The following is a 142,003-nucleotide window of genomic DNA, read 5'->3' as shown; positions in this document are numbered from 1 at the left end:
GGCCCAGCAGCAAGGACTGGAAAAGGTGGGGCCATGGCAAGGAAAACCTCAATGCATCAAAGAGTGGTGTCAGCCCCATGAGAACTGGGTTTCTGTGAGTGATTAGATCCCTAAGAGCTTTTGCTGTAAACTGTATAGGCATACACCTGGGGTCAGAAGTGACCCCAGCCCTTAACAGTGGCTCTGGCAATAAGAGAAAGGTGAGAGGAGAGCAGGGAGAGCTGTCACAGGGAGACAGCTCCCAAGGACACACACACAGATGGAGACAAAAGCCTGTGTGAAGTTGTACAGGCTTCATATGAGCAGTCTCTGATGGCAGAACAGCCATAAATTCTGCCTCAAAATGAGGTGCAGGGGGTGGCCAAGCTGTGCTCATGGAAGGACAGCGCTCTCCTTTGCCTGCGGCTCATGGAAGAGCAAAGAGCCCTGCACAGCCAGGGCAGCCCTGGGGGCCCTGGGGCCTGAGACTGGGTTTTTCTTATTTGGATTTCTGTCTTGTAGGTGTCTTCTCTGTATGACAAAAGTCCTGGAGGGAAAAAACTATTAAAGATGTTTCCCATTTGCTGTTTTAGCTGATGGAACTGACAGTTGATACTTTGTGCTGAAGCAGATGGAGGATAAGCCCATGGAAAATGTACCGTAGGAGAAGGCAGGATGCTGAGGCTTCAACAAAGGCTTTTTATCCAAAATGTCAGCTGGTCATTGAAATTAACTATGTTAATAACAAAACAAACAGAAACACTGGACAGCAAACAGCCTGCTCCAGTCACGTCACAGCAGCTCAGCTCACATCATTATCATTTCTGTAACCACATCATAGCCGAGCCTGTTTGCCTCCCCAGGGTATTGAGGTAAAGCAAAGATCCACATTTCTAATGCCAAAAAGTAGCTTTATAGAAATAACTACTTCCAGGTCTTTTTATTCAGCACAGGGAAGCAAACACTGGGCATGGGCCCAAATTGTACTTTCCTTTGTGGGTCATCTTTAAGAACTGAACAAATGGAGGATCTCAACATTAAAATAGAATATGACTGGAAATTTCATCAGGGATTGAACTCCCCCTGGCATGCCTCTGACCCTCTCTGCCAGCTCTGCTCCCTGGGACCTGGAGCTTCACAAAGCAACATTGTCCAGGAATCCACAGTGGCCACTGGGAGCAGGGTCCAGGCATCCGCTCACCGTGCCGGATGCACTGAGCTGCTGAGATACGCCCTGACCTTTACAGTGATGGGCCTTGGAGCGTTAGGAAATCCTGGTCTGGCTGAGGGAAAATCCTTGTGCACAAATAAGCCTTGCAAAGCCCCCACTTCGTTGCAAGGTTCCTGCACAGACCAGTGCCCCTATGGTGGGCACTGTCATCGGGGGAAAGCGAGAATGGGGAGAGGGCTCTGGAGAAGGGGTGCGTGGCAAGAGAGCAGTCTGCCCACACCCCCTACCCCTTTTTCTATCAGTGATGGGGAAAAGTCTGCTGGTGACTTCTGGGGCTGCTGTGTACCTGCTGGGCACCTGTGCCTGCCAGTGGCTCCGAGGGCAGGGAGCAGGCAGCTCCCTCCTGTGCCCTCTCCCTGGTAACAGGAACTCTGCTGAAACAGGTCATGATGATGTCTCTCCAGGCACTGGGTGGTGAGCTCAGGCTGAGCAGCTGCTTGGAAACCCAAACCACCCCCATGGGGCTGGAAGGGATACCTGGGCATCTTCTGGCTTGCGCCAGTAGCTGTGGTCCCTCCCTGGTGCCATGTTTTACCTCTTCCTGTCAAGAACATGGCTTTTTCCCTGCAATATTCCAAGATGCACCATTACAAACCAGGATAGAAGGGCTGTTTCTTGCATTAGGAATTGGAAAGAAAGGTCTTTTTCCTCCCAGGTGACAGTGATGGGAAATGGTCCATAGGCAATGGCTCTTTAGGAACCTGTGGGAAGGCGTTTGGTGGCCTGCACCCCTGTCTCATCTTTTTCTATCTTCTTCATCTGTGCTGCAGCAGCAACCAGAGCCCTCGGCTTAAATCCCAGCAGGTAGGACTATACCATCCTGAAGTTGGAGAAAGCAGGGCAGTGAGAGGGGAGAGACCTGCCTGGAGCCCCAGATCAGTGGACATCTGTCCTTCCACCACCCCCCACTGTCATGCACCCCCATGTCCCCTTGCAGGCTGTGCAAGCTGTGCAGGGATGCCTTTCCTTGATTTCCTCACTGCTTTCTGCCTGTACCCCCAACACCAGCCTTCTCTCCTCCTTGGCCTCCCCTCCTCCTACCACCCTCTCTGACTCTCATGCTAGGGCTGGACAAACCATACACCTCCTGCCTTCGCTTGCAGCTGCACCTTCAGCGTGCTTACATCCAGAGAGCATGGTAAATAAATCCTGGACATATCCAGATTTATAACTTAATGGTCTGGCTGTAAAAAGTTATTTCCCTTTTCAGCCCTTTTGCAATAGGCTTGCCCCTCCTCTCCTCGTTTATTTGTTACTATGAATATTTGATGGCTGACTGTAAAAAGAAGTTTAAATACCTAAATTCATTCTCTGGTACAGGCACACTGGCTGCCCTGCTGTTGCCACAGAGTTGTGTGGCAGCCTGGGACTTGGGAGGTCTGGAGAGACTGTGCAGGCCATTGGGGGTTCAAGGAGAACTCACATGACAGCATGGGCTGTGGGGTGAGACCTTGCAAAGGCTCAGGCAGTGACTGGGTTTTCGGAAGGCTTAGTGAGGACAGGAGGTGGCACTGCTCCCACGGTCATCCCTTTTGCTGCCTTCGCCCCTTGGCAACTCTTCCTTTCCTTCCTCAGCTCCCCTGTCCTCCCTGTGTCCCAGTCCCTGTGGGGAGCACACTTCTCACCCATCACTCTGTGGGGGCACAAGGACCTTCATCCCTGTACAACAGGCCAGCCGACTGAAAGAAAACGCATCCTTGCTATGTTTGCACAGGGGATATTCTTCTGTGGGAGGAAGGGAAGAGTTGCCTTATTTCTCATACAGGCTGGCTGCCAGCTCTGCAGGGGGATGGTCAGAGCTATGGCCTTGCATTGGGGCTGGCTGGCTCTGAAACCCACCGTGAGCCACAAGAACAGAAGACCTGCAGTCCCTGTTCCTCGCTGGCTTGGCAGCTTTGTGCCCAGCTTTGCACAGATGTTTTCTCCCGGCAGGTCCTGCCCGCTCAGGCATGGCACGTGAAACTCATCTCTCGTGCAGTTGCACCACGTTTTCTCCCCCTCCTGGCCAGGCACATGGCAAGCCCAGACAGCCCCTGCAGAGCAACAGGAGCCTTTCCTGAATTCAGCCACGCGCTGCACATGGAGGCGATGTGTTTCTGTTTCAATGAGACCTAGGAGCACCCAGCTGACTCCATCCAGATTCACTCTCAGCACCCAGGAAAAAAATACCACATCAAATTGGTGGGAATTCAGCTTGTTTTTTTCCCCTCCCGCACCTACCAGGGGTGTGGAGCAAAGCCCCCGAGCCTGTTCTGCCCAAACAAACCTGCCCTCACTCTTGCACCAGTCCACAAGACAGCGCAGGCAGGAGCAGTGTGGCGGTGCTGACAGCCATCCCTCACACCATTATTGGGAAAACAGAGCTCGTGGCCAAAACAACGGGAGGAAAACGCCCTCTGGAATGGCACCTCCTGCACAACTCATACCACCCTGGGTTGCTATAATTTGTCAGAGGTCAGGAGGACCCACAGTAGCCCAGCCTGTCTCTCTGCACGGGGACTTGCAGCTCATGTTGCTGCTGCCTGCCCCGAGCATGGCATGGAGGCTTCCAGGGCATAAATAATTCAAGAGCAGTGAAGAGGATTTCTTCCCCCCTTCCTCTCTTCCCTGGCTTATAACAAATGTTAATTTAATCAATTGGCAGTAAATCTGGCTGGTTGCTGACTCACGACAGATGGTGCCCCTGCGGGCTGTAGCAGCAGCTTCCCTCCCTCCTTTGGAGATGAACAATGCGGGAGCCGTTTCCTTGCTTTTCACCTTTTCCCTCTTTGCCTTCACTTGGTACCAAACGGACGCGACTGCAAAATATGTCAGAGGCTGCAGGCAGAGGTGCTGAGCTGGCAACAGGAAGCCCTGGCTGCTGGAGATTGGCTTGTACATGGCCCTGTCTGGACATAATTTGGGGCTAATGAGGCCACAAGGTGCACAGAGCCCAAAGGTGCAGCACTGGCACCGCCGCCTGTATTTGCCAGCACCAAGGGGCTGCTGCAATATTCAGAAGCCCAGCAGAAGATGTTACCCAGGTTCAGCATGCTCGTGACCTTGTGCTTCTGAACAGTGTGGGCAGGACCCTGACAGGGATCTACCCCAAAGCCCCCCACCCCACTCTTCATCCCCCACAACCCCACACGGGAAGTGAGACCAGGGCAAGGTTTCCACAGGCACCAAGGCTTTTGGGAGTGTGGGACACGCAGTGTTTCAGCAAGGGCATTGATTTTAACAGAGAAATTAATTACTTTCTGGTCATCACATGTGCTGGTGTGCTCGTGGTGCTGGTGTCTGCTCACCTGAATACAGGTCATACTCCATTGTCTGGTTAAGGAGGTTGTTTAGAAATGGGAGAGAAACATATCTCCGCATCATGGGCTGGCATCAACACGCAGCTACCTGAGGGTGTTATTCTCTTGGGCTGACAGAAAAAGAGGAAAGCAGCTAGACAAAACTGTCTGGAAACAAATATAAAAGTACCAATTACTGCTAAAACAAGCTCACATTTTTGCACTTTTATCAATCTCTGGTAATGTTTTGACCTGTGTAACAGCAGGACAAGGAGGATGTGACAAGACCAAATTGGAAATTGTATGTTGAAATGTTCCTCTAAATGAAAATTGGCTTACAATGGAATGGATTTTTTTTCTGCTTCAACATGTCCATTTTTGCTTACAAAAAATCAATGACAGCTTAAAAAAATTAAAACATTTCTTCGAAAGTTTAATGGGGAAAAAAAAAAGAAAAGCCTTTCCATGATGAATGTACCATTTTCATCAGATAAAACCTATTAAGATGAGCTAGAAAGCTTTTACTTAGTGGGTTAAAGAAAAAATTACTCCAGTGGCCTTTTTTTGCTGAGATCAAGAGCAGTATGTTTAATATCTGTTACAGCCTCTGTCAGGAGACTACCTGCTGCCTTGGCAGGGGATGCAGTCAATTATCTAATAGGTCCTTCCCGCAGCGGAGCGTCAGGCTGCCTCCATGCTGCCAGGGCTGGGGGGGATGAAAACAGGGTTCTGGTGTAGCCTTGCCATGTGTGATGAAAAGGGGGGGCTGTGTCGGGGATCCTGCAGGGTGCTGCTCCCCCCAGCACTGTTGTTTCCCTCAGGGAGGACCAAGATCAAGTTTTGAAACGAGCACCGGGAACCAGCTGCAGGCGGGAGCACCTGACACTGGGGTTTCCTGAAAAACAAGCCGTGAATGCCCAGCTCCCAGCGAGGGGTTTGGCTTTGACTGGTTTTAGAGTCCTCATACAGCTTTTGGTTAGAGGAAAAGACCTTTATTCTTCATCTGTTGTTCTGTGTTTCCTCTCCTTGTTGTGCCAGACACCTGCTCACCATTTTTTGCAGACTTGTTCCTAACATGCATTTGCTGCTTCAGCCTAGGTCGAGTGTCTCCCACAGATGCATAGCAGAAACCTCCACTCCTGGCCTTGATTTTCCCTCTGCTTTGGTTCTCATGTCCCTGGGAAAGGATGGTGTCTTTCACGTCTCAACAGATCAGGACCAGCATATAATTAATAATGGAAAACAGCACCATGACCATTCTTTGGATGTCACTTACCCTGAAATGGGAAGCACACGAGGGCTGTGAATCAGCAGCACTTGCTGTGGAGAGTGCTCTTTCAATACATTGATTTAGTGCTGCACAGCTCCCTAAAGAGTGTGCGGGGTTTGCTCACAAAGCTTTGATTTGGCTAATCAGCAGGATTATCTGCTGTGGTGTGTCTCGGGGCTCTTGGAAATGAAAGGAATTATAAAAGTATATTAATATATTACAACATCTACTTGCCAGTGGCTCCTGCCCAGCACGGGCCCTGGCACCCGCCACAGGGGAAGCTGGCAGAACTCCCAGCGCTTCCAGCATCTCCCTCCTTCCCTGAAGAGTCCCTGTCCACAATCTGCCCTGGGGTGGGATTGTTGCTGCAATCCCATTTATTATCATTCTAAGTGCTACGTGGAGTGTTTCTCTTCCCAGCTATAGGAGGAATGAATGTCCCTTCCTTGAAGAGCCCTGTGTCAATGCCAGCAAGCAATAGGATATTCCAGGTAATGAGAAGGAATATCCAGACTTCTAGTTCTGTTGTTTGTTTTTTTGTTTTTTTGGTTTTTTTTATGTGACTTGAACTTCTGCAGCACCTCCATAGGGCACATCAGAATACCACCATCCCAGTTTGCACGGCACCGACACCAATGAGTTTTCTCTGTCCAGCTGATAATCACTATCAGACAGTGGTTGTTTTAAAGGAAGCTCCAATCTGGGCTCCAGCACATGGTTTAATGCATTTTAAATTGCCTAGTACTTGCAGTTGGTGTCTCTGTCCTCCAGCAAGAAGGTTTCCAGGGCACGTGTCACCCACTGAAGCAATGTGTCTTTTCTACCCCAATGTGTGGCTCTGGTGTTATGGAGTAACTAATCCCTTCCCCAAGGAGTCAAATGGCTCTTGAGACAAAACACACATGACATGGTTTCTGTATGATTTTTAAAACCTGGTTTTAAACCTGCTTGTGGAAACCTTGAATTTCTACTACACCAAGATGCTCTGGAGGGGAGCTGCATGGCAATTAAAATGCTACCGTTGTTCTGTTTCAATTAGAGGTCCTATTAATTGCCAAGTCTTCAAGGTTTTTAAACTAGCCTCTGGTGAAAGACTGCAGCAGCATGTGGAGATAGATTGTGTTCACATGTCATCTCACGCCAGCAGCCATCGGAACAGCTACTCCACTGCAACCACACTGGGCTATCATGGCTTGCTTCTTTATTTCTTTTGTCACTGCTGTTCATTACCAAAGAGCTCGGCTGCTGTTCAACAAAGCACTTAAGGCCTTGCTTCATTTGCAGTGAAGTCAATTCCCTTTTGCGCTGCTGCAGCATGTCTACATTAAGGGTTTGCATGGAAAGAACACCGGATCACTGCTCTGTCACTCCTCCCAGTCTGGAAGTGATGCTTCACCTCCCAAAGCACTGCAGAGAGAGGTACTGCTTAAAAAAACTGTGCATATTCCACACATATTCTCCAAAATACACCTATATATTTGAATTTGTTCCTATTCAGAATTAAGATGAAGGTTTCCCTACAGATTCTCCTGTTCAATTGACTGTGTAAGGAACAATATTGGAGTCTTTTCCCAAAACTGTTGTCCTTCCTTTTTGGGGCATTCCTGCTGGCCTCGGTGCAGCATTTCTAATGGGGCATGCATCTTTGGGGGATGCACTGTGGGATGAAAAGGAGCTGGACTTTTATGTCTGATTAGAGGAAAATTATTTCCACGTGCACAGAGGTTACTGCTTGCCTGGGAAGGGGCTATGGAACAGAATCAGTGCAGAGATCCTTAAAGCTTATGGCACGCAGAGAGAAACAGTGTGGGAGGAAGAGGAAGGAAGTTTGCAGAGATGAATTTGGGGAGGCTGATTTAAATAAATCCCACAGAAGGGTTTTCTCACAGGAAATATATTTATTGGATCGAGAAGGCAATAAACCAAGCAGATGATCCTTATCGAGGCTTCTGTGTTTGGGGGGAGCGGGGCCAAAGGCAGCCATGATGATAACACAGATGACCTCGGTGACGATTTGCTGTGAGTGACACACTGAAGTTTTACACGCTTCTCAGAAGCCCTGTCATTCAGCCACTCTTCTTGCTATAAAAAAGGTTAATTGATGCAAACCACATTTTTTCCACCAGCATGTGCCAAAGCAGCCAGTGTATTGTACACACACAAAACAACAACCAGGCTTTCACATGGCTTGAATTAGATGGATGACAAGAGCTACCAGGGGGAGTCAATTAAGCTGCAACCTTGGAGTCAAACTTGCAGATTTTATAACAGTGCCTAGTAAATAATGGGTACTTGCACATCTCCTTTCACTAAGAGGCACTAGCATATGTCTTTGAATATGTTCTCCTGGTAATTGCACAGGGAGCATACACATTTGGTCCTGTTGTCTACCATGAATAATGCATAGCGAAGAGGGGGGAGCCGAAAGTGCCGAGCTGCTTGGTTTTAGATGGACTTTTTTATCATTGTTATTTAGATGCCACAGCCATTCTCCTAAAGAATTGCTTGCCTCCTTTGTCACTGCAAAAGTGGGTTTATTTAGGGGAGAAACAAAAAAATGAACCATGGACTAAAGCTAATCTGAGATTATCCATGCAAATTGGCAGCTGAGATTCAGATGTGAAAATCTACCCCTGATAAAAATGCCTAAGAGGATTTCTGCTGAATTTCGTTTTTCTCCTGACTCACTAATCCATGCTGGGGGAAAATCCTCCTGTCCGGTCTTGTTTAGGTTAAATAACATTAATAATGTTGAGCTGAGGACGGCAGGTATCGGGATCCATTTTAAGTGCGTGCTGCACTGCTGTTGGCTGCTCACAAAGCACAGGCTTTGCTTCTCCCCTCAGTATTCCCCACATTTACCTTAAATCAAAAAGGTTAGTCAGCACAGCCAGCTCCTTTGCTTTCAACCTGCTGGGGTTTTTTTTCTTAAAACTCCCACTCAAAAGGCAGAGTCAATTCAAAACCCAGGAAGCCTAAAGGCTAAGCAAGCTGCCCAGGGAAAATAGAAAGAGTATGTGTTTGCAGGCTGAGGTTTGAATATCTTGTAGGAGCCAGAGCTCCAGCTGTGTCTGGATTGTACCTTCGCAGTATTAGCACGCAACGGGAGCATCTTTTGGAGACATCGCCATGCTGGCTCTGCCTGGCGCCAGCAGCCACAGCAGCGAGGAAGCAGCAATGCTCCCAGCCATGCAGGCAGTTTGGGTTGCCATTTCCGAGGAAAAATTGTTTAAAATCCAGCTTGCCAGTTAGGTATTTACTGCACAACAGTTTTCATCGTTCACAATGCAATACGAGAGTTGCCTCCTGCAGCGGTGGCCAAACCTGTGCGAGTGCATTTTCAGCAGCTGAGGTGGAGGCTGCACGTGCCGAGGCTGCTGCATGCAGTGTGTGATTGCTTGTCCCTTGTAACCACCTTTAACTGCTTTGTTACAGCACATGCCATACAAATTGCTTGCTTCAGTTCAGTTAAGCTAGACTGTTACTTATTAATATCAAGAGCTATATTTTTTTTCCTGTGACAAACATGCTTGAAGCCCTCTGGGGATCCTGAGCAGCGTGTGCTGAGGTGCAGCTCCCGGTGGGGTTTCACTCAGCACTTAGGATAAAAACACACCAGCAGCTATAACTCCTGAAACATTGCTTAAGCCAGCTCAGCACGCAGGGGTGCTGGACCTGCCCTTGGAACATGACTGAAGATGCCATGCAGTTCTTGGTGTGGGCAGGACTGTCACATAAATATAGTATAGCCCTTATCACAGGACCTGTTGGCAGACCACGAAGGGAGGGGAAGATGCTCTCACCAAACGTCACAAGATCACCCAAGTAGGGTGACCACACAGTGCCATGGCTCCAGGACAGCTGCCCTGGTGTGGGGCTGAGAGCAAGGTCCAGGGCAGCCTCTCTAGATCACCACCAAACCTCCTTGGATATCCATCCCAGCCTTGTGGTATAGGGGCTGGAGAGGAAGGAAACAGAAATTTGTGTACGGTTTGTTGCATTTTTCAAGGGATTTTGGGTCCACTTGCTTTTAATTTCATTAAAATCCCAGATATTTGGACACGTTCCATGGCTGACTGAAAAATGAGGGGGCTGGAAAGGATTATGTGAAAAAGTTGTCAACATATTCCTCTTCCCACACTCTATGCTTCCCCAAAGTGCCCCAAAAACTCCAAAAATGTCAATCAATAATAATTAGCCCATCAGACGCAAGTGAGAAAATTCAGGCCCGTGAGCCGGCACGTCCCCCCCTCCCCGTGAAGCCGCCGGGTACGGTGCCAGCCTCGCAGCCTCGCCGGGGGCGTGGGAGGATTTGGACGCGGCGGCAGCCTCAGTGCCAGCTCTGGGCACCAGCAGCTCTGGCAATGACAGCCATTTCCTCAGATTCCCGCGGCCCGCAGGGATGCGGAGGCTGCGGGGCGCACAGACGCGGCCCCAGGGACCCTCTCCCGGGGGACCCGCAGGAGTGGCCCTGTGGCTGGAGGGGGCGACAACTCCCCACCCTGCAGCTCGTTCCCCTGCGTGCCTCGGGATCCAGGGGATGGGGCCGGGCAGCCAACGTTAGCATCCAGGCAAAGCTCCGGTCAGGAGCTGTCCTGCTTGGATAACCTGGAAATGTCAGCGCTGTATCTCACCTGCTCCCATAAGCGTAGCTATTGATGCAGCAGCATTTTTTAATTCCACAAGTGAACTACATTTTAGGAAAAGCTTAGAAAGAACTGCTGAGGCTTGTGCCAAAGACATTTAGGAAGAGCTTTCTATCCCCCCCATGCCCGCCTGCTCGGCTGACGAGCACAGACCCCATCACTTGCTATTAATCACACGTTGGTAGCACCTGGCTCCAGTACAGGGTTTTTTTACTCTAAAGAAATTCCTCTGAACTAATGAATGCCATTTAGCTAGAGTGTGTCAGAGGCCTGAATGCGCCCAGGAAAGCTCCCTGGGCAGAGGGGCTTTCTTTCAGGGTTCAAAGTCTACTTGATGTGTTTTAACCATCAGATGCCTGGAAAAAGTCTGTGTCTTCTGTAGGAAAACTGCCATCACTAGATTTATGAACACATTAAAAAAGACCCATGTTACAAGTTCAGCTCCTAGAATGGCCACCTTTTACCTGGCATTAAAATGCCTTTAGTCTTCCTCTGTCATGGTGGGATTTCACTTTGTATTCTCACAGTGACTGTGTTCAAGTCTGGTGGGGGCTTTACTCAGCTGCAAGGGGACCCAGAGCTTGCAGTTTCTGGTAGATGTTAGCAGCTAACACTGCCCTGTTTCCCATACAAAAGCTGGCATGCCACCCTCATGAGCACATCCCCGCACGCAGCCACACTGCAAATGATGCAACCACTGCTGGAAATGCATCAGGGCCCCGGAGGGAGCCACTAGCGACTGGTGCTCCTGGAGGCTGTCAGCTCCTGCTCTCCATAGCAGCAAGAAACTGGTCAGATCACGATGTGTGGGGGATGTCACAAAATCAGGACAAGCAGTGTAGCTAGTGGAAAACCAATATATTTCACTTTGAAGACTCAGAGAAGGTTTTTATGAGATTTTAATTACCCCGTGTTTTAATTATTGATTGATTGATCGGTCCCCCAGTGAAGTGAGATTGCCAAAAAGGAGGCTTCAGGACAGAGTAAAGCCCATCTGTGTCTCTCTGGGTGTTAGTTGCTCGAGGCACATTTAGTAGGGCTGTTCCCTGTGCACTAAAATACAGGCAGTATGGAAGGAGCCTGGTTCTTTACTAAATACACTGCAGGCATCAGTCCCTCAGGAGTGATGCCTTTAGCCTCCAGCCGGTTTTCCATCATGACAGAGGCTGCTGCCGCTGACCCACGGCTGGCAGTGTCCTCCCTTTCGGAGAGCTCGCACTGAGCCCCAGCGCGGGCGCACAGACTTCCCCAGGCCGCTCCCTTCCTTCTGCTGCCTCCCGCTGCTCTCCTCGCATCTCCTGCCTCCCGCCCATGGCCCCCTTGCTGCCCCTCTCTGCCGCCACGGAGCCCCGTCCCCGGCAGTGCCCGGGGCTGGCACTGCCGCAGCCGTGCACGGGCTTTGGCTCTGCCGGGATCATCCCGGCTGCTCCACACGGGTGCGCACACGGAGAGGCAAAAAGCCCGTGGCCTGCAGGAGCGCCAGAGGTACCTGCCCCAAGAGGGCACCGGGGCCACCTCTGCCCTGCCCCTGGCGACACGGCCGGGGTGTGCAGCTACGCGCCTGCACTCAGGATGCTGCACAGAGCAGAGGGGCGTTACACCTGTGCCCGGCATACAGTGCTCAGGACAGACAGACGGACAGAAGGACGCACAGGTACAGCATCCCAAAATCTTTGTCCTGCAGCAGTAGATGCAGCGGTAAGGCTTGTGCTCTGCCAAGGGAAAGATTGTCCTACAACAGCCCGTTTTGGCCATCATGTGGAAAGGTGGGAGGCGCTGGTTTATTTATTCCCAATTCCCTCCCCTGGGGGCAGCGCTGCCCGGCAGTCTGCACCACCGGGCTGCACCCCTTACCCTGAGGGTGCTGGGCCACCCCCTGCCCTGCAGCTCTTCCCTGCAAACAGGGAGGCATCTGCTTCAATTTAGTGGCATGAGGAGTCCCACAGGGACTAATTATAACTCCTAGGATTTTATCAACAATTAGCTCAGCATGGATGGTTCACATATCTGCACAGCACCAGCTGTTATTATCGGCTGGGCTGGTTGTAGTGCTGGCTCCTAATTTTCCCAAGTATTCCCCATCTTGAAGCCTTGCTTTTGGCTACTCACGAAGTTGCTGAACTCGTAACCATTTAGACAGACATTCTTCATCGCAAGAATCTGCCTACAAGGAGGTTTTATTTATGTCTAGAAAGATTCAGGCTAACACAAAGAAATGGCTTTGCTCATGGAAAGCACTCTCTAGTTTTAGGCAGCTCTGGGCTTTCCCTACTTTGGCAACTGGATACTTTGCAAATGTGATTTTTGGAGTACATAGCCCATGTCACTGCTGAACAATCTCAGGAGTCAGAGGAACTTTGTGACAGGGCAGGAGGTAGTCACAGCATTGTGGTTTCTGGCTTGCTGCTTCTCTGTGAAGCCACCAGCACTGGAGGTTTGCTGCCATTAATCTCTAATGTCTGGCTGGTTTTTTACCCAGCCCAGTCTATACTGAGAGAAACTCAGCCCGGCAGTTCAGTGTTCATCTCTCAGGGGTCTATTGCAAGAGGAAATGCTGGCGAGGAAGCAATGAGGCACATGGACACCACAGATCTGCTGCAAAGCCCAGCGCTGTTGGGGCAGAGCGGATCCAGCTGAGGGGTCTGCAGTGATCCCTGGGTGATGGGACTAGACAGACCATGAGGATGAGGGGAGCTTGAGCAGGGATGGCAGATTGAGTATCCCTAGGGAAACTGCCTCCCCTGAAAGGTGTCAGGAGTATTTGGACTGAGCAGAGATGAAGGGCAGCACATTTCTTGGCACCACATCACTGCAAGCACCTCCAGGGAGCAAAGGGGTGAAGATGCAGAAAAAATTGGGAAAGAAAGGGGAAGAACTGATGGGGAGGGCTAGCAAGGAATGAAAGGACAGGGTGGAGTCATAGGGCTGGCAGGATGATTAGCACCAGATGGCAGGTATCAATTATTTACCATTTATGAACAATAAAAAAATACAATTTAGCAATGGGAAGAGACTGAAACAAGCTCAATAGCAATTCAAAAGCATATGGAAATAAAATGCAGCAAATTAAGGGGTTGTAATAAATGTGCATCACTGTTTTGTAATGCCCCTGAAAGAATTATAAATGTGAAGCCTTTGTGAATAACACTTAAAAATAAATGTAACATAAAAAAAGAAATTAGGTACACAAATAACTTTACATTCAGGCATTTATAAAATAAAATCTGTTTGCAGCAGCTAATTAGGAAAAGGGCTCTAATGAGCCTCACTCTTCTTCACCTTAGAGACAAGGCTGAAATGTTAAAAGTGGATATAGGTATGGTGGGTGCCATTAAAAACTCAACTTCCCTAACTTTCCAGCCATTTCAGAGATGAGATATCTCTTTTCCAAAGATGGGAGCTGAAGCTGCGGTGCTGTTAAACCTCCGCCATGTCTGGAGAGGCCATCTGTACCTCCCTGCGGATGCCCCGATGCTGGCACCGCCCTCCTGTTGTATTGCCACTAGTACTCAATTGCTGGATCAATAAATTAATGTGGACTAGTGGGAAAAGACATGACTACGCTGAGCTTGAAATGTGCAACTCCCAGAGAAGATCCTGTGTTACTGTGAGTGGTATTTTTTGGTTTACCACAGGATGGGTACTGCTAATCTTAGCACAGTGAGCAGGGCCAGTGCCACCTGAGCCACACACTTTGTGTAAAACAGTCAGAAACAAAACAAAGTCAAAGCAGATTACTCCTTTCTAGTGGATTAGAAATTTTTCATCAAAATAGCATTAAACTCATCACTTCCCACAAAGCATTTGCTTTTTACTAGCAAGTGCTTTCCAACATCTGTACAATGAAGGCAAATCAGGAGTGTTCTTTGCTTTGCTCCCCTCCCAGCCCAAATTATTAGCAACCACTTCGAAGTTCTCCAATGAAATGATGTTTCACTGGGCAGAAGCCTGGGGAAGGTTCGTTCAGCACTTAAATTGCATTTTCCACCTTTCTTTTCTAAAGAGAACTGGTAGCAAAGGAAGCAACTGCCAAAAGGGGCCGGCTTAATGTCCTGCAGTTTTTGGTGTGGAAGATCATTGGATAGAGAGGGGTGGTCCTGCAGAGGCTGTGGGCAGTGATGCCAGTGGGCAGGATGATAGGCAGAATGGCTGCTCCCAGCCTGGAGAAGACTTGCCAGGTGAGATGGCAGTGGCCGGGCTGCAGGAGAACGGTGTGGGCCACAACCCATCTACGTGGATGGAACAGAGAGACACCACTTGCCCTAAAGTTCTTGCATTCACCTCACACACCAGCATCACTTCCATATTTTTAAATATTTAATTAATGCAGCCTGGTTGCCATGGGAACCCTCATGTAGAAATCTGGACTTTGGGTTAATCAGAAGGATCCTTCCCACGGCTGGGCAGGAGCCGGGCTTCCCTGCCATGCAGTGCCAGCACTGTTCCCTTTGAACGTTCGCTTTGCCCTGCTAGAGGGTATTTTAGTATCTGCCTCTAATACACTGCCACCTAAGCTTTGGGAAATCCTCTCCCTAGCACTCAGGTAACTCCTACTGGAACTCCTAGGCTGCCCCAGAGTACTCATTGTGGAGAAAGCTCTTTTCAACAAGCAGTGTAGGAAATGTCTGTGCCACCTGGTCAGACACCACAGGACACCTCTGGTTCCCACTGCACCCAGTGCCAAGCAAGACAACAGAGACCATGAGCAGCTTGCTGGGAGAAAAGGGCTCTGATGTCTCATGATGGGCTGAAGACAGTAATTCCCTTGCTCATTTCAACACCTCTGTAAGCAGCAGAGACTTGGGCTGAGAACACAGAATAAAGCACATAGGTTATCAGCAGAGCTCAACCTCTCCAATTTGGCCAGTATGCACCAGTGTGTGTGAAAGGACAAGCCCACTCAGTAATTTCATAATCCTTTCACAGATCACCTTTTTGTCTTTATGTTCTGGTTTGTGGTGTGAAGTGCTCAGCATGCTGCACAGCACAAGCAGCTGCACCTCCTGCACAATGGCAACGAGATGCTTCCCTCAACTTGGGCCCCCTCCAGCAGACTCCTGCTCCCACATGACTCCCACAATCCAGCCGAGCTACTGGGAACCACAGTCTGACCAAAGTGCAGACTTCTCATCCCACTTGTCCCAGTTACCCCCCAAAAGGTCCATCAACCACAGGAGGAGTCCAAGAGTGGGAGATGCTGGTGGAAAGCCAGCACTGACCACAGCCACAGTGCCTGGGCACAGGGCTTCACAGAACAGAAACCAGCTGTACACAGCGCTTCACCACTCGTAATGACTGGGATGTGTTAGCCAGGCCATCCTTATGGCCTCATCCAAAGCTTTTCATCTGGCATCGAGGACTTTACATTACTATCCTTTAAGTGGGAGCAAATTGGCGGCTCTTGGTCTGCTTTCCTGGCCACTTTTCCCTTGTGTCACCAGGGAAGACAAGGTGTGACTGGTCACCCCTGTGCCCAACCCCTGACAGTGGTGAGAAGGAGAGGCTCCCTCTGCACAGCCAGCACTTCTCTTCCTTCCCTTCTATTTTTAGATGTCTCCTCCCACTCTTGTTTAAATGTATTACCTAGATCCCTAATATTTGCCAGCTGGGGGTAGTAACGCTGGCTCCCAAGGTGCCTGCGGCATTTACATGAAATTAGGCAATAGAAGAAAACCGTCTCAGCAATTATGTGAGAGACGATGGTGAGCCAAAAAGAAAAATGTATGCAAAAGGTGTGTTCTCCTGCCAACAAATTAGGGTTAAATTACAGAGTTCAAGAGCCTTCAAATAACTTAAGCATTGTATTACAAATTTAGTTTCAATTAACGAATTAAATAGGAAAATGAGATTATTGCCTAGCAGCTACCACAGGAAGTAAACAGCAATGACCTTCTCTCCTGTCACCAAATGACTCAGTTAATAAAAACCCCAAATTAAGAAAATTTCCCCAGTGTTTGCACTCTGCAGCCCTCCTCTGCTCTGAATCGGCCCAGGTGCTGGGGCTGGCCCGGTGGGTGGATGCCACACGAGCCTCTCCCAGCTCCTGTGCAGCCCTGCCTAGCTTGGCACAAGCTATTGGTTATTCTGTAACCTCTGCGCCTCCCGACCAGGGCCAAGACCCAGCCGTGCTCAGCTCTGCTATGGCCACTTGCAGGCACTCTGGCTGCAGGGGACGGGGCCAGGGTCCAGAGCATCCCCCTAGCCTGGGTGCTGTGACCGCTGGGAGCAGGTCTGCCCCGCCACATCCCCTACGACAGTGTTTCAGCAAACAGCTCGCTGCCGACTGCCCTTTTTTATTACTTTACAGCACAGTTTTTCCTCAAATTTTATGGCATTTCATTAGAGCCGCCAGAAGGTGATACTGCCCCCTTTCCAGAAGTGAAATAAATTCAAGTTTTATCGCTTCTGGAAATGCTGGAACAGCTGTCAGGACATTTGATGGATTTTCTCAATTACAGGACTTGTGGAGCATTTTATACTTACATCCGCGCCCAAGTCTAATATACTGTGCTAGATATTTGTTCCCCCCGTTATCTCTTTGCATCTCCCTCCTAATAATGGTCAACTTGTTACTTTTCCCTTAATTCCTTTTTTAACTGTAACCTTTTTTTCTCCAGAGTAATCATCTAGGGTTTTCCTTCTTTATTTCCCAATAACATGTAACTACTCTATGCAAGCAGGCAGTGACCCCAGAGCTGACGAGTGCCCCTGTGGCAGCTTAATCAAAAGAGCACTTCCCCCCAGTCCCAGCAGCTTTTGGGTTGGATGTCGTGGGGACAGACTGAGCAAGGAAGACTGACTCCTCTGTGCTGCCTTGTGCCTTCTGGGCACAATTTCCTTGGAAATAAAGCCCCTCTACCTCCTCACTGATTTTGGAGCTTCCCAGTGCAGGCGACACCCCACATGCAGGGACCCGTCACCATCCGCAGGTCCCCATGTCTGGGCCAGGGAGCACAGGAGGAGCCCCACAGCCATCTCCACCTCCTGGAGGCATCCCTGGCAGATGAATGCTCATTTCCCAGTGCTCCCAAGGGAGCCTTTCTCATCTGGGCTGCTCCGGGGACTGTTTTCCAAGTGATCTATAAGAAATAATTTCTCAGGCTCTTCTCCACCCTGTCATGTACCTGACAGGCTGTATCAGCTCACACGCCACCATGATCAGATCCTGTACTGATGGAGGCATTATCTTCTTGTTGCATCTTTCAGTGAGGATACCCCACCAAAGTCTAGGGATTGATGGAGATACGGTTTTTTGTCAGGGTAAAATTATCTCAGTTCACCAATGAAATGCACAAGGACGCCAAGTTACACCTTTCCCTTCCTTCTGTCTGTGATCCAAAGTGGAGCGACAGCTCAATGTCTGCAGCTTCCTGAGGCAATGAGCAGCACAGGGATTCGGACAGGAATGTCCCCTACGAGCATCCTCCCTCCAAAATGAGGAGAGTGTTGGGGACAACAGAGCTAAGCACTGTTGAAAAAGGCCGCTACTGCTTTGTATCGCTTAAAATAAGCACTTTAAATCCATGCCTTCCTCCGAAGCACAGGCAGAGGAAATCCTGCAGAAATGAGTGCCCCAGCACTGTCTATACTGCTAGAAGAAGTTGCAACAGTATATAAGCCCGTGTGTTTTGAGTTTTGCCCAATTCAGCCCAAAACTTCATCTCTTTTAGAAGATGGGGGCAGCCAGAGAGTAGGATGAGGTCTCCACTTGCTGTAGGAGCAGGGGTGAAATAGGGTTGAGATGAAGACGTAGCCCAGCCTTGAGGATCACTTGTACCGTCTCATTGCCAAGATCAGGCACAACCTGAGTTTTCCACCTTCCCCCCATCCCCTGTCATTCCACCCAAGAGAACTGACAGAGAAATATGAAGTAGTGGCTCCATGCAGAACACCGTAGATCTGCAGGAAATTTCCACAAGACAAGGTGTGATCCCAGATTTATTCAAATTAGAACAATTAAGGCAATTAAAGGCAAAGAAGTGCTTGGGGAAGGGAGGAATCTACTACTAAACAGACTTGCTATTACAGTCTATCAAATTGACACAAAAAGATTAAAAAGCTGATTTACATTTAAACAAAAAAGGAATAACGAAAAGACTAGCATTCCCTAAAATAGATAACACATCCTGCTGAGAAAATCACTCTACACATAAAAGAGAAGCAAAGGTGATTACATATAACAAAACAAATCTTCTCTATTGCTTTAATCACCTCAGACCATTTCACCTGCTTATTTGGAAACTGTTAACCCAAGGAAAAAATTATTGTGAGGACGTCCTCATTTCCAGAGCTATGCTCAAATGGGCTTGTTTTCCTAGACATCCATCCCCAGTGTCTTTAACAACAGCCACTGCTCTGCAAGATAAATGTTTGCCATAGACTATTCTGTAGTTAATACATATATTCATGAGTCAAGCATAATGCAGCAAGGAGAGAGGGTACCAGGAAGCCATGAATGACCCACCAGGGTCATGGCAGAAGCTCCAGGACCTCCTTGCGTGCCAAAATCATCATTGCTGGGACCCACAGCTGGTCAGCAGCTCATACTCACACCTGTCACAGCACAAGAGAGGGAGAGCACTGCACGTGGTGAGCAGGAAGAGAGCTTTTAGATTGGCAGCGTGGGTCTACCATGCCAGTGCTTGCGGCTGAGGTCAGTTCAGGGGAGCAGTGCTTGCATGCACCTGTGTGCACACGTGTAGGGGTGTGTGGCACACAGCAGTGCCCAGGTGAGTGCAGAGCCCCTGTGTGCCCTCGGTTGGCCCCTGCCCTGCACACCACACCAACACACAGCCTGCAAGCAGCTGTGGCACAGCTGGTACTGACCTGGTAGCTGGGTGCCAGTGGCTCGCTGCTGCTCTCCAGGGGGCTGGAAATTGCAGTGGCCAGCACGGGCACAGGGAAAGAGGCGATGTTAAAGCAAATGGATTTCATACATTGATGCTCTGGCCTCTAGTTGGGGTGAGCTGCAAAGAGCCCCAGATTTCAGATGCACGTGGTGTTTCGAAGGTGTTGCCTCTGCACTGGCAGCAAGAACAGGAGTGCCTCAGCTGGCTGCAGGGACCTTAACATACTGCGTCCACAAAGGTGAATGTGTTGGCCCTCTGCTATATGTGCATGATTATCTTGAATTTAATTGTATTTTATACTGGAATGCAACACCTCTTGCTAAATTAGTGATGGTTCTTTCTTCACCCATGTAGCAGCTTGTGAGATTTTACAGACGGTTTATTGTTATATGTCACAGATTTCATCCCACTGAAGCCCATGGAAACTCACCAACATGGCAGGTTTTGTGTCAGAGCTAAGTGAGTAAATAAACATGCAGAGGAGGCTTCCAAGCAGCAGCGGTCTGGAGTAGCACTGGGTGCCACTGCTGTCACTGGCAGCTCCGTGCTGTGGCGGTAAATTCTTGCAGGTCTCCATAACTCACCCCAAACGCCTTATTCATTTTTCTTACAAATGCAGTTTTGCCATAATCTCCAAATTCAGGGCTGGCATGAGTGATGCGTGTTATCCTGGGATGTCAGCGAGGACAGGTAAAAAAATTCTCTCTCCCAGTTACTGCTTTAAAAATCAGTTCAGGTGGGAAATATGTGCACTGCCCTTTCAGACACTCATTACCTCCAAAAGCCAGGATATTCAGAAGAGGAGAAGATATCAAGCCTGGGTGCATGGAGAGAATGGGGGAACAGCAAGTATCCTCCTCACAGCCATAAATCACAGAAATCAAATTAAATCATGTCAAATTGAGGGACAAAAAGCCAGTTATAGATCCATTTTGCTATGCCAGCCGACATGGCTTCCATTTGTGACTTGTTGAGTGACATTACTTATCCTGAGTGCTCCTCTGACAATATAAGCTCTTAATGTGAAGACGTGTAAAATTACAGTAAAATGAATGAAACCCAGGAAATTATGTAAAGTTTACAGGGTTGCTATTTTTTTCTCTTTTTTTCTTTTTTTTTCCCCTTCCTTTTTTGAGGCCTCCCCTCAATTTCTGCCTTCTAAATGAGGATTTGGGCAATGCATCAGCTGACAGCGCCAGCCTGGAGCAATGGGCTCTTCTGCTTTTGATGCATCTGAGCAACTTGAAATTAATACCAGCATACACTGTACAGTGAATAGACCTTCACATTGATGAAGCAAATCCTGCAGCACTTAAAAGCAATCTGTGCTGAAGTGTCCCATGTATCTTCGTCTTCAAAGTGCAACACACTTATGAAAATTGCAGATGCTGTGGTGCTATTTGTCTGGAAGGAGACATTACACGTGACATATGAACCTGATTTCTCAAACAGATGAGGTCTGTGAGAGGATTAAGGAAACATCAATAAATTAAGATGTAGAATAAAGTTCCTGCTGTTTTCCTTGGCCTCTCTCTTGTTGGCTTGACAGTCAAGTGCTCACGAATGCAAACTTGGCAGAGCACCAGGCATCCCTCCTTTGCCTACTGCTATAATACAAGCTGATCTTATGCTGTGATTCCCCTTGGTAGAGAAGGCAAAGCCCCAGTCCCCAGTTACCCCTGGCAGTGCCCCCTCCCCAGCCACCTGGTGCCAGCCCCTCGGCCAGCAGCCCTGTGGGTATGCAAGGCATCCAGCATGCACATGCAGATCTGTCTTGAATTTTTTTTCTTCTTTTTCTAGCTGTGCACTGCAATCCCACGTGGTGCCCATTCCTGAAGCCCATCAGAGATAGCTTGGCTAGTCAGTCTGTCTGGGAGCATGGACATGCAGGCAGCTCATGGGTCTGGGGTTACAGCCTGTGTCCCCACATCAAATGCAGGATCCCTGCAGAAGGCAGTCACCTGAGTTGAAGACCCACATGGAGATTTCTGGGTTTTTCAGTGTCCTTTGTGCATGAAACAGGGTTAAATGCAAGGAAAGAAAAGCTTCTTTCTCTGCAGTGACCCCAGGAACAATGTCATTAAACCCATATCACAGCCCCATTTGCAGCAGCTCTGCGCTGCACTTCCCAAGGAGACAAAATACAGGAAGAGAAACCAAATTCCTGCTGCCATCTTCAGCTCTGCCCTGATAATGCATTGCAGCAGGGCTGTGCAGGGGCAGCACGCTGGGTAACCCACAGCCCCCAACACCCCCACAGGCAGACCCCTGTCCTGGCTGCTCATGGGAAGAGCACCTGGTGCTGTCAGGAGTGGGTGCTGGCTGCCAAGCCAGGGAACTGCACTGGATGGAAACACCTCAAAATCAACACTCCATAGATAAATTGTTTGATATCCCAAGAAGTATGTCTCTCATAAAGCATTCACAGTGACAGAGTAAGGCATCTTTTGCTTTTTCTTCAAAACAGATTTTTTTGCTGTTGTATTGGACAGAAATGGAATTTTTTTGAAAGGGTGAAATAACTCCATGAGGGTCTGTACCAGCTAAACAATCTAGACTGATCTGAACTACATATTTTTCCTGACTTGGTTAGAAATGGTGTGACTCCCCAAACTGTGTGGAAAAAAACCACACAGTGAGAAATTACTGTTTTCTTTATGAGCCCAAATCCAGGTGGAGAAGGTCAAAGATAGGAAGGCAGATAAAGGGAACAGCTATGACCTGGTCTGACCGAGGTCACAGCAGATGCTATCACCAGCACCCACATTCGGTTGAAGCAGATGGCCAATGTTATCCCCTTGGGACAGGACTGTCCACACAAGGAATTAGGAAGGACCAAGAGGTGAAGGAGCTTGGCTCTGTCTTTCTTGACTGCAATGGGAGCAGAGCAGCAGAAACCAGGCCCCAGAGAGCAGTCTGGGAACATGCAGTCTGCACTAGCAGCATGACTCCCACACTGAAGCTGGCTGCCAGCCATGCTCCTTTTTGTCAGTACAGTCTGCTTCACGGGAACAAGGGAAATGTCCAAACCTGGGACATAAAAAAGGCATCAACCAAAGACACAGAAGTCTTTCCATTTGTTTCATTGCAGCTAATGGGTGGCAGCTACCACTCCGAGATCAAGTCTTCCACTGCTGAAGACCTCCAGCTGAAACATCACCAGTCATTTACAACCTGCCATTAAACATATATGGTCATTATAGCTCCTTTCTCTGCTATTTGCAGCCTCAGGACTTTTTGCTTAGGCTGCACATAAGTTCTTGTTCAGAAAGATTTAAAAGGAGAAAAAAAAAATAACAATCTTGATCTCCCAGAAGCTGACTCAGGCTGGGGAGAGAAATCATGCTGGTGTCCCAGCAGGGTGGCATAACCAAAGAGAATTAGCAGAGTAACTCAAGGTACACATATAGCTTCTCATGGTAGTGTTCCAAACCCCACATACTTATGTCATCCTACAAAGTTCTGGGCATGGCACTCCAATATTTCTTGCATTAAGCCCATCTTAAACAGGACTCCAAGAGTTTGATTTTACTCACAGGTAGTCACAGGAAAATCTAATGATTAACCAAACCTTTTTCCATAGCAGTTTTTCTTCCCTGTAGCAGTAACACCTGTGTCTCTGTAGCTATTAAAGATGTAATCCCAGAGGCACCACCAGCCTTTGCAGATTGTCTCAGCTTTGGCCAGAGGCACGTCCGTCTCGGAGCTGACTGGCATTGTCTCCACCGGACATTAGGGAAGCTTCTGGCAGCTTCTCAGAGAAGTCACCTTTGTAGCCCCCCACTACCAACATTTTGCCAGTCTTCCATCCCAAAAGCAAGACCAGATCTGCAGAGAAAGGTGATATCCTCTGTTAGACCCTCTGCAGTGGCAAAAGCTGATGGAGGAGTTTTGGAACCGCTGATATCCCACAGACCACTCGGCAGCCACCTCTGCACAGCAGCAGGGAGGAGAGCTCCGCCAAAGCCTGCCTGGTTTTTCCGACGGTATTCTTTGTTCAGATCAGAAAAAACACCTCTTCCTACAAACCTTTCATCACCTAAGATACCGCCCCACAGAGATGACATGAGAGAAATGATGGGAAAAGGAATGATCAAAGAGCAATGTTATCAGGATTTTTTGCTATCATTCCAAATGTAGGCATGGCAGACACTGCTCTGGAGCACTGATGGGCCCATGGCAGCATAGCAATCCATGCTAAGTGAGATGTTCTTAACAAACAGGAATCCTGCACAAAGAAATCAGTGCTGGGAAAAACCAGATTTTCCAGAGGTGTCTGACCTAGGGTAGTTCATGTGAGCTTGCCTAACAGAGCAGACACTATCACCCAAATTTTAACTTGGTTAAGTAACTGGCACCCAGCCCACTGCTCTCTGTAGATGAAGCCAACCCCAGGTTATCTGGCCGGTGCAGCTGTTTAACCTGATTCCTCTTGGACTGTAGTTGGCACACTCTAATAGAGCTTTGGCATTGTGCTTACAGAAACAGCTCGTTTCTGTTCATGAGGAGTCCGTGCTGTAGTTTGATGCTTTCTTTTGCATTTTCAGGTTCCCGTGGCTCCCACACTTCTGCCTTGCTGAGATGTGTCAGCTAACTCATGGAAATTGGGCACTGAAATGGTACAGTGTTGCATTGTTTTCTCACTCTACGGTTCATGATCCCTCCTGTTTCTCTCAAATCACAGTTACAATAAGGGCGGCCAAGTCTCGAAGACAAAAGCAGCTTTGGGATATTTATCCCACCTTCTTCTTGGACATGTAGTTGATGTAGCCATGATCAAGGTAACAGTGATGGCAAGCCCAGAGAATGAGAGGAGGATGAAATTCAGAGCTTAGAAACACAAAAACTGCTGTAACTCAGGGCAGGTCTCATGTCCACCATGGGAATCAGTGGTGGGAGACATCAGGAGCAAGGTCAGACCTGACTACAGCTTTGCAAACTACAAAGCTCCTACTGCATTTCCTTCCATTTTGCAGAAATCGAGACTCATCCAGATGAGGTTCAGCAGAAACTCCAAATTGAGGCAAGAAACCTGGATAGGTAGTGTCCAATTTGTTCCTTCTCTGCTAAAAGCATCCATGAATGAAAATAAACTGCATCTTTAAATTGGTTTTGCTTGTGTACTTATGCTCCCAAAACAGCGAAATGTATTTGGCAGATAGAGACAGGTGTGATGGGCATAGGGCTAGAGCTCACCCATGCCCCAGAGCGAAATAAAAGGGAGGAAATATTCTCTGCTAAGGAATGTCAGCTCTCCATGTGCTGCATCCAAATACAGCAGCATTCTTCCCACTGTTCTTCTTACTCTCTTCCTACTGATAGAAATGGGCAGGAGAGTTCCTCTCCCAGAATGACTTACTCTCCATTCAGAGCAGAGTCTTTCCAAGGTGAAGCTATTCAAATTAAACCACAAATCTTCTCATCTAGAGATAACACTCTGCTGCCTTCCCAAACCTGTTCTCATTTTCTTTTGCCATTTTGACACCATTAGGCTTCCACAAGCACTAGCACACACAGAGATAATTCTGTTAATTTTATTGTGCTTGGAAAGGCACAGAACAGCCTAAACTCAGCCAAATGCTTGGCTCTGCCTTTTCCCCATTGTATAATATCCTTTTGTATATAGCTCTGCATGGCAACTCATTTATATCAAACTTTACCAGTTAAGGGAGGAGGAAAGGGGGGCAATCAATAGTTATCTTGCCAAGGGGATCTGCAGTCAGTAGCCTCCAATTTTCCTGCACGCAGAGCCAGCTCCCACTTGCTGCTCCACAGCCAGGCTGGTGCTCTGAATCCCATGGCTCCACTCCCACAGTCAGGCAGCAGGTACAACCCATGGCTGGGCACCCACAGAGCACCTCACAGCCTCACTGGTTGTGGCTGGAAACACAAAACCTTTGTGTTCCAACCTGGGTGCTTGGAAACACAAAGCCTTTGTACCCTTGGGTTTGGGGGAACCGCAGAATGGGAGGGAAACAAGCATTTCCACAGCTGTATGATATGAGCAGGGGCTGTCAAAAAAACAAAACAAAAGAAAACAAAACAAAACAAAAAAGATGCTTTGCATTTTGCATATAAATTGAGGTGAGGAGCTGCTTTTCAGGTACTGATTTCTGGGGCAGATTTTCACGCAGACATCCCAGGGCTGTTTTCCCAGCTCTCAGCAGCAGCTCATTGGGGCTGCCTGGGAGCAGCAAACAGGGCAGGTACAGCACCAGGAGCCCCCGGGCAGTGCAGAAAATGCTGCTGAGTGTTCCCAGCAGTGGCATGTGAGGGTCACTTCAGTGGGACTGAGGGTCAGCATCTCAAAGAGGGGACATCAAGTCAGACAGGGTCCTTGGGGAGGGCTAGAGGCCGCTTCCCACCACAGCCCTAACCTACACCCCAGGGAGATCACCCCCAGAGGGAGAGACAGGGAGAAAGCAAACATTTGTACCCCAATTAACTAAGGTTTTCTAAATGAGTAGATTCCTCTCTACACAGTTTTTGCTTCAAGCACTGGGTATAAAAAAATCGATTTGCTTCTCTCAGTCCAATTCCCTTTTGTCTAATAGGGCTGTTGTAAATGCCAATTTTACTGTCATTTACACTGTGCCCATCTGAGCTATTTTATCAATAGTTAAATAAGAATACTTTAAAGTAATGTGATTTTTTATTTGAATTCCAATTTATGTTCAGATGCTTTGACACAAATCTAGTAAGGAAGGCTCACTATTTTCATAGAACAAATTAAATTGTATGTTATATAGCCACACAAGTAAATATGTTATATCATTGGATAAATAAATACTTGTGATTAGATACAGTATCTCATTCTTACCTACACATAATAGCAAGGCTAATGGAAGTATTGTACAAATCACTGTGCTTTAATAGTTAGCAGTCCATAAAATCAGCCTGAAAGACAGTAGGCAAGAATAAGCACACACACACAAAAAGGCTAAACCCAGTTATCTGGACCAAGACTTCATACTTGTCTGTTTCTGATTCAAAGCAGCTTAGACTCATTTTCACTTAAGCCAGTGCCTCTGGCCAGAGAGGCTGAAGCATAATTAGCTCTTCAGAAGATGTGGGAGGTGGATAAAAGGTGATGATGGACCCTGCTGGTGGGATGGATAATGGGGATGGGGATGGACAATGGTGATGGGCTGCCAGAAACAGGGCAGAGTTATAGCTGCAGAGCCAGAATCAGTATCTGGACAATCCAGTAGCCAAAACTGCCCATTTGCAGGAAGTTTGGGGAGAGCACTGATCTTGGTTCATGTTATCAGACAACGCTTTCCTTCTGACTGTGGAAGAGAAAATCAGTTCTTTTTAAGCTGACAAACACATCCCAGCTGGGACCCAATTTGTTGTTTGGATATTACAGGCTGAGAGACAGACTGGAGTCCTGGCATGTTTTAAAGAAATTGTGGCTCTCTCATCAGCTAAATTAGTAATAGCACACGCCTGTTATGGAAACCAAAGAGAGCTAATGGTAATCATTATTTTCTTCCACCCATCCTCTATTTTTGTCTGCATTTTGTTTCACATCAACCTGCACTACTTTTTAAATGTTTTCACTATATTTTTCTTTTTTAAACAACCTCTCCCTCCTTTCCCTAACTCCTGCAACCTGAGTTTATACTAAGTGGACATGCTAAGAAATGGAGCTGCTGAACGTACATGGACTTTAGTTTAACCAAGACAGTGAGACAGTGATACTGAAACCAAACACCACACACAGACTTCTCTTTCTTCCAGAACCACAATTATTCACCAAATTAGTGTGTCCTAGCTTCTTGAGGGGTAAGATTTATTTTTTCAAATTGTGCAGTCAGTCTAAGTAATATTTTCTATATGGTAGGAACAGGCTCAAAACCAGCAGGCTGATAGAAATGGGGTATTTAACATCAGAGTGATATAGAATATACCACTCTCAACATCCATCTCTGAGTTAAAATGTAGGCACTCGGGGCCAAAGCTGAGGGCACTTCCATTAAATATTCCCTAATTTCCCGTTCTCTTCCCTTTTCACTGTGACAGAATTTACTGTGTTTAGTTTGGTTTCTCAGCTTGGCTTTTACTTCCACTGTGTCTCATCCAGCAGCTTTTTCCTCCATGTGCAGCAGATGAAATCCCATTCTTCTCTGAAAGGCAAAGCTCTCCAACTGGTGTTACTGAGAAGCCCCAACTCCTTCTCCCTCGTGTGTAGGGCCAGTGTGGCCTCATGACAGCAATTGCTTCATGGCATGCAGGGTCCCAAGTACACTGCAGTGCCAGGTCAGTATCCCATTCATATAATATTTGCCATGCCCAGTACCTTATTGAATGCTAATTATACCAATCATAACCTTTTCTAGTTCTTGAAGCAACAGAAAGTTTTTGAGCATACCCAGGCCCACTAGCCATGAAGTATGTGATAAAAGGGCTTAATAGACAAGAAAACAGTCACCATTGTTTGAAGAGGTACCAGGTATTTACAGCATATCTAAGCCCTTCCCTGGTCACCAATTCATTGCAATTCTCCCTTCTGTGTGACAAGCTGTCACATGAAAACACAAGATGCTCTTTAAAGCTTATGTGACCTTTAGAGGTTCAGCCCAAAGCAGTTTTGCTGACATCTGGCGCATGAGGGACTTGCCATAAGATGGGATAACAACAACAACAACCGCGTTTCTGCAGGGCCAGCATCTGTCGATCCTAAGGCAGGGAACGCAGCACAGAAGAGGGAGGCCAACAGGTGGTACCTGAGCTGGCCCTGCAGTGCTGAGCCGAAGTCAGAGGGGACAGAGATATGGGCAAAGGAGGCAGCCTGGTGACAAGGGGGTTTAGTGAGACTGCAAGTCATCATTTATCTTTGGATAAGGACCAGAGGTCCTCAGAAGCCTGGGTTACATAAGCTAGGATGTCTCTGCAATGAGAAGACATTGTGTGAAGAATCCGGTCTAAATTCTCAGAGCAAAGTAACCAAAATGAGAAATCGTTAAACAGGCCTCAAGCAAAGTGAGAAGAAATTCAGCTTAATGAGGAAGACAGAGTAAAGTAAAGCTATAATGGGAAGAAAATATTCAGGAGGCATTTTTCATGGATTGAAGGGAAAGCCTGGACTTTTTCCTAGTCTTCATGGAGTTCAGACAGTGGGTTGGGCTGGGCTTTCTGCAGTGTGCTCAAAAAGCCAGATTTATTTTTCTGGTTACCCTTAGAAAACACAGCACACTGTCAAAGTGTCAAAAAACTGCTTGTGCTTATCTGTTCCCACGCTCCTGCCCTTGAAACATCACCTCTGCTTCTGGGAGAGGTTTGATAATTCAGAAATGGGCTATTATTTAGCACAGAATGTAACTAAAGCACTCAGAGCTCCCTAAGTAATGGTTGTGCTGGCCAGAGCAGGCAAACCCTGCTGCAGCAGCCTGTGAGCTGGGCAGGTCCTCTGCTCCACACAAGGAAACCTGTGGTGAGGAACAGCTTAGTCCCCCACTCAGGGTAGAGGATTTCCCCTCCCCAGCTGCTCCATCAGTGGAAGAGACAGGATGCTCCAGGATGGTGCAGCAGTAGGACTCCATATTTCAAGCAGCAGAGGTTAAGCAAAGTGACCAATTTCCTTGGGCTAATTGAGCATGCAATCTGTCTGCTTGTAAAGCCTGTATTTGGCCAGGAATATTTATTACTATTAGCAATGATGAATGTCAGAGAGCAATAAGGGCAGACCTGAGCTGCAGACCGTTAACTTTAAGTGGTATGATGTTGAAAAACCATTTCTATTATCAGTTACTTTGTTCTGAGTTAACTGTGAATTTAGATCTAGTTCTTCAATAAAGTGCTCAGGGAGTCCAGTGAATCTTGTTCTCTGTGGCAGATACTAAACCTGTAGGGTTTTGTCCATATCCTGATGAATAAGCAGTTCTAGCTGATCCTGAGAGGCTACGAAATGATAGAAGACTGTTCTGTATGAGAATTTGAAGTTAAGCCTCCATCTATATCAGAAGCAGAGGCCGAAATGGAGGACTGGCATGCCTTTTTCATTGGATTTCAGAATAACACCTCTTTATTATCCTCATCGTCCTCAGAAAGCCAGCACAAGTTCAGAGCTTTGTCTGTGCTACTGAATGGCCATGTCCATCACAGGGGTATGAATGCAACCCTGCCTTCTCTTACATCTGCTTTAAAATCAGTTGGTCAGTTTGTATAGGCTAGAAATTGCAATGCGATACTCTGTAGAGTGAAAAGTGCTGGATGCTTTCCTGTCTAATGAAATAGCTATCACCCTCCACATTCATTTTTTGCAAATACTCTCAATTTCCTGGGAGAATATCCATTCGCGTATGCAGCTGCAAAGCCCCAGAGCTCACCTCACCTCCTCTGCCTTCTTTCCTCCCCAGTAATACTTGTGCTTAATGTCATATTTGTACAAAACACACTCACTCTGTTTCTGCACTGGCAGAGCACAGTGGTCCTCTAGAAATTGTCAGTGAGTGTTTGATAGTGAAAGATTATTTTGTTATAAATCACTCTCAAAGATCCCTGTGGCCTGCAAAAAAAGACTTTTGTGTTGCTATCTGTACAGCTGTATGTAGACTAAAACCGGATGTGCTTCTGTGTTTCCACAGTAATTATTGTCTTTCATGCTACCGGTGCAGCAGCATTGACTGCTCCAGACAACACGGTGTGCACTGTGACTGCCACACCACGCAGCCAAGCACAAACCTTTCTCGATCTCCATGTCACTGTTAGCCTTTATGGACCCTGGGCCATGGGCCGTCAATTACAATGCTGCGTGCAAGGAGTCCGCTGCCCAGGGTAACCAACCTGGAAGCTGAAAACGGATGCATTTGCCTCTGAGGCTTAATTGTAAGAAAAGTAATTAATCTTACTGGGTTTCACTCATTGTCAAGCAAACTTTTGCTGATGAAGAAGAAAACTGCTGAGCATTCCAATTCACTCTCCAAGTCAGCCTCTCCAACTCTCCCTGTTGGACTTTGTAGGTAATTAGCACATCGTTCTTATCCTATTTTCTACAGATTCCCCAAGAAACATCAGTGAAAGGAGGGTGTCAATGTCAGTGAGAGAAGGGGGTTTTGCAACTCAGACTTTTGTTCCCTCTCCGAAAGAAGTTCCAAGTTTGCTTAGTGCCCCAAATTTGCTCAGAAGAGAAGGAGGAATGTGCAAAACAGCTGTCAGAAGATTCCACAGCAGCTGTGCATGGGATCTCCACACAGCCCTGCCACTGAGCCAGTATGAAGCAAGCATGAATCCAGCTCACATCCATCCGCGGTTCAAGCCTCTGTGACGGTGCAAGAGATGGATACACAATACTGGGTGTAATCTCAGCACCCTTCAGGCATCTGGCCTATCAGAGGCATTTGTTTTAGTTTGACATCAATTCTCTCTTGAGCTGTTATATGGGGAGCCTACACTGGCTGGCAGAGCAGCAGCCACTGCTCAAGAGGCCCTGTGCAAACTCACCAGTGAGCTGACAGACTCTCAGAAAAGTGCTGAGGAGCTGCCAGGGGGCTGTGAGCAAGAGCAGGACTGGCAGAGTCAGCAGGATGCCAGGGCGTCGGCCCCAAAGGGGCAGCAGGATCAGAGGCACGCAAGGAGCTGTGCAGCTGCATTAAGGCTGCCCTGCCTAGTCTGGAGGAACACCAGCAGCACTCTCATCACTCAGGCAGGGAGCGTTGCCCAGGTTTCTGATGGGAGCCATACACTGAGATCTGATTCTTACACCTTTATTCGCCTTTCAAGGACCAGAATTTATTCACTTAACTTGTGATTGCTGTGATTCTTTAAGCTTGCTGCACAGAGGCAAGCAATTCAGTTTCTGGGAAACATGTATGGGTGGTAAATGTACGTGATTTTTGTCACTAGTGTGAGCCAAAAAAGCTGATGAAACACAAACATTAACATAAAGGGCAAAGAGAAGGATGAGAAAACAGTTAAAGAAAACCATCAGTCAAACAAGAGACACTCAGATGGCTACATTTGTTCTGCTCATCATAAATATTTTCTCACACCAAGTACTTTACTACTAAAAGGAGCATAAAGGCTGAATCCTTATACTTTGATCTTGGAATCACTTCTGGAAATTCAGAAGTTCTAGCAAAATGTAAAAATGTTCATGTTTTAGATGAATTAGAACATATTTTTAATTACCTAGTTTGATTTACATCTGTATATGATAAAATGCAGAGAAGATACTCTATTAAACAGACATTAAAATATTAAAACTGAGCAATGGGGCTAGAGTTCAAATGTCAATACACTATCAAAAAGAACCCTCTACCTCAGTATCCTGTGAAATGAGAAGGATGTGATGGTAAGACAAGCCTTTTTCACTTCTAATGGTGATTCGGAGTGAGAAGCATTTCCATTCACTGCCAATGAATGGACCAAATCAAGAACATTGAGTTTAGATTTCTTGCTTGTCTCAAAAGCTTTAAGTGAAAGAAACATTCTGCTCCCAAAAGGAGTTGTAAAAGATCTATTTAGTGCATGGAGATTTTCATATCCTAGCAGACTCTAAAAAGGAAAAATAATTATTTCCAAAAGTAATGGAAGTAATTTCCAAAAGTCAGCCATACACTGCAGACAGGAACGGGTATGTGCTAAAGGCACAGCAGACGTCCACATCAGCTGGAGCAAAAACTGGTGGCAGCCAGGTTGTCCTGCAACCTTGGAGCTCCTGTCTGCAGGCAGGGCAGAGGGGAAAAGTGCAGAAGCAGAAAATGACCTGTGGCCCAAGCCATAGTACAGGCTGGCAATGAAACAATATTTTATCTGTTTAACCTGAGCTACCTTTTTTTCTTTTTAAATATCAATGGTTTATTTTAGAATAACTGTAATCAACAAAATCTAAGGCAAAGTACAGCTGTAATCACTCCTTGCATCATCTCTTGCAATTTTGGGGGGGGAAATTAGATGAAACTCAGCAAAAGTAAAATCAGTTCAACCTTTTTGAGAAAACAAGACTTGAGATGAACTGAACTAAATGGCACATCAATGCCATGTTATGTGGTGCACCTGGCAGCGGTGTCATGCCAGGCCAGCTGCAAAAATGAACCGGCTTGGGAGCTTCAAATCTTGTTATGTAGTGCCATCTTGAGGTCTTGGGAAATGAAAAGCAGCTTTTCTGAGTACAGACAGTTTTTATCTGGTTGTAGTTGGAGCAGTCTATTCTTCAGGGTGTATGATTGAGTGCATTCAGTTGGATTTGTAAACAGAAGATGGGGATGGACTCACCTGGCTGGAGCACCACTGGCTCTTTCCCTGCTCCCTGGTAGCACCAGCTCTTTGAAACACCTTTCCCAGAAACATTTCACCTATCCAGCATTTAAAACCCCCAGCGACAGACATCACACTGGTGCTGCAGATGAGATTGAGGACCACAGCACATGGCTGCTCCTCTTTGGCAAGGCACAAACCCATAGCTGGTCCTCTGCCCTGTGCTGCCAACATCTGTCCCTCCTGAGAGCTGGCAATACAGGGAGCTGGTGCCATGTGTGCAAACCCCCACATTGCCCCCAGCTACTCTAAACATAGTAGTTTGATAGCTTCGGTGCCTGGTGGCCACACCTCTGCCACCTCCAGCACAGGTGGGGGCAGTGGCTCAGGGCTGGGGTTTTACATGGAGATATTGTGCCATGATGGAGCAGCGGCCACCTTGTGCCTGGTTTTGGGCTGCAAGGGCTGGCCACAGGGCCAGAGAGGGCAGGAAGCAGGATGGGAGTCACAGGCTGGAGTAAAAACAAGGCAGCAGAGGAAAGTTTAGAGGAATAACCTGAAAGACCACACGGGGAGCACACAGCAGGGACACCAGGAAGCCAACGTGCATTGAAGGGCAGCATGGCTTGGCTATGGCACCTCACCTGACATACAGTGCCTGCAAAGGGAAGAGGTGGTTGGGTCTTGGGGTGACACCAGGAGCTGAGGAAGGGGGTCTGGGCAGCAGCCCCAGCAGTGGGGCACACAGGGATGGGGTGCCCATGGAGGGATACAGCCCTGCGGAGCTGGGGGTAGCAGGTCCCCCATGGCACCGATGTGTTTGCGGGGACATGCCTGGTCCTTTGATACCATCTCCAACGGCATACTCCGGGAAGAGCTGGCAGCCCATGATGGGGACAGGTGCGCTGCTCACTGGGCTGACAGCTGGCTGGATGGGTGGGCCCAGAGAGTGGTGGTGAACAGTGCTGCATCCAGTTGGGATGCAGTCACCAGTGGTGTCCCCCAAGGATAGCAAAGGGCCCAGTTCGATCAATATCCCTATTGATGATCTGGGTGAGGACTTGAGTCTACCATTAGCAAATTAGCAGACAACACCAAGATGGGTGAGTGCTGATCTGCTGGAGCACTGGAAGGCTATGCAGAGTAATCTGGACAGGGTGGATCAGTGGTGAGACAAGTGGCATGAGGGTCAACAAGACCAAGTGCCATGTCCTGCTCTCGGGTCGCAACAAACCCATGCAGCTCTACGCGCTGTGGCAGAGCGGCTGGAAAGCAGCTCAGCAGAAAGTACCTGGGGTGCTGGTCGACAGCTGCTGAGCATGAGCCAGTGTCCCCAGGTGGCCAGGGAGGCCAGTGGCATCCTGACCTGTATCCGGAATAGTGTGGCCAGCAGGCCCCGGACAGCGATTGTCCCGCTGTACTTGGCACGGATAAGGCCACTCCTTGAATGCTGTGTCCAGTTCTGGGCCCTTCTATTCAGGAAAGGCTTTGAGGTGCTGGAGTGTGTCCAGAGAAGGGCAGTGGAGCTGGTGAAGAGGCTGGAGCACAAGTCCTATGAGGAGTGGCTGAGGGAGGGGGGTCTAGCCTGGAGAAAAGGAGGCTCAGGTGGGACCTTCTCGCTCTCAGCAACAGCCTGAAAGGAGGGTCGGTTTCTTTCCCAGGCAACCAGCAACATGACAAGAGGACACAGACTTAAGCTGAGCCTGGGGAGGTTTAGGTTGGACATGACTGAGATCTTCATAGAGAGTGATTAGACATTGGAATGGGCTGCCCAGGGAGGTGGTGGAGTCACCGTTCCCGGTGGTGTTTAAGGAACGTAAACATTTAGCGCTGTGATCTAGTTGGCACGGTGGGGTTCAGTCACAGGTGAGACTCGATCTATCTCACAGTCTTTTCCAACCTAATGGATTCGGTGACTCCGCGGTGAAACGGAGGCCTCCGCCGCCCCTCAGCCGCTTCCGTGAGCGCTCGCGAGTTTCCGGCCGCCTCGGCCGCGCGCACGGCGGGGCGGGGGGGGCGAGCGCGCGCTCCCCCTCCCCCCTGCAGCCCCGCTCGGTGCTTCCCGCGCGGGCCGCCCCGGGGCGGAAGCGCCGCTCGCGCCTTCCCGCCGCCCGCTCGGCTCTTTCCGCCTCCCCCTCCGGGGCGCTTCGTTCGTTTCCGCGGCCGCTCGGCTCTTTCCGCGGGGGCCGGCGGCGCGCTCGGCCGTTCCCGCCGCCTGGCGGGCGCTCGGCGCTTTCCGTGAGCGCTCGGCGGTTTCCGTGCGGGGCCGGGCGCGCTCGGCGCTTGCTCCCTGGCTGGCGCTCCTCAGTCGGCCGCTGCCTGCCTGTCGCCGGGCTGGGAGCGCCTGTGTGTGTGAGTGACGCGGCGGAGGTGTAGTTTGACGCGGTGTGTTACGTGGGGGAGAGAATAAAACTGCGGCGAGATCCCAGGCGCGAACGAAAGCAGTGACGGAGCAGCCTGGTAACCGGTAAGAGGAGGACGGCGCCCAGCAAACAGGGGCGGGGGGGAGGGAAGGAAATGGAGCCCGGCGGGGACCAGGGGAGCCGCCGGGCGGCAGGACGCGGGGGCCCGGCCGCGCACCGCCCGCGGGAGGGGCGCCCGCCTTAAAGATGGAGCCGAGCCCTGCAACATCCCCGCCGCCGCCGCGCCGCGAACAAAGGATAATGGCGGATGGGAGCCGGCCCGGCGGCGGCCGCCACGGCCGGGCGGCGGCTCTGTCGGCAGCCAGCGGCGGCGCTCAGCGCGGCGGGGAAGGGGCACCGCGCCCCCCGGCCCCCGGAGGAGGCGGCGGAGGACGACGACGAGGGGGAGCGGCGGCGTGGGGCGGCCGCGCTCCCGCCCGCGCCCCCTCCCCGCCGTGTGCGCTCCGGCTCTCGCTCCCCCGCTGCCGCCCCCGGCCCCGCCGGCCTCCGGGGACCTTCCCGCGGGGCCGCCGCGGCCCCCCGCGCCCGCCGGAGTTCCGCTTCCCCGGCGCCCCGAGCGCGCTGTACGGATAAACAAACAGACTCCCGCCGTGATGGACACGAGTGCGTGGGGCGCTCCCCGGCTCTGTAACGAGAAGCTTTTAATAAAATCTGTGCTCGGAAGCCGGGGCAGCGCTTGGTCTGGCGGTTCGCTGTTCCTCCGTCTCCGGGAGGCCGCGCCGGGCAGAGGTGCCGGTCACCCAACACCGCGCTCCGGGCGGGACCCGCGGGCACAGCCCGAGCCCGGCGCGCAGGTCACGTAACAGGGATACGGTTCCCTCTTGCCGCGCTGCTTCTCCCCTGGTAGTATTTTTAACCCAAAGTGAACTTGAGCCACGCTGCGGCTGGTAAATCTCGGTTTGGGATTTGCTTTTTTCCACAGACTTGGGTACTGCACAGTGAACAGGATTTGACCTCTATCCCAGCTTTAATAGCAAATGTCAGTTCAAATGCCTTTTTCCACCTTACACCAGCCTTGCCTTACTGCAGCTGGGGGGCTTTTTTTCCTCTTTTCTTGCCTAGAATCGAAGACAGTGTTTTGACTTTGTTCTACCTTCAAATCCTCGATATCTGCAGTTTTGTGTTACAGTAGTAAGCAAAAACAACGTGGCAGACTTTAAAAACTTTTTAAGCAAAGATTGTCACACCTCCTAAATGTATACAAGGATAAAAAGTTCTAAATGGTTATGTGGGTTTTTTTTTTATGAAACATTTTCAAAAGTCTTCTTTCTTTCTATTAAATATTGGAATTCCAGCTCACAGTCTGCTTCTGGCTTAACACCTGTCTTTTTTTTTTTTTTTTTTTTTCTCCCTCAGGTTAGAAACATGTTCCCTATTTCTTAAATAAAGCACTAGAGACTTCTCAGAAATATCGTGTATCTGTTTAGTCCCATGCTGACCACCACTAAACACGATTTTAGAATATAGGAATTTTGAGACTCTACTTGTATCCATTCTTCCTTGTATCAACAGATGTGGATTTATACAGTAAAATACGAAGTCACTGAAATAGGTTTTGTTCAAAATGGGTATTTGTAATTCACATGTATACTTCCTTGTATGGGAATTTCTGTTTTCTGTCACTTCTTTTGAAATGAAGGCCAAAGATGCTCTACATCACTTCACTGTATAATACCAACATGAGAAGAGGGTTTCTAAACTTCCAAGTGATTAACAGACATCTGAGGACTTCAGTAAGCAATGTAGCTGTTGATAGTGATTAAAGAGAGTGTAATTGTTGGTGTATTTCATTCATTCTTGGTTTGATGGAATACTCACTACATTGTAAATACAAAAATGGGACAGAAAATCCTTGCTTGTTGTTTTTGTAGTTTTAGAAAAACATTTCATTTTATTCTATTTCATAATAGAGTGGAAGACTCTCAGATCCAGGTTTTCAAACACAGATCTCTGCATTTCCTCACCAGCTTTATCCCTTCACAGGTCAGAGAGAAAAGGGAACAGAGAGGTGGTTGTGTATTTGCTAAGCATCACTTACGGGTGACCAAAAAGGAAATTGTTGCATGTACTAAAGAAGAGTGTAATAATTTTTAATGCTTTCATTTAATTGAGAGAATGCCAGTATTCAGATTGGTACTCTCAATATGGTGTTTGGATCTGCACTGAACGGTCTGCATCTAATTTTTTTTTTCTCATAGGTTTGGTGATACGTGTGTCTACTACTCTGGGTAAAAAAAAGTAAAAAACCAGTCAAACAAATAAAAAAAATCCAACACAAAAAAACACCCCAAAGGTGCAAAAGGGGGAGAGGCATTTGCTGATACAGTAAATTTGGAAACATCTCATTTGGACTGTCAAGTCATCAATCTGGCTGTTTCTTGGAAACCTGTACCAGCACAGCTATTGCTATACAAAATCTTCTGTAGATCTTACTCTGCAGAGTTGCTGTTCTGCTGCAGCAAGAAGCAGCCTCTTCTTGCCTAAGTGCAGCTACAGCTCTGTAGGTGCATATTTTGATAGGAGACAAGGCCCCAACTGGGAATTTCTGTTGGCACCGTTTTGAAACAAATGGGATATTCACACTTCACCTCTATTTTTGGATCTCTGCAAGCAAGTGGAGATCAGTCACTCATGCCACACTTCTCAAGGCTTTTGTGCAGTGAGAAGGCCGTGCTAGCTTTCTGCCACTAATCTAACTAAAGTTAGTTTCATGGGACGTGACAGCAATCCTCATCTACAGAAACAACCCTACCCAATTTCCTTTCAGCTCTCTGGTACCTACCTGCATACAGCTGAAGTTCATGACAAGGCAGTGATTTTTTTAACTGAATCAAAAATTGTGTTGCCTCATCTGCAGTCTGTGAGGTCATATTTCATAGTGATTATGAGCAGCCTGCCATTAATGATCTATGTACATCTCCCAGCATGCAGGCTGTACATATTTTGTTCTTCAAAGCTTTTAGATCTTGATTGTACTGCAATTAAAAAAGGTGAGTGACAACGAATACAGCACCTTCCAGCTTGCCATATCTCTAAAACAGCCTTGTCAGCTGCACAGGAGGTGAAAGTATGCCAGGCTCTAGTTGGCCTTTCAGGTAAAAAGAGCACTCAAAACCAGACAAGGATTCTTTGCTGCTGTTTTGTCTGGCAGTGCTGGATTTATGGTGTTATGTGTCAGGTGGAAAGAACAGAAAACTCAGTGTTGGAAGAGCCACTTTAAGGTGAGAGGATAAAGAATTTGGAGGAAGCGTGTTCCTGCTTGGATGCATGTGTGTGGTTTACCCAACATGTACATACACACGAGTTTAAAGCAGCACTGATACTTGTTAGTTACTTGCAGTGATTTTTGAGTAGAGTGCAGAGAGGTACAGGATATTATCCTAAGATAAGAATTCCTATTTTTTTTCTAAGAATATTGTAAGAGTTGATACTTTGTAAAAAAAAGACCATTAGGTGAAAGATGGAAAAAAATAGTTCTGAAGATAGGAGAGCCCTGCCAGTTGCTGTTCTGGATTTTGTTACTTTTCAGTTGTTCTCTGACAGGAGACTACACTGGTTACTTGAGACACAGTTGCAGGAAGCCTTACAGTGAACTATTTTGAAGCTACTTTAGTGCAGGAAACTGAAATAAAAATCTCTATCCTTGATGCTTTCACACTTTTTGGAGGGGAGAGTTAAAGTGATTTGTAAAATTCTCTGATCTTCTAAGTGTTCAGTGATAGTCTGTTTAGTCAATGAGGATATCAGGAAAACTCCTTTTCCCTGAACATGGCAGAACTAAAGCTGGGTTGTATTTTCTTCTTTAGGCAGAAACTACTTCAGATAGATTTCTAAACTTAGAAAAGAGCAAGTAGCCTAAGAAATCCAGGAATTCTTTAAGCTTACCTACTGGCTGATGAACTGAAACCATAGTTCCTTACAGCATTTTCTGGTAGTAATACTGGCCAAAGCATCTTCCATGTCTTTTCCATTGCACTCACAAAAATGCTTGGGCTTCTGCATGGGGAAATGGTTCAGCTGTTTGAGAGGTGTGGAACCTCGTTCATTTTCACCTGGATCATTCCCTCCCCTGATTGCTGCATGGCTGCACAGCAGCTGTACCAGCATAATCAGGGGAAGGGATGGGGCTGGAATGAGCAGGGAGATAAGGGCAGTTCAATCAGCTCTGCTGCTAAATGGAAAATGCAGCCTAGGTAAAAATTTTTAAATTATCGCTGTGTTTCTAACTGAGCTGGATGACACAGATCCTGCTGGCCTTCTTGCCACAGAGATGGATCATTCAACTAAGTCTAAGTTCTTACATGTGCTAACCATGAGCAAATGAACAGGAGCAACAGCTGTTCCCAAACTTAAATATCATGTGTTAAACTAATTTGTTGTGCTGCTTTTTTAGATGTCTGAAACACCTTTTGTGTGTGTTTTTAGCAAGTTCTCTGTGCACTTCCTTCTTTTTTTTTTTATTCTTCACATATTCAGTTCACCTGTTGCTGTTCACAGCAGCTCTTTGCTGCAATATTTTAATCATCTCTTCAGAAACTCTGCAACCTCCTGTGATATTTTGGGTCCAATATTACATGCACTTTTCTTATAGGTGCTACCCTAAATCTCCCATTCTCTATGCTGTTCCAGTATCAATTGGATTGTACTTCCCTTTGCACTTTTCCTTGGGCTTCAATGTCAAAATCTCTTCTCATCTGTAAAATCCCTCTCATCATCTTTTATACCCCATTAAATAATGGATGGGAAGCATTATTTTCTTGCCTTTATTTTCCTGATGACACAGCATCTGGCTGTGTGTAGCTGGCCTGGCCTCAAAATCCACTCGTTCCTGTCCGTTGCTCCAAGTAGCAGACAATTTGAGCAGGATTTGTAAATTTACACCTTTCTGGATTGTAGAGAGCTTTCTTTCTCTTGGAAAAAAAAACACCTAGGGCATTACTGTAGATGTAGGGCCCCTGCCCTCTTTGTGAAACTCATCCAAATTTTTGTTTTGTACTGATAGGAAAATTATGGGAGATAAAAGGGAGGGAAGGTGTGAGAAAGGGTACTGTATAGCAATGCCACAGTATAACCAGCAAAAGTAATCTGTTGCTGTGGTTTTGTCTGAACTGATACAACTGTATGTGGCTCTCAGGAGACAGTCTTGCTCTCTCCCTCCTGCTCCTGGCTGTGTGGTGTTGGACCATCTCTTTACATTGTCTGTAGTGTTGATTGTATACAAAATGTAATAACCCAGTTCAAATCACTAACTCAGGAGAGAACTGTGCTTTTTTAGTAGATAATTTTCTCCTGCATGAGTGAGCTGAATTGGTTGGTGATTGAGATTTGTTTGTGCTGGTAGCAGTGCAGCTTTGCAGTGCAGATTTGCAGTGGTAGAAGGGGAAGGAAGGAGGGGGACACAACTTTCTCCCTTCAGCAGCAGAGAGCTGTGGCAGCAGACCCATCTTGGGGAATGGCAGCATATCCATGACTTGGAGCGAAAGAAGGAAGAGTTGGACTCTGTCCATAGTGATCAGAGCCACATGAGTTTGTCTTTGCAGCTAGGAAAGCTAAAAACACAGTAAGTCGAAAAATAAACAACAACAAAAAGAACCAAACGAGGAAAGTTTCCTTGTTTTAAAAGCTTGGTGATACCTGTGTGACTGAATTAACTGCTCCTTATCAGAGGCAGATTTCAGTCTTCTCCAGAGGTCAGTGTACCTCTTAGGTCCGTTTCATTATGGGAAGCCCAGTCAGCAGGGGAGAATTATGTATAACGTATCTTTAATGAAGCCCAAGTTGAAATACAAAGCTCCAGCAGGGGTCCAGGTCCAGCACATCCTCTCAGTGGGCCCAAGGCACCTGGGCAGTGAGCTCGCTGTAGTGTCACTGTTGCTACAAACTGAGAAATGCCTTGGCTTGTCTTCCAAATTGTAAAATAATTAATGGTGGCTGAAACTACTGGCCTGGAAGTTGTAGTGTAAAGTTAATGTGGATGTGTAACCAGTGCACATTACCCTAGACTGGGGTGAGGAAGAAGGATGTTACCTGCTGCAAGTAGCTGCTTTGTCAGCAGTGGCAGTTTGAAAAATACATCTCTGCCCAATCCTCAGAAAGCTAATGTTGATTATATAAAAGATACTCATCCTGTTTCCAGCCTCCCACTCTTAACCAGAGTCATCACAACAGTAATCAAATTACAGAACAGACGTGGTTTTTTTCAGCATTTTTGTTGGCTTCCCACAATCTTGTGACACCTATACCCATGATTTGATTTACTTTGCTTTCATTGACAGGACTGGCTGCAGCAGGGTAGCTTTGGCTCCACTTTCCCTGTTCCTGCTTCTGTTCACAGTCCTACTGCCTGTGAACTGGATCAGAGAACTGCTTCAGGCTAGGAATCAGTTGTGTCTCTTTGTCTGTAGTGCAGTTTGGTTGCCCGGTCCCATTTACTAGACAGCTTCACAGACAAGTGTAAAGGTGTAAATAAGGAAGAATTTAGAGGAAACCAGAATCTGAGCTGGCAGTGCTACCAGCAGAAATGCCTGCAAAACTGTAGTTGCAGAAAGCAAAATGGAGATTTTCTTTTGTGTGCAACACATTGATTTGAAACATGGATTCTGTTTCTTTCTCTTGCCCTTTCTGGTTCATCAGTAGCTCCTCTTGCTTACTCCAGGTCATTGAAGATCTTCAGCATTACCAGCAAATCACACCCCTGTTCTATGGGGACAGTCATGTTGCCCACAGGTAATGGAGGTCTTAAACTCCAGTAAAGTATTTGAGAAACATTATTCTTTCTTTGGAGATGATGCTCTTGCAGAGTAGATCTGCCTGGCAGGCATATGAGTGATCTTTCTCCTTTAAAAGGCTCTCCTGCACTGCCCAGGGAAATTTTTAAAATACATGAAAAATAAACTAGAATCCACTTGGTTGATAACATTAGTCAGTATTATTTTACTACAGAGTTTGATCATGGTTGCATTTCAGTTGGTTTTTAGAGAGAGACTGGGTCATAGATTTTATTTTGGTGCAATTAGCAACATAGTTTGATGATGCTTCAAGACTAGTGCTAATTGACCAAGCAACTATGTTTTCAGTAAAACTAGTAAAGCCAGAGCAATTTTAGGATTTAAAAGTATTTCCAAGTCTAATAACTAGATCTTTTGGTTTTAATGTTGCAATTAATTATGTGATTAGGATGCATTCAGAAATTGACACGGGCAAGGTTTGTAAGGAAGTGCTGGTTTTCTTGTGCATACTTGGGTATACTTTACTCTAGCACTCCAACCTCAAAGAATTCAAAAGTTTTCACTTCCTGGAGGGCGTTAAAGAAAGAAATATTCTATACTGCTGTTAAAACAAGCTATTTAATAATAATAATAAAACAACTGTTTTGCTTTTAAATATATGGGGGTTTAAAATTTTTTTTTTCAGAGATTTGACTTGATATTTGGTAATTATCAGCTTTGTGTGAATAACTCAGTCTTACTTTCTGTTGACCAATTCTAAAGATACTTATTAATAAAACAGTTAAAGCATTGGTCTGAAACATCCATTTTGTTGTGTTTTCTTTCTGAACTCATTAGAAGTGTTCTGGTTTTTTTTTTAAACAAGACTTTCCAATATTTACCAAGTTCTATAACTTCATGCTTTTATACTATGGGTTGAACTCTAGAAGTACCACATATGTTCCAAGCATCAATCAGAATGAGTACTGGTTGTTTAAATAGTTCATGTCTGTCAAGCTTGCAGCATAAATATCTCAAGTGACATTTTTTATGAATTGATGCTTTAGCCACTCACATTCAGAAGTGGGTTAGAAACATTAGCCATGGAGCTGTCCCTTCTCACCAACAGACAAAATCTCAAAAGACACAAATTATACCTAAAATTCTTATGTCAAGTTTAACTGTGCAGCTTATAAATATCTGAAACTCCATGCTTGCCCTAAGTTCCCTAGCTGATTTGATCGTTCTCTGCAACAGAAGAATGATGTCAAAGGGAGTGTGATATGTGTCATTTTGGGATTTCAGTATCTGACCCTTTTCAGTGTACAGTATTTTGCTGAGGTGACCTGTGCTATTTAAACCTCAGGCTTATGTTGTTGTTATTGTTATTATTATATTATTGCAAATGGATGATAAAATTCAGGTCTCTAATTTAACATTTGAGACCATACAAAAAACTTTAAAGCATTTACTTTATTCATGTGAAAGTCCCCTGAATATCTGGGACTTCCCAGAAGATTTGCGTTTCAGAATATAAATTTACATTCATATTACTTTAGAGTGTCATATTTAATCAGTGTAATCTCTAAGAGCCTTCGGTCCAGTCTTACAGTACTCTATTCTGATAAACAACCTGTGTCTATTAATATTTTTACACTGTAAAATGAACAGAGACTCTGAAAACATTCCTTTGGAATAGAAGGATTTCAGGTAATAATAAACATGTTTATATGGTTCTCTGGCTTTATCACATTATTCCATTAAATCATACCTGGTATGTAATTTTAATTAATAGAATTAAAGAAACACCTATATGGATGTGATTCCTTTTTCTGCTACAGGTCAGAAATTACTACATGTTGTAATTTTGGCCCTTGGGCTTGGAGCACTCAGGTTAACCACAGGTGTAGGCCTGTGTAATGCTCTAGTTTTTATTTGTATCTTTCTGTAAGTTGTTAGTGATCTGCTCTGAACACCAAAAGAGAGCTGGGTGATTTGTATGGTTTCAAAGTAGCTTTAGCTTTGCTCACAGAAGCGTTTGTCACAGACCCAGTGACTGAGCCTGTGGATTTCCCTAGCACATCTATAGAGTGTAGCCTGTGCAGGAGGCAGTCATATATTAAATTCCCTTGTCCTAACAACGTCTTAGTTCTTCTTCACTTTAGGAGAGTGACTCTGCTGAGCAGTCAGTCATTGCTCCTTAGTTGTTTGCTGAGAGCAAGTTTTAGTAGTTCCTTCACCTCAGAGATAACCCTTTATTTAATAAAAATGTGTAGAGGCTCTCCCTACAGAGTTTCAGGCTGCCCCAGACTTGGAATTGCAACAGTTCTTCCAGCTGATGCTCCAGACCTGGAATGTTTAAAGGTTGCTTGGCAAGTGGACAAAGATCCTTACAACATGTCAGAAGGTTGTCAAAATATGTCATGCAGCATTTAGGTGGTTCTTATTCTGCCAGAATGAATGGTGAGGCAGTAAAAGACCTTAAAACATAGAAATGCATATGGAGGAGAGCAAAGTCATCTGAATGACTCTGGCAGGTCAGGTGGAAATCTCTGTTCTGACAGCTCTACCCAGTGGAAAAAAGAAACACATGCACCTTCTTTTAGATGGATCTTATCCTTTCTAACTTGGCATCATTTTCTGCTCTGAATACTCCTTTAATTATTGTAGTGACAGTCCCCTTTTCTCCTTGTCAGTGGGAAAGGAGATGGTGTCTGTCCACCTGCAGAATTAGCTCTTCTTTCTGTCACTCTGGGCTGCCTTACTCTTCTGCTGGAACACCTTCACATGCCAGTGTTTGATGTGAAAGGAAGTGGCTCAAAATGTTCTGCTGCTTGACCAGTACAGCAGGGTAAATTATTTATTTGGCATATCTAGATATCTGGGTGGTAGGAGAGAGCTGTTTCTGAATTGCTCGCTCCAGGTACAGCCTGCCTCCTTACGAGGGCTCGTAGAGCTGCTCCGGTGTGGTGCTGAGCCCAAGCTAAGAGCCTGTGTTGAGAGCAGGGTGTACCAGCTCAGGCACAGGGCCTCCTTAGCAGAAAAGGTGTTAGTTCATTGTACCCATCTCTGTACTCCTGTTGCCTGGGGTCAGGCTGTATTAATAGGCTCTTAGACGGGTGCTGTTTCCATCCAGCAAGCTTTCACCCTGGGCTGAGCAGAACTCCCTCACTTGTCATAGTACAGATGTAATCATGTCATCCTTTTAACATTGCCATCAGACTGATGTGCTGTCACTGTGTGAGAAGAGCAAATATGAGAAGTGGCTGTCTTCAGGTAACTGCCCCCATCTGGGCTGAGGTCAGCTTCAAATCCCATGGAATCATGGATTCCTCACTTCTCTACCCACAGCTGTTTCAGTCAAAAGTAAAATGAGAATTTGATTAAGGCTAGAAATTAAAACTCATCACAAGTGGCTGTGCTGATTATTGACTTGCTGGGCCTGTACCAATTGCAAAGAGCCTGTTCCTGGAGTTGTGGTGTATTCAGCCAGGAGCATTAGCTCCCTAAAAGCATGATAAAAAATCATTTCGTGCCTATATTTTATATTGCATTAAAGGTGCCTGCCTACAAATGATACCGTTCAGCTACAGTGTTGTGATGGATTTTATTAAAAAACCAGCAGCTGCATGTGATGAGGTGAGCCACAATGCTTTCAGCAGTCCCAGGGAGAAAAGAGGCATGTATTTTGGCAATTTCATGTGGTTTCATTTTTGAGAAAGGAAAGCTTTTACAGTTGGTAAGAATTTCAAGAAATCTGCATAGATTGAAAATTAGGTGAGTTTTATGTCCTAAAAATAATGTCAGAGAACAGATGGTAAGCTGTAGTAAAGTGCAGTCAGTTAGTAAGTAACTGAAATGCATAAGTATGATACTGGCAATGAATGTGTTAAGAACAACAAAATGGGCAGAGTTCTCAGAAGTCTCTGCAAATAGATTGGATATGTTAGCCAAAACATTCTTAAAAATGTCTTGCTTCTCTAAAATTCAGTTTGCAGATCTCTTCTGGTGGGTTTTTGTTGTTTTTACTGCACTAATAAAGGTGTTTAGAAAGAGTTACCACAATTCTGTTCTGCATGTTGAGGACTACAGACTTAAAGCATGTGAATTAGTCTTTTAATACCCTAAGTGCCTTCAATAGGAGCATTTATAAATAGAACATATTTATGGATTATGTTTTCAATAATAATGGTAGTTACCTAAAGACTTCGTAACCTTCCTGGGATTTGTTTTGACATTTTGTTTTGTCTAAGTGAAGTCTGGCAGTATTTTGGGGGCATTTTGGAAAGGGGTGGGAATAAGACAGTGGAGAGTAATTTGTTTGCTTTTCACTGTTAATGCCTTGGGAAATGCTTGCTCTGGTGTCTCCCCTTGGCTGCTCCCACTGGGCTCTGCTCATATATTCACATAAGACCTATCCCGATTATTGGACAAGGTTAGTAAAAAGGGGTGGGGGGTATATTTATTTATTTATATTGAACAAAAAAAGGCAATATAGGTTACATTTGGATTGAACTGTGTGTACCAAATACTTGCTGGATGCTTTTGTATTTATTAGTGCAATTTGTGGTACAAGAAACTAATAACAGTTAATAGCTGTTAAAGCCTTTTTTCCTTTTAAAAAGCTTGAAGGCAGAAACACTAGATACTAGTACAATGCAAGGAGTATGGAATCAAATCAGGAGGATACAGCAATGAAGAGTGTTCAAGCAACTTTCACTCATACACCTTATCTGTGCCGACTGATTCACCTTCTGCCTGGTAAATGTCAGCTTGCTTGAGCTATGCCAACACAGAACAAAACCTAGAGGAGACTTCTGGTTTGGGTGCTCACCACTGTAGCTGTGAGATTACATTTTTGGTCTTCTGCCCTTGTTTTAAAATCTGCCATGGCATTTTCTCTAGTAAAACAGAGGTTGAATATGCAACACAAATAATTTCCAATACTTTCATCACTCACATATTTAAATCTGGTGTGAGAAATTTTCACTGACTTTAGAAGTGTAACAGAAGTGTTTTTTTAAAAAGTCACAAGCCAGAAAAGTTGGTTCATTTTAATCAAGGGTCCTGGTTGTATTTCTTCTGTGTCCTGTATGAAAATACTACCTTGTTCACATCTCTTGCAGTGGCTGTTACAGGCTGTATCAGTCAGCAGAGAGTTTTTAGACACTGCTCTGAGTATCACACAGATGGAGACAGAGGGCAGGACTACAGATACTACATTCTGTTGATGGAGTGATTCTGCTTTGTGTGAGATATTTTTACAGTGAGATTAAATTTTTCTTGTATATTCAAGATTAAATACTTCAGTGGCAAGAAGAATTTTTCCAGCTTTTTATTCTTCAGTTTGCCTGGCAGATTATTTTATTACAGATTATTTGCAGAACACAATCTGAAGACTCTTCTTCATTTTCGGCATTTTTAGTGGTGTTGCTTGTTGCAGCCATTCTTTTATTCCCACTTCCATTTTGTTTTCCCAGGCTCTGGGCTTCCCTGATGCAGAAGCTGGTGTGATCATCAAATGGCTTTGTGGAGAACCCATTCTGTGGAGTGGTAAAAGGTGGATTTCACATGAAGCAGCAAACGTAGGTTGTGTTCACAGTGTGACACACAGACTGGTCACCCAAGGGAGAGGACACAAGGAGCAAATACCCAGGAGCAGTGGCAGTGCCAGTGCCAGCTTTGGATGACAAAGACGCTGTGGTATAAATTGCAATTCTTGTGCCAACCCACTATAGCGTTAGTGACAAAGAGAGATAATTATGGGCCCGTCTTGTCCTGTTAAGCATTTATTACTGGTTATTTGAAGTCCCAGGTATTAGCTGTAAATAAAATTATTTTTCTCTGAACATTTTCAGTCTGGCAGCCGCTGAATGGAGTTCATTAAGTGGCTGTTGAGCTGTGGCTAAAAGGGCTGCCACTCTGCAAGGTGACAGTGGAAGTGTTTACAGATTGCAGGTCAGTGTTCTCCGTGCTTATGCTGGAACTGTGGAAACAATTGTGTACCAAGAGTGGTGTTTGATGGTCTTCTCAGTGCTTTCATGGTGGATCTGTGGCTTTATAAATCCATGTGCATTAAATACAGAATGTGTCAAATTCCTGAACTTTGGTACTCGAGCTGTACTTGCTTCCTGAACAATTGTACTGGCACACCGGCTGTGAATACAGGGCTTGAGAAACAGGCATTGCCTCAATTTCCCTTCCCTCAGCTGCTCTGGTCCTTCAGTTCCATGAGCAGCTGGGTGACTGGATATTGCCCTGGATCAGGAGCCTCGTGGCACTAGAGTGACCTCTGAAGGTGTTGGGTGAGCAGATGACTGGGCGTGGTACAAGTCAGGCTCAGAATGGGCACGAGTCTGTTGGGTCTCTGCTCTGCGCTGTTTCTGGAGACTTGTTTTTCTTCAAAATCTGTGTGTATACTTCAATAAAATACATGTAGAAGTCAGAGGAGGATTCCTCACAGCGTGTCCCTCGGTGAAGCTGTGCTTGCTGGGGAGCAGGTGTGACAGAACCTCTGAAGCATAAAGCGAACCGTGTTTCCTGGAGGTGCAGTAATGTCATCTGAGCAGTAACTGTCAGTGTAAGCTTGAACTTCTGGCAGTGAATTGCCACGACAGTGCTAATAAAGAGAGAAAAGAAAGGCTTGTGGGGAGAGTTGCTGTGTTTTACTGTGCCAGCTGTCCAGCTGAAAAACATAGAAAGCTTTGGGGTATTAAGGACTTTTGCTTATGAAAGTGGATGGGAAGTTTTATCTGCTCTAACAGGCACAGTGTGGTTTGGTTCTTGGATTGATGGTGTTTGGGAAAGGATCTCCACCTTTCTTTTCTCCAGTCTGCTTTGGGAGACGAAAAGCAGCCTGTCTGCAGAGCAGGAGAGCTCCACGGCTTGTGTGAGCGAGGGGAAACCAAGGAGCAGAGCCTAGTCTTTAGGAGACATGCTAAAATTCATGGAGGTAAATCAGACAGGAGATAGAAGAAGATGTAGGGAAGCAAAATAGAGCAGACAGACCACAGACATACCAAGGCGAGGATACTAAAGAGTGAAGAAGATGAGATGAGAGCTGTTGGAAGACAATTATATTTTATCCTGACTCTAGGCAGGTGGGAGGGGAGGTAACTAACAGCCTGTACTCTGAATGCACAGCATTGATGGTCACTTTAATTAACAGGGATTACAGGAATTAGCATTATCTGTAGCACCCTGTTCAGCATCCTGGCTTCAAGATAGCGAAGATCAGCAGGTACCTCAAAAGACTACTGGAACCTCCAAAAATTACATGGGTTATAATCTTCCCCACTCATAAAAGCATTTTTTTAAATTTTTAAAGATTAGAAATCAGTTTAAATCCCGACTCATTAGGTTTTTATCTTCCTTTTGGCTCAGCACTTGTTTTGGCATGAAAAAACTGTACTAATTCAACATATGCTTGGATAGTCTTTTTATCCAAGTGCCTGTCTAACCCTTGTTTAAGTCCTAATAAATTTCTTATCATCAGTAGCATCATTGCTCCATTTATGCAGTACATGAAGTATCAATTTTCATAATTTTTAATAGATTCTTTTATTTTTCATTTTTATACTTTAAAATTTGACATCTTTAAACTTTGCTGGTTTTATAATCAGACAGTGCATGTTTCTAGTATACTTACCCTGTTAATAATTTATTTTCTAGATTATTTTGAAGCATTTTTCTCCTTTCAGGGCTAAATAATAAAAATCCATCTAGTTTCTTCATAAAACAGGTTTTTATTGCCCTAAATACTTGCTTTCTCTGAATACCCAAATTCCACAGAACCCATTTGTAATACAGGCTTTCAGTCTTTGCACTGTAATCCAGGTGATGTGTAGGGTCCAGCTACACAAATATAGTAGTTAAAGATGATCTTGTTTCTTATTATTGTTGCAGTCTAACTCTTTAGCTTTTCTTGTCATAAATGCACATCAAGGAGAAATCTGAAGTGATCTCTCTGCAATAGTCCTTAGCTAAGTGCCCCTTCCAGCTTTATGCAACTAAGGAGACTGGTTTATTTGGATTTTTCTGCAGTGCGTGTAGTTCAGTTGCATTCTGCAATGGTTTGTTTTTAGTAACATCTGTCTTTTGTGGTCATGGAGTAAATTCATCTGGGACAGTTAGTTATCCTCTGCTGAACTCCTTTCTCCCAGTCTTGATTTAGCTAAAATAAATGCCCATCTTCAGCTGAATGTTTCACTGTTTGGCTCTTCACTTCCAGAATTTGAGATCATTAGTAAGTAAGTTATTGGTAAAAGCATTAGTAAATATAATACTGCTGCCACTTTTGAACTAATGAAGAAAGCTGTGCACTACAAAAGTCATAAGTTAAACCATCTCTAACTAGTTAGTCTCATCAGCTTTCTGGTGTTCAGAGTTCATACCCAGGATGTTTCAGGCAAGCAGTCTCTGTTTTTCCCACTCTGGTTAATAGCTGTGGTTTTCAGTTAGTTTCATTTAGAGTACTTGGTTCAATACTGTAGTTACTAATCTTTTCTCCAAGTATGTGCATTTGGTTGTCTCTCCTGACAAGTTGGAAAGTAGCCTGGAAGCAAGGAAAAATGAGAAGAGTGCTCGCTTGGCTCTCATATGCTGTCCATGCCCTGGAGACTTGTTCCCCACTAGGACACTTTTCAAATCTCTGTCTTCATTTGAGAAGTCCTGATGTGGTGCCTGCCAGGGAAATCAGTGCCAGGGAGCAGGGTGGGCCACTGTGAACAGGGCAGGAGGAATAAAAGGAGGAGGTGGCACCCACAAGAACAGAAAGATGCTGGGGTACATGTCAGCAAAGCTTGTCTAGACTAGGGGTATGAAAGCTTAGAAAGGAGATGTACAGATTGGCATTAATTTATATGTGTTGGAAGGTTAAGGTTTCAAACCAAGCGTATTTTCTTCTCTTACACAGTAAATTGCAAGAATAGGAATTGACAGCCTTAATTTCATCTGTCATGGCTTTACCATACACACAACTTAGTGTTTATGTTCTGTGTGCATGGTCCTGTACATCTTGGCAATCTTGATCATACCCAAACTTTAGACAATGTAGTGGCCAGTGTCTCTGGAATATGATGCCTTGATGCTCAAAAATCTGATTCCTCCTTTTCCCCACAATTTACTTTAAAAGGTAGTAGTGAGGCTGTTAGAATTCAAATACTGTGATGTATATGTACAGGCTAAATTGAACCAGAGTCCTTAGAACCTGTAAATAACATGAGACTGAGAGCTTGTCAAAAAACTGCAGGTCGTTGGAAACTCACTTAAACTGCATGTGTCAATATGTAAATCTCACAGCAGCTTCCTGCACTGCTTTGTTCTTACATTACGAAATGAGGAAGTTCCTTTTAGGTGTTTGCAATTAATATTAAGAATTTGATTTCTGAAATGTTGGTGTAGAAGAGGGAGTATCTCAAACAGTTAATCCTTTTGCTGATTACCTATGCAAAAGATGATGCAAGCATGGAAGCCAAGCTTGTAAAGACAGAGGACCTTGGCTGAATAGTGTATGAGAGGATTGGAAATTCTTCCTGGGAAAACACTGCATTATCAGCAGGAATTTGGCAACACATTTACCTCTGTGAACATTGCTAAATACCTGATACTTGCACATTTCATCCATTTCTAATCCCCACTGACTCCATGCTGGAGTCACGATTTCTATCAGCAAATAAAAGCATTATTTTGCAGTATAGTTGCATTTGTAGCTGGAAAGTTATGTTCAAAATTCTTTGGAGAGGCTTGGCTGGAGTCACCATGATACATGCACAGAATTGGGAAAAAGTTGTTAATTTGCTTACCTTGGAGAAATAGTAAAATGGTAATGGAAATGATAAAAATGAAAAGGAAATCTATGGGAGTCTGGTTTGTAGTTTTCAAACTACTGAATACTTAAAAATGGGTATATAGCATGGAGGACTAAATGTTAAAATGTGACTTGTGTGTTAAAGTTGGGATAGAAAACCGTCTAAACTGTTGTAATTAAGTCTTTAAAAGCTGTTTGGTAAAATATATTGCAAATACTAATAGTGCATGGGTTTTCTTGTGTGCTTTTTGAAAAATGAAACACAACATGGGAAAGACTTGGTTTGTAGTACAGAAATCTTGGCTAGAGAGAGAGGCATAACAAAATTCCACTGCTTAGAATAGTTTAATTTGCTTTAAAAAAAATTCTATATTTTCTTTTATTGTTAATTTTCAAGGAAAAGCAGATTTAATTATTTTCCTTCTTTACTGATGTAAGAACTCAATATTTGATACTTTACATTTCAGCGTTGACACATTTCAGTGTTGACACACACTCATTTGAACCATCGCTTTCAATAGTAAATATACAGATTTTTATTTATATACACTGACTTTATTTCTTTTGTTGTAGCATGCAGTTACTACTGGGAAAAGCCGTTTTATCTTTCGTGATTGTCAATTGCTTACTGTGAGACATTTCATATTCAGGATTGAATTGTGACTCTGGTGTTTTAGGTGGTATAAAAGGTATTCTCTTTCCTGTAACACTCAGGTATAGTTTGCATTGAAATGAAAGCTTCCTTGACTTTGTGTTTAAAATGAAATGTCTGGAGAGTGGACATGGTACCACGACCTGTATTGATGCTTCTAAGTCTTTTTCTCAGGGGGCCAGGGAAGGAGAGGGGTATTTCTGCTTCTTTCTTCTGCTCTGAGCATCCTCTGCCTCCAGGCCCCTTCCCAAAGCAGAAATGCTCTAGTGATGGTTTTGAACCAGCTCTGAAGAGAGGTGTGCTGCCCTGGGGTAGCCAGAGGCCAGAATAGATTGGGCAGCACAGGGTGGTACACAGAATAAGTGATGTGTCTGTGGAGGTTATACCCATTCTTAATATTTGGTATTTGGAGTTCAGTATAATACAGTAGCATTGCTATATAATTTCCTTGTATTTTGAAGTTCTTTTTTTTATATCAAATATTTTCATATCAGTACTTAAAGAAGAGCTGAAAAGTGATTTTCTGAGATCAGTGCAGAATTTAACAGACATTGCACTCTGCCTACGTGCATGGGTTTGGAAGTTATGCAACCTCTTTTTATAGAGTTGTATGTTCTGGTGATCTAGGTTTGCTCAGTTAGTGTTCAGAAATACCAGTGTATTAGGAGCTGTATATGATAAAAAACTTAGATGATGGCAAACTAATGCATATCTCTAAATATAAAAACATTTGTGGTAAGGTTCAAGTAGAAATGCCTTCCATCATTTTGTATACTGGCTTTAAAATCACTGGGTGGAAGTTGCTGTGACATAGAGCCATACACAGTGTGGTGATGGAAAGAACTTGCATGGAGATGTTGTATATTTAGTTCAGGCAAAGATGACTGAGTGCCCAGCACAGAATAATTGCTGTTGGATATCTGCAGACTACAGCTGGGGGGAGAGGGAGGGCTGTAACAGGGCATGTTGTCATCTTGGCACTGAGGGAGTGCCCTTCCTGACATATGGACAGGTCTTTATTGCAAATTGCAGAGGTGTTAGGTCATCAGAGCGCAATTGCTCAGTTTTTTTAGGATGAGCAGAATGCATTTTTTCCTGTTCTCATTGTTGGAGGAGACTGGACTTGTTTTTCAGAAACATTACATGCAGAAAAATCAACCTGAGGCAAACACCTGGCATGAAAAGAATTTGCCTGAATACTAATAATTTGGCAACATTTAATAAGCAAATTAAAACAGTATGTCGTAATGGGAAGTCAGCTGCAGTGATTACTGCCAGATTCACCAAGAGTAATGGACTTGCATACCAACCCAGACTTACGACAAATATTGTGATTGTAGGTAACTAAATGACCATGGAATCTGGAGCAGAGAACCAGCAGAGTGGAGATGCAGCCGGTACAGAGGCAGAAACCCAACAGATGACAGTACAGGCACAACCACAGATTGCAACGTTAGCCCAGGTATAAAAATCATATGGTGTAATAGTTTTACTTATGGTTAATATTTTTAAGAGGGATAATGTTTGCTTACGGGCCTGAGAGAAGATTCTATTGATACCATTCTGAAACACATGTGATGTATAGTTCTTTTAATATTTGTCTTCACATTTTTAAAGCAGTAGAGTAGTAGGCTCTGTTAGTTCTGAAGAGCTGTATGTGTGTAAATTGTGTAATGTTAACACAGTAATAAATAAAAACATTTCTAGCATTCTTTACCACAACCATACCACTGAAAGGTATTCATTTCAATACGTGTAACCTACTGTCTTTTTTTATATTGACTGGATTGTCTTGCTATTGTGTTTTCTGTTAAAAACTTACCTGTAGTAGTCAGTTTAATTCTGAAGAAAACAGATTAAATATGTAGCAGCAAATAAAATATTTTATCAGGTGGGATCCTGTTGTCTCCAGAGTTTCACAGAATTGGCAAGTTAGAGAGACAGAAGTAGATCATTTGTTGTCCCCAAATTATTTTGGAGAGACAAGAAACACAATCCCAGCTACATCTCTGATTTTGGAACTGGGTTTCGTTTTCAGATACACTGATGGTTGGCAGAAGCAACCCCATTATATAAATGACTACAGAATATGTTTGGCTCTCTCCTGTAACCATTTAATTTGAAAACTAATTGTAGTCTGCAAAAAACAAACAGGTGTTTCTGATTTCATAGTTTATGGAATTGAGTGTCTTTTAAGTGGCACAAGTGTTAAATCACTTAGTTTCTATAAATGATTAGTGTCTTTTTAAAGTCATTGCACTTTTTGGTAGTCCAGAGACTTCCAAACAAGTCCTGCCCTCCGTAGTCCGTACATTTCCATTCAAGTGATAGTGTAGGGATTGGAGCTGTTTAAATGCACAGGTTGATTTTGTTGTGTGAAGCTGTAGTGTGAATTTACAAGCCACCAGCTGCCCTGCACCAGCTTGCCTCTTTGGGCAGTTTTCTCACTGTCTAACTTAGGCAGAGGATGTAGGTGGTGTGAATAACACTTCAATGTGAACTGAGTGGAAGTAGTTTATTTCTCCTGCAAAACCAGTTAACTGCTGCTCACTTGATGTGCTTTAAGGTTTAGTCCAGAGAATCAAGAATGTTTTACATTTATGTGCTAACATACTAACCTCTAGGGAGCTGAACTTACAAGTATGTATTGGGTAGCATGCACTTTACTCAGACATAATTACCCCAGTACTTGAATGAGACTTTTTTCCAAGTAAAAAAAAAATTTACAAGAATGGTTAAAATCCACGTGAACCACCATGTTGTCATTCACTATATTATTTGCACCTTTTTTTTCCCCCAGCCTGTACAGAGTTTGTGGAGATAAAACAGTCTAAACATAATTCCTCGTGTTGTTCACATCAGTGTTACGTTACTATGATATTTTTAATAAGTGAAGTGGCAGTGTTTGGCATTAGGGAGTGCCCTCAGAGGCCTAGCCAAATCTAAATAACTAATTATATCAATTTAATTCTTCCATTATCTCTTGTAAGGTCACTCCTCTTGCAAGCTTAGTTTAATTGCTGCGTTTTTAGTGAGTTCAGGGTAGCTTTCAGAGTCAAAAGGAAACTCGTCCCAGTTCCACAAGGTATGAGTCAGAGACATGTGCGGAAGTTACACTCTGCTGTGGGCTTAATCCAGCCACAGCAGCCTCCAGTTGATCAGCTTTGCTGTCATTGCCAAGGACTGTTTAGTCAGACATGCATTATTAAGAAAGGTCACTTGGTAAAAGAATATAATTTGTCAGAGGAGGGGGCTCTCATGTTAATCTCAGCCCAGTTTCTCTCAGATGCAAGTTAAGTAGCACCACATAATGCTGCATCTGCTTTCCTGACAAAGCAGATAAAAAGGAAGGTAAAAGCAAATGCAAATTGGTGGATTAGAGAGAGACAGCTGTGGATGAGAGAGGTCTACATGTAATTCCCTTTAATTTTGTTGTTGAATGAGATTTCATTGTAAGTGGTGGATGTTTATGAAAATTCAGAGCTGAGCTATTGCAGCTTTTTGAGAATTAATGTGTTCACAGGGACAGCAGAGGATTTCCTTCTGCATCCAGTACATAGGAGTCCTTTGAGATGAGATAGGACAGCAGTGCAGCCCTTCCTTGCACTGCAGCTATGTGGATCGAATTTTTTTTAAATGCTCTTGAACCTTGGAGCATTGTTAGGTTTTCCAGACTAGAAGAAAGCTGGTGAGTCAGTGACCCATGACCTGGCTGAGGTCTGCCAGAGCAGCTCACGCTTGCCTGCAGTCCTTCCCTGAGGGCCATGGCGTGTGGGAGGGACACTCACTGAGGGCGGGGTGTGCTGGCACCCTGCAGCCTTTCAGGAGCCCCCAGCCCCTAACACAGACATCGTGTCAGCAGGCAGCTGGAAGTTCTGGATGTGCACTGGGCTTTGGCCCAGCCATGGAACAGCCTTGGTACATGGCACTTCAGCTACCCAGAGTAGTTCCTGTGGCCTGCCAGGGTGAGGCTGTCCCGTGTGGCATGAGCAGCTGTGTGTGGCTACTGCTGTCCCCAAAGGCCGAGCCATAATGTGCCATGCTGATGTCATCAGTGTGTCCCTGTTGGCATGGCTGCTGTGCCTGCAGGTCTGTGCTGGAGAAACAGTTGTGTTTAAAACATGGGCAATTTTTCCTCATAGAAATAACTCTTGAAACTAGAGTTTGTGTTGACCTGTTACACAATAATCACAGTGACTGCCTACAAAATACTTATTTCCACTGCAAACTCATGGGGTTTTTCTGTCTGAACACATGGTCAGTTTTCTTCATTTACATGCACTTTGCCAGCTACTCATATGGCTTAATCTGTAGAAAGTGAAAGGTATGATTCCCTAAAAATGTTAAGTTCTTACATCTGGCAAATTCTTTGCATTTTTCTGAGTGAGAACAAAAATACTTCCACTCCCATATGTTTCTGCCTCTGACTCAGCAGTGTCTGTAGGAGTACACCCGAGTCTGAGCAGTATCCAAGTGAAGTAAGTGAAAGGTAATGATGTGTTTGTATCAGGTTACCTCAAAATAGAGGCAATTGTGTTTTTCTTTTTCTTGTCAGTGATTTTACAAATTATGCTTGAGTCTCCAGAAATTCTGCATTAGATTATTTTGTGAAGTAGGTCAGGTGTTGGGCTCAGGCAGTTCAGGGGGTTTTATATTACACTGAAACATTTGGGTCATCTGACTGGGGTCTAGAAGACACATAGTTCTTTCACCAAAACAAATACTGAACTAAGGAGATTTTGCAATAACCTAATTTATGCTGTCTCTTCTTTGCAGGTATCTATGCCAGCAGCTCACGCAACATCTTCTGCACCCACGGTGACCTTAGTTCAGCTGCCCAATGGGCAGACGGTTCAAGTGCATGGAGTAATTCAGGCTGCCCAGCCATCAGTTATTCAGTCTCCACAGGTCCAGACAGTTCAGGTACTGACTGAAAAAATTCCTAATATGTGAATTGGGCCTTTGAAATAGGCCTGTCATTGCACTGGTTTCAATGTATTTGTGTTTCTGCAAATCTGTACAGTATTTGCTACTCTGACTTTTCTGTTCTGGCTTAACCAGTTTTCATTTTCAAGCATTGCTGAGTTTCATTTCCCTCTAGCCTTTGTTTGGTGAGTTTAACAGCTTTATGGTTTTTCTTACAGTATTACTCTACTTTTTCTCTATATTGTATTTACATACATTTTTATTGAGTAAGAGTTCATACTATTCTGAAGTGAACAAAAGTATAAGTTTTTTGTAGTAATGTAGTTTTTAATAATTAATGAGACCAGTATTCTAGAATGAGAGTCTTTGCTCCCTAAGAAGTATTTGCATTGGTTTACAATAAGGGTCTCTGTATGTTACTGGTTCTTAAAAGAAACCTCTCAGTCCTTACACAGAAATGGTTTTAAAATGTTCTGGTTGAGTGTTGTGTGGAAGCCTTAGCATTTTCTCTTCTGTGAAGCAAGATAGGAGGCAAGTAGTCTGAAATCTTTAAAACCTCTAACTTGCTTTTTATCCACTGGAAGTTCAGTGTTACTGAATGCAGATTTTTTTTGGTGTACAGCAGCTACACAGGACAAGGACTATACATTATTCATTTGCTGTTAGAACAATTAGCTCAGAAAAGGTTTAATTTCAAAAAGTAGGTATTACGACTTTTTGATAGAGATATTCAACTGGATATAATTTTTAAGAATAAGGTATACATAATTTAAAACTAGACCATTCTGATAATAATCTTTATTTTTTCCTTCTCAGCTTCAGGGCTGAGTTTGTGACAAGCTCTACCACCCTTAGCCATTGCAGTCAAAAGTTTAGAGTTTTAATCTATCAGAGGTGAGCAGTTTTGAGATAAGTGCACAAATTGTTACCATGGAGGTAGAAGATAAGAGACTGACAGCAAAGCCATGCTTGGAATTCACCTGGTTCAATGCAGATGCATCATGTTTTGATATTAGTTCACAGTCAGCCTTGGACATATTCAGGCCCTCTATCTGACAATTGTGAGATGTGGGTGCCAGCAAGATTTTTGAGCCTTTAAGAATCTTCTCTACCATGTATAAATTGTCAGGATGTGAGCTCTGTTTTTCACATAAGCATAATTAGCTTTTATGTAGTTTGTCATGCACATTTCAAATTGAAAATTATCTAAATTATTTTAATATTTTTTATTATAGCTTTCCTGCATAAACAATTTGCTTTTTTAGCACAGATATTCAGAATTGCAGCAATATGTTACTTTTAAATATCTTCATGTATGACATTTTCCTGTCAATTTCTCCCATAAAAGGCAGTCTCTCTTTAACATATCTACCTCATTATTTATAAACTGATATTTTTTCAGTATTATATTCTTTGTTTCCAAACCTTTCTGCTACCTTAATTTGGTTTACTTATTCTCTCCCTAAATTTTACTAAAAAAAATCTTTGTTTCCTTGCAATGGATGAGAACAAAACATCATGGAAAGCAAAAACCGTATGGTATTAATGTTTAGGTTTTCTTATTGAAGTATTTAAATTATAAAGAACATTCTGATGAGTAGATCACTGGTCATTCTTTGCTGGATCTATTACTAAGCAGTAACTTTCTGTTCATTGTCTAGATAGATCACTTGCATTGTGGTGTTTTTCACAGGATGTCAACATTTCCTTAAAATAAAGGCATTGGAAGTGGCTTGTTAAATTTGATTGCTATTCTTATTTACAGATCTCCACTATAGCAGAAAGTGAGGATTCACAGGAATCAGTAGACAGTGTCACAGACTCACAGAAACGAAGAGAAATTCTGTCCAGACGACCCTCCTACAGGTATGAAGGTTAAAGCAGAAGCATTTCTTGATGGATGCGTGTGTTCACATGGAGATACAAACAGTGGGATTGTATTTTTATTATTTTTAGATTTAACATTTAACTGAAATCTCTCTTCTATAATGTCTTGCAATTGGAATATGGAATATGTCCATGGAATAGGATGTAAAGAGATAAGCAGCTGTTACACTCACTTAAGACTGAAGTGAGCTGAGAACATGCTAATTGCCACATTTCAGAAGATTGAAGTATCATTATGATAAATGCCTTAGAAACAGCTTTAATGAATACTTAATATACAAAATACACTGAAGCTTTGCAAAAAGGGACTTCTGTGTAATCTGTAGTCTGCAAAAAGTCAACTCTACTGGTTTTCATTATTGTTGAAATGCTAGCAGCAATCAAACTTAATTCCTTTCTCCCATGAGACTTAAGGAAGCTGTGATGTTCCATAGCTCAGAGAGAATTTCTGCTTGAGCCAAATAGTTTGTGTTTAAACTTAAGTCAGTATATTAGTTCAATGTAGTGAAAGGTATCTAGTGTCTATTCCTCATGGCAAATACCTCTGGCAAAACCACCTGAGGTTCTCCTTCACGTGGTGTGTCATATTACTTTATTAATTAAGCCTTTGTACAGCTTTTAATGTCTGTACTAAATCCCACTTTCATTCTCAAAATACGCTAAATAGCATTAAGGAGCAGCTCTGGGTTCAGTAGGTTTTAAGTGACCTGTGAGTTCCTGCTGCTTTAAAAAATCCAAGTGCTCCTTTTTTCTTTATGAGGATAGCCTTGGAAATAGAAGCTGGGCTGTAGGCCTGAGCATATCTCAACCATGATACTTTTTTAGCACTTGGGAGATTATTGTCTGCCTTGTCCAGCAGCCTTCAAGGCTGTTCTGCCAAAGATAGTGAAAATCATTGCTGAAGACCCCTAGCCATAATAGATCTGGAAAATATTTTTATTTGTGAGGAGCAGTGTTAACTTCAAGGCTGCCACAGATTCCCTTCAGTCTGCTTCTGCAGCAAGATACTTGATTTTACTATATATGGAAGAGTGGCTGTATATGGTGAGAAAACAGAGCTAAGCGAACAAGCAGCAAGACTGAGAAGAGGGTGCTTGTGCTTGCTGACTTCTCATTGAGGTGGACTCTTTTGTGTGCACTGGTGCCACAACACAGCCTCTGTCTTCAAACCAGATTATGGTGACACAGCAACATTTGTTAGCTGTAAAACCTCTGTGTGCAGCTCACATTCTGGGCTGGTGTTGGTTAGGTCTTAAAGGCCACTGCTGTCTTTACTGACTTCCCAGCTGGCATTACTTAACCTGCTGTAACTGGCCCCAGAAACAAGATAGGTTCAGATATGTTCATAGAATTGAAAGCTATACCTCTTCCACAAAAACTCCTCTGTGATTCTGCTACTAAAGTACATTATGTATTCCATCAGTTCATAGCTCCTGTATTTGTAAAGCTGCCACCTTATCCTTTACCTTAAATCCATTTTTATGATGGTAGGCTTTAACCTACCTTGTCATAATGACATGAGGTTAAAAAGTGATTTTTTTTGTCTCCTTGGGTTTTGTTCATCATCCCGACTCTCTCCATATTTTTTCATCTGTTTCATTCACTAGTTTCTGATCTAACACCTAGATTGCAAACTCTTTGGATGGGAATTTTTTATTTGTCTAAGTGGTTCTTTGCACAGTGTTTTCTAGTGCTGGGGTTTCTTGCATGCACACAAAGTCAAAACAGCAACAGCAAAGCTCTGTTTGTGAAGCTGCTAAGCAGAATGACTGCTGTCCCCAGATAGCTTCATACAGGTGTTCTGGCTCCCACAGCCTTAGGAGGCTTGTATAAGAAAATAGCGTTGTCTTGGAACTTGGGGTCTATAGCTGTGTTTGCTTTATCCCACTGAGTTCCTTTGCCAATTCACTGGAAAACATAGGAGGAGAATTACAAAAAACATTGCCCTTTACCTAAGGGCATTTACTGCACTTTGCTGAGACATAATAGAATATGCCAGCAGTGAAAAGGGCTTAACAGTCCTCTGAGAAAGGACAGTGTTTGATCTCAGTGATGCAGATTGCAATGACTGCTGTGGTCAGTCTATAGTCATGTTCAGTGGGACCTGTAGCAGTGATGTTTTAGAAGTTTTGACTTTGAATAATTAGCTCATGGAAATAATGAAACAATCTGTTCTTTCCTTTACCCATGAACTTTCTCAGGCAGGGCACCTGTGAACTGTGAGACTGTTCTCAAACACTGGGTTATGTCTCCCAGGCAGGTGTTAAATTATGAACTGCTGGCTCTCTGCAAGCATTCCTGCTAACTCCCTTGGTACTCAGCTCTCTGGCTGAGGTGTTTATAGTCTTTGAAATGGAGCAGTTCCCCCAGTGTAAGTGAGGAGATAGGTTCTGACTTTTTTCCCAAATATTTATATAGCTAAAAGCAGGAAACAAATAAAAATGGATGAGAGAAACATGCTCTGAAGAAAAAGGAAAGATTGTAATAGCTGTATCATGGGTTTTGACAAGCACAGCTGTTCTGTGCTGGCTCCCTTGCCCATCAAGGGTGCTTGGCATTTTGAACAATCCTCTCCAATAAGAGTTTGAAGATAGTGTGTGGTTTTCATTCTCCACTTACATTTTCCTTGCTGGCTTGCTTCACTTCACAGATTTCCCCAGCATTGTGTATCAGACTATTTTTCTCCCCCAATTTTTATTAAAATCTCTACAACACACTGTCTTTGCCAGAAAAATTTTGAATGACTTGTCCTCAGACGCCCCAGGAGTGCCAAGGATTGAAGAAGAAAAGTCTGAAGAGGAAACAGCAGCACCTGCCATCGCCACTGTTACGGTGCCAACTCCCATTTACCAAACCAGCAGTGGGCAGTACAGTATGTAGTCTGAATTTCTCAGTGGTGCTAGTAAGTGGGGATGAGAAGATGAAGAACTATTATTTCTGTAACTGTTGTTTCAACTAGGACAAAGCAGGAGGTGAAAAAATATTACTTTATTTTGACTGTTAACCAGGCCTTTTAAACACATTTCTATTGTAAGTGTTGGAAAGGCTCGATTAACATTCTGGGACTGCTTGCCTCAGCTAATGCATCCTGAGGCAAAACAGGAACTAACCATAATGCTATTATAAACTTCTTCACTTCAGGAACTAGATGGGGGAATTCAGAAGTTTCTTTTTTTTTTTTTTTTTTTTTGTGGCAGGTCATTAACACTTGTTCACAAAGCTGTAACCTCATCATTAGAAAAAAAAACTATGATCTGCAATTAAATTTTTAGAAAGTCCTGAAAAAATAAAGGTCGTTGACAACCTTAATATATGTCATAAGTATATGTTTCTGTTTTCTTTATTAGATTTTATAGATACAGTGTTTTGACTTGAAGAATGATTGAGGATATGGCCTTAAAGATAAGACACATCCTGTCTCACACTAACCATACAGTAAGAGACATATACAACACATACAAAAGGGACAAAGAACTACGAACTACTACTGTTTACATCTGTCTCTTAAAATCTCTTTAAAATTTTGTATCTCTGTTTATTCCTTAACCCCTTTGCTTTGTACCCTGCTTAATTTTATTGAAATGGATGTGGTTGATTCTGATTCCTGTTACAACTGTACAGTAACTGCATGTGCAGACACTTGAGATTTTGGTATGTCTGTATATAGGAACACAGTGGAATTCTGTGAGTCACAAAAAGGGCGATGTCTCAGTATACCTGCATGACAGGATTGAAGGAAAGAAAGGAAAAAACCAACAAAGCTAAGACTGCCTGAACCAACCTGTACCTTTGTGAATGATAAAACAGCTAGGAAGGGTCTCAGGAAATTGTAGAGAAGTGGGGACACAATCAGAAGGAGAAAAAAAAGCCAAATCAAGAAGAAAGTGAAACACAAGATGGATAGCATAGCAGCAGAGGAGATTGAAGGGCATAAAGCACAGAAGATGAGAGGAATTTCAGATGAGAAGAAAAACTAAGGACTGAGAAAAATACCTAAACCAACCAAGAAGAAAATCTTAACAAATTAAAAAGTATTTGCTGGGGGTGGATTGTAACTCTTCCATGCGATTCTGTTTTATTAGAGAAACTGATTTGTATTTTAGGCTGTAGGTTTTGGACCTCACAAACATTTGAAAACTTACCTTTCAAAGGATGATTTCTTTCATGTACATTGAAGCCACGTGTCTTATTTGGGGGTGTGTAAGGGTTCAAAGGATTTAGCTTCAGTATTCTTCCATACCTAGGTTTAATACTGTAAGTTAATGAATGAATTATTGTCTAAAATGCTGGGTTGATTTTTTTTGTCTGCAGTTGCCATCACCCAAGGAGGAGCAATACAGTTGTCTAACAATGGCACAGATGGAGTACAAGGTCTCCAGACATTGACCATGACCAATGCAGCTGCAACCCAACCTGGCACCACCATTTTACAATATGCACAGACCACAGACGGACAGCAGATACTTGTACCCAGCAACCAAGTTGTTGTACAAGGTGAGAAAGTTCACAGCTAGTCGTTCTGTGTAACATTTTCTCTGTGCAGATAGAAGTTGCCAGCCTGACTCCTTCAAATGTGTCAGGAAACAGAATTAACAGCTTTGGCACAGATAAGTCCATAAAATTGCTGAAATTCTGGACAAAGCTATTTGTCTTTTTTTTTTTTTGAAGCCTTTCCCTTTAGATTGGTAAAACTGTGGATATTTGAGGTTTAATATATTTATTTTTGCTTTTCCATGCTGTGTTTCCTGCATTTTGTCCACAGAATTTTTTTAATATGTTTTGCAAAAACGAATACCACTTTAGAGTTCTGAGTTCTCCCATACGTGCAACAATAGGAAATTCAAAGCAAGTATTAAGATAGGTGAGAAGGATGTTTGATTCTTTCTAAAGAATCACTTTAATTTCTTAGTAATTTTCCCCCTTTTTCAATTGCAAGTCATCATTTCTTCCTACTGTGACTTTTGTAACTAGTCACTGAGTGAGTGACTCAATCTGTGCGTCTTGGAATCATAGAACAATTTAGCAGAGTGCCTTAAGTGATCATTTGAGTCTAGCCCTCAACTTGGCAGAGCTACTTTTGCTTAGAGTAAGTTGTGGGGACCTATTGTATCAAAATACATACTTTGGTTTTTTAAAAATTGAAGAGTATTACAAAAATTTTTACTGAAAATAACAGAAATGTACCCCTGCTTCTGTGACTGTAAAGGAGTTGATTTGAAAATTATCCAGTGAAGAGTTTACCAGGTATCAGTAAAAATGCATAGCAGAGTACTCTTGTTGCATTATCTTTGGGTTTTTGTGTTCTTAAGGACATATGATTTCTTTAGGTGGTGGTGTGGTTTTTTATGAGCTCAGGCAAAATTATCACAGTCCTAAGATTAAAATTAATAAAATAAAAGAAAGCCAAGACCTTGCTCATTCTAGAGAAGCAATAGAGTGCACTATCCATCTGTTGTGGGAGTAAATGCTACATTTTTACCCTTTTTTTTTTTCTATGTTAGATACTTACACATGAAATTCCTCCTTTTCCAGACAGACATTTGGAGCATAGCTAGAAATAGTGACTCCATCCCTCTCTAGAAATGCTAGAACTGCCCAAAAACCAGAGCAGTACAAAGAAATGCAATACGGGAGAAAGAAGCACAGCTATACCGCAAGACAAATCAAGTTAGCAAGCACAGGTGAAGACTTCCTCAGCAGGACTGCCCAAAACCTTGCATACATGAATAAATGGAGCCTGAGGTAGCAGGGATGAGCCAGATGATGGCTGTCCCTCCTAAGCTGTGGCCCAGGCTGCACGCTTAGAGAGATGGCTGGGTCACAGAGTGTTAGGGAGATGGCAGGTTAGAGAGATGAGTAGGTGCTCTCCACGGCACGTGTGACAGCGCTGTCAGCAGGCTGATGCCGTGTTCCCGTGTGTCCCTGCAGCTGCCTCAGGAGACGTGCAGACCTACCAGATCCGCACGGCGCCGACCAGCACCATCGCACCAGGAGTAGTCATGGCATCCTCCCCAGCGCTCCCGACGCAGCCGGCAGAGGAGGCTGCGCGCAAGAGAGAAGTGCGGCTGATGAAGAACAGGCACGTACATTCACATGACTTTTATTGCCCAGTCAGCTCTGCACAGGCCTAGAGTGTCAAACACTAAGAGTGCTGATCTTTCTTAGCCATGTTATGATATGCTTTACAAAGAATTTGCCTTTATTTAAAGATGCAAAGCAGAAATGCACATCTACTAATGCTGTGTGTTGCAACTGTGAAACCTTGAGTAAAGTGTCAGACTCATTCTGTGAGGTGTGTGAATTTGGTTGTTGCAGTAAGGAGAAAAGTAGCTGGTGAGATGCTTGTATGACTGCAGGTACGTTCTTACAAACACCAAGATGAGTTGCTTTTTTTTGAGTTGCTACATTCATGTGGTTTACTTTGCTGGATTCTCTCCCTTAGCCTTGCTGCTGGCCCACGAGTGCTCTTTGTGAGTACTTGATTGTCTCACTTGTTCTTTTAGCTGCTTTGCGTTTTCTCCTCCAGGGGCAGAAAGGCTCAGGCAAAGGCTAAATGAGCAGCTATTCCTTTTGACTGAAGTCCTGTACAGCCAGTAGTGGCAGTAGAGGGGCTAAAAGAAAGGTAAAGACTTGATCCTGTAGGATCCAGTGTGTGTGAGGAGGAGCAGCTAAGCTTAGAGGTAGGAGTGGGTGGAAGTAGCAAAGGAAGGGAGCTGTAGAGAGAAGTTGAGCAGGATGCTCCTGAAGTTTGTTGCTGTGGGAGTGGGAAGGGGCCGGCCTGAACTGGCCCATCACACCAAGCTTGAGCTCTTACCCAGGGCCACAGATTGGACCCTGTGTGTTACACTGTTACACTGAGAACCCAGTGCTTCCCACCCTTATAAGCAGGGGAAGCCCCCTGAAAACCTTGTTAACTTCATCTATCAGTCTGAAAAAACTGATGTTGTGCAGGTTCATTTATTTTCTGTAGGTTGCTGTGCTGTGAACTTAATGGAAACTTACTTGAGCAGACCCAGTGCTTATACAAGGGGCTTTAATGAGGTAAATAATGCTGAACAGCAGAGGTCACTTTTTTTAAAGGTTTTTGTACAGAATGTCACCGATCTTCCTTTTTATATAGTTTTCTCATACCAGTGAATAGTGGATATCACTCTTTCAGGCTCTGCATTTGAAAAAAAATTAATTAGAATCACAGAATACCCTCATTTAGTCATCAGTCTTATTCCAGTAAAAGAAAGCTTTTGTGTTTGTGAAAGCCAAGAAAAACAATGGGGAATTACCCCCCTTGAGTTAAATTGACAGCTTTTGCAACAGTATCATGTTGCATGTGGTGCTTTTAGCCTCTCTGCTTAATAGATATTTGCAAATCTAAGCTCCATAGCAAAGTGGGGAAAAGGGATAGAGAGGCAGATGGTAAGGTGGTACTTACTGGAGGATTATAGTGTAAATATTCATAGATATTATTGTGCAAATTTTCTGTATAAATTTTGCATTTTTAAAGGTCTGTTGTAATTCAGTAAAATTCTGGTTGTTCATAATGAACAACTAGCACACACAGACTTGAGGTGGCTTAATATACACAACCTAAGGGGGAAAAAAAATCACAAAAAGAAAATGTTGTCACCCAAGGAGACTTGTTAGTAGTTTGCACTGGGAGGCACTTCCTGATCCCCTAGTATTTAATCTTTTGGTAACAGCCCAAAATTACTTAAATTCGAAATGTTACACATGATTTACTGAAGCACTGCAGGCATGTGAAATTGTATTTTTGTGAGTGACAAATGGATATCTGAGTCCTTTCAGGGCTTACAGACTATGGTTTCTTCATCCTCTCTCATTTGTGGAGCTGAATTTCAGAAATTACTTTAGAGGCTTCTTATCAGTTAGGTCCTGGAATGCATTCTGGTTTTACAGCTACTATTTATCTAATAAGGGGAGGAACTGGGTTCTGATTTGTCCTCTCATTTCCCAGAAATGTGACTGTTTCACCAGTCTGTGTAGTGTTTGCAATGAAGGGGCACACAGACTCTTCTTTTTGAAGCTATTCTGCTTTTTACCTAAAGGTTTAGGGCAAGTAAGTGTTTATTTCCCTGTGCCTGCAGAGTGCTGCTTGGACAAGTGGCACTGCAGGAGGAGGGCCCTCTGCCTGGGTTCCCATCTGCCTGTGGCATTTAGCCCTGTGCTTACTTTGCAAAGAAATAGAATGTTGCTTCCATTCTATTGCTGTGCAGGGTAGTTCTGCCTTGGTGTTCCTGCCTTCAGGATGCTCAGCAGCACATTAATACCTTCTGGTATTTTTCACTGGTGTTCTTGGTATGTTACCAAATTACCTACAGGCAGCTCACTCTTTACAAGCAAGACTTAAAAGTTTGACTATCTTGAGGTCTGTTTTTGGCATAGCTGACAGGGACTAAAGAAGTACACGGTTCCTACTGTTTATCTTGTGATATTTTTTGACTTCTATTTTTTTTTGAGCCATTAATAGTATCATTGCAGTGATGCAGACATCATTATTAAAATGAAAGCATTGCTCAAGAGCAAATACATGAATGCTCGAGATACAGCACTTTTTTACACCAGTTGATCATCTTGTTGGACTGCAGCAAAGGGAAAAGATAAAGACTGTAAAAAGAATAATAGATGATAATAAAGTCAAATTATTGCAGCAGCATTCTACTCAGCCTAAAGGCTCCCATGTGAATTCTGCGAGCAAAATTTTATCACTGATTAGGATCCTTTGCTCACCAAAATAATAATAATAACAATAATAGTGTTATTGGTGCTGTCTTACTGGGATCTGTATGTTGGAATGATATGTGGATCTTGAGTGAGTGTGATTTGTGAGGAGCAGTTGGAACAAACTCAGTGTTTTTCCTCACTTGCATTTCTTAGCAATACCTCCATATTCTGAAAATGGCAGTACTAGTAAAGGTTTGCCTGAAAGCAGTTAGGTAGCCCATGTCTGCAAATGATTGTTCTGGATTTGAATGGCCTTTTTTGCTTTGCAGAGAGGCAGCACGTGAATGTCGCAGGAAGAAAAAGGAGTATGTGAAATGTCTAGAAAATCGAGTGGCTGTGCTTGAAAACCAAAACAAGACACTGATTGAGGAGTTGAAAGCACTTAAGGACCTTTACTGCCACAAATCAGATTAATTTTGGATTCTCATTTTCACTTGTCCAGGTGGGATAGAGACTGGTTCTGGCTATACCCAGAAAGACAAAGTAAACGTTTTATTTTCTAAACATTTCTTTTTTTCTATGCGCAAAACTGCCTGAAGCAACTACAGAATATACTTCATCTGTGCTTTGCATCAAACTGTGAATGTTCAAGTACTTGCCTCCACTTCTCCCCTTACAAGATGAATTTCATCATCAGTCTCAGCGTGAAGAAGAACAGACTTCTCTCTCGTCTCCCGATCCTCTTCAGGGAGTAAGAGTGGTCACTCGGGAAGTTACTGTGGGGAGGGTCCTTTTGTAAAGATGTCAAGAATTTGTGCTGAGCTCTTTCCGTTGCCTTAGAGACAGAGCCACCCCAGCCTCTTGGTCCAGAGAACAGTGGGCTGCACAGGTGGAGCCTGCATGGTACGTTGAAGAAGCAATGGTTGCCACATTGGTTTCACACGTTCATGCTGAACTGTACAAATACACGGCTGAGCAGCACACCAGACGAAGGGCGCTTCACTGTCACGTTGTTGGTGTGGATAACAGCCCTTTCTCAAACTAGCCCAGGATGGGGGTTTGATTTGCAATCTGTATTAAGCCTTCCTGGACTAGTAAAACCATCTCCATACTTCAGAAACAAATACATTGAAATGAGCTTCACTGGTCAGTTGTTGATTCTCTTAGCTTATGTGTGCAAGTGCATTCAGCATTCTGAACGCACAGAAAACAGACACCAATTTCAGAGGATATAGGTTGGGAAATTATATTTGGATGGGAAAGAAAATTTTTTAAAAAGATGCAATCGTGATGTTCTCTAAACAGTCATAGAGTAAACAGGGGTAGCATGTTAAAGCACTACCTTTTTGTATGCAGAACAACTAAGCAGTTGAAGCATAGCCAACTCCACTTAAGTACTCCCTGAAGACAGTATGGTCTGTGTCCCAAGTCCTCTCAAGCAATGAGGTTATTTTTATTTCCCTACCACTGTCCTATGCAATGGAAATTATTGTACTCAATAGAAATATCAGCCTGGTTTACTAAATTCTTTTTTGAACTTTGAGACTGCCTTCTATACATAAATTAGGTTGCAGTATAACAACTACTAGGACAACCTCAAATATTAAAGAGGACTTCAAACATAAATATTCCAACTCCTGCTTTGAAAGGGAAAATACTGATTATTTGAACCTGGCCAGATTAGCTAAACTCTTAATTTATTTGGGGTATTTTTTCTTGGAAAGGGTCAGATTTACTGAGTAATCTATTCCTGCAACTAAAATTATTTACGTGCCTCAGATGTTTGCAAGATGAGGTTTTTTTTCTGTGCACTGAGGAACTGTAGTCTTTCCCAGATTTATGGTGTTAAAAAAGGTAGTTCATATTTAAAAAACCCTCTGTACTAAGCATTAGGACTTCAAAAGAATCATGCTCAAAAAGAACCAAAAAAGAACATCAAGAAGTTGTCAAAAAGAATGTGTCCAAAAGAATCATGTACATTTTGTGTACTGGCCCTCTGAAGCCAGTCTCTCACTGTGTTAACTTGGGTCATTTGATGGAATAAGTTTACTTTGGGCTTCTGGTCAAACTTTTATGTATAGAAACGTATGGATAAGGCCTTGCCTAGCAGAGTATTAGCTAATATATTTTCCCGTTCTCTCAATATCTTTTTAAGATAAATTTCACACACAGGCTTCTAAAAGATTATATAATCAGGGTGAAATACTTGGAAAATTCTGGGCAGTTGAGTCTCAAACACCTAAGCAGTATTAAAAGTTCTAGATTTCTCATTTGAAGGGGCATTCAGTTTCCAAGAGACTTAATTTAAAAGGAGCAGGGTTAAACAGCATTATTGTTACATCTAGAGTTACCAAGAATTTCAAATTACACTTGTATTTCAAGAAAATAACATAAGTATCAGAAATATGAAATAATTCACTTTCACAAGTTTTGTGGGAGTTTCTAAATGGTCTATTTTTATCTGCCATAGAGAGTTGATTTTTATGTTTTTATTTAATGGGAGATGAATCTATTAGTTTAGCAGTGCAAATTTAAAGAAGACCCTAAGTTCTTAGCAGTGCTTATATAAAAAATACCTGATTCTTAAAATCAGCAAATACAAATACATAAAACGTTTACATTTTCCAGAACGAGTACTGAAGTAGAAATGTTGATAATACAGGAGTCATTCTTGTAAAGCATGAAGCTCATGGTGGCCTCATTTGCAATTACATGGAATGGTTCCTCCAGCTTTGAGAAACACAGAAAACGCTGCATATGCCCACATTAAGGCTGTTTCTTTTGTAGAACATCTGTTTGCAAAAAATGTGAGGTTTTGCTGTGAACCTGAGCAAGGCAATCTGTGAGAGCTGTGTGTAGGTGGTAATGAACACTGTCCAGTGCTTGCTAATAATCACTGGGCACAAAGCCTGGGGGCTGAATGGGCATGGGAGCCTAAAACAGTGCCCAGGTGGGGTTCTCCTAATACACGGTTTGTGCAAATTTGTGTGGCAGTGAGAGGAGAGCTGTATTGCTCGTTTGTCTGTGTGTGGTCTGCAAGTGGCCTGTAGTGGTTTTAGCCTAGACCTCATTAGCAAATAAAGTTTCACTAAGAAAAGGAATGTAATTCAAAGTACATAGGGGTCTGCAAGAATCTTTATTTTTATTTATGCTGCACTGAGGATTACGGGACACAAATTTATTTAATGAAAATTATAGATTACAATAATAAAAAATGTATTAGACCAATTACAGGGCTGGCTAGGCTACCCATACATGCTTTACTATTCATATTGACCCAGAAAGGGAAAGAAGATGACACAGGAATCCGTTTCTATGTTATTTACCAAGTAGTGAGGTTGGGGTGATAAGCTTCTATAAACTAAGGCCATTTGGAAGTAGGATGGAAATGATGCTGACAAGGGGGAGGGAGGATTAGTTTTATATCTCACAGTTGTGAGTTTTCAAGAACTGATAGACTCTTTTACCTGAAGAGAGGGTTAGAAAGGGCTAGATCTGTTACGTTCATAATAAACAAGAATTGGTTTGAAATATAATTTTTGTAATGTCATTATTTTGCAAAACAACAGCACCAATCAGGCAGTTAAGATATTGTCAGAGGTGCTCTTTTAATTTAGATATTCTTGGAAAATACATATGTATAATATATGTACATATATATATATACACACAGTATATAATCTACAGCTCTGAGAGCTTTTAAGTCAGGAATGCTGAGTATTATAGTATATGGAGGTCAGAAAAAGAATTTTTACTTTTCTGTGTGTGTGGATGTGTGTGTGGGTGTGTGTGGGTGTGTGTGAAAGCTTCCCCTCACCCCAGTAGCTCTGGGCTGCATTATTCTAGCTCTTAATTACTGATTTGTTTTGTGCTGTCTCTCAGTTATCCATTTTCAAGAATTTTATTTCATCTTTTGTGGCTTTTGTGAAGTTTGTTTTTTATTGATGAAGATTTTTGAAATTATGTAAACAGTTGTTTTACAACCACCACCACCCAGAGTAATTCACTTCTGTGCTTTTTCTCTTTGGCAGCTATATATCAAAAGCAAAATATTTGGAAAGGTTGTTAAGGTGTTATTTTCTAAAGGAACCACTGGTAAGACTTCTGTTTTCCTCCTGGGGTAGTGGTGATGCATTCTCTTAGGCAGCAATTTCACCAGCACTGGGTAGTTGCCAGCACCGTTGTTTGTATCCGAAAGCACAATTTTAGCCTGTTGTGCTCATCAGGACTGCTCAGACACCTGTAGTTCTGGCTAGCCTGGAGTTGGCATTTGCATTGGAGATCACTGTCTTCTCTGGTACTTGTACATTGGTCAGAAAATTGGTGGGGTGTTTGGAATCATTAAGAGGCTCAGGAAAAAAAAAAATAAGGAAAAACAGCCCTGATAGTTTCTGACCTAAATTTGTACCACAGGTTGCTTTTTTTAAATCTGGGCTTCCAGTAAACTGCAGCAGCAAGTAGTCATCTGTTAGTGAAAACTGGCACCTGCTTTTTTTTTTTATTTTGTTTTTTCATTTATGGCAGTCAGTATTTTTTGTGGTTTAAAGACAAGTCCACCCATCAAAGCAAGTTCAATATCAGTGGTTGCAAATCTATGACAGTTCATAGAGGATTTAATTGATTTTCTAAGACTTTGTTTTTATTGTAATTTTTTTACCCTGGAGCCTGGTTAGTGATGTACCATTTGCCAATGATCCAACCAAAAGGTCATGTATTTATTTTTGTTACACTATGTTCTTTGTAAATGTCTAATTAAAATGTGCACTTTTAAAGAAAAAAAACAAGAAACAAAACACAGAGGAAAAAAAAATTAAGGTAAATTTGGTTTGCTTGAGAAGATTTCTGGCATAATTGTTGTGATCCTGCTGCCTGCACACAATTCACTCCTCCACAGCAGTTGACTCCTTGGCTAATTGAACTTGCAGATCAGCACCTGGTGCCCAGCAGGCATTGCTTCAGAAGGGCAGGAGAGCTGAAGGCGCAAGAATCAAGTGTGTGGTGCCTTGGAGCAATATGTAGAGGATGGATGTGAAATTATTTTTAGAGTAGAACTAGTTCAGTGATTCCATGTGGGAAAGAGAGGTTAATTTGGAAGGAGAGCTGAACTATTTTTCAGCCACTTTATTCCCCCCCTTTTCTTAATTCAAGATTTGTCTGCGGATTTTACAAGCTGCATTCCAAGAAAATAAATCAAAAGGCTTTCCAATAATTTGACACTAGGAAGTAAAGGTACATTGACAATGTGTCACCTTGCTTGAAAAGAAAAGCACAGCACAACCACCTTTCTTTTGCAGGAATGATGATAATTTAACTATAACCCTGAAGTCTGTCGTTGTGAGCAGGTTTTAAAAAGCATACAGTACATTGATGGTTCTCTGTCGTCTGCCTGGGAACTTGTTTTTCTGAGCTGTGTAATTTGCTAGCTGTAAAAGACACTGATTTTACAAAAGCCTGAATGTATCCTGAAGCTCAGTTGGTCTGGAAGGAGCCAGACTGGTGAAGAGAGGGTGCTGAAATCCACCTTCTGTGTGCTTGTGACAGGTTCAGGTCTGTGGATAGATAGACTTAAGTGTGTGAATCTTTGGGAAAAGGGACCAGATCCAGGTGGTGTAAAGAGGGTTTGCATTTCAAGTGTTTTGCCTTGGAATGTGTTTTTAAAATGTATTTAAGCTGTGGCCTGCAGAGAGATGTGCTTGGGCTAGTTGGCATAGCACAAATTGAAGAGTGACCTGTTTGTTTTCTGGCACTGCAAGTGCAGCTTTGTGACTTGCTCTGTGCTGAGTTCAGGGCTCGCTTTCTGCGGGAGAGGCAGGAGCAGTCAGCTGTCCTCAGGAGCTGTGTGCTGGCAGGGAAGGGCCAGGGACAGGCTGGAATGACCCATGGCTGGCACACTCCATAAGCTGAGCATTCACGGCACTCAGGACTCGAGCAGTTCACTCAGCCTCAGCTGCATATTCCTCTAAATTAGGGGGTAGCTGAGTGAGAGCATGGGGATGGCAGACCTTGAGCCAGTTGCTTATGTAGAAATGGCCACTCTTAAGATCTAAGGATGTTTGGGTGCTCTCCACAAGATGTGTTTTATCCAGGTGCCACTCCATTTTTTGTGTGTTTAATTACATTTATTTATATTAAAACATTAATTTTAAAACGTTCTACAACTTCAAGTTTATATGAGATTTGAAACTGTGCTGCTTATAATGGACTTCTTGGGATGGGAACAGGACAAGAAGAGGTGCTAGTTGGCAGCCAGCCCCTCCGCAGACTTTTTTCCACAGATTGGTCATTCACTTCAGAAATTAGTTGTTTCCACTCTGGATTTATAATTTGAAATTGTTTTGAAACAATGTTTTTCAGGGAAGCTTCCAGAGCGAGGGTTATTATTCTCCCTTTGTAGTGTAAGCTGGGAAGAGTATGTTCACCTCATCTGCATTTCTGATTCTTTACCCAAACCATGTCAGCACAGAATAGGGTATTTGAGCTTGACTCCCACATACTTGTGGAAGTTAAAAGACTAAATGAAAATCCATCATTGGGGGAAAATAAAGGCTTTTTTACATCTCCCCAAAAATCTAGAAACATCCCTCTTGTGTTCTTTCCTTTTTTTTTTTTTTTTTGTTTTTTTGTGCTTTATCTGTGTTTAAAAAAAATTGTACTGGGTTATAATGCATTTTATTAACACTATGTACATATTAGCTACTTTGTGTTTCAGAATGGTAGTAATTGCTTTGTATATTAAAGTGATTCTTGTGAATTTGTGAATTATTGTCATAAAGAAGTGCTTTTTCTTACTGTAACCTTTGTGGTATAAACTGTCATACTCCCTTTTTACACAAACATTTATGTGCAGTCACATAAACATGCTTTAAAAAACTACAAAGTCTCTTTTTTGAGCAGGATGTTCCATTTACACTAATTTAATTTAGTGGCAAATGGTAGCTGGAAGAATATGGGAAAAGGCGTATTTTGAGCAGTCTGTGGTATCATCTCAATCTGTGCCCTGCCCTGAGTATTCATAAAGTATTCTTCCCAAAGAGAAGACTTTTTTAAATCTTAATTGAATTAGATTAGTTAGAGGTTAAGTCCTGAAAAACAAAGTTTTTCTTCCTCCTGATATTTTTAAATCTGTTTTCCAGTACCCATTCTGATGGCAGTTCTGTTGTTTAATAATGTTTGAAAGGCTTATGCCTTTCACAGTTTAAATATGCTTCATGTCTCACTTTTAAGTATTCCTGTAAACCATGCACTACTGGTCTTCAGAACAGAACAGAAACAGAAGGCAGCAAACACTGCAAGGATCACAGCCCTATTATGTAATCTGCAAGTCTGGGTCCAAACACTGGGATGGAAGCCAGGAGAATAAATTCAGCACTGAGGTAAACACACCTCCAGTGAAATCAAAGGGAAGCAGTAAGGTCAACTCATTACAGCTGGGATTTTCTGGTTTTTATAATGCCATTCATGTTCTTGCTCAGAAAAACCTACAGTAATGAGAGAGAATCCCAAACAGGGTTAGTCCCTGAGATAAAAATGCAGTTTGGCTTGAGTTTTGCACTGAAAAGAACTGGGTAGCACAGATCCCTGTGTAGTCAGCTATGTATCTTAGTATCAGTCAAACATTACCTTGGCTGCAATTACATTTCACAAAAGTTTGTTCTCTTGCACATGTTTCAGAGATGGTTTCTCAGTGTCACAGCGTGGTTGTGTCTTGCCTGGTCACTTCCCTGTGGCTTGGACCCACTCCTTAGAGCAGGTGAATTTCTCAGGAGACTATTTGTGCATTGCCCCACTACTCGGGGATGCATGCCAAACACATCCTTATACAGATGAGCTCAGATCACCTGTTACAAAACAGGATCAGTGCAATGGAACCACCCAAATGAGTGCGATTCTCTAGTGCGGGGATGAACAGGGTGACAGAAAGTGCTCAGGCAGGGTGTTGGTATAATTGCCAGATTGCTAGCAAGAACTGTTGTCATGCACCATCTCATACTAGAGCAGGAGCTCCCGTGGGACCCATGGGTTGGGACACCCGAGTTTGCAGGTGTCACTGCAGAGGCTGCTCCCTCACCAGCAGTTACACCTCTGCTACTTGTCCTGCACGCCTGGCGTGATTCACTTGTGGCCTGACTCACTCTTGACCTCTCCCTGAAGCTAAGTGTGATGGGAATACAAAACACTTTTGAAGCCAACCTGGGACAACAGAAGGCAGCACTCACTGCCTGGTGCACGTGGGTGTCAGCACTGCCCAGGGGGGATGGACTGCAGGTTTCAGCTGAGCTACATTCTCACATGCCTGCTCCTAAACACTGTAGCTTTAAATGCAACCACAACTGACATGCACATGGTTGTGGCCTAACTGGGTCTGGTCTCCTAAATCTAACAGGACGTGCCCCAGTAGCAGTCAGAGGAGAAGGTATCCCCTTGGGGGGGTGCCACTTGTTGGGCTGGGGGGCAACCACTAAGAGTTCTGCAGGTCAGGGGCAAGGCACTCACCTGAGCTGCCTGTGCCATCTCATGCTTTTCTCCACAATTATTTATGGGCAGTAGCATCACTGCAGCCTTCAAACATACTCACTCCCTTGGGTGTGCGTGCAGCTGCTGTGTAACAGCAGCACGGCAAAAGAAGCCAAGCCTGGTCTCCACTGACACATGCCTGCGCTGGAAGGATGGCTGTGGGCTGTAACAGCAGCAATGGGAAATTTGACACTGAAAACTTAACAATTAGAAAGAGATGGAATTAAACTGCTTTGTTTTAAAAGTGCAAAACTCTTTCTGTCGTCAAAGCAAGGCCTGGGGCAAAACCCCCTTCTTAGAAGTGTGCAGGTCGCTGCACCAGCCTTTATTCTGTGCTTTATTCTGTGCTATTTAAGCAGACTTTTTAGCATGTTCCTGCTATGGCAACAGAGCAAGCTGCTATGGCTGTCAGTGCTACAAGCTCCAGCCTCTTGCAAGGGCTGAGCACTGCCAGGCTTTTCCCACAGAAAAGTTCCCTTGGGCACTCACGAGCCCAGGCACCAGCACTCTGCTTTCTCCCAGCTCCAGCCCAAGGGGAGCCTGAGCTACACATGAGCCTAATGCCTAATCCCAGACGAGTTTGGAGACAAGGATACACCTTGGGGAGGAAAAGGAAGAAGAGAGGTGAGAACTTACAGCCACACTCTGAAAACTAGAGCCAGACAGAGGGGGGAGAGCTCATAATTCTTTTCAACCACTGCATGAGAGCTTATCTCATGATCTGTTTTCAATTAGGGGGCTGTCTTCCTTGCCCCAAACTGACTCCAACTCCAGTTTCAGGCTGCGAATTCCCAGCCAGCTGCCTAAGCACTGTTTTAGTGACACCATGTGGCTTCTGAGGATACTGATACAGCAAGTGTTTCAAGAGAGCAGCAATTCCCAGACTGGATCCGAAACCAAGCAAGGAACTTCGCTGAAAACATGCAAGAGATGTGCCAGGGAGGAAGCACAAACCTTAATGATAAATATGTCATTTCCACATTACAGTCAGCACAGCGTTTCTGGACCGCCGACCAGGAAGTATGATGGGAGCAAAAGTGACAAAAACTTCCAAGATATGCATGGGCCAAAGCAGCTGCTGCTTTGTTCTGCAAAACCGTTTGCAGTTGCCAGTGCCAAATACATGCACATGCTTATAGTCTGAACCTGACCTGAGGCTTTTTGAGTTTAAGTTTATAGCAAAAAAAAGTTCCACATCCACACACAAAAAAAAAAGAGAGTAAAGAAATTCCTGTGTTTAGAGGTGTAGCTGTCTTCTGCTAGCCCATTGTTTTCATCAGGTTCATTCTTCCACCACTAGAAAGAGAAGGAAGTCTGCTGCTGGTGTGAGCTGGACTCCAAGATCTTGTGAGATAAACACACAGATGTGTTTTACAAGCTCAAGGTAGGAAATCTATTACTTAAGAGTAGTGTCTTAACTACCAGTGTGCACTGAAAGCACACTGAAACCTAGACGCTGCCCCAGGGGCCCAAGTAATGCAAGAGTAAGTACTTCCCCTGCAAAGACTTTACAGAGCACCCTCCTGTCCTAAATAACAGCTCTCAGAGATAGAGGGAGCACAAACAAAGGCACAAAGTAGAACATTATCTAGTGGTACTTTGAGAGTCAAGGGCTGATTTGGTATTTTAAGAACAGCTTGAGTTTCCTTGTTGCACTTTCCCAGCAGCACATGTGCATGTGTATCTCCTCCAAGGAGCCTTGATCTGTGTGAGGCAGGCTTGTTAGGGACAACTCAGAAACCACAACCGCTTCAGTACTGCAGATGTAGCCCACTCACTTGCAAATCAGGTAAAAATAACAGTGATTTCTAAGCTGGCTTACTTGGCAATCCCTGTTCCCAGTGCCCCTCCAGATTTTGTTCTTCGTTTCACTGTGCCTCCTCAACACAGCAGTGACAGCAACAGAACAACTTCATAGCATCTGCCTTTGGTTCTTTTTGCCTTTTAAGTGGTTTCTTTTACCACAGCTTCTAAGATGCAGAAGTCCTGAGGAGTTAAATCATTTACAGCTGGAGCATTAGTTTTTATTTCATCCACTCTCCTACTTTTCTAGAGTTAAGGAAGCGATAAAGGGAAAAACCAAGTTTCCCCTGAAGCTAAATATGGTTTGATTTCAGACAACAGACCTTTTCATAGAACAGTTTTGATGCTGGAGATTTCTGCAACTTGAATCAGTTTCAAAAATTACATTTGATAAAAAGACAGTGAAACACCCTATATGACTCTATTCAGATATGAAGCAGAGGTTCAATATGCAGAACAGAAGTACAATCCTTGCTCTATCAGACCCAGTGATCAGACAAGACCATCAGAACAAGAAGCCAGTGAAATAACACAACTGCAACTTCATGCTTAGGAACAACTGTATTGAGTAGAAACAAAGGGGAGAATTGAAAAGCATCAGTGGCTTATTAACAAAGCAGAGAGTCAAAAGTCATCCTTATGACTACCCCTCTGTGCTTTGTAGATATGAACATCCTTACTGGAATCATAGTGCACCTCAGACACAGAGAAACGCTCTCTCAGCATCTTCAAGAACTTGAGGTCCCGCTCATAGCGGATACGGCAGGAAAGGAGAATCACCGTTCGCTCTGAGCACAGGTGCTCCAGCGTCTGAAGCAGTTCTGCAAATGTTTCTTCCAGATAAACGATGTCTGCACCCAGGATTAAGTCAAATGCTCCTGGAGAGAAGTTATCCAGGTCTTTTCCCCACGTCAGCTCCTTCACCACTGCTCTGGGACGTAGTTCAGGGGGTAAGTTCGCCTGCACATTTGACTCCAGGAACTCCAGCGCTGCCGCCCTGTCTGTGATGGTAACACGGGCACCTAAGGGGGACAGGGGGACATGGCTCACACTCACAATCCACATCCCTCAATACAGCATGTGGAATACAATGCTCTAACTCTAGCAGGCTTCTTAGTTCCTGTTAAACATTAACAGCTCCCCTGAGCTGCATGATTAAAAACAAAGAAGAAAACAAGCAAAACCCCCCTGTCTACAGACATCCTATCCTTCATGAGTCACTTAAGAATATAAAGTGTACTCTACGTGAAGATTAAGTTGGGTAGGGAAAAAAAACATGTTTTCTGGTGCTTTTTCTTAATGCATGAAAGCCACGGAGTTACTTCTTGCCTTTCCATATGCAACAAAAGAATAAATTACAGGGGACGTTACAGTTCAACATTCTCCAATTCCGTATTTTTCTGTAGGAGAGAGGCAGCTAGAGAGCCTCTGTCACACGTCAGACAAAAGTTATGCCTGTGTGATTTTTCATGGCATGACTGTATTTTGTCAAACTGTTTTGTTTCTATTATTTCAATAGGCACCTTTCACAGCCACCAGAGCTTTGAATCAACAAAGTTAACCTGGGAAAGACTGCACAAATTTAACATAGTACCCAGTTCCTGCTCCAGCCACAGACAGATCAGCAGCAAAACACTTCATTTCTCCATGCCCTGTCTGCAAGACAGGCTCATAAAAGGCTTATGCAAGCTCAGAGAGTGGTTTCTGTCTGTAGCTTTATCTGCATCAGAGGACAAGTGGAAGACGGGAAGCACAGCTCTTGCTCCCTGGAGGGGAATAGCTGCAGAGCTGAATGCTGCTGAGCTGCCTGCCATGGCAACAGGCGTCAGCCTCAACAGGGTCCCGCCATAAAGTAAACCGCAGTGGCAGCAGCACTACAACAAATACCGCAGCAGGCTCTACCGAGGAAGGTGACTCGGAGAAGAACCATCACAGTTCACACATGCAGCTTTGGTGCTCACTTCTACACCAGGCATGTACATGTAAAAGAGCTAGTTTTACTACAGTTGTGATTTGCTTTAAAAGAGATAACAAAAAAGCCCTTACCTAGTAATGTGACCACTATTCCCAGCAATCCAGTTCCAGCTCCCAGCTCAATCACAGACCGATCCCTGAGATCAATGCCTTCCATCTCCAGATAAGCACACAGAACAACAGCCTAAGCCAAGAGACAAGGGCGATTAAGCACAGGGTTTCAGTCATACTGAACACAGGGTTTCTGGTTTAACCTGATAGAGAAGGTTATGGGAAGGGTCAGGTGCTTCAGGTCTGCAGCAAACTTTGTTCAGCACATCTCCGCCTCCTGTGTGCACCAGTAGTCTTTTTATGCTTTATGGAAGTTTTTTATAGAGTTTACAGAAGACTCCTACTGGCAAAAGGAAAAAAGAACCACAGAGGTTACAACTGGGATGTGGTAACTGCTCCATGAATCCCCAAACATAACAGGAGGTAGAAAGAGTTGTATTTGGAAAGGAAAAGTTGTATTGGAAAGGAAATACAATAGTTGTATCTGGAAAATTTTTCCTCAAAGGAAATTTGAGGGGTTGTCAAACACTAGTGAATGAACACAGTATTGCAAAAGTCCAGAATAAGGTTTCATAGTATCTTGTATGCTATTCCAAAAGGTTTCTGCACAACACTGGTATGCCCTCGGAAAGGACACAGGGAAAGTAAACTAATGACACTTCTAGCTGGTTGTATGTAGCATGTTATACGTTATATAGATCTTGATAAGGACCTCTCCCACAGCAAGTTCTGTCAAAGCTGATGTCCAGAAAGATCAGAAACCCTGTACACCAACTCATTCGAGAAGTTTGCTAAAAATGCTATACTTCTTCTTTTAAACTAGAGGTAAAAGTGCAATTTGTGTGTGGATTGAAATCCAACCCGACGGGAAGCCCTTGGCCTACTGTGATGCTGTGAGCGACTGCCCTGTGGGCTTGGACCCACCACAAACCCCTCTGTTTTGGACGGTTCTTATTCCTAAGATAAAGTCTATCAGCAGTCCTGCTTGAGGCTACAAGCAGTGGGATCTGTGCTGTGCTCTGAAGGGTGCCAAGCGAACATCACCAGCCACTGTAAAGAAAGGTGAGACTTATCCAGAATATTTCCTGTATTGGGCACTGGCTGTGCAGGGCTTAGGTGCAAGGTGCATCTTCCTTGCATTCCTGCAGGATCTCTTATGGGGGAAGAGGGAAAAGTAAAGCACAGTTTAATGTATTCTTTCCTAACATTAAAAAAAAAAAAAAAAAAAAAAAAGAGCCTTCCCTTTACAATTCTACGGTAAATAATTTTCTACGGTGAATCTGAAAGCTCGGCAAGAGCCACAGGAAGCCACCGACGGCGGAAAAGCTACGCTTGCCATGAACACCTACCGCGTCCCAGACCACGGCCGCCACCCCCAGCCGCCGCCAGTCCTGCTGGAGGCGGATGGTGCGGCTGGCGAAGTGGAAGGTGGCCGAAGGGCTGTGCAGCTGCCGCGCCGTCCAGCCGCCTCCCTCCTCGTAGGGCACCAAGGCCATCCCGCCGGCGGCGACCGCAGCCCCAGGCCCCGGCTCAGCGCGGCCCCGGCCGCCGGCTAGGCCCTGCCCGAGCCGCTCGCTGCCCCGCGCCGCGGGCAGGGAAAGGCCGGGGGCCGCCGCGGGCACAGGCCCGGCCCCTCGCGCGGGCCCGGCCCGGCCGCTCCGCCCGCGCCGCAGCCCCGGGGCCGCCGCGCAGCGCCCGGCCCGGCCCCCGGCGCCGCAGCCAGGGGCGGGCGCGGCCTCTGCGCAGCGCCCGAACGGGAGCGGCTGCGCTCAGCCGCCGAGCCGGGGCAGTCACTTTCCGGGTACGCAGGGCCGGGCTGGGCTGGAAGGTCCCCGGAGCGGTGCTGCCCCGCGGCCGCGGCGGAAGCGGGGGCCGAGGCGGCGGGGAGGCTGTGTCGGGGCCGGCGGCGCTGGCAGGGCTCCGGGGCGGCCCGAGGGGAGAAGCGCCGCGCTGCCTCCTGCGGGAGGCCGGGGCCCGGAGGGCTCCTCGCCCGCTCACAGCCACTGCCATGCGGAAAGGTACGGTGGGAAAGGTCCCACGCCTGTGGGACATTATCAACTGTCCCCGCAGCCTCCCTGTCGTTCCAGCCTTGGGCTTTTACTTGGGGGGTTGGAAGTCGGTGCCCGAGAAAGGCATTTGTGCAGCGCAGCAAGCCCCGTCCTCCATTGCTGGCACGGAGAGCAGAATCTCTGCAAGTGCTCATCACAGGCTGGAAGCGCTCCCTCAGTCGCTGGGTAAGCAGCGCAGACACAGCAGTTCTGCATCTCAGTCGAGCACTGACCAAGGCAGCACAGCCAAGGCTGCTCTCGGCTGGCCGTGTGGCGGAAACGCTCCCCGGCGCTGTTTGTGTAGCGTGTTTCTTCACCTTTGGCTTCATTTAATCTCTTGTTTGGCAAAACAACGCAGTGTTCTTCTCCTGTGTTACCTGAACTAGCTCCAAAGACTGCTAAAGGCCATGGGAGAGCCGGGGAAGTGTCCTGGCAGCACTCATGCTCTGGCTGCCTGGAGGCACTGCTGCAGGTTCCCCACAGAAAGGCGCAGTGCCTGCAGCCACGCTCCTCAGCCCCTAAGAGGAGCATGGGGCAGCAGGGGCAGGGGACTCATCTTCTCCGTCCCATCTCTAATGGCTCTGTGCCTTGAGAGCTCCTGGTGACACCACCGATGGAGCAAGCCGGTCCCTCGAAGGTGGGGACCGTAACCAGCTCCAGAAAACATCCCCTCTCTTTCCCACAGCGACCAGCAAATCTGTCTGGCAGTCAGAGGCAAAAAGTGGTTACATCTAAAAGCTGTCAGTTTCAAGAGAGTGGCTCAAGATTCATGAAAACTCTGTGGAGGATCATTACAGGTTGCACAGGGGTAACAAACAGTAAAGCTGGTTTTTAGGGTTCTGCTACTGTAGGAGAATGGAAACTGAAATTTGCCCCAAACCAGCCTGTACTTGTCTTACAGCAACTCAGACTTCTCCCTATAAACATGCCAGAACAGGTGTGATGATTCAGTTTTCTGTGGTTTTATGTCCTAAAGTGCTGGTCCCTTGCCACTATTCCTGCTTTTGAGAGTTTGAAATTGCTTGTGCTATTACCTCGATTATTTTTTTTATTATTTATGTAGGCAGTGTGGGGAAAAAAGCCATGAGAGTGATTACATTTGAAACGAGAACTCTGTTCGAATGACTTTTTGTGTCACCTACACTCTGCCTAAACTACATCAGCAGGCAAATAGAGGGAAACTCCCAAATGGCACAAAGCTTCTACCTCCTGCACCATATGCCAGCCCTGGGATCTCCAACGAGAATATGGAGGAGTGTGGCAAGGGTCCAGTGCTCCCAACTGCCTCCTTTCTATCCCCAGATGAGTTTTCTTCCCTTGCAGTATTTCATAAGCCCAAGTGTCTGGCTGAATAGCAACTGGAGTAAAAAAAGGCTGCATGTGAACATATATTGTTCCTTGAAGAAGGAACAATCCTTCATCCTTGAAGATGATAATGCAGTGAGTGCTTTTATCCCAGTAATGTGATTTTGTTAGTCAGATATCCCTGAATATCTCAGGAGCGCAGCAGGTTCTCTACCAATCCTGCCCCGCTTCCCAGAAGTATTTCCCCTTCTTACCTGATAAAGTTGCTTTGATACTGACTTCCATGAGCCTTAGGCAGAAGATCAGAAATTACTTTCCAGATCATAACTGGGCAGTGAAGCTATTAAGAGAGAAGAAAGTCCACTAGAAGTTTAGTAAGGGCCCTGATTCCCCAAATTCATTCAGAGCCTATATGTACCTTCTCTTCACCTTTTCACATCCATTTTGTAAGAAAATGAAGTACCTGGGTATTATAGTGGCAGAGAAACATGCTTGGTTTCTTCTACCTTTCCTGACAGTAAAAGGATAAGGAAAACACAACAACACAGAATTGTGGCTAAAATAGATGTTCAGAGCTGGAATGCCTTTCTTCCAGCAGGGCTAAAGCTCAGCACAACAGTGAAGTGGTGAGAATGTAGCCTGGTTTGGCTTTTGAGCACTGCAGAGGGCTGTAAGGACACCTAAGCTGCAGGTAATCTTGCAAAGTAGGAAACAGCTGATTTTAAGGTAAGCAAGAATGATTTAAAGTATGAAGAAACAGTGATTCAAGTCCATTCTACCTCATTCAACCACTTGGTAAAGCAGGCATAATGTAGCCAATTATGAGTAAATCCCACCACCTCGGATTTGGCTAAGCTGCTCGGGGTGATTAAGAAAAAATGTTTAAGCTCAATGGTCCTTGAAATACTTAAAAGATCAAAGAAAGTAGGTAAGATAGAAATGAGTACAAATTATTTTGAATCTACACTAATATAAGTCTCTTACTGCAATCTTCTCTTTGCTGCTTAATATGTAAAATCCTCTCTTAGAAATGAATGTGACAATTCTTGTGGTAGCTCTGCGGACACTGGATGCACTGCATGTCTGCGCATGGATTTTGGAGACATCCATGATGGGAAAATACTGCATCCCTCACACAGTCTCTGGTTACCAAGGCAAAGGCAGGTATAAATAGAAACAATCTGATTTTTTTAAAATTCTATCTTGAAACCTGTGTTGTTGATAACCCTCTGACAGCAATGCCTTATTCCAAATGGTTCTGTTCTACATTTGTGTGGAAACTTCTGGCTTAATCCTTTCCTCCCAAAATAAACAGGAGCTACTTCTGGTTGTCATTCCACTGAAATATGAAAATTGTCTTGGAAGTAAAGTTTGGACAAATATCTGTTTTGCTAAGAGCTTTCATCAACCAAATGAACAAGAGCTAACACATGCTTGGAGGAAAACTCAGAAAAGAAAGCAGTCTTTCTCCCTATGTATCACTGTAAGTAGCCATTCAAATGGCTACTTACAGTGATACATACAAATAGCACTAAAATGATTTAACAAGTTTTACATTTTCATCTTCACCAGTAGAAGAATCTTCCAGATTCTCCACACCCGTAAAATAGATGGGGTGGTGAATCATTTGCTGTTAATACAAAGGGAATAAAGCAGAGATTAATTTGGTTGATGACAGCTTGCAGTTGCAGAATCAAGACAGCCTCAGCTTGAAGTGATTTGAAACTGATGGGGTGAATTAAAAATAAAAACTTTTTGTTTCTGCAGAAACTGGTGGGTTATCAGTAGACCTTAGAACTTGCTGTTTCTGCAGGATCCTTGCAGACAAAAGTGAAATCTTGAAATAAATGTATAATCTAGCATTTCATTTCCTTTACACACAGAGTTACATTAAACAGTAGAAGTAATGATCAAAAATATGAAGATGTATAATTTCATAAGTGCTTGAGTTGAAACACAGGAAGTTTCTGGAACACATGAAGAGGGAATTGTTCCCATCAGTAATACTACATTTATGCCTTCAACCTTGCATCTTGATAAACTGCCATATATAATCACCACATTTATTAAAATGTCTTGTTACAGAAAGATCACTTAGCTTTTTAGTAGAATTACATGAGTGAGCTCTCAAAGGCCTTGCAGGTCTGAAAGCTGACACTGTTCTGAAGTTTTAGTTAAGGAACAAAAAGCAAATGGAGTAAGCTCTTCTTCACAACTAACCACTGGATTTCCAGCTGCACTTCATTTGCTGGAAACCTCCCCCACTTTCAGATGTTCACAGACCTACAGCCTTACCTACATCACCAGCTGCTGAACTTCCAGGCCACGAGATACCAGTGTTGGGTCTTGGGAGAGTCCATAACCCACAGAGCAAGACTGACACGTGAGCAGACATGGGAAAGGCTGCTCCAGCAGCACTCCCAGTGCTCCAGGGCTCCCAGGGCTGTGATGGGGAAGTGGAACAGACATGGGGCAGGGGAAATGCTACAAAAACCTTCCTTTTGTGGAGTCTTGAGTATAGATCTAGAGGCTTAACATTAGGTGGAGAAATTTATTATATGCTCTATAGGTGCAGTATTTTGCAATTTGTGAGGAAATTACAGTGAAAGCAATGTACTGTATTAATTTAAAACTAGTTAACTAATTTAAAACCATTTAAAAACAATTATATGGACAGGTAGACAACAGCTATAGCATTCATGCAGATGCAAAGGCATTCCCCTCAGTGCAGCTGTTACCCTTTTAAAAGAAGGAAGAATCCAAGCATATGAAACGTGGGGGATTTGGTGTTATTTCTAATGGTATTGTCAGTGTTCCTCTTCTTGAAATAAAATCCATCAGACGATAGAGCAGATGGAAGAGTTGAGTCTAAGCAATTTCAGGTACCTTAAAACGAACAGGGAGGGCCCCTTATCACCACTGTCCAGGCTTTGGTGGCCCAGAGTTGGAATTAGAACTGCAGAAGGTTACCTGAAATAAGCTTGCTGCAGGACTTACACGTGCACAGTAAGACTTTTCTGAGAACAAACTATTAATATTAAAGTTTGTGTTAAAATACTGAAAAGCATTTTCCTTTTCCACATAAGATATCTGTATCCCTGACCTGCAGAAACAGCTATTTCTAATACTAGATAAATCAAAGTGGTGGTTCTGCCAGCCCAAAGTACAGCTTTGCAGGCCTCCGTCTTTGCTCCAGCACATCTTGAATTTTCTTCTCAGGTACTAAGCCTCCATTAACATGAACTTAAGTCTTTGGTAACTGTGAAGCTGGTTTCATTTTACCTGAAGACAAAACAAAGGTAGGAGCAGAAGAGAGAAGCTAAGATAAAGAAAGGTTTACTGCCACATGCCTGTGCTGTTGGTATCCCTGCAGCGATCCAGATGCTCGCATGCCAGCCAAGCAGCTTCTGCATTGCCTGTAATGACATCTTAGATTGCAGCAAAGGCAAAAGGAGGGATTTAATCAATGACAGCAGCACTGCAGTCTGTCCTTATGCTATCAAACACAGCTCCTCAGCCCTGGTTTGCTTGTATCCACTGCTAGCCAAGGTAGTACAGGAGATTTAATAGTGTGTGAAACATTAGGGCTACTAAAAATCCACCTTGGGTATTCTGAATAACCTCCGTGGTTACTTTTCTCCCCCGAACATTGGAATATTCTATTTCCCTAACTACTGTTTTGCTCAGGGATTTTTCCCTTAAATGGCTGTAGTCCTAGGTTATTTGTCAGCTTCAAAAGACATCACACGTGCAACATTTTTGTCCTGTCAGCTGGTAGTGGTTTTCAAAACAGGATGCCAATTTTTCCCCCGATTATTTCCAAGTGAGACACAGAAGTCTGAGCTTTTGTTTTCAGTTGGTTATACAGGTTCAACCTGGTGATTCATTCTTCCTGCAACTACATTTCCAGGAAAAGACAAAGCCCTGGCTCTTCTCCAAGTTATCCAAGTAAGATCAGAAAGCATTCCTCCCCCAGCTGTGACACTTTCTAAGAAGGGAGAAATTGAACAGAACACATCCCAGAGTTGGTGTCATCACCCTGCAGACAGGCAAGGAGGTGCATGGCCTTGGAAAGGCATGTGCAGTACCAAGTCAGGGTGAAGATAACAGCAGAGTTTACTGGATTTAAGATTCTCGGCCCTGTGAAGCACAACCAAGTGTGTGCAACAAGCCATTCTCCATTTCTGGGACTGATGGTAACTGTGAAGCTGGATGGTTTACGGGAAATTCTGCAATTTCATTTCAAGCCCTTTAGAAGACTTTAATCTTCTTGTTGCAGTTGGTGGACAAGAACATATGCTTGGAGTTGGGAATTTTTCAAGAGTTATTACTCATAAAGAAGCTGGTAACTTTGGCTTCAGACATCTCTTAGGGATACTGCTGCTTGCAGATGAAGGGAAGCCTGGTTTTGCATAATGAGGCAAAGGACGACAGGGTTGTGTGGTTGTGAATGCAAGTGCTGAGATTTCAGAGAGGGAGTTAAATAAAAACCTGCACAACTCTGCCTACGAGGAACCATCGCAGGGAAACGTAAAGACTTGTCTGAGAAGTGCAAGCAGACAGCAGCTCACATGTACTCAGAAAACAGGCCAAGTAAAGACAAAGAATTACCTCCCCCTGTAAGCCCACAAGCCAAAACACAGCTGGTAGCACTAATATTAGTCGTGTCAAGCCTGGTAGTCTTCATTTATTATGCATCCTGCAAATAATTATACATATAGTTGAGTTTATAGCTCAGAAGCTGCATTTAGTGGTTGGTAGGGTGTGCTCCTCACTTGGAGCAGTTGGCAGGGTATTGTTCCTCTGACCTCATTAGACTAACATGAGGAGCAAGTCTGGTCCTTGGATATTCAGAATAAACCACAGGTCTTTCTAACCTGCATATTATGAGCAGAGGTCACTACTCCTTTGGCTGTCATCACAATCTGATTTAGGCTTTGTTTAAAGATGCTGTCTAGCCTTCCTTAAAGGCTGTGTGGAGTCCTCCTGAAATTTGCAGCAACTTCCCAAGAGGGCTTAAAGTAGGATTCATTCCCCACATTTTTGAAAGTTACTTTGCTTTCCCTTTTGTGAAAATTAAAGCACAGGAGGGTTGCTGCCCACTGGGTGCCCTGCTCAAAGACAAGGGGTGGTAATTGAGAGTCCCATGGCACACACCTCTCTTTCTGGAGCAGGAGGAAAAGAGGTTGAATCCCAACAGTCCGTAGTAAGCTATTTTCAGCTCAGCCATTCATTATTGTCATGATCCACCATCCAAAATGCCTGCTTATGCAAAATGTGGATCTAGGTACGTGCTGCCCATTGTACATCAAAGTAACAGATTTTTTTAATAATGGAAACTGTCTGATGATTCACTGGGGTAAATCAAGCAGAACAGTAGAAAGATGAGACAGAAAATAGGAAGAGAACCAGGACCAGTAATAAATCATGATAGAGGGTATTCAGTGTATTGCTACAGCAGTAAGTCAAGAGAATGTTAAGTTGCATAAATAAAAGATAATGTGTTTCATTTCTGCAGGGTGTTGCTCAGACTACATCTATTAACAGGATCGCCTGGTTCTGCAGAAAATACACACAGCAACAGGTTTTGTCATATTATCCTGGTAAGTCAGACCTGAATTAAGACTTTAAGAGTTACTTTGCCAAAATGGAGCAGGAAATGAATATTCCTCGTCACTGTGGCTAAATGAAAGCATGCACAGATATGGAAAATTACTCTTTACTGGCGTTCTGAGGTATGTGGAAGCGGAAGCTTAACTTCTGGAATGACAAGGAGGTGGGACAGTTTGCTGTTTCTGTGACTTCCAGGGATTAAATTCAGCTTCCTCTTGCTTAAGACCTACATGAATAAGTCCTCACAGGGAAACAGACTACTGATTTCTTTCCTCCCTCTGCATGTTTGTATAAATCCTGATACTCTACAACAGCACTAGCGCAGGGGAAGGCAGCCTTCATCTCTCCCCCTTTGCAGAATTATACACTGAGAACAAGTATGAAACCCATAGGAAACTTCAACCTCTGGTGTGCAGGCAAAACCTTCACACGCAAACAGCAGTGAGGCACATCACATACTCCAGCCACTCCAAGTTCCCAGCATTTTTCACCTATCGGTACAAGTACGTGGGGTTTTACCTGTTGGCCCCAGTGACTGGGTCCTGGTGCTCAGCTGCCCAGTGAGCCACTCCTGCTCACTTCCTCACCCTTGAACAAGGATTTTTCACTGCCCAAAACCACAGCTTTGGCAAAGGATTTCCTTGAGGCTGCTCCAAAGCAGAGAGTTAGGAGAGGTCCCAGCTTGCTGCTGGGATCCCCGAGGCACTTGCTGCAGCTGCACCTCCCTTTGCCAAAGCCAGGCAGCCCCACAGCCCACGGCTGCAAGGAACAGACGGACCTGGCTTTAGGCAGGGACACTCAGCATGGCTGCTGTCCGGCTGAGGGGTGCAGATTTGCCTTGGCTCCTACCGCTGCTCTGGATGGAGCAGCTCACCTCCATCGGCGTGGAGCCCCTGGAAGGGACCCAGCCGAGCAGCAGGAGTGCAGCTTGCTCAGCCTCTCCAGCTTCTGAAAATAGTCAGCCAGGTGCAAAGAGTGAGGGAAAGCATTGCTCTTCTCGTGTAAGAGTAAATTTTGCCAGTTTTCATATTAAATAGTGCAGATGCAAGCCAACTCTTACTCTTGCTTGAGAATTAATTACTTCAGTAAGTCACGCTAATCCTCTAGCTTCTTCTCTTTTCCCACGATCCTCACAAAACATCAGTGGGTGCAATGCCAGAGGGAAGAAAACACCAGTCTCTCAATGATTATTTTTCATGAAGCCCGTTTTTCTCCCCGTGGTTTAGGTCAGTCTCCTGTTCCACCCAATGGTTAACCCCTGGCCTTTCCTAGAACTGGGAGCAGGACTGGCTGGCCTATAGCTTTCTAAGAGTGCAGAGGCTGCAGAGGGACTTCAGCTGGCCTGAAGTGGTTCAAGAAGTGCCAAAAGCAAATCTTCCCCAAGCCCTCGTGTAATCCACAGCAAGGTCAGATTCCTCTGGAGTAACAAGGCTTAGCAAACTGTCAGTAGCATGTAGACAGGCTTAGCTAACACAGTTTAGAAAAATTGCTGGTAAGTGAAAAGGTATCATTCATCAGTCTGAGGGAATAATCCCCATATAAGACTATAAATCATTTGGTTTGTCACTTTATTGTGCCTGGGATTAAGTTGTACAAATTCTGGAAACACAGCATCTCTGACTTCCTCTCTTCAAAGAAACTACACATGGTTTGCCCAAAAACTCCATGTTTGTCATCACACGGGAGAGCCAACATGAGGATTTTTCCTACAAAATTGAGTAAAACCCCAAGACTGCTTATCTTTGGAATAACTGCCAGCATGATAGCAGAGTTTTGTAATACTTTTGTGTGTTCCTAGGTTTTCTGCAGAGCCATTCTTCTTATCAGGGGCCAGAGTTAAATTTTTGTAGCGATAGTGGGTTGTTTCATTGCGGAACAACGCATGTTTGTGTTTATCAGGGCCTCTGACTGCTGTGGGTATCTCGCCCTCTAATCCATCTTCCCTGGAGTGTATTTGAACATTCCAGTCCTCTGACGAGCTCTCAGGTAGCTGAAACTCAGCAAGCAAACGCGCAGCTGCTGGGGACTTTCAGTGGCCCCTGGGGATGCCGGCGGCCCCGTGCAGGGCCGCTTTCCCGGCCTGCAGGCAGGTACGGCGCACAGCCGCGAACTGAGCGCCCAGCGAGCGGCGGGACGCGGCACTGCTGAGGCTCTGCCGCCCCCGGGACGGGCGCCCTTCAGCCCTGGAAGGGAGGGGACAAGCCGGACACGAGCTGCTCCAACTCGCAGGAGCCGCGGCGGGGCAGCGCTGGCGTTGTGGCTCGTGTTCCTGCGCGGTGCGGTGGCCGCTGTCCCCCGGCTGTCCCCCGGCTGTCCCCCGGCTGTCCCGCATTCCCGCACGGCCGCGCCCGCAGCACGTGCACGCCCGGCCAGCGCGAGCCCCCCGAGGGCGGGGCCGAGCGCGCGGCGCCGAGTGGGCGTGGCCATGGGGGCGCGTCTGAGGCCTCGCGGCAGGCGGTGCGTGCGCGCGTGCGCGTGGGGAAAGACGAGGGGAGGGGAGGGCGGAGACACGGGCCAGGGGAGGGCGCGGCGGCGGCCGCGTGATGAGCCCCGCGCCCATTGGCGGAGCGGCCGTCACGCGGCGCCGCGGCGGGAGGCGATTGGGCGGTGGCGGGGCGGGGCCCCGGCTCCCCCGGCGGCCGCTCGCGCGAGGCCTGTGCTCGCCGCGTGCAGAAGGCGGCGGGGCGGTCGCGCGGCCGCGGGGGCGGGCGGGGCCGCGCGCGGCCGGGGCGGGGGCGGAGGCGCTGAGCCCGCCCCGCGCTCCGACCCGCCCTGCGCCCGCCTCCCCTCCCCCGGCCCAGCCCGGAGCCGCGCAGCCGGGGCCCGGCGGGGGAGCGCCGAGCTCCATGGGCAACACCGTCACCTGCTGCGTATCCCCGGACGCCAGCCCCAAGCTCAGCCGGGCTCGCGGCGGCGGCGGCGGCGGGGCAGCGCCGGGGCCCGATCGCTGGGCGGACGCGTACCGGGCGGCGGCAGCGGGCGGCGGCGGCGGTGGCGGCTCGGGGTCGGCGGAGGCCGAGTCGGGGGACTCGGATCCCGGCAGCGGCGGCCCCCACCTCCAGCACATCAGCGACCGGGAGTTCCCGGATGGTGAGCAGCGGGCGGGCGGGGAGCGCCGGGCACCGCATCCCTGTGCCCTCGGTGCCCCCGCTCCGCCCGGGTGGGCGCCCGGGAGGCACTGGCGGCCCGAGGCGCGGCCCCTTTGTCCGGCGGCGGGGGCAGCAGCGCGGTCCCGCCGGCCCCGCAGGGCTCGGGCCCCGCCGCGCCCCAGGCAAAGTTCCCCGCGGCTGTCACGGCGCCGGGTTCGGGCCGGGACCTCCGCCCGCGGGACAAGACTGGGGCCGCTCGGCGAGTCCCCGCCCGGGCCAGGAGCGCCTCCCCTGCCGGGCAGCGCCCGGCCCTGCCCGGATCCCGGAGAGGGGATCGGGGAACAAGAAGAGAACGTAGCACAGCCCCCGGGTGCTCCTGGCTGAGGTGGAGAAGTCTGGCTGCTCCTTTCTCCTTAACTACGGAGTCGTGACTCGGTCGTAGTGTTCGGGCAGATCGCAAAAGCTGCTGCATTTCCAGTCTCTGTTGAACAGGAGGAAGGAAGAGGGTGTGTGGGGAGTAAGGGAATTAAGAATTACAAAGATTGTGTGCATATGACATCACCTTGGCTGGACGTGAGTAATTTATACTCTGGCTGTGCAGGGTTGTAACTGTGGACTCATGAAACCGGCGTTCCTTGTCGCGTAGCTCTCGGTGTTCCTAATTTGCTTTCCTTGGACTCATGGGAAAGTACGTGTGTGCTGCTCAGATTCCTCGCAGTTACACCCGGAGCACCGGTACCTCACAGACCCGCTCTGTAAGGCATCTCCTCCTGAGCCGGGAGAGCTGCAGGGCTGTGCTGCGGCAATTCCCGGGACATGTAAGAGGTTCGGGGTGCTCCTGTCTGGCCGGGCGCTCACGTGGTGCTGCTGCAGCCGCACGGCGCAGTCTAGCACCTCATGATATTTAAAACTTAGTTTAATTAAGAAACATCTTGCTGTTCCCATTCGCAAATATAACCACACCTATGCGAAATATATTCGCTTGGAAAAGAGAGCCTGTGTGACATCTTTAATGTACGGTGCATACAGTAACAATAATCGCTGTAATCCATACTCTTCTTGAACTTAAGAAAAATTTTTTTGCTAACAGACTCGCTGCAGAAGAGTGTGAGAAGACCTTCCGAAATGGAATTATTCAACTTGCAGAGTTCTGCACAGCACCATATGGTGCAGCTGTTCCAGAAATGAGATGGAACAGTCAGCCCCTTGGAGCTCCTCTGAGACAGCTGTGCAGTAGTAGAAATTATGTTTGCTGCCTAGGAGAAATAAACCTTTATTTTTGCAGGAAGATTATTACAGAATTCTCTCAACTCAGTAGGGGAGGAGGAGCTAAACTCTCTAAAGATTCTAATAAGCCAAGTAAAAATGCCTAAGCTGAACAAATCTCCTCAGGAATAAGGGTTGTATTTGTTTGAATCTTTAGTATGTGATCATGTCAGCTGTGCTAAGTAACAGATTTAATTGTGAATTCATCCTTGTTTCAAGACTGACCTTGAAGTAGAGAAGTACTAATTTTTTTTGAATTTGCAATCCTGAATAAAAGTGTATAGTCCAAGAATAAGATACTAGCTTGTCTATCACAAATTTTACTTCTGTGACTATAGAAACTTGAGTCTTGAGGCAGGAGATAATCCTGAAATTAGAGCTGCATAAGTGGTATATGTTTAAGATAATTTTAAAGATCTGTTTTACAGTGATATGTGGTTCACCATTGCCCTCCAAAGTTGATCTGCTGCAAGTGATAGATTATATTTGAAGTTTTCTGATTGATACAACTCTTTAGGGGTGCAGAAAGTATCAAAGTTTGATACCTGTATTAAAATAAAATTCTGGATAGTCAATCTTAGAAGTAAAACTCCTTGTGTTGATTTTTGTATGTTACAAAGCACTCCCTGGATAGAATTGAAGCAGTTAACTTCAAAATGTAAAGCACTGTTTATGAAGTCTGAAATCAAGTGTTAAGATACAGGCTTTATTTAGAAGTTAGAAGTGAGACAGCTATCTGTTTAGTTTAACACCACCTATGAAAGACTAAATCTGTAATAGACCAGATATGCTGGTCTATTTAAGAGAAATATGCTTATTCCTCTTAAACTCCAGGATATAAAAGCTGTTGGCATACCCAAACCATGCAAAGAGCCTGCATGTTTCTGTGCTCTTGACTGTTAGAAGGTCATTTCATTTTGGGGATAAAACATATTTCTGTAACTGATTATTGTATAATATCATAGGCTAGCTAAGATGCAAACTTAGTATATAATGGGAGGGAGGCTGAGAACCTACTGACTGCCCTTTTCTTGAATCCTTTGGCAGGGAGAAAGGAGAAAGCTGCAAGGAAAAAAGTCAAGATCATTTTGGCTATTTTTATTCCACACTGCTCAGTTCTAGGAGTTTCTAAGAAAACAGCTAAATATATCAGAAAGCTAGCATCCAAGTGGGATGGAGATGCTTCATTCCTTACATTTCTACCTCTGTGTTGTTTGTTGTTCTAAAGTGTGTCTTACGTACTTTTGCACTTGTTTTGCTAAAATTGAATGTTTTGGTTGTACCAGGAATGCAGAAGGTACCAACTGAGCTTTGGATTTTTTGTCTTGTGTTGTTTCATAGCTTTGTGCTGCTCTTCCATAGCAAGTGGAATGTGTTCCTCGCATGTCTGTGCCCTTAAGTGAGGATTATTCTGTAGCTTCTCCAGCACTCTCCTTAACAGGCACTACTTTCCAGTCAGCACTGCTTAGATTGTCTGTATTAGATCAGAAGGAAACAAGAAAATTCTCACTTTCTTAAAATGGACAAATTACTATGTGGTATTTATGTATGACAAAAAAGTCAGTGGTAGGTGGAATGGAGGTAAAACACACAGCAGAACTGAAAGTCTGATGTTTCAACAGAGGTTAATTCAAACAGGAAAGGTTTGTCAGATCCTCTACTAAGAGAATGAAAGCATGACCTTGTGTTTTATGGCTTCCAAGATCCTGAGCCATAACCTGTTTGGTGCACACTTTCTCTAAACAAGAAATAAGCCTGTATTTGTGATTTGATATGCTAAGGCAAGTTGGATTAAGTAAACAAGGAATAAACATAACTTTGAAAGTAGAAGTTTCTTCTAAACAGGTTGATGCCTTCTGCTAATATTAAATATCAAAGTCTGGCATGAATATAAAGCAGCTAGTTGACTTTTCAGCTGAGCATTAAGTGTTCCTTAAATCAGCAGTTCAACACAGTTTGCATTGACCAAAAAGGTTTTCCTATCTAGTTTTAGTAATTGTAGCTCTTTGATCTTAGTGTGCCATTTGGGCTGTGGTGATTGGATTGGTGTTTGTTTGGGTTTGTTTGGTTGTTTGGGTTTCCCTCCCCCCCCCCTCCCCCCCCAATGAGTGTCTACTAATCTTTATTTTGGGCTTTCTTTCTATTTCCCTGAGATTTTTTTTCTGGATATCTGGGGGAAGAACTTCTTACGGCTGGCACTTTCTTGCTAGATCCCTATGTTTAAACGTAGATCTACTTCTTGAAAAATTCTTTGATCCTTGGATAAAACTAGAACGAGACCTTGCTTAGCAGATGGTTCTCACTTTCACTTGAAATCATCTCTCCCTGCACTGCTGCTGTTCACTGAGTTTGAGCAGAGGTTTGCCTGATTGCCTTGAACCAGGGGAAGAGTGTTGCCCTACTGGAGTGGTGGGACAAAGTCACCTGGTACCCTCACCTGAATAACTGGGGGATGGAGAATGACAGGGGAAAAGACAGTCAGGGCTAAGAGGGAACAGCAAATGGGATCAGGAGAGAAGCTGATCGGGATGCGATCATCACACACTGGTTAGATGGGAAAGCAAATGGAAGAGAACTTTGAAGAGGAGAGTTAATAGGGATTTAGTAAGTGAGGTTTCCTGGCTAGTGCCTAGAGTAACTCTTGAAAGCTTCAGGGTGTCTGCATGCTGCAGTTATTAAACAGTGTTGAAGATGAACAGATATTTGGATATATTGATTGTCTGTGATCTGGTTGTCTATAACACCTTGTCTATGAACCTCCATGCAGAAGGTCTAAATAGTGTTCATTTGTTTCTCTTACATAATTTCATTTTATTTCAGGCATGTGGGTGGAGGTTTTTTCCTGGTTTGTTTTTTTTTTCTTTTTAGTTTGAGATTTGTTTGTTGGATTCTTTTTTAAATCCCAGTTTAAATGTTAGTTAAGTTAAAACAGTTTGGTGCAAAGAATCAGCTTTTTGATGCCAACTTCCCAGTTTCATCACAGGGAAGGTTTAAGCATCTTGTGTTGGTTTTTGTGCCTCTCTATTTGAAGATCTGTAGCTGCATAGGTTGACAAATACTGTTGTCTGTTTGGGCAAACATGGAGCCAGAGCTAAAAACCAAATGATGCTCTGGTGCCTTTTCTTAGTATTCCCTCTACTTTCTTCTTTGTTGTTACTGAGTTTTTCCCCTTAGACTCAGTCTTAGTTCCCCATAACTGTCAATATCCCTTTCCAAAAACTGACTAGACATTCATTACAAAGGTATTTGTAGCAGTTGCAGATAGTCTGTGATCTTGACAAATATGAAGTATTGGACTCTCTGTAAGCCTGAAACACCTTCCATGTTGTTACTTTAAGAAGCTTGATGCCATGGCCTCTAGAAACAATCTGTGAAGTACTTGTAGTGGAAATGACTGAATCACAATGTCATCCAGGAACAGCATTGAAATTTACCTACAGAATTGGGAATTTGAAATAAAATAATTCATCACTGCAGTATAGTATTTGTATTTCTGTTTTTATGCTTGGATGCTGCTGGCAACTAAAGAACCCTTTATCCTTTTTTTCTCTTCAGTAAGTCTTGGAGACTTTTGCAGCAAGCAAGTAAACCTTAGGTTTTTAAGAGTAGTTGGTATAGAACCAACTGTTGGTATATGTACATGAAGCTCGTGGAGGGAGACTGATTTGTTTCTGGTGTGTTTCTTCAGGCTTTCAGCATTACAGGTATTGAAAGGAAATACATAGTCAGAGGGGTTTGATGAGACTTACAGAACTAAGGAAACTGAATTGATTTTAATCTTTTTTGTTGTTTTTTTTTAACTGATTCTGTGTGACTTACCTCTAGCATCCTTATCCTCTGCTGGCTTTCTTCAGGAGATTTGCTGTTTTCCCTCCTACCTGCAGGGTAGATGTTGTAGAACAACAGAAGTTCTGTGGCTAGAAGTATGTGTTCTCTCAAGTGTGATCATTGTGGTGAGGTCATACCAAAAAGCTGAGTAACAGGGGAATGAACTCTTGCACAGCCAACAAAACACAAAACCCTACTCCTCCCAGATTCATATTGCACATTAAATTAACATTTCTAGCCATGTTTCTTCCACATATAGGGAAAAGGAAGAAGTTACTGTGGGAGGCAGGAGGGAAATTCTACCAAACATTAACAACCCAGACCTTGCATCTGTAGATTCTTGCCAGCAAGTTTATGTTGAGATTTTTAAACCTGTTTTTTTACATCTAGAGTTGAAATGTGCACTTCTATTTCACTCATTGGAAAAATAATGTTTTCAGAAGAAAACTCTGAATGTTTTGATTTCAAGAGATAAGTGAGGATGGTAATGACGTAAAAAAAAACCTGGTGCTATTTATTTAAATGTGTAGTAAAGCCAGATGAATAAAATGGAAGATCTTCCTTGCAGGTGATGTGAATATCAGGATTACCTTAACAGCTTACACAAAAATCCCCCTGTCAGCCAGGTAGCATTCTGCAGTGTTTAAAGAGATGTGTGTGTGTAGCACAGCTTTGCCTGTTTGGAGTTCTGAAAGGGTCTCAAATTATTGCAGTAATCAAGCATTGTTGATTTTTTTTCCAGTGTGAAAACTAACACTGGCTTGTTACGAAATGTATCCCTCAGGCTCAGATAATAAACTACTGAATGCCAGTATATTTCAAAGACTAAAACAAGTTTTTCTGTAAAGCTCTTAGACGTGTTTTGTTACGTGGATAGTTATTTTTCTTTCACAGAACAAACTGCAGGTAAGGTCCAGGCTTCATTTGAAGTTTGCAAATGTGAACAATTGGAAGAGGTGAAAAATGTACCACGTCCATGCCAGTCCATCAGGTGGCATGTGACACCAGCAAACACTGCAGTGTGTCTTGCTTTGGTTACCTGCAGGCACAGCCTCAGACTGGAATTTCTGGTACTCATCTGTTCTGCTTTCTGAACCATGGCTTGGAAGTGAGGCAGAGAACACGTGAGGAGTGTTATGGGAAGGCTTTCCTTACGCTTGCTGTTGTCAGCATGGATCTAAGATTCTAAAATTTGGTTACTCTTTAATGTATACCAACTTTTTTTTTTTTTTTTTTTTTTTTTTTTTTTTTTTTTGCGCTTGGTATGCTTTGGTGGTTTTGTTTTTTGGGGGGGGGGGGGTTGGGGGGATTTTTTGGGGTTTCTTTGTGGATTTTGTTTCAGTTTTGTTTTCTGTTTGGTTTTGTTTTGGCTTATTAGTTCGAAAATTAGAGCTGTGGACTTTAACCTCTGGTAATAGTGAGTTGTGTTATGTGTGACGGTCAGTGTGGGGAATAAAAAGTGACAGCATAGAACTAATTCTTTCTCCTTGTCCTTTAAATGGTCCTAAATTAAATGCAGTACAGGAACACATCCCTAACAAAATGTTAGTTACTTCTATGATCTACCTTGTGAGCTACTGTTTTCCTTCTAGTTCAAAGATAAAATCTTAGGGGCATCTTGTTTACCACTGTTTTAACTTGTCCTGCTTTTGCCGTGGAATTTGAGGCACTCCTGATACCCTGCCTTGGCTAAAATCTGTAGAAGTGGTTATAACCCTGGCAGGTACATCAGGAAACGTGTGGAAGCCTCCTGGGCTCCGTTTGATCCCAGAAGGGGAGGGTGGCTCTTGTGTTGTGTGGAGTGGAACAGATCTCTCGGCCCTGATTCCCCAGCAGGGGCTGTGAACAGGGTGCAATAGGATCATGCTGGGATGTCCTGTGGAGGCTGTGCAGAGTGGTGTGAAGGCTCCTGCACTTTGAGAAATGAAAGAACATCTATTAATATGGTACTGATTTTTTTTTTAATCCACAGAAATTAACAAATTACTTAAACCCTAGGTACTTCTCCAGTATTTAATATATATCTGTACTTTTGCCTTCTAAAGCCTTCTGATTTTAATAGCAAATTTGAAATGTTTACTGTGTCAGTTTCTCCAGCCCAACTCTGCAGTGTCGTGTAAAAGAGCAAATAATTTCTTTCTAATTAAGAGAGCTTGTTGTATATTGAAATAATTTCTGCATCCTTCGGAAACATCAGTGTGTACTTAGATATGTGCTGGGTATTGGTAATGATATTACTGTTTCTGTAGTAGTGCCATAAAAATTAACTGACAGCTATTAAATAGCTTTAGAATATCCCTCTGTGTCTATTGTGTAAATTCACAATATTTATTTATAATCTTTTAACAATCTTTCAACAAGAAGAGTTGCAAATAGAAATCAACCTATGTGTGCTGGGCTCTCTGGTGCATTTGGAGTGGCTGGGACAAAATAAAACAAAGCAGGTTAAGTGTAGAAACCAGAGCTGTAACTTTCCTAAAAGGTTCTGAGAAAAGAATTAGAGTAACATAATTTGAAAGAGAAATAATTTTATATGAAATTATTGTTAGGAATAACAGACTTTCTGAAATGAATTGGCAGATTTGCTCATCTAATTTGTTATAATTTTTACATTTTTATTGGGAGTGTTAAGTGGCTTGCATCTTGACAGCATAAGGTAATGAAATATAAAGGAAACTCAAGCATTAGTCACAGCTAGTAAGTCATTGAGCAAATGACAACATGCAATGTACAGCAAAGAGATTATTGTATTATTTATTGCTTTAAAGTTGTGCTGTATCAAAATGTTATTGCTGTCTAGCAAAGCAAAGAATGGGGCTAAAACTGTTAAAGGAAATGCAATAGTTTATTGTTCTGAAGTAGTGAAATTGTCAAAGGGCTGCTACTTAGTGTCATCTTTGACTGTCAGCTTTATTCACAGGATAATACATGTAGCACAATGCAATGTGTAAAATGTGTTTGTAATAATTAGAAGTCACCCGTGGAGGTGTGTAAACCGTAGATAAGTAGCTAGCATTATAGATTCCTAAAACCTACACACATTCTTACATGGCATGGATAAAAGTAAAGTCTTCATGTGGATTTGGTGTTGTGGAAAGGATACGAGATCTTGAGCTAGGGCAGAGAATTGCCTTTAAAGTTGATGTGATCTGCCCTGTGGAGGACTGTGTGTGCACAGCAGCAGACGTGGCTGAGATTGTCTGAGTGCAAGCAAGCTGCAAGGGATTCCTCAAAGGGGGAACGGTGGCAGAGGGGGAAGCAAGTTCAGGCTTCTCTCTGCTCCACCTGGAGGCAGGGTTGATCTGACAGGCTTGGTAGTACACATGGCTCTGAGAGATGCAGAGAAATAAGGGGAAGGTTGTTTTTAACACACTGTTCTCAGACAGGTGAAGGGCCCTTGTGTAGCACCATTATTGTCCTGCTCTCACAGACTGAATTTCTGGTGGGAATCTTCCCTTCTCATCTCTTTATCTCTAAGTGTGAGGGTCTGATAGAAAGTGTGTTGATTTCTATTGAGTTAAAAATGTTCTGGAGCTGTTTTCTTGCTTTTTAGATCATCCTGTATTCCTTTCATTTATCTCATTCTTGTTTCTGCATGTTTTAATTCCTATTACTCCTGTTTATCCTGTGTCATACATGCTTTTTTTTCCTATTAGCTTAGTGTGAAGCTTGAGTTTTCTGTCATACAACTTCTAATGCAGCTCCTACTCAAGACTTACCCTTACCTTCAGGGCTAGTCTAGTGTCTTGGCTTTGGACTCATAAGTGCCTTTATCTGCCTCTTGCCTTATGTTTCCTTCAGCTGTATTGCTGTTGCTTTTTGATATTTCATGAGCAACACTGGCAGTTTAGGACGAGCAAATCACATGACTGCTTTTTCCATTGCTTAGAAAAAACCATTGTCCAGGGAAAATGGCACAGGCAGGATGGAAAAATTCTCTGGCAGCTTGTAAGGGGAAAGCTACAGAGAGGTGGTCTGTTAAATGCATCTTTCTTTGCAGTCTCTTGCCAGACCAAGGCAGGTACACCATGTCTGCTTGTGTCATGTTATCCTGGAATAACAAACCCAGCTACAGTTGGTTTTCATCATTTCTGGTGGGATTTTGTACTGAGAGGATGTGTCTTGGACTATTAGTACCTTAACTCTGGCTGTATAATCTGCGTTGTGGGTTTAATGTGCTGTGGGTGCCGATACACCTGGCTTCATCCAGCAGAAAGCTCCTGGTGTCTGGCAGAGCCATTATGGAACTGGAGCCAGTGAAGTGTATGATCCTTTCAGTTCTGTTCCTCTCCTTAAATGTGTGGGTCTCCTTGGTTCAGGGGGTTGACTCATGTGGCCTTGTCAATTTTGTGTCATCAGTGCATGCTGCAGTGCTGTGGATCTTCTTGCCTGGAATGACAAAAAATTGCAGACTCCTCTTGTTTGGGATGAAAGTTGGTTATGTCCATTCTTGTGCTTTTAGTCCTAGACCTGATTTCTAACATATATAGGGACTGGCAGAGCACAAGAAGAGGCAGAAACAATGTAAGAAGTGTGCATTAACAAGTCACATGGTTTCAAAGTAAATCAAAATAGGGAAGTCAAGATAGTAGTGTATTTTTTTAATGAGGTGAGGGAGGATGGGTGTTATCCTGTACTGTCTCTTCCCTGGGAAAAAAAAGCATCTGTCCTGTTTAATATTTATCAGTGACCTGGAGGAGGTGATGGAAGATGCCCAAATTGCAGATGACAGCCAACAGTCAATGTGCTGGAGGCTGCTTATTCAGAGGGACCTGGACAGCACTGGGCTAACACCAACCCTATGAAATGCAGCAAGGAGAAACATGGAGTCCTGTGTTAGGAGTTACTGACTTCAGTTGCCTTTTCATTCAGTTTTCCTGTGCTTTTTCCTCCCCAGTTTTCCTTGCTGCCTTTCCCTAAATATGGCCCAAGACTTGCACAGTCCTACAAGCTCTTCCATAGTGAGTCTCATAGCTCTGTAGGCATTAGTCCCCCAAATGGGAAAGGTGGTCTAGGGTCTATGGACCCTCATTGGAAATTTTCAAGGCTCAGCTCAGTAAAGCCTTGAGCAGCCTCATGTTCTACCAAAAGCTGATTCTGTTTTCAGCAAGAGGTTGAACTGGAGACCTCTGAGATCCGTTCTAACCTGACTTCCCCAGTTTTTCTAAAAATTAATGCTGATCTGTAAATAAGTAAGTTCTGAGTTGTTTGCTCTGTTTGCATCACAACTTGCTGATAATAATCTGTATTTTAAGTCTGCATATTGCAGTCTTGTTTGGCCTGTTGATAATACTTCAGTTACTTTTATGCTGGCAAAATACTTGCACTTCTGAATTGCTGTTTGTGTTGGGTTTGTTTGTTAATGCAGTGCTAGCATTAGAAGCTGTATACTGTCTCTTAAATGTGATTTTGTTAAATCAGTGTTAGAAACTTGTCAGACTTGTGGACAAGTTTTAAACAAGTTATACTATTTTGTTAAGATGCTTCAAGTGGTACTTAAAAGTGGCAGTATGGCATGCTGTTGTATGCTGGGGTTTTTATTTTTTCAGAGAACCAGCTGTGTATCAGAAGTACTTGAGGTATGAGCTGCGAGGCAAATTCCACTCTAGGGCATCTAAGCCAGCACTTCTTACGTTTTACTGCATGAATAAATTCAGGTATCTGTTCACTGTGTGCTGAGAATGAGCACAGTAAGGCGACAATAGAAATACTGGTTTTGTAATTTAGCTTTTTAAAACTTCACAAGATGGTCTGCTTTCATGGCTGACTCTGGTCTTTTTGAGAGGAGGGGAGAATTCTTTTTTGAACAGTCTTGGTGTTCCTAAACAGATGTTGGCTACTTTACTTAAACAGTAGAGATTCAGAATTACAATTGTCCACATCCTGGACCAGTGCCAGAGCAAGAGGGCTGGACTAAGATCAGCAGTGTTGTAAAGCCCAGTACTTGGAAAACATGGAGGTCTGGACAGCAGTGTTGTGCACCAGTGGGAATCTGGAATGAGGAGTTTTGGGGACTCGTGTACTTTTGCAGATATGTTCCCTTGCTGGTGCATGGGGGCTGTGGCTGGGTTGTGGGGAGGTGCAGTAGCACATTCACACAGTTAAAACTTCACCACCCAGGCAGTTTGTGGTTTGGCAGAGTTCTGTTGGATGGGTGCATAAAAGATTGTGTTTTTTTTCATTAAAAGTTGATGGCAATTCTTAGATGGCTTTTCTTTTTAGGGGTGTAGCAGCTGTGTTGGTGTCCCAAATTGAACACTTAAAAGTGCAAGTGCTCATGCACATGTGTGTGCTTGTATGGCTGGCATGGCATAAGAGTGACAACTGTAAATGGATGCAAAATTGCTCTTTCCAGGACTTAGAGGATCACAGTCCTAGATTATTCTGTTCTTGTGTTCACATAAATCACTGTGTCTGTAGCATGACTTCTTTGGAACAGCTGTTTCTTCTGTCAAAGCTAAGGCAGCTCCAAATTTCATCTTGATGGTCACAATTTCATCAACAAACATTTGTGATCACTTTCATCTTAATCTAAGGGAGTAATATATCCTCTTCTAATGCCATCACTGCTCTGTTGTGGCAAAGGATTAAAGCAGTCATTTGGTTCTTCAATAACTCTATTTTAGCTTTACATGGTCTTATTTGAAATTCTAAAAGAAATGAATAAGTAAGCTCCATGTTTTGATATTTCTGTAAATGTTACTTATTAGGTTCTTTTGTAAGACCACAGAGATTGTTTCCTGCTGTATTTGGTACATAAAGCATAGAGGGAAAGACCACAGAGGGAAAGATACGAAAAATTATCTCAGTGATAATTTTTTGTTGTTTTGGTATGGGGGGTTTTTTATTATTCTCTTGATAAGGTTCTAACTTTCTGCTCACTACTGACCACATGCCCCACACCCAGCTATCCTACCATGCAGGGGCACAGATTGACTTTTGAAGATAAATGGGGTTTTTGATATCTCCCTGACCATTTTTTTTTTCCTCAGAGGGAAAAATGTAAAATTTGTATTCATCTTGGCAAAAGTACAGTTCTGTTTCAGAGAGACAGCCCATTCCACACGGGTTTGATGTTGTTTCCATCACTATGCTTGAGCAATTTGAGGCTGAGTGGGAATTGTTGCAGTTATCATCTTTTATTAAAGGTATCTCCTTTTTTTTGTCCTTCTTATTTCAGATTTAGCCTTGGAATCTAATCCATCTGATCATCCCAGAGCAAGCACAATTTTCCTGAGCAAGTCACAAACAGATGGTAAGATAAGGTTTTTTTCCAATTTAACAAAAAAAGCAGGAAAAAATTGGAAAAGTAACCAAAAGTAACCGCTCAAGAACAGTGCTTCAGTTCTTTCAAAGCATAGGGACTAGTAATTTATGTATTTACACAGAAACGTGTTTGTAGACCATTTTACTTAACACTTAAAATCACTTGATCTTTAAAAGCTGAAGTATCAGATTTCAGAGTGCAGATCCTAGTAGTCTGAAGGAGCTAGGCTCTCTTCATGAGTGTAATTCAAGTTTCAAGCAATGGTGGGTTTTTTAATGACCAAGGACTGTTTCAAAAATTGTTTTAAAGTAAAGAAATTGTAGTTGAAAAAACCCTTAGTTTTCTGTAATAAATAATAAGCCTAAGCCATTAATCTATACCAGTTGCTTTTGAATATGTTGTTTGAAAGTGTTTGAATAGTTTCAGAGGATAAATATTCTCTGATCCCAATTTTAATTATATAGATGTATTGGGATTCTCAATTTCTTTGCAGATCCTGTGTTTACATAATAACTCAGTTTTGAAACAGTTGCTATAGCTTGTGCATTCCAAAAGGCTGTTAGAAAGTGAAGGCATTTCTATATTGCACATATAAAAATTCTGTTGTCAAATTCTGATAATAGGACATTTTGAAGTTGCAACTAAAAAAAAAGGTTAAGGTAATATTTTTAAATGCTTCTGATTCTTTTATAGTTAGTTCTTGTTTGAAGCACTGTTTTGCTAAGAAATTGATCCACTTGAGCTTGGATGTGTTGATAGAAAGCTGCAGTGTGTCTTTTAACTTGGCACAGCTTTGCCACAGAAAAGAATTATTTTGACAGGTCTGTCAGTTGCTGTCCTGCTATTCAGTCTTGTGGCAAGTGGTAGAATTGTCAGTTGTATCAACATTGCAGTGCTCAGATAATCTGTGAGCAGTGGGAACAAGCACTAGCTGGTTCTCCAGAAGAGATGATACCAAGGAAATGTAAAGACCTCTTTTTTTTTGGGCCTCTAAGGTCAGTCTTCAAACAGCCAGAGGGTGTGACCTGCTCATTTCAGACACCTCTGAGATGAGCAGTGCTGAAGGTGCAGCTCACACACTGACAGAGTTCATGAACGCTGTCACTGTGCAGCCTTCCAGCCTTGCTGCAGAAAATACTCAAACTAGGGGAACAGCCTTGTTGGGGGTAGTATTGCTTTTAAACATCATTTGGATTTCTTCAAATGAAATGTATTGAATTGTGTAGACTTGTGTTCATGTAGAAAAAGGCTCCTCTAGGTGAGGTAGTAACTATTAAACTATTATCTGAAGTCTGTATTAAATTAATTCATTTTTATGGAAAAGTCGGGCAGAATAATTTATTTTCTATTTTTCCTCGTTCTTCTTTAGTTGACCTTCCATAGAATTAGTAAAATTAATATCCATAAGTTCTCTCTCAGTGAGATGTTATCAGGATTATGAGTTTTGATTTATGAAGAAAGACTAAAAAAATGTAGATACTCTTTTCCAGTTGTCAGTTTTTCTAAATATGTAAAAGAATGTGTCCTGCTAAAGAGTGGTAATGATCCGAGGTTAGAACTTTGGAAAGGTGTCTGTCCATGCTGGTCACATTTGTGTACTGTGTGCAGCTCTCAGCACTCCCTAACATGCTGTTGTATTGCTGCTGTCACAGCTGGAAGTTTAACCTTGCAGTCTCTTTTGAAAGACTAACACAGTTTAAAATGATCAGATGACATGGTTTCAGTTATATGATAAATAGGAGCACAGCTTGTGCCAGCATCTCCTGTATATGAAATACCCTTTTACTTTCTGCAATAGGAGGAGAGAGAACACCTAAATAATGCTGGGCACCTTACTTCCTCCTTGTGTGCCTTTGGCAGGCTCAGGGTGTGCTGCTTTTGCTTCTGTTTGCTGTTGGATGTTGGACATTGTCTGTTTGAGCTATCTGAAATCATGCTGTTTTTCATGATACACAACATCTTTTCAAAGCTGAGACCTTTTCCCCTTAGTGTGATGGGAAGTAGTTGTTCCTAAATGTACATGTGGGTAGACAGAAGGAGTATGTAGCTTACTAGCTTGATAAAACAGGTAATTTTTTCCTCAAACTACTTTTCCAGACACCTAAAGTAAAATTTGAAACTTTTAATACTCCCATACTTTAGAAAACTAGGTTAATAGAATACTTTATTGAATGTAAATTGGGAAACCTTTCAGTTCACATTCTTTTTCCTTCTTTCTAGTGCGAGAGAAGAGGAAGAGTAACCATATAAATCATGTAAGTAAACCAGATTCTGTGTAAATAATATTAGGATATTGGGCCAAAGACAAATTCAAGGAAAAAATGGTCATTGTTCTAGGTATATAGTCTTACACATGTTCCAAATCCTCCTTAGAAAGGTAAAACTGAATTATCTTTGCCTGTCTCTAAGCAATAAACAGGCACAATATCACAAAGCATAGAATGGCTGATGTCAAAAGAATAAAGATTAATTTTTTTGTTGTCAGTTTTAAGTATTTCAGAACAGTAAGAAAGAAAATATAAGCCAACCTAGCTGCATTTTTTAAAACAGAAATAAAACTGCATTAATTTCTCAGCCAAGATGACAAGTCTTGAAGGACTTGCTGATTGAGTATTGCTACAGGACTTATTTTAAGAAGTGTATCCGGTGTGAAAAGAGAACAATGAACAAATATCATCAGTATGATAAATAAGTGATACTCCATTAGTTTTAAAATCTGAAAATATGCTCTGAACTTCTTCCACAAATATTAGTTGGTTTGGACATTTCACTTACAAAAAAAATCAGCCAAAACAAAAAAGATGCAATGTCATTAATGAGTGGATAAAAAGTTATTGACTAGTAAAGGTAAGGATGGAAGTTAGTAACATAAAAATATCAAAAGTGTCTACTGATAAGGTTCTGGTAAGATAATGTTATTTCAAGTCTCTTATTTTGCATGATTGTGCAAGGAGTAAGGGTGATTCTTTTCCCTCTCTCTCTCTCTCTTTTTTTTTTTTTTTTTGGTTACAATTCCAGCTTTGGTCTGCCAGTACTGAGGTGAAGTGTGATTGGAGTGTTTTTGCTGGCAAACTTCAGCTGGAATGAGAGATATTCCCAGGCAGCTGTTGAGTTTTGAAGAGTGTCAACATTTTCATATTTAAGGCTTTCAAGGTTTACACAAGGCATTTTAAAAAATTCTGGTGAAAACAAATGAATCTTGAATTGTTTGATTAAAATTCCTCCCTCAATTATGATGTCCTATCTCTAGTGCAAAGCATTCTCTGAAAATGCTCAGGGAAGCCTGGGTAGGGTTATATTGGAAGACTTCTTACAGTACAGAATGGACAAGATTAGGATGGATGATGGAACATACTGCTGGCTCTAAATAGTAATAGTAAAAGTAAGGGTAATAGCAGTACTCTGTTTCCAGATTCCAGATGCTGAACAGGACATGTGTGAAGGGAGCTATGTCAGGAAAAGGTTTCAGGAAAAAGTATTCAGTGTGCTAAACAAAAGCTTACAGAATCCCTCTTCTTGAATGTACTTCAGTTGTTTTCTTATTTTTTTTTTCTTTTTTTTTTCCCCAAGGTTTCTCCTGGGCAGCTTACGAAAAAATACAGTTCATGCTCAACAATATTTATAGATGACAGCACCGTCAGTCAGCCTAACCTTAGAAGCACAATAAAGTGGTAAGGACCCTTGCCATCAACAAGGACTTGAGTGGCATTGTAAGGGTTATTTGGGATTTGCTGGGGGTCTTGTCTGTTCCAAAGCCAACTGCACCCTTGAATGGGAGAAGCACAGCACTGCTTCTGCAGATTGGTGATGGAAGGGGTGTAGAGGTCTGGCTAATTGACTGCTGGAGGGAGCTCTTGTTTCAGTCACAGAGCTCATGGACGACTGTTTCAAGGTCGTTCTCATCCTGCACTTGAGGCAGTGCAGAAGTGTGTCAGCACAGTGGCTTTGAAAGTATGTGTTGAGATGGGGAGTTTAGGTCACACTGAAAGCCAAAATCAAGAAATTCCTGACCTGGGAAAACTTGATTTTGTGTGGAGTTGCAGGAAAAGTTGCAGGACTGTGTTTAGTACTTTCGAGTGATATTAGTCTGCCCTCTAGTTGTTGAAAACCAGCATGTTGCTGACTTAGGGTTTAGTTCTGGCTTTTCTACCTTTTCTTCACGTACTTGTTATTTTAGCAAGGTGATAATTATGTTCTCCAATGTAAATGGCTGCTGGAGCTATTTTTCTGGGTACCAGAAAGTCAATTATTGGCACTTAGATGATACCAGCTGAGAATTGAGAAGAGAGTTTTATCATGCCTGAGGGGAAAGGAAAGCTGAGTAGATTGAGGCCCAGAAGGCTATACTGATTTAATAGTGTAGTAGAGTTTGGAAATGTCTAAGTTGATTTGTTACTTTAAATTTTTGTTTCAGACAAAGGTATGCAGCATGTCACTTCTTTTCTAGAGAAAAACAAAACAAAAACTTAAAAAATTATGCTTGTGCCATTTTGAAGTGTTGTACACTTGACAGCAGATGAGAACTTTTCATGACAAGGTCCTGTGATGGAAGTGTTCCTGTTACCACCATGAGTAAAGAATCTGAAATTTAGCCACAGGAGATGAGGTTAATATATGAAACCTATTGCCTCACTTAGCAGAGACTGAAATCTGTTCTTGTCCACTTCTTGGATTATGCTGGTATAATACCATCTTTATTACTATCTTTTTTAGACAGTTCCTAAATTAGACAACTCGACAGGGTCAAAACATCTGCAGAATCTCTGCAATGGTATATGTAACACCAAGGAGAACTTCTATTTTAGTTGGGAATAGTCTACATTTTCACTAAATATCATCTAATCAGGAAATTAAGGTATATGTTGAAAATGTCACTTAACGCTTACTTTGTTGCACAAATATCTGATATCAAATATCTTTCACAATGAATGTAAAAGTAATTTGGCAGGCAGATTTTATTTGGCCAATTTCTGTCCAGACAGTTAAAACATCAGAAATGAGATGTGTAATACTTGGGGATGGGAGAGGACGTCAATGCAAAATGGATTTGTAACATTCCACTGAATGACAGCTTTTGCAGTAGAATAGTGTGCATGGAAAATGCTTTGTTAAATCTTTTTGTCTTTTCTTTTTTTTTTTTAGTGTAACATTAGCAATATTCTACCATATAAAGAACAGGTGAGTGAACTCTTCCTTTGCTGAAATATAATTACTTTCTTTTGGAACCAGGGATATAAAATCAGAAAGATTTTTAAAAAGATTATAAAGATTTTTATAAGATCAGAAAACAGAATCACTAAGACTAGGAAAAAACTCTCAGGATCATAGAGTCAAATACAGTCTTGGTTGCTTCAGTGACAGCTGGTGAAACTTAAAGGAGGTGAAAACTCTGGCCTTGTATGCTGTATCTGTTTTCTCTTTGTACCCCCTCTTGAGCAGCTATGGAAGGGTCAGTAAAGCACCCGTCCAATGACACATAAGAGTCCGAAACAGGGAGGGAGGAGAACACACTTAACTCACCACAAATCAGCCTTCAGACTTTGTTCAGCTTTTCCTCAGTACAGAGGTACGGATTAGTTTTGATGGATGAAGGAAATCTGCCATGTACAAATCACTCTTGCCATTACAGCTAGTTCCAGCATATGCTTCTGAATTACTGCTGACTTTTTGAAGTAATGCTATTAATGAGTTTCACATTTTGGGGAGAACTTTAGTAAGCATAACACAAGAACATGGAAAGCTATTCATTGTTTAGCATCTTAAATATTTAATTGTAAGGGCTCATCATTAAATGTTTTACAAAAATAAAAAGTAGCTCCATACCATATTCTAGGAAAAGCTGAACTATAAAATATGTTCCTTGATCCTTTTTAATGAACAATGATTTTTAGTAGAGTATAGCATTACCAATTAAGTCTTATTGCTAAACCAGAGACTTTTGTTTTGTAGAGATTCTGACAGATCATTGGATATTTTTGATGAAAAATCTCACCCTCTCACAGTAAGTAATTTTTTGGTCCTCTGAGTGTATATCAGTAACATTTTAATTTATATGGTATAAGTCATAAAAATGTATTAGCACCAGGCCACAATCAAATTGATCTTAAATTGTGTCTTTATATATAATACAAAGTGCAAACAGTGTCTTTTGAGATCAGCTAGATCATGGATAGAGCCCAGTCTAAATGTTACAAACTAGGTTTGATTTTTAGGCTTTGACTATATATAGAAACAATCATGTGCCCAATTCTTTTGTATTGCGTGTCTGAAGTTTCTTGCCTGTCTCTTTTCTCCCCCTCTTTAATAACGGCTCTATTAGAAGTGTTTTCTATTTCTTTAGGAAGACATGGTTAGTAGGTATGTGCCTAACCTTTCAAATGACAGCAGACAGGAGAATATAATACATGAAGCACCACACAAAGTAGGCAACAGTGAGTTTGGCCTTTAAAAAACAGGAAAGGCAACAGAGTATTCAGGATGTGACTTTAATGTGACTGGTCCTGGTACACCTTTTTAGACACTCTTAAAGACACAAAACCTCATGGTACAAGGAAGCTCAAGAGTGGAGCATATGCTTTTCACATCCAGTTTGAGCACCCCTATCTTAATGCCTGTCCTACAGAGCCACTTACTTTTTCATGTGAAATTAATTTAGGAAAGATACAGCAGCTTTAAAACTTGAATTTGCTCTGGGACTTACCTGAGTGAATGCAGTATGGCCTATTTCATGGATCTCGCTTGTTAATAAAGAGGTTTTAATAAACAAGTTAATATTTTAAGTTTGTTAAAGTTTCAGCCTTAAATATGACCAACTGTGCTAGGAGTTGTACAGTGCAATATAAATAAATACAACTCTTTATTCAATTAAAAAAAAAACAAAAGGAACTTCAGGACAAGAGCTGCATTCAAGATTTCTTGTATGGATTGTAGCACTTCAGAGCAAAAAGGGCGGACCAAAACTATTTTATGTCATGGTTCAGACAGTCACAATACAAAGCAACACTCCATTTTCAGATGGCTTCAAATCCTTTTTTATTCTAGTATGCATGCTTTTTATACATTCTTAAAAAGCTCCTAAATTTACCCTTTACTCATTGGTCAGAAGAGACAAACACAGTGCTTATTGGAATAGAGAGTTGCAGGTTTCTCTTATTTATCCTTTTCTCTTTCTTGGTTTCTGTGTCAACGACCTTGGTAGGAAATTCTTTCAGGGGTAAACATGGATCCTCTTATCAAACTTCTCTCTAGCTCAGAGAAGTTGCTGTAAAACCTCTTCCACAATTTAAAATGCCTGAACCTATTGTTTCACATTCAAAATTATTTATGTAAGATGAACTCCATCAGACAATTTTTTTTATTTAACAAGCTGACATCCTTTGATCCTTTTATATACCCTCCCTCCTGTTTAATGAGAAGAAAATCATTGTGTCCTCTGGAGAACACTTAAAGGTCTCTTCTATCTTACTGCAGCATACAGACAGAGTCAGAGCTGATTGTCACACTCCTGAGGGAAAGGCACACATGGCTTGTTAGTTTCTATAGCAATGGTGTTTTGCCTGGGTACCTACTGTTCCTTCAGAAAGGTTAATTAGCAGGAAGAAATCTCTGAACACCTTGTCTTCTAAAGATGCAGTCACAAGGAGTCCAAACCCAGCTCTGTTGACCCTAGTGGGACCCAGTTACCGGTATCATGGATTTAGTCACAAATACCAGTCTTGGTGCTTCCTTTCTCACTTCCAGTATCTTGGTTTAAGACAATTTAAAAGGAAAACACTCTGGAATAAGTTGCCTCCCTGTATAGGTTCAACTAGTCCCTTTCCACCAATAAGGAATGAACACAAGTAGATGTAAGGGAAAAAATAACAATTTACTAACAAACAAAACAGCAACAGGCAAAATCTAACAGTAAATAACGGCTAAATACCAAACGGCTGAATCTCACACCCTGTGGGAACAAGGAGAGACTCAAAATGCCAGAAATACCCTTCCCAAGATGAGAAAGCCACTAACTGCAGTCTCTCTGAGACCAGGAAAAAAAAAAAAAACACCAAAAAGAGAACCCAGAATGGGCAAATCCTGTGCTCAAGGCAAGACCAAGCAGCTGTCAAAGCTAAGACCACACAGCAGCAGGGCCCAGCTGCCTTCCAGAGCCAAGTTTAAAAGCACCTGGGATAGCACCCAGCCACCCCCAGCTTCCTGCAGCAGGGTCCTAAAGAGACAGTGACAGTTTTTGGGCACAGATAAATGAGGAATACAATACCATTTTGGGTTACCTCAGGACATCCAGTCAGCAAAAATGTATTTCCAGATGTGCTTTTGTACCATGTGTAGCACAGGAATGAGCAGTGTTCCTGCTCATGCTGTTCCTAATGTTGCATGTTCCCCTTGCAGAGATAACCTCTGTTGGTTAGTGGTGTATTAGAAGGCTCTGTGGGCAGTACTAAGTTAACTTACCTCTGCATTTCACTTGACAATGCTCCCTGGCTATTTTAAACTACAAAACCACAGGAAAACACTGCTTTGTTTACCTTACGGCCACTAGCTTAGTGTCAAGCAGGTGTGCTGTTCTCAGCTGTTGTCCTGACCATACTGTAGGTCTAACTTGAACTGTAGACAGAGATCTATTCAGTATCAGTCTTGCAGAACCAGTGTGCAGAGTTGGAGCTCTTGAAGTTTCATCCCTCCAGAAAAAGTGCTAAATATCAGAATATCTCAAACACTTAGTTTAGGATTGCTTTTATAGACTGTTTATTTCGGAGCTTTTCTTCTCCCCTGTGTTTAGAAACAGCTTAGCACTGTGTCAGAGTTAAATCTAGTCATTCATTAGCTTTGTTGTCGCTCTGGAATCTCTCAAGAATGGGTCCTATGAAGACAGTGTAAATTACCTCTTAGTTCTACCTGTCACAGAATTATTGCCATGTGTTCTTCAGTGCTTCCTGAGCTGGAAGAGGAATCTTATGAAGTCTGTTAATTTTGCCTTTTGAAGAGCCATTGTTTCCCTGGTGTGTATATACCTGTGATTTTTCTTGATGGGAGAAGCATTTTTTTATTACATCTCTTTCAGTCTGAAGAATGTTCCATGGACAATAGTTAGCACCTAGCAGTGATGATGGTAGTTCATGCTCTTTCCTGTTGGCCCTACAGATAAAACAAGTGTTCAGAAGAGAGATACCAGCTAAAGCTACTGTCTTTTGTTTGGAATGTCTGCAATATTGCAAGGCTGCTTCTTTCAGGGTATAATTCTGTTCTGCCTCTGAGACGGGAAATGGGTGTATACACCTCGGTGAGAAGAAACAACCTGTTCTTTAGACTCAGTGTTAAGTAGACAGCTTTTCAGTAATTCCAAGACCTTTCTTTCAGCGGGAAGAAGTCCCAGACGACTACTACAAGCATGACCCTGACCACAAGCACATCTACCGGTTTGTCCGGACGCTCTTCAGCGCGGCACAGCTGACAGCGGAATGTGCAATAGTGACACTGGTAAGAGTAGTGCTGCAGCTCCAGCCTTTGGAGGCCTCTCCCCTCTCCTCGTTAAGGGATCCGGGCTGAACTGGCATTTAAATAGTTAAAGAGTATCTCATGCAACCCTGTTAATGATGGCACAGTACAAGTGAGGTCATTACAGATTGCTAAGTAGTCACAGAAGTGATTAAATAAAAGGGCAATTCCCCTTTCTGTATATAAATATGTAATGCTTAGTTACTTGCCCAGCAAAAACCTGTTTGTCTCATAATACATAACTCGCTGAAGGAGCTTGAAAAGAGCAGAACAGTGGGGTGCTGTAAACAGTGGGGTGTGAGTAGATCATACACAAAGACATTTTTTTTTTTAGCTGTGTGGAGGGGAAGGTGTTAGTTTTGAGTTCATATTAACAACAACTGCCTCAAGGGATAAAGAGTCAATCCTGTAGGAACTCTAGGAGAGGATCTTTCTCATTATTATGTCCTTCAATCATTGCCATCTTTCTACCAAACTTTTTTTTAAATTAAGCCAAAGAGGCTATAACTTCTTTCCCCAGGTGACATGGAGGTACTTAGAATTTAAGAACAATATTAAGATAATAATCTCATTACAATTAATTGTTTGATTTCAGAAAGCATGATGGATTTAAAAATTTATCAATGATAATGATTTTTAAAATTTATATATATATATATATAATTGTGTGTGTGTGCATATATGTATATGAAAGGAAATTTAAATACCACAACATATATAATTGCTACTTTAGACTGTCTCTCAAACTGCACTCTGTTGCACACTAAACTTCAGTCTTCATTGTGGCTTCTTTCTGAAAAACAGTGTGAAAGGAGAACAGAACTGTCACCAAAAGACAGTATAGCAATTAAGCAAAGGTAGCTTGAAGGACTCTCTTTAATAAGGAAATGAGTAATTAAAAAGGCTGAATATTTATGAGCTATTGAAACTCTGAAAGTACTTGGAGGTTTTTGCTTTTTCAAAGACAGGAAAGCAATTTTGACATAACAAGATGACAGCTAACCTTGGGCAAACTATGTGAAGTGTTTACAAAAAATGGAGTTAGTTTTTAAAGTGAATTTTACCACTAGATGGCCCTGTTATTATAGGAACACCTTTAGGCTTTTTGAAGGCTACAAGCCAAGAATGGAAAGAAAGCATGGAGAGAACTCAGTGGCAAAGATTAATCCTTCCCTTAGACCTTAATAGGTGGAGCTTCCCTTATCCACTAATTTATCTGAAGCTACATTAGAAACTCGGATTTAGATGGGGGAATAGAAAATTAAAAACAACTTATATTCAAATTTGAAAGTGCATATTTCTTAGTATATGGATCATTATAGGATTGTGAATAGTAGAGAACTTTCAAGGAAGAGAGAGATTCAACATCCTAGAGCTGGTTTGAGATCTCATGGGAGGAAAAGACCAAGGCACATCTTTGGACTTGGGCATGTCTCACTGCCTAAGCAGTTGGTGATGGAGATGAAGGGATTGAAGTCTGTTCTACAGGGTAAGACAGAAATAGCACTAAAGGCCTTTCATTGTGGAAAGACAGTGATTAACACATCTTTGTCCCATCACTAGAGACCAAATGCAGGTTTTAGCACTTCCTGTTAAGCTACAAGTGCTGAACCTTAACCAGGATGAAAGGCTAATGTGATGTTGAGTGATCTGCTATCCAGACAGGCCCTAATGAGAACCTGCCAGTGATGTGTGACTGGGTGACAGAGCTGTAGCAGTGTCTCCCTGAAGGAGCAGTGCTCACCTCACTAGCTATTGTGTACCCTGGTGGTCCAGCTTTTGGGGGAAAATAAAAAAATGGAACCTGTAACTCCTGAAAATTTGGATTCTTAAGTGTAAGTAGTAATCGCTGATACTTATGTTGACACACTTAATAGTAATAAATAGTCCTGTTGGACTGGCATGTTTGCTGCTCAGCTCTGCTCCAGGTCTTAATTACACACATACAATTGTGGGGTTTTGTTGTTTGGTTTTTTTTTTCTTTCTTCTTTGTATAGGTTTATTTGGAAAGGCTTTTAACCTATGCAGAGATTGACATATGCCCCAGTAACTGGAAGAGGATAGTCCTAGGAGCTATTCTGCTGGCTTCTAAAGTCTGGGACGATCAAGCTGTGTGGAATGTGGATTATTGCCAAATACTGAAGGACATTACTGTTGAAGACATGTAAGTTGCAAGGTTTGGGTAGTCTACAATGGCGGGGGTTTTGGGGTTTTTTTGTGTGTGGGGTTTTTTTTTGTTTGCTTATGGATTTTTAAATAGCACGTGATCATGCTGAAAAAAATCTATTTCTGTTGCTATTATATATATATATATATATATATATATAAGGTGTATATTTAGTGTCTGGCCTCATTCTCTTTTTTACCTCAAGAAACTTTGGATAATTACCCTACTTGGAGATAAGTATCTATTAATAATTTTAATGACTTGCATGAGTGACTTCGAAGTTAGTTTTCTTTACCTTCTTTATCTCAGTGATGAGCCATGGAATTAAACTGCCCAATTTATAGTTTTATCAAGAGGTTTTTTTAGAAGGGAAAAAAAGAGTGAACTAAATTTGTCCCCTGCCTTTTCTGTTTTGCAATTTGAAGAATTGCAAGGTAAACCATAACTTGGGACTTTCATGTGTGCTTGTGTATCCAGTTAAGGCCTAAACATCTCAAGGTCTGAACTCTGGTGCTGCTGCTGGTGGGTTGTTTGTGTTGTTTGTGTGGGTAGTTATGGTTGCCTGTGTTACACACAGCCACTGCTACAGCTCATCCTTTCTGGGTAGGTTCTTAAATGTGCTTACAGTGCTGAAAATGGAGTCCTCAGTCTTATTACTTCTTGTAAGAGAAGGCTGTTCCTTAGATGTATTTTTATCTTAGATGTTCATTTCAGTTTTTCAGAAATTTTGAATCTGCTATATTTTCTTGCTGCACTCAGCTTTAAGCCAAATTCTGCAGTATGGGAAGATATTAATCCTCATGGCTCCAGGCTCATACTTTGGGCTGGAGGTGTGTTTACGTGGACTGTAGTTGGCCCATTAGGTTTTCTGTTAAATTCCTTCTCACAAAGTTCTATCTCAGAGCTTTGGAACATCAACGGTTTTGTTTTAATTCTATTTGCTAGCTTGTTCTCCTGTTTCTCTTATTATCACAGGTAGAAATGATACAAGTCCAGCTTAAAACACCAGGCTTTCTGGCCTTGCTTTCATGACATGCTTTGTGTGTGTTTGAGTTTAATCACAGTGCTGTGCCCTGAGCATGTGTCCAGGCCTGTGCAGTGACAGCCAGTTCTAGCACAGGAGCAGACTGAGCTGGCAGAGCTCTGCACACAGCTGGGAGGCTGCCTGTGTCATGGGACAGTGTTCTTGCCCCAAGCTCTCTTCCCTGGATTCAGCCCAAACTAATGTTTCAAATACAGTAAGTAATCATTCATTTGGGACTTTTTCGGAGGACAAATATCTAGTTTTCTTCCTTTTAAGTGGGGGAGTGTATTTCTAAAAATGAGGGAGTTTTCTGCACCAAAACAATTTTTATTATTCAAATTATTTCACATCTCAAACATCAACCACTGTTACTTGTTTTATACATACCCCTTACCTGGGAGTTCTTTGTCTCAAAATACAGGACATTGCCAGCCCTGCTTTCAGGAAAGCATAATTAGTGATTTTATAGAATGTACATCTCCACTTTGCCTGGCCCCAAGTACTCATCTATCTGAGGAACATACTTTAAGCATTGCTGCAAATACCTCTGAGATGGCTGAAGTGGGGTCAGCAAAGCCAGAAGTGCTGGAGTGTACATCTTGCCCTTTTTGATGTCTCTTGATTTGCCCCACATAGGGCTAGAAGAAATTGACAGCACAGAAAATATCTGAACAAGTAGGATATTCATGCTCTATTGCCAGTGCTGGGTCTCTTGAAATTGTCAGTACTTGCATTTTCTAAACAGTGATGGTGCTAAGGAAAATATATGGAATTTAGGTGCTTTCTTCCCCCTCCAATTTGAGGATGGGATTTTTGTAATACCATCTCATTTGAGATTATTTAGACCTTTGAATTTAGGTATGGGCAGACATTGTACTACCCCCTTCCTGACAGTGGCACAGGGTATTCATCCCAGGCTCTGCAGCTGGACAGACTTCACCACTCCTTGGCTGGATAACATCACCATTATAGGCATCTTGGAAAAGTGTTTCAAATACTTGGCAAAGTTGTTTTAAGTTTACAAGCCTACTTTAAATTCATGGTTGGTACATAGTTATTGTCAGCTTTAGTAGTTGCAGTATTTTTTAAACCAGTCATTTGATAATGAGTATTCCAAATACAAGAGTTAGTGAGAGAAAATAATTGGCAAAGGATTTCAGTCACAGTTGCATTCTAATGTTGGAGATGGCTGGTGATGCTGCCAAAAAATCCACCCAAAATCCCAGCAGCTCTGCAGCAGAAGACTGCTTGGCAGGATTCTACCAGGTGTCGCTCCCTGGGTGGGCCATTCCTGTGCAGGAACAGCCTGTCTACAGGAACTGGTGGCAAGTTCTGTTTGTGAGCTCCTCTGAACTCTCCTCGTGGCTCTCTCTATCTAGAATGATCTCACTAACCTGTGAGATGCTCTTGTTGAACCACTGCAAGCCAAGCACAGGGGCTGCACCACTCTGGAACTGGCAGAAGGTTATCTGTCTGATTTACTTCACCCAGTTTGCAAATCTGTGTGTGTGTGTGCTTGTAAGCCAGGCACCCCTTGTGAAGGCAGCACAGGTGCACCTCCTCCCCACCAAACTGTCCCCCCAGTGCTCGGAGTTGTGCTGGCAGTGCCCCCAACAGCTTTGTTGGGGCAGGAGCTGGGGCTCTCAGGTTCTGCAGGGATACGAGATCCAGGCCTGGCAACTGCCACATGTGGTCATTTGCCTTTGCCTCATCCTACTCAACATAGCTGAAGTGTTTATCTTAATTTTTCTATCACAAGCCCTTTTCTATTTTCCCAAGGCAAAGGTGAGGGTTTTTAATAAAAGATGTTTTTCTTTTGGGTTTCAGGAGATAGTTTTTTGTTTTGTTTAACTTATTTCTAATGGGGGAAAAAAATCAAAGTAAATTCAGCTGACATTTGGAAGTCATGCTTTGTCAGAACTTGCTAGCTTTGATGAGACTGAATCCATAATTGCTGAAAAATTAACAGTACAGCTGCTAATCTTGCCATGATTGTTTGTAAGGGGACACATGCTGTTCGTTCTTTAGGCTACATATATTTGTAAATAAGGCACAGAAAAAACATGGGCATTATCCTTTCCCAGGTTTTAAACCACTGTTAATAGACTTGTTAATCCAATGAAGAATTGTATTTATACAGAATTAAAATGTATTAGCCTAGTGAGTACAAAAGGGGCAGTGAAGAGCATTTACTCACAGGGTAAATCAAGCTCTGATCAGCTGATCATCAAAACATTATCTGATTTACATTTCTATAGGCTTATGACCATATGAACAGGAAATTAATTTTGGCACTAGGTTCAATGATACTCGAGTCTGCTATGCTAGAAAGAAACACAAAGCTGCTATTCATATTGAGACCCACCACCCAATACAGGACAACACAGATGATTCCTTGATTTCTTTGCCCTCGCACTGATAGGTAAAGCATCCATTTTAAAAGCTCCCAAAAAAGCAGTAACAACCTTGACACTGACTTGGTGCAACTCATCTTGTGGTGTATTCACAGTTGGCCTATACAGCTGCTAAATTTTGTCGGGACAGATTTGCTACCTGTAAGGGCTGTTGTTGAGTTGTTAAACTGAATTGCTGGTCTTGTGTACCACCAGTTTCTTTTTAGGTTAATTTGTAAAATACTGTTTTTCCTCTGTAGAACATCTCTGCTTTAGCTGACTACATTACAGTAGCTGAAGCAATTTTTTTTCATGTCATGGCACTAGCCACACTTTCTTCCAAGTATTTTGCCCAGTGAAAACAGACTATGAGAGTAAAAACTGGACAGTGCCCTTTGACATAGTACTTTGTTATCCTGCCTAATGCTATTGAGGAGAAAATTCCTTCTCCCACCTAATGCTGCTTATTTATTTTTTTATTTATTTATTGAAGATGAATCCATGTTGCTTCAAGAGGCTTTTTTCTGTGAGATAATAGCAGCAGCTCTTCATAGATCCATTTGTTGCCGTGGTGATCTGCCTACTCCTTTTGTTAGTCCGCCTCTGCTTCAATAAACCCCCTTCCTGTTATCAGCCTGCTGAAAATGTCTGCAAGTTCTTCAGAGCTAATAAACAGCATACATCATTCCTTTCATCTGATCACTATAGTGTGGGGCCGTATGAGAGTGAGAATGGCGCATGAATTGTACAGCTGCACTAATGGAACTCCGAAGAATGAACCTCCCCGCTCAGCCCAGCGAGTGCACGACAGGGCACTGCCTTCCGAGCCGAGCCGGAGGTGCCAGGACTCAAAAGCTGCACCTTGTTTTGAGCACCAGGGAATGACCTGTCTCTCGAAACTAATAATGCAGAGCTCTCAGTGACCTGTTTCAAAGTTGCTGGGTTTAAAACAAGCTTGAGGTCTCTTCAGTTTTTTCAGCCAGCTAAAACAATCTTTTTTTTCCTTTGTCTCTTGTCCCTTACGCCTCCTAGGAACGAGATGGAAAGACACTTCTTGGAGCTGCTGCAGTTTAATATCAATGTTCCTGCCAGTGTTTACGCCAAATACTACTTTGATCTTCGCTCCCTAGCAGATGACAATAACCTGAGCTTTCTGCTGGAGCCTCTCAGTAAAGAGAGAGCACAGAAGCTGGAGGTAAATGGTCTGAGAGTGGCTGAGCAGGGGACTCCTCTGTCTTGTATGAGTAGTAGGAGCATCTGTTGCTAATCATGTTAAGTGGCAGTTAGAAAAACTAAAAAGCTTTCAGATTAGTGTATTACAGGGTAATTTAACCCCTTTATAAATACAGTTAGCACTTCTAAAACCATGCATAGGCTAAGATAGAACTCTGAGGAAAGGAAAGGTTTTGGAAGAGATTACAAAAGTCTAGCAGATAGCAAAATAAAATTGATGTTATTTTGGGAACTGTAGTTCAGCTAGGCTACTTAAGATTGAAAGGATTAGTGTCATATGTAATGGATTGTCTGTCCTTCCCTGGTCACAGTCTGTATGCCAAGCACCTAGAGACAGTCACATTCAGACCCTTCTAAATACTACCAGATGAAGGTTTCCCACTGTATCCCACTGCACAGCTGCTTTCAGATGTAGAGGGAGCACTCTTACTGCTCTCATGGTTTAATAAACAATTAAACCATGCCCCCATGTCTGGGGGCAGCTGCAGAAATAAATTGTGGCTTCCCACCTTTCCAGAGCAATGTTGCTTTAAGATAAGCTTTTGGACTAGCCCCTTCTTGGGAATCCTTCAGAATGCCCAGAGGAGAGTAAATGCAGAATACTGTCCCTTTCTGCTCCGTGGAAAGGCTGCCCTTGTGGGGAGGCCCCGCAGCCTTCTTGGCACGAAGGCTCATTTTAAAAAGCTTTAACTTCTGCAGAGTCAGTCTTCCTAGTTGCTGGAGATATGTAAGACATTTTGAAAATGTACAAATTACCTGGGTTCCCAGGGAAATTTCTTGTTGGATCAATGCAACCTTTCATCTGTCCAGGTTTAATTGATGACTCTGCATGTTGTTTTGTTGACCTTTCAACAAAAGCATTACCACAGGCCCTGTACACACTGATACCACAGTCCCTTTCAGAGAGGGGTGTGCTGCGGATTCTTGGCTTATATTGTTCCATTGTCCACCCCCAATATTCTGCCAAGGGCTAGGGATTTTATTTTGTCCCATAAGTGCCTGAACTTCAGGAGTAAGTGGGATCCCTCCTGGTCCTTTGGAATGATAAGTATGATATGCCTATGAATTCCTCTATTTAAAGTTAAGCAGTGCAGCTCTTCTGCTTTGTCTCACCCTTGTTACTTGCACTTTAAGCTAACACTGTCACTAATTGTAAATGTGGTTGTAGGGCAGTTCATAGTCCACAGGAAATTGTTTACTGAACTGCTCAGTGCCAGGGCATAAGTGGATGATTTACAGATTGTGAGCCTGTTTTGTTTCTTCTTTCTTAGTATTTGGGGGCTTGGTATTTAAAACCAGAGTAATTTCCAGACCGGTATGTAATTTGCTATCATGCACTTACTAATGCATTTATATTGAACATTTTGGAGGCTAATTCTAAAATGTAATAAATATTTAGACTATTTGCTAAAATTTTTAATTCTACCTTTCGGTTACAAGCACATAAGCAGCTGATAGGAGCCTGTATAAAGCAGTGAACTAGTGAATTCCAGAAACTGAAAACTGATTTACACCATATGGGCAACTGGGGCTAAATATGTCAACACAGGTTGCTGTGTGATTGATGTGCTAGCATTAAAGCAGGATGGAGAGTCTGTCTGGTCTTGCACCAGGAGCTCATGCCGCCAGTGTCTCAAAGAATGCCACTCTTGAGCCAAATGCATGCCTCCAGAAGGTCGGCAGAAATAAATGTAAATAATTATTTTAAAATACACTTAGAACTTTATTCATGCTCAGAGTGCTTTTCACCTTTTGAACTTGCAGAACACTGGGCTGTGCTGAATGGGTGCTGCCTTAAAGGGAAGGTGTAGGCTTGTAGCTGATCACAGGACTCTGAAAGTTCATCTGGTGATAGGTGGTAAATTATTAATAGAAGTAAAGGTTCAGGGCTGAAATTCAGTTTGACTTTTTTATTACATGTATCCTTATTAATTTGCATTGATAATGCCTGAAGGCTCCAATCAGAAATAGGCCTTGCAGGGAGGAGAGACAGTATTTTTTTTGACAATTGTGTTATTAGGATTTAAATAATTCAGCTTGTTACTAGAATAGCTAAATAAGCAGGGCAGAGACAAGCCAATAAATGGATGGAAAAGCAGTTCAACACTAGATTGTCTACATGTGCTAATATTTAATTGCTATAATAAAGTACCATGGCTGCCCTCCCATCTCAGATCACGGGGGTGATCCTGTTAAGAAAGAATAAAGAATATGTTGGGAGTGAGGATGTAGAGAAGGTAAAGGCAAAACAGACACCCTAGTAGAAATTCATTTCCTTGGCTTGCTCATCCTGAGTGGCCAAGGGTAAGATGCCCAAGGGAGCACAGAAACCTTTTCAGTTTGAACCTTTTCTCTCAGAGAAATGCCTGTGTGCATTACTGCACTGTTAAAATAACATTTTTGTGCTGCTGCATGCACCAGACCCAGCTACTAGGGGTGATTTCCAACATAACTTCCACAAACTTAAGTCTGAAATGGATCCAAGTTTTTCATTAGATAGTGAGACTGGTAAAATAAAGAAGATACTTGTATGTGGAAACCACTCACCTTCTTTAGGTCTGCCTTTCTGATGGCTGGGGTTCATGTTTATCTGGGGACAGACCCCATTACTATTTTCCCTGCAGAGTAGTCCTTATTTATTGTCATTCTGGATAAAAGCCAGAAGTGTCACTGCTGCAGAGCACCTGTGATGTTAGTATTGCACTTGTAAAACCTCCCTTGGAACATTCAAACTTTCCTAATGTGGACTTTTCATTTTGTGTCTGTCTGTGGTGTCCAGGCAATCTCCCGGCTGTGTGAAGACAAATACAAAGACTTGTCAAAAGCTGCTATGAGACGATCTTTCAGTGCTGATAACTTAGTAGGTATCCGCCGTTCTAATGCCATCCTCTCCTGAGGAGAGAGCAGGGTGCAGCACCAGGAACCAGCATCCACAGGAACCGGAGGAATCCACCACTCCACGCACGCAAGCCAGCGGTGATGGTGTCTTCCAGCAAGGGGAAGTGAGAGAGTCAATCAGCCAAGGGAGCCCAGAGCTTGAGGAACATACTTGGTGCAAAAGACAAGACCTTTGTCAAATCAACTCTCTCCTCCTTTTAATGTATCCAGAGGTGCAAAAACAAACTTCTCTCCTTGTCTCCCCCACAGATGTTTGCTTACTATGTAGGCCTATAGCTGTGAACTCTTGAGGTTTTTAATAATAAGTAGTTTTAAATTTTAGAATTTAAACACTAACCACATGACTATAGTTACAATGTTCTTCCCTCCTCTCCCCTGTCATCCAGCGTCTTCACTGCATTTGTATTTCAGGTCAATGCAGTGTTAACAAAAACAACACATGGGACTCCTAAAGTATAAAGCCACTCTGGAGCTGAAAACAGTAGCATAGACACGTACGTGTTGATGGCTTTTCCCTGGTTTGGCTACTAAAAGCTGCTATTATTGGTGATGTGTTCATACCAAGAAGCTGCCCAGCAGGAAGGAATTCCATCTCTGCACCCACAACTTCACTCCAGTAAAGATTGTCAAAAGACTTTGAATGTTTTGACTGGGGGCAGAGATATGGTTTTATGTATTGTTAAAATGTATAGGGTCCATGCTGCATTTCTTGTGAATTATGGTGCTTCTCTCATTTTCTAATACTTATAGTGCTCTGGAAGAGATGTAATCTGTGTATTTTTCTGAGGCATTGAATGAAAAAGTTGGTCTGGAAACACCATCACCATCCCAAACAGTGTAGCAATCCAGTGGTGAATGGCGTGTGTGCAGCACTGCTTCTCTGAGTTCTACTGCAGATCTCTTGTGCTATATACAGTGAGTTCCTAAAGCTGATATTGTGCATCCATCTGGCTCTCCTTGGGTTTCAGATTCCTGGGAGGAAGTTACATTCATAATGAGACAATAATGAGTTTGAGAATCCTGGACTACCTATCAAGGTAGATGGAAAAATATTGTGTTCAACTGAGAATTATCAAAAAGCTTTCTATAAACCTTTTTTTTTTCTCCCAAAGTGAATTTTATCTTGTGCAACTGCTCTAGAGGCTTGGGGTTTGCTCTTTCTGAGACTTTAGAACAGAGCTTACTTTCAAGCTCTGAAACTGAACTCTAAACAGGATAAGTATTATTATAGACTCTTCCTGTTACAAGTCTTTGTAGTATCTTCCCTTCTTGGATCCAGATAGGTTCTGGGCAGTGTCCTAGGAGCAGATCTCCCTCTGAATGAGACGGGTTTTGTGCACTTCCTCTTACAGGCAAGGCCCAGAAACTTACAGTGAACAACAAGTCCATCTGCCTTTGGGAGTGGGGCTGTGTGAGTGCCATCATCAGTGTGGCTGCACTCAGCTGTTCAAATGCTGCATACAGCCTTTTGCAGTATGCAAATGTGCCAGCCCCTGGCTCCCAAACCCACGGGACTTGGCACTTCAGGTATTGATCACAATTCAATACTGAAAATAACACTACATCTTCAGGTGGTTTTCCTTTCTCATGTTTGTATTAAAAGAAAAGCTAATAAACTCTATTTTAATTAAAGATAAAGGTGAAGGGTGTGTTCTGTACAGCTGTTAGATTCCACTGCCCTTCAAAAAAAGGGAAAAGGAGAAAAAAAAAAAAAAAAGAAACCCCAGGGCTGTGTGTTAAGGCCTCTCCATTCCCTGTCACCATTCAGCCTATCCCCTTCATTTAGTGCCCATGGGCTGGCAATGTCTGGGAGCAGGCAGCAGACTCCTGGGCAGGGTGCATCCCTGCATGGCTGCCCAGATCTTCCCACATGGTCTTTGGATTTAGAACTTGACTTGGGCTGCTCAAATAAACCACTGACTGACAGTTTCCTTGCACTTCAATGGGCTTTAAGTAGGGCTATTCTCTCTGGAGGCAATTTGATGGTTTTTAAGTCCTCCCTTGAGGAGCACTAAATTGGAAGCTACAAGTGACCAGCTCCTGGATTGACTTGTGACCTAATTGCTAACGAGCTTTGCTTCCATCAGCAGGGCCAGTGCCTTCAGCTGTGTGGGATCAGTCTGGTGCACTCTGCTGTGGGGCTGCTCCAGAAGCAGCCACTCACTGTGAGCTGCTCAGCAGAGACTGGGGCCACTTGGTTCTCTTTTTTGCCAGATGAGATGGTGACTCTTCCTGCTGATCTGGGTGGCAGGTGAATGATGTCTCAAGCTGATGGCTGCTTCTGCAGTACATCCTACAGGAGACAGCTGCTATGAACCTAATTTTTGAATATTGCCTGGCTTTAGTTTTACTGTAGCCCAAAGCACATTATCAATGGGATTTTGATCTGCTCAGCAGATACTAAGCAGGCCTGAACACCAAGTGAGCTTCTTAAGAGGAAAAAATAGCAATTCTGTTTACCATGGTACCCCTAAAAGAGTTAGATTCTGGAAAACACAGCTAGTGTATTTCTTAGCTAAACAATAAAAAGTAAGCCATACAGCTCCCTTTTGAAGTGCTGGGCAGTAAGAGTGTTTCAGAAAGAATTGCAATAGAGGTGGTTCTGCTGGACAATTAACTGTGAAGGGGTAATACCCTTCGATTAGTACTACTCTATATGCTGGCAACACTTTTCTCGAAGAGGCAAAAGAAAAATTACAATCATGGTCAGAATACTGAAATTGCAGAGACTGTTAGCAATCTCTGCTCCCAGGGAAGAGCAACTGGCTATGGGATCAATGTACCTTGTTTTTCTTAATCCAATATCTGAATAATATTTAATCTATGTTGAAGTGACCTGTGCCTGCTTTCAGTTCCAGGGTAGCACTCCCCATCTGGCAGTAAATGCTGTTTGCAGAGACAATAGCTGTGTTATGGCCTAGCAAGAGTGATTTGAGTACCAGCCAGACTAGCAGGGGCAGCGTGTGTTAGCAGTCAGCAGGGGCAGGAGGCTGTTTGTGGAGGCCATGGAGATGTTTGTGGGCTACAAGATGCCCTTGGGCTCCATCAGCCCTTCCCTTTGTATACAAGGACTGTGTATTTTGTTTCCAAGGGAATTTTATGAGAACTACTTCAGTTTGGGTTTGGCAGTTAAGAGGACAGGCACTTGAGGGATGGAATAAATGTCAAGACCACTGCTCCTGGATAAGAGTATAGGTGTCAAGCATACCCTGAGCAAGCAGAATTGGACAGAAGAGCCATTGAGGCAAGAGCTTGCACAGGAGTTTGGCAGGAATGCTCAGGGCAGGGTGACCTGCTCTGTTCACAGCTCAGCACTGGGCAGGCTACAGCCTCCATCCTATCCTGGGATTTCCCACAGCACCGTAGTGCAGGGCAATGACACAGAACTGGTATTCCATATCATTACCTGGGAAAACTATCCTTGCACCAAATAAGCTGTTTGCCAATATAGTGTGAATTACAGGGTGCTGCCAAGTGACTGTAGTGCCCTTTCTAACATCCACCCGCCCAATGGACTGGCAAAAGAGCACTTAAATGGCAGAGCATGGGCCTGTTTGTTGTAGCACTACCTAAAAGTCTCAGGCTGCCTTCACAGACATGGCATTTTCTAGGTGAAATAACCGGTCCCCATGCCGTCAGACACTGTCATTCCCCATGCCACCCAGCCTGAACTTGTGCTGTATTTGCACCCTTCAGCCCCAGGGAAGCCGGTGACTGCCTCGAGGGTGGCTGTGCTCACGGGGACACAGTCCTGCAGGTGATTCACACTCTGCCTGCAGGAAAGGCCCTTTCCTTGCTTGGAAACAGTGGCTTGAGGTAGGTGGTGGATGGCAGTGCTGCCAAACTCCTGTTTACCAAGGCGCTCAGGACACAACAGCTTCCTGGCAGGCAAGAATGACAACAAGGCTGCCAGCAAGGTGCTGGAGTTACTTCTGCAAGCAAGCAGTGAGTGTCCACAGCTCCTTGAGAAGAACCTGATGCTGAAATGGTTCATGTTCACCCCAAAACTGCTGCCCTTCAAGCAATAGGATCAGCCCCAATGGTGTGTTTTGCCTGTACTTGAGAATGGGGGGGCAGATCCCTGCAGAATCAGGTGAGTCAGGCTGTGGGACTGTCAGGTTTATCACTGGGTGCTGGAATGCTGCTTCCAGGTAAGAGATCCTATCTGGTGGGACCTGGTGTGTGTGCCTACACACCTAACTAGATAGTAGAGTCCTGCACCATTAGTCACCAGGGAGCCAGCCTTAACCCCTTGCTGTCCCTCCCCAAGTGCTCCTCGCAGATGGAAGCACAGCCACCCAAATGGGCCAGCATGCAGCATCCTGCTTGGCTAGGAGCTGTCATCTGCTTAGCCTTAGGAGTATCAAAGGGCACCTCTTCAGGGCCTGATCTCAGCACAGGGCAAGGGACACGTACTGTGCAAACTGCAGAATGCAAATAAAAGTTGATAGTTAACCCTCTTTTAGCAGTGAGGAGTGACCTTGGCCCGTCAGGGAACGCGCTGTCAGCGTGGTCACGGGCACAGCCAGCACGGCCGCCCCCGAGCACAGAACCTGGCGCAGGGCAGAGCCTGGCACTGAGGGCATGGATGTGTGACATCCTCCGTGCCAAAGGCAGCGCTGCGTGGGGTTCGTGCACATGGAACATGCTATTCCTGTGCCACGCAAGTGCAGTTGCCTCACCAGTTCCCCACGATCCCCAGTGATAAGAGCCCTACTTGGCCCTCCAGCACACGCCTCCCCCTCACCCAACAGGTACGCTTTTAAGGTAATAAACACTCTAACAAAAGCAGAAGTAAAGAAAACAACACACGCTATTTTTTATCCTCATAAATAACTAATCTTGATACTTCTCTTTGAATAAAATTTCTTCAGCTTTTCACATAATATAGTACAGTTATTTAAGCAACATTGAACAGCATCGGTAACGGAAGAGGCAAACCCCAACATGTAAATTGGCTACAGCAGACAGGGCACAGGCAACGGCTCCTTCCCCCCTCCTGCCACTTGTTGCTGAGAAGCCAGGCTCAAACACGAGTTGATTGTATTACCCTACCATTACATCAAAGCTGAAAATGCTCTTGCATTTTTCAATAGGCAACGGTTTGTAGCTAATCCTGGATTTCTTTACACAGTCAGTTGCACTTTGGAAAAAACAAAAACAGCAAAATACCACCTTTGACATGGTTTTGTTCATTGTATTGCATGATGTGTGTTTAGCTGTATCTACAAAAGGCACTAAAGAGACAGAGGAGTCCAGCAAGGTGCGGACTGGAGGAGATTGGAATCATTTAATGCCCTGGATTACAGCACGAGACTACCCACAGTGTCTCTGCGCCTGACCTGCCTCATTGCTGAGAACACACCTGTCCCTAACCTGTATCAAAGGTCACTACAGCTCCTTTATGTACAAATTAGGCTATAATACAACTATTCACAGTGTGTAACACAATATGGTGCAATTCTGTCCACAATAAAGTACTCCAACCTGCTAGAGGGGGTGAGCCCTATTGCAAGAGTGTGGATGGGTGCAGCTGAACAATCCCTGGTGAGCCCTCCATCCTTGCACCTCTATCTCCTCTATCCAGGACTCCCCAGAGACACTCATGCAGTACCTTTATCCGGAGATGTGCCACTTGAGAGTTCCCTCACTTCCCAGGTTTTGGTTTTAAAATGAGGCGGAAACCTTTTTGACTGAAGTGGTCCAAAGGTGTTAAGATCAACCTCAGATCCTTGCAGTCCTGCAGGAGCAAAGCCAGCAGTTGCTCTCCAGTGCTTGAACAGCTGGGTCACAGTGCCATGCTTGATGAAGGGCAAAAAGGACTCCAGTAATGGCTGGGAGTTACATACATCACCACTGCTTAGGACAGGTGGAAAAAAAAATTAATACTCAGGTGCTTTCACAAGTGGCCAGAGGCAGCCAGCCTCATCCTGCACCACAGCTGGAGCCCCTTGCCCTGGCTGCATTTAGTGACTTTGACAACAGGGCCCCCCCAACATTATTCTACTTACTGAAACCCAGCTGTCACCACTGCTTAATGCCAGGCAATGGTTTTGTCAGTGCTCAGCTGCTGTCTGATCCAGGGAAGTGAAAAAGGCTTGGGAAGTTGGAGGAAAAGAGGTGTGAGTGCTCAGCTAAGTTTTCCTAAATTAACTGCTCCATCTCAAACCTGGTACTCTCTCAGCAGAGGCACAGCTTTGAAAAAAGCAGCAACAAGTATTGAAGCCGACTGACTGGAAAACCCAGCTGCTGCTCTGGAGAGACAGCCTGCCACCTGGCTGGGACACCCCCGTGCAGTCACGGCTCACTGCAGGGGCGCAAGCACCCTTTTAGGGTTGGTTGTGCCGCACTCAGCTGCTGTGCCACATGCCACAGCTGGCGGGCAGGACACAGGGCCTGCCTCCCTCACCCCAGGTAACCCACACGGGACAAGGGGGGCCGAGGAACTCACCCCACTGCAGAGGCGAGAGGCGTGAGCAGCGCCGACCCTTCCCAGGGCAAAGGGCAGCTCAGGAGAGCCCGCTCTCGGTGCCAGAGCCAGCGGGGCCAGGACTCCTTGCAAACCCCGTGCTGGGCCGGCAGCCTCACCACCCACACGGCCCCTTGTGCAGCCCCCCGGGCCGAGTGGCTCCATGGGCAGTGCAGCTGGCTGCCCATCGCAGAGCAGGGGGACGGTGCCACCCAGCTGTGCCCACCGGAGCCAGCTCCTGCCCGGTCCTGAGCCCCTGACTGAAGGGAGCCAGATGTGCTTGCCCAGGGCAGAAGGGACCGCAGGGGATCACCTGGTCCCTGTCTGCACTGCAGACAGCTGGGAGCCTGTCCCTGTGGCAGAGCCTCTCCACGGCCCCTTCCTCCTGCACTGCCACCACCCGTGAAGCCCCCGGCCCGCACAGCTCCTCCCCTCCTGCTCAGCGTGCAGCTGCCTGAGCAGGGCCAGCGGCTGCCTCGCACCAGGGCCCCCAGGCTTCTCCTCCTCAACATGCAGCTGTGCCTGGGGGCTCTGGGGGCACTGAGGGCAGTCTCCTGCTCTGCCCAGGGCACCCAGGGAAGCAGCATCCCCCTGCCAGCTCTCCCTGACCAGTCTCTGGGCTTTAGTGAGGGGCTCAGTGGCAGTGCCAGCCCCCACCTGGGGTTGGAGGCCACCATCTGCTGCCCTGCCTGCTACAGCTCTGCCTTTCACCCCAGCACCAGCAGACCTGCCCAGAGGCTCGCTGTGGGACGCAAATCAGTGCTTGAGGGCCTACTTCCACCCAACTGGCCTACAGGCAGCAGCATGCCAGGACTCCAACCAGGATGTGGGACCCCAAATGGGGTATACATGGCAGTGCCAGGCTCCAGACCTCCCCATCCCTCTGCCCCTACATAGCTGGCAGCACCTCCTCCTGCCCTGCCTGGGGCTGCAGCTGCTCTGTGCCCGTGGTCCCAGGCAGCACCACCACAGTGGGGCTGAAGATGCCAGGGGTGGCCCAGCTGTCACCCCCTCTTCTGTGGCCCAGGGTCTTCGCAACCCTCTCCTCCCTGTGGCTGGGGTCACCGAAGCTCCGTCTGGTCACACATGGGACAGTGGGACCTGCTTGTGGTAGGAGGCCATACTGGGCAGTACCGTCCTGCCCACCAGTGCCGGGCTGGCCTCGCCGTACACAGAGGCGCCCGCAGGCTTCCTGGCCCGGCAGCAGCGAGTGGTGAAGTGCCTCCAGGACTCGAGTGTCTTGCCAGACCAGATCCAAACGCCGGAGGTGATCCCCACCACAAGGCACATGAAGTACTTAAGCATGAAGACAGCATAGTCAGGCTTGGGGCGGTGAGGGTCCCCCGGGCAGGAGCAGTTCTGTGCCTGCTCCCAGGCCTCCCGGTTGTGCTGCTCATAGATGTAGCAGGCAATGACGATGGTGGCAGGCACGGTGTAAAGCACGGTGAAGATGCCGATGCGGATCATCAGCTTCTCCAGCTTGTCAGTTTTGGTGCCGCCCTGCTTGATCACACTGCGGATGCGAAAGAGCGAGACGAAGCCAGCCAGCAGGAAGAGGCTGCCGGTGAAGAGATAAACCACAAGTGGTGCCAGCACAAAGCCTCGCAGATTCTCCAGGCTCTGGTTGCCCACATAGCAAACCCCGGCCACCGGGTCACCGTCCACAGAGCTCAGTGCCAGTACAGCAATGGATTTGGCACTGGGGATGAGCCAGGCAGCCAGGTGGAAGTACTGCGAATAGCTGGCAATGGCCTCATTGCCCCACTTCATGCCAGCTGCCAGGAACCAGGTGAGGGACAGGATGACCCACCAGATGGAGCTGGCCATGCCGAAGAAGTAGAGGAGAAGGAAAACCACGGTGCAGAGAGCAGGGCCTGTGGTCTCGTAATGGATGTGGTGGTGCTCCGGGTTGCAAGCCACATTGGCATGCCCTGCCACCAGCCGCACGATGTAGCCCATGGAGACGAAGAGGTAGCAGGCAGAGAGGAAGATGATGGGGCGCTCAGGGTACTTAAAGCGTTCCATGTCAATGAGGAAGGTGGCCACGGTGGTTGAAGTGGAGAGGAAGCAGAGGATGGACCAGAGGCCGATCCAGAAGGTAGCGAAGGTCTTCTCATCCTGGGTGAAGTAGGGCTGGTAGCAGGGGATGGCACAGTTGAGTACCTTCCCAGTCCTGATGCGGTTGTACAGGGGATGGGACTCCTTGGAGATGGGGATCAGGGGCGCTCTGCACTTACAAGTCTGACCACAGTCCAGGCCTGAGAGGCGCTGCCCATCGAGTGGCGTCAGGTTTTTGGCCATGTCCTTGGCAGGGCGCGTGGGCTTCCCAAAGAAAGGCGGCAGGGTGGTGGCTTCCGTGTGGTTGTATCCCATGCAAAGCACCTCGGTGTCCCCCAGCACCGGCAAGCTGTCACAGCTCATCCTCTCGGGCCAGGCAAAGCCGTATTGCTGCATGATGGGCGAGCAGCCGGCCTTGGCCCGCTCGCAGACGGAGCGGCAGGGGGGCAGCGGCTTCGTATAGTCGGACAGGCAGATGGGGGTGTACATGCTGCAGAGGAAAAAGCGCAGGTCCGGGGAGCACTGGATCTCCACCAGCGGCCAAAACTGGTGCACTTCCAGCCCAGCCTCGTCCTGCGTGTCGTGGTTGAACTGGTTGGGCATGTAGGTGAGGTTGTAGCCGATGCCCTTGCACATCGGCACCGTGATCTCCTGGCACACCAGCGCCTTGGAGGCGGCGCGCCCCGCCGCCGGCAGCCCCAGCAGCAGCGGCAGCCCCAGCAGCAGCGGCACCGGCAGCCCCCGGCCGCCCATCGCCGCCGCGCGTCCTACCGCCCCCGCATGTCCTGGGCACCTGCCGCCTCCGCGCCGGGAGCGGGGCCCGGCCGGGAGCGAGAGCGGGATCCGGACCGCCGCCGCCGCCGCCGCCACCTGCGCTCTGGGGCGGGCGGGCGCCCCCGCTCCGCGCCGGTCCGCGCCCCGCCCTGCGCCCCGCCCGGGGACCGCCCTCGGCCCCGCCCCGCCGCTGGCCCCGCCCCGCCGGGGCTCCCCGCGGCCGCCCCCGCGCCGGGCACCGAGTCCCGCGGCTGCCCCGGCCCCCGCTGCTGGAGGCGTCCCGCTGGGTCCCCGTCCGCCGGCGCTCCGAGTCCCGCGGCGGCCCGGGGGCAGGCGGCGAAGTGAGAAGATGACGGTGCTGCCAAACCACTGACTGCTCCGCATCTGTGCGTCGCCTTCCCCTCTTGCCCGCCGGGCCCCTCCCGAGACCCGGGACCATCCGTCCCCCCAGCGCCGCCACGGCACGGCCCGGCCCCCCCGGCTCGGCGCGAAGAGCCAAGCGCCTAGAGGAGGAGGGCAGGCGGTGCCCCCGGCGCTGCTGCCGCTTCTCCCCTTCCTCCTCAAGCCCTTCAGCCCCTCTTCGCGGGATTGGGGCGAAGGGGGGAAACCCTGGGTAGGGGAAGGGAAGACGTGAAGGGGTCCTGGTCGGCTTTGCCTTGCTCCGGCCGTGGCACATCAGCCCGGGTACAAGGGGCACTGTAGCATCTACCGGCGCTGCCTCCCGCTGCTGCCCGGCGGGGCAGCGCTCCCGACTCCCGGAACGCTGAGCCTCGGCGGGAAGGAAAACCGCCCCTGCCCGGGTGCAGGCAGCTGCGCTACCACAGTCCTGCCCCGGATTCCGGTCGCCATCCGCTTCGGCCAGGCCTTTTTTTCCCTCCCAGGCGGGTGGCAGGCACTGCAGCGCAGCGCGAACCAACGACGAGACCGTGCTGGGGCAGAGGGCTCTGCCCAGCACCCTGGGACCGCGGGCTCCTGCCAGAACCACCGAGGTGGTCGCGCTCAGCTGCCAGGAATTCCAATCCTCCAGTCCATGCATTCATAAACACCGAAATTGCCAGCCCGATTTTCAAGCGCTTCCCTGAAAGCCCTGAAGCCCACGGCATGTTCAGGGCACACAGGGGAGCAGACCTGCTTCAGAAGCCAGATTTAGGGGTCCAGACTGCAGCTGCTATGGCACAGCCTTATTCTGACCAAGGCAGAAGGCTGCTCCCAAGCCCTTGCACAGGAGCTACTCACTCCACCTCAGTGGATGTGGATAGAAGGACAATTTAGACCAAAGTTCTTGCATCCAGCCCTGGATATACTAGTCAAGACATACCCACAGCACATCATAGATACAAATAGCTTGCATTCAAGGCCTGGGGCTGTGGAACACCAGCACCCAAAATACCCCTAACTGCACCCAGAGCCCACAAAGCAAATACTCAAATCATTACTTAGTTCTTGCCTTCCTCCCAGAAGTAAAACCTGGCTTGCTTACTGCTCTGAGGCCAGCAGCTGATGTAACCAGGGGCAGAGCACTGACTGCTGATAACCAAGGTCATCAGTCATTTTAAGGCGAGAGACCTCACGACCACCCCTGAAATCCACATCCACCCAGCCTAGGCATGCATATTACTTGGCACTGTCAACTTTGATGCTTAACAACGTTTTTTTTAAAAAGGAAAAAAAAAATCTCACATCCTTATACCTCTTTGCTTTACACTGTAAGTTTTCCCTGTAATAGAGCTATATAGAAGAAAATTATAAGTCACATGTTCCTTTGGAAGACATATCCTTGTAGAAGGAGTCATAACTTTTAATTCTCCTCAACAATGAGTTTCTGTGAACTAGCAGCCCAGCAGAAAGCAATCACAGACAGTTTCATTATAGCTGTCAGTTGATTATCCAAATTATAGCTGAGAGAAGAGGGCAGACTTTTTATTATCATCATTGCTGTACAATTAGAAAATGCTGATGAAGCTCCATAAGAGCAGAAATTGTCTTTTTTGTTGGCATTTTTCATTTTTATGAGCATTCTCTTGGGCAACGTCTTAGTTTGATTTGACACACAATGGGGAATGGGTACATAAGTGGGAAGAGAGAAGATAAGAAGAGGAAAATGGGGCAGCTCCTCATTTCAGTTAATCTATCAACTCTTGTAGCCTGGTTCAGGTTTTGCCACTCCTCCAGCTGTATCTAATTCTTAGAGCCTGGCTGTAAATAATGCTGTATTTGCTACACTGGGGACACATCAAATCCAATTAAGAGCCAGGTAGACATCTGTTGGCTTGCTCTGTGCTTCTGTTTCCTTTTTTTTTTTTTTTTTATGAATATGTAGCAGAACAACCAGAGCAGGATTAAATATGGGGTAAGTGCAAGTGCAGTTGATAGGTTCGTTACTCATCTCTTCAGTACAGTATGAGAGTACAGCGCTTTATGTGCATCCATCACTATTAGTAACAGAAGATGTGTCTGCACAAAATTTACTGTCAAATTTACTGTCAAACCCTGCAGACAAAAAAGGAAGTGTATCCTGGCCCTAAGAAAATGCTTTTGTAGTTAAAAAAACTCTTAAATTATTAAAAATCACTTTACCTTTTATCCATGTGCAGAAGTGTCCATGAAGCTCCACCATACTAGACAGGTCTTCTTGGGAACTCATCTAACCCCTGCTCCTGGCTCCAGCCCAGAGGATTCAGGCATGGACTGACAATACGTGTCCTTACAGACATACCTTCCACCCACTGAGGCGTTTTCAGCTGGGATGCAGTGGTTCCTGGTAGAAGCAGAAAGTAAAAAGGTGATAATATTTCTGTGTTTAGTTCTTTCACTGCTGACTGTCAGTGTACACTGTTTACCTGGACAAATTGCTTTTGTGAAAGATACCATGACTTTTAAAAGACTTTAGAAAAGGACTAAGTGAGTTTCCTTTGTAAAGACTGGCTATTGCCCTTGCCCTTGTTAGAGGACTCAGCAGACTTTTGCAAAGAGCTTTTCAGCCCAGGCTTTGGGCAGGGACAAAGCCAGAAAACACTGATCTCGCTCTTGGCTTTGCCGGCACCAAAGCAGGGCAGGAACCTCCTGCCCCTCTTGTCATAGGATCAGCACACCACCCCTTGGCCCTCGACCCTTCTTGCTTGAAGCAGCAAATCCTGGTTTTGTCCTCACTGCTGACAAGTCTCCAGCTCCCAGGAAGGGAGCAGTGGGGGCCTAGCACAGGTGATTCCGGTCTCCCAGTGCTGGTGGGCAGCCTGCCAGTCACCCCAGCTGGAGGCTGTGCTGGCTCAGGCATTGCTCAAATTAGCAGTGACCCCTGATAACAAATTGCTTGAGTGAGGAGGTGCTGGGGACCATAAGGTGGTTTGCAGCACTACAAGACTGTGCCTTACTGCCTGTCACGAGTGCAGGAACAGACATCCCTTTTGGCATCATGGTGCAGCCCCCAGGTAGCACCAGCACAGCAGACCACTGTGTACTGGTACAAAAGGATATCAGTGTTTGCACCACACTGAGGACACAGCTGCATGCTGCACAAAGGCAGGTGTGCTTCTGCTTCCACCCGTGGCAAGTGTTTGCCTTCCCACCCGAGAGCTGCAGCTCCAGGCTGCCTGTGCTGCAAACCCCAGCACCAAGACTGACCTCATGTAACAGCACCTGGAGCGGGGGGCTCCTAAATAAGATTAAGGTACTTGCTGCACTGTAGGCAGGAGGGACCTGACAGGCAGGAAGACACAGGGACTCTTTGGCCCTTTGCAAGCAGGCAGAGCAGAGTGAGAATCACTGCCTGCATTTGCAGAGGGACCTTGCACACAAATCCTACTGAAGTGCAACAGCAGCAGGGATGAACATTTCTCCTGTGCCCAAATGAATTAAAGGCTGCGGCCTGGGGACAGGAATTCAGATTTAAATCACTTGAATGCTTTTCACCATGCCTTACTGAAATGCCCTTAAAAATCCTAGCTTACATCAATACAATTTGTTTTTATATACACCTGTGCAATTACACACCTTAACATATTGCAGGAAAACGAAGCCATGCCAAACTGTAGCCATATCCAAAAAGTTACATGGAACTTGAAAACTTCTGAGTGAAATCCAAAACTTGATTTCTAACAGTGACACAGACTTTAGCAACACCTAATTAACACAAGTGCTGCAGTTTGTAAAATGCCACCAGAAGTTCAGGTAAATAAGACGAAAGTAAAATCAGGCAGAGTGGCTGCACATAAAACTAATCTTGCCAAACTCATAACTTATTAGTTAACTATACTTGTACATATAAGTGCACACAAAATGTATGTAATAAGCTTTCTTTGGACCCCAGGAACTGGGAACCTTCCCAAGAGCCACAGTTGGAATACTGAAGGGATGTTCCTGTCCTGAGGTGCCACTACCCACAGCATGCAGTGGCAGGATCAGGGCCCTGGCCCAGAGCTGCAGGAGGGTTGGTGGTGATGAGGATGGGCCTCTGCCATGCCACAGCTATGGCTAGTCTTCAAATCTCCTTGCTGTGACTCACAACACTGAGCTAAAGAGGAAGCAGTGAAGTTCCTTACATCTAATTTTCTTGGGGGGTATAGTGCAGCCTGAAACATCTGAAACTTTTCAGATATGTAGTTTTTGAAACACAGCACATTATGCTTTTTATTTTCTTTTCTTTTTCTCTCAAAAGAAAACAGTCTCCATAGTTAAGTTGACATGATAAATTAGTATGGCCCTGGCAAAGCCCTCACTCTTCATTTGGCAAATACTTATTTATGGACTTTCAATTTGTGGCTTATGTAACAACAGGGTGAGTGACTTTCAAAAAAGCTCCGCCATGTATTGACCTGATACAGCCTAATGGGTCCTTCAGAGCAATTAGGATTTATTGTGTTAGTGCCTATTGTGTATAGAGACCATTTTAAAAACATGTGTTATTTACCCAGAAAGCAGTAATGACTGTTTAAATACAGTGAGATTGTTTCTTAAATTCTTGCTGCACTATACATTGCAAAGAAGATACTCCAAATATTTTTCAGAGTTAAATACTTTGCTCCAGTGGGATTTCCAAGCTGGATTATTGTATGGCACGTATATTTGTATGCCTATAGCTGTAAGCGAACCAAGCTCTCAGGAAAGCTGCAAAATGATCAGCCTTGAAGCATGAAATCTGATATTTTTTTCTCAACCAAGGCGCCAGTGCTTGCCACTCTAGTGGTCTGAACAGCTCAGGCCTTTTCCTAATTTAGAGACCAGAGCATTTCCCATGAACCACACGAGTTTTGCCCTGTCTGATCTGAAAGTCCAGCAAAAGTGACCCTAAGAGCCACAGAACTGTGGTTTGCATCATAGCACATCTAACCCTCTACAAGCACATGAGGTGGGGCCATCACCACTTCCCTGTAACCTTCTGGGGGCCAGCATGCAAGAACACAAGTGTTGGTTTCTGAAGACCAGTGCAGTGAGAAGCCAAATCCCTGGCTAGGCTCCTCAGCAGGCCTGAAGGAGCCCAGCTTTGCAGCCCAGCAAAGATCAGCACTGACTTACACCAGTTCTGACCGACCACAGAGTAAAACCAACCCCCAGCTCATACATGGGAGCCATCAAGTGCCTTTATGAAACAATAACAATATGGACTAATTACTGCTTGACTTGTCCTCAGACCAACACTGTTTTGATCAGCACTATCTCAAAAATAGTTCTTTACTTTTCTGCCTTTTTCCTGCCCTCTCCTTTGCTGTGTGAAACCTTCAGGGTGAAACTGCTCAAAGCAGTTCTTCTTTGGCAAAATGCTTTGCCTGCCCTGCTTCAGATCACAGCCTTTGGAGACTTGTTTCTATCTGCTTGATAGATTGATAAAATTGACATATTATCTGTTACAGCTGCAGAGACAGAAGTACTAAGTAGTTTTTTTAGTGCAGAAAAAAAGAGGGACAGGTTTTTGTCTGAAAAATTTGTGGCAAGTATTTCAGAGTTAGGATGCAAGTTCGTAATGGCTAATCCTCTGGAGAACAGTCAGGCAGCCTAGACTGAAGCTGGCTATAACTTATGATTTCTGCTTTGTGGAAAATTCCAACATTAAAAAACAATGTAAAACACACCAGTTTGTTCCAAACGGGGCAAGCTGCCCATACTTCTGAGCAATCCTGCAGCATCAGGAAAAGCTAGAAGGTTTCCTCTCAAAACATGGAGAATTCCTAGAAGCCCCCTGCCCAGGAAAGCCTTAGGAGCAAAGGATGGGGGAGGACCTGAAAGTGGGGGACATGGAAATCCTGGAGTGATGGATCTTGCTGGCAAACTGGGCAGACTTCAGGCAGGAATTTGCCTGGTGAGCATTTGTCTCTTAGGTCCTGCCTGATTTTCAGAGAAAGTTGGTCAGTCAAAACAGAAACATTTCCAAGAGATTTTCTGCCTCTGCCAAATGGACACTTTACAAAGAAACCGCTCTCAGTATGAACATCTGCAGTTATGGGTGGCCTCTCCTGGCCCTAAAATTCTATGAATTGGTGCAAAACATATGATAACAACTGTTGCTGTTAAAAGCAACTTCAGTCTGTGTTCAGAATAGTTCGAGTTCAGTCTGTCTTCTCCTTAAAACACAGAGTTTATTTAAAATAGATTTCAAACATGTAAGTCAGTTTGGCTGCATTTCTTCACTAATATCTCAAGATGCTGCGATCAAGACCTTCCAGATGCAGTGATTCTGGATTCTCTTGAGGCAACCTTAAGGGATTGTTATTTCCAGAAACTGGACTCTTTTACAACATGCCATATTGCTCACTTAAGATCAGAAGCAATCAAAAATTATGCATTTGAAAGCTTTATCCTGTATGTGTACTTATGTACATTACCCTAGAAGGAGAACATTCACACACATTTTGTGTTTCTATGAACCAGAAAGTATCAAAGCCAGAGACCTCCTGAAACAATGTCTTTTACCTGACCTTTTAGGCATTCTTGCTAAGAACAGGCACTTCAGATTTTCCTTGTCTGCTTTTGACATCCTTGAAGTGCTTGACACAGAGCTAGAGGAATATTAGAACTAAGATTTAGTGAGTCATGTCATTCACATCACATGGATAAAACTAAGTTGAAATACAGATTTAAATCCCTGCATAATCAACATTTATTGGACACAATAAGAAGAGCCAGAAACAAATGAAAAGGCAGTTAGCACTAACTAGAACTATACACATTTTGATTACTTCCTTCTGCAAGTCATTCATGGCATAATATAATACACAGGTCAAAGTGATTTTGGCAGGGACGTTGCTAGCAACCTTCCCATTCAGACATTAGTCAGATGTGAAAGATTAACACGTGCAAGTGACCTTTAGGTGCTGTAATGGAATGGAAACAGGGAGCAGAGTCTGCAGCAGGAGCCAGAATGGTCTTTTTCCAGCTCAAGGCTGAGTGGTTGATTTCCCAGCTCTCTGTGGCCATAAAGGCAGGGACTAATGTTAACAGAATTGGAGCAAACCAGGAAATTTGCTGGGCAAAAAAAGGAATCCATTCTCTAAATCCTGTACCTCACTGCCATGTACAGCAACACTGAGCATGCAATTATGTTATCTGGCTTGGGATATAACCTGGTGATGCAAGAAAGTGCTCCAAAATATTCCACAAGTGCTATCATAGAATTGCGAAAAATATTGATGACAAGGTTGTGTACTTCTCTTACAGGCTTTTTTTTTTACCAAACTGATACAATCAAACTGATCTTGTAAAAGCAACACGCTGACACAAAAGGCAGCACAATTGCTGCAAAGATGGGGCTCACGTAGGTCAGCATCTTCCTTATGGCATGAAAACTGAAGTAGCTGAAGTAGCTTGGTTCAGCTTTTAGCTCAGAAAAGTCTGTCCAACTGCAGGAGAATTCATGCTGGAATGTACTTCCCTTATGCTGGTGAATTAACTGTCCCACTATTTGTGACAAAGGAGAAGCTGAGCCCTTCTCCATGTCTCCTTCAGACTGGCAGTGCCAGACCCCCAATCACGAGGCAGACAGGATTCTAGTGGGTTCACTCACAGAAATTCCTGTGCAAGCTTCCACCTGTGCCAGGTGCTGAATGTACCTGCAGTTCAAACTCCTCTTGGACAGGGAATACAAAAAACAGGAGAAAGGAAAGGTAATTCTCCTTGGTTTTGCAGATACAAAAGGTTTGTGGTTTGTCTCTATGGCCAGAGAGAGCTGTGAAATCAATCCCACAGTGCTAAGCTGGAAAAATACCATTCTGGCTCCTGCTGCAGATGCTGTTCCCTGTCTCTGTTCCACTAGAGCACAAGAGACTGACAACCTCTGCTCTCTGCTGCAGGGAGGCAAGGCAGCACCTCCCTTCAGTCAGGGACAGACTTACTTTTGTCCTGAAGACAAAATCCATCTTCTGGTAGATGAGCGGTCTGGAGGGAAACAAGGCAGATTCCTTACCTGGGCCAGCCAGGCTGCATCCTGACAGGACCAAACATTCCTCTTTCGGGGAGGAAGGGATAGAGCAAGGTGAGAAGACAGGGTAATCCTTTCAGCTCAGACTTTGCCAAGGACGTTGCTAATTAGCAGAGGGAGGATGTACTGTGGCTGGTGAGAGACAGACACGTTCTGTGTTGTGAGACAGTGCCTTCAACCAGCTCTATCTGTGAGACAGTGAGCTCCCTGATTGTGTTTGTACTGCAGGAGCCATCCCAGCAACACAGCTGAGCCCTTGATGCCCGCTGTGCTGCCCACAGCCTCATATGAAACCCTTGATGGGATTCCAGACAGACAAAAAGTCTTGGTTGTAAATCTTATTTTCACTGTTCTAAAACAACCAAACCTATTTTGTATAGACACACAGAGTGGCTGTGGCTTCCAGGTCATGGAAAAAGACTGGTACTGGAGCAGCATCTGTATTTCCTAGGCTCGCTTGGATATCCAGGAGAAAGGAGAGTGTTGTACTCATAGCTACCAGAGGAAACAGGAAGGCATTTTCAATCTCTACCAGCAGTGAGATGGTGGTCCAGAGCTCTGTGTGTGTATCTCACACGCTGCAGTTTGGAAACATTTCCAGCTGAGACTACTAAATTTGGTCAGCTGGTGTCTAGTCTAACCACACTGAGCTTAATCTGCAAGAGCCCAGTTTAAACTTGTGGGACTGTGTGGTTGTGCTTCAGATGAGCACCTGTTCAGCAGCCCTGTCTTCAAGGATAGCTGAAACATACATCCATTAGCTAAGAAGAGCCAACAAACTAACCATCA

General features: G+C 44.4%; 4 protein-coding genes across 10 annotated transcripts; 2 read left to right on the top strand and 2 right to left on the bottom strand.

Moving 5' to 3' along the window:
- The first annotated feature begins 34,575 nt into the window (after positions 1-34,575).
- Positions 34,576-74,294, top strand: CREB1 (cAMP responsive element binding protein 1). 3 transcript variants are annotated; one of them, XM_053947382.1, is made up of 8 exons: positions 34,576-34,920; positions 53,384-53,505; positions 56,820-56,966; positions 58,735-58,835; positions 61,586-61,728; positions 63,168-63,350; positions 64,785-64,935; positions 67,865-74,294. In XM_053947382.1, exons 2-8 carry the CDS (start codon positions 53,392-53,394, stop codon positions 68,007-68,009), a joined length of 984 nt encoding a protein of 327 aa, XP_053803357.1. In that variant the 5' UTR covers positions 34,576-34,920; positions 53,384-53,391; the 3' UTR covers positions 68,010-74,294. The 3 variants fall into 3 exon arrangements, with proteins under 3 accessions (XP_053803357.1, XP_053803358.1, XP_053803359.1); XM_053947383.1 differs by lacking the exons at positions 34,576-34,920; positions 53,384-53,505; positions 56,820-56,966; positions 61,586-61,728 and having other exon boundaries at positions 58,754-58,835; XM_053947384.1 differs by lacking the exons at positions 34,576-34,920; positions 53,384-53,505; positions 56,820-56,966; positions 58,735-58,835; positions 61,586-61,728 and adding an exon at positions 62,242-62,291.
- A 4,100-nt stretch (positions 74,295-78,394) lies between these two features.
- On the bottom strand, positions 78,395-81,483 carry METTL21A (methyltransferase 21A, HSPA lysine). Its single transcript, XM_053947605.1, has 3 exons — positions 81,227-81,483; positions 79,899-80,010; positions 78,395-78,874 (listed from the first exon to the last, which is right to left on the bottom strand). Exons 1-3 carry the CDS (start codon positions 81,371-81,373, stop codon positions 78,477-78,479), a joined length of 657 nt encoding a protein of 218 aa, XP_053803580.1. The 5' UTR covers positions 81,374-81,483; the 3' UTR covers positions 78,395-78,476.
- A 355-nt stretch (positions 81,484-81,838) lies between these two features.
- CCNYL1 (cyclin Y like 1) lies at positions 81,839-125,144 on the top strand. 5 transcript variants are annotated; one of them, XM_053947167.1, is made up of 13 exons: positions 82,031-82,111; positions 83,826-83,956; positions 84,286-84,394; positions 88,749-88,833; positions 104,207-104,281; positions 106,514-106,548; positions 107,864-107,964; positions 109,436-109,471; positions 110,243-110,294; positions 113,654-113,773; positions 115,789-115,955; positions 120,408-120,570; positions 123,388-125,144. In XM_053947167.1, exons 3-13 carry the CDS (start codon positions 84,320-84,322, stop codon positions 123,502-123,504), a joined length of 1,026 nt encoding a protein of 341 aa, XP_053803142.1. In that variant the 5' UTR covers positions 82,031-82,111; positions 83,826-83,956; positions 84,286-84,319; the 3' UTR covers positions 123,505-125,144. The 5 variants fall into 5 exon arrangements, with proteins under 5 accessions (XP_053803143.1, XP_053803142.1, XP_053803144.1 ...); XM_053947169.1 differs by adding an exon at positions 87,141-87,849 and having other exon boundaries at positions 83,826-84,394; XM_053947168.1 differs by lacking the exon at positions 82,031-82,111 and adding an exon at positions 81,839-81,895 and having other exon boundaries at positions 83,829-84,394.
- A 3,157-nt stretch (positions 125,145-128,301) lies between these two features.
- On the bottom strand, positions 128,302-132,876 carry FZD5 (frizzled class receptor 5). Its single transcript, XM_053948294.1, has one exon. The coding sequence runs from the start codon at positions 132,784-132,786 to the stop codon at positions 131,056-131,058; it is 1,731 nt and encodes a 576-aa protein (XP_053804269.1). The 5' UTR covers positions 132,787-132,876; the 3' UTR covers positions 128,302-131,055.
- Between the last annotated feature and the right edge of the window lie 9,127 nt (positions 132,877-142,003).

The sequence above is a fragment of the Vidua chalybeata genome, chromosome 7 (assembly GCF_026979565.1).
Source record: "Vidua chalybeata isolate OUT-0048 chromosome 7, bVidCha1 merged haplotype, whole genome shotgun sequence".
NCBI classification, from domain to species: Eukaryota; Metazoa; Chordata; class Aves; order Passeriformes; family Viduidae; genus Vidua; species Vidua chalybeata.
Note: the sequence above shows the minus strand (reverse complement) of the source record. Positions and strands in the feature narration are given on the sequence as shown.

What these genes read in the sequence shown, in the direction of transcription:
- CREB1 (XM_053947382.1), top strand. Translation starts at nt 53,392, where the DNA reads ATGACCATGGAATCTGGAGCAGAGAACCAGCAGAGTGGAGATGCAGCC. An exon ending in AGATTGCAACGTTAGCCCAG is followed by an intron (nt 53,506 to 56,819) that starts GTATAAAAATCA and finishes TCTTCTTTGCAG; the next exon opens with GTATCTATGCCAGCAGCTCA. An exon ending in TCCAGACGACCCTCCTACAG is followed by an intron (nt 58,836 to 61,585) that starts GTATGAAGGTTA and finishes TGTCTTTGCCAG; the next exon opens with AAAAATTTTGAATGACTTGT.
- METTL21A (XM_053947605.1), bottom strand. Translation starts at nt 81,373, where the DNA reads ATGGCCTTGGTGCCCTACGAGGAGGGAGGCGGCTGGACGGCGCGGCAG. An exon ending in CGGCCGTGGTCTGGGACGCG is followed by an intron (nt 80,011 to 81,226) that starts GTAGGTGTTCAT and finishes CTCTTGGCTTAG; the next exon opens with GCTGTTGTTCTGTGTGCTTA. An exon ending in AATAGTGGTCACATTACTAG is followed by an intron (nt 78,875 to 79,898) that starts GTAAGGGCTTTT and finishes TGTCCCCCTTAG; the next exon opens with GTGCCCGTGTTACCATCACA.
- CCNYL1 (XM_053947165.1), top strand. Translation starts at nt 91,690, where the DNA reads ATGGGCAACACCGTCACCTGCTGCGTATCCCCGGACGCCAGCCCCAAG. An exon ending in CTTAGAAGCACAATAAAGTG is followed by an intron (nt 107,965 to 109,435) that starts GTAAGGACCCTT and finishes TTTTTTTTTTAG; the next exon opens with TGTAACATTAGCAATATTCT. An exon ending in AAAAATCTCACCCTCTCACA is followed by an intron (nt 110,295 to 113,653) that starts GTAAGTAATTTT and finishes CCTTTCTTTCAG; the next exon opens with CGGGAAGAAGTCCCAGACGA.
- FZD5 (XM_053948294.1), bottom strand. Translation starts at nt 132,786, where the DNA reads ATGGGCGGCCGGGGGCTGCCGGTGCCGCTGCTGCTGGGGCTGCCGCTG.